Source organism: Rhea pennata, chromosome 14, assembly GCF_028389875.1.
Source record: "Rhea pennata isolate bPtePen1 chromosome 14, bPtePen1.pri, whole genome shotgun sequence".
NCBI classification, from domain to species: domain Eukaryota; kingdom Metazoa; phylum Chordata; class Aves; order Rheiformes; family Rheidae; genus Rhea; species Rhea pennata.
This window is the reverse complement of record NC_084676.1, coordinates 2,129,499-2,273,104: the sequence shown is the minus strand read 5'-3', so window position 1 is coordinate 2,273,104 and position 143,606 is coordinate 2,129,499. Positions and strand designations below refer to the sequence as shown.

Sequence of the window (143,606 nt, the reverse complement as noted above, 5' to 3'; positions counted from 1 at the left end):
GTAATGGTCTGCCACTTTCTTTTCCACTCTGAAAAAGGGCAATAAGGGGGACAGTCTGTTTATTACACGGTACTCTGCACCATGTTCCCACTCATCATCTCTTCTTAGACAAAGTGATCCCAGGCCTTCCAAGTTCCCTGCACACCAGGTCCCTGAAGTGGAGCATTCTCCTCACACTGGCATTGGTTTTATCTGCTTTGGGCAGCCATATCTGTAGGTAAGCAGGGTCATCACAGTCTTGTACCAAATGGCTTGGTCAGTTGCTGGTTTTCAGAGCATCACAGGACTGCTCCTGTTAGACAAGGACCAGATGGCTGTTTCCCTGGATGTAGCTGAAGCAAATGAGTAGCAGCTTCCTTGCCTGTAGCTTCCACATGTGCCCACCAGTCACACCAGTGCCCATGGAGTGCTTTGGCTTCCTTCAGGAGATATGCTGGGACCACCTCCCTGCCCTCTCCATGGATTACCTTCCCTTGTAACAACCAAACTACTCATGGGCAACACTCAAAAGTACCCTGCCTGGTTTCACTTTGCTGAGTCTCTTTCACTTAGCACAATGTGCTTGTTTCCAGTTAACATCACAAAAGGGTTTGTTTAACTGTTGCTTACAGTCAGCCTGAAAGAAAGCACATTTGTGAGCTTTACTGAGGTTTGTGACCAGCTGTAGCTCAAACACCACATGTGTTGCAGCTTTTGTCCAATCACCAACATGAAGATAGATCCACAGTGTCTACTGTCTAGTTTCTTCTGCATTCTAGCATGGTCAGAGGGTTCCTGACCAAAGAGGATGTGAATAGAGGATGCCTGTGCTGAACCACAACTATGGCACAGTCATGCCTATCTTCTTTCCCAGATACATGTTCTTTTTTTTGTTGATGCTCATATTTACACTTCCAGCTCATTCTCCTGATGTTTTTACAGTCCCAACTTCCCTTAATTATTTGTGTCATATGCAAGGTCACTGTTGCCCTTTTTTTACATGTTGTTAGCAAAGATTTTGTGCCACAGCTGCTACATTGAGCTGTTAGCCATAGTCCTGCAGATCTTCCCTAGAAAATAAAAAACTGGGAAAATATTTAGTCTAGAGAAGGCAGGCAGTGCCTCTGGAGTAAGGGACACATGAGATGAGATTGGGTGAGATCAGGATATCAGGATATCTCTTATCTCTTCCCTTCTGCAGGTACTGATGTTGTGTTACAGTTCTTCCACTTGCCTGGAGAAGTAGAGGGATGAGTGCAAGTGTATGGAAGCAGGAGTGTGCTCATACTCCTGGACAGAGCTCATCTCACCTGGCATTAGATGTTGGTAGTATAAATCTGTCCAACTGAGCTACTCAATCTTGTTTCATTTGTACTCAGTGCTGTGAAAAATAACCTTTCAGGGCAAGATACATCTGACCTCTTCTGGCACATGCCCCAGACCTGCTGTAAAGAAACCCAGGGTGATTAGCTCAGGTGAAAATGCCCACCTCTCATTATATTAGACTAACTCTGTGCCTAGTTTCATCTTTCAAGCAAGTGTTTCACAAGCAGGCACAGTGACAAAACAGAGTCTACACAAACACTGTCCAGTTCCAGAAGCTGGAACTGTTATTCCTAGATGGAGAGTAAGCAAACAGCTGAAGCATATGAAAAAGATCAAAGAGGACTGGAAGGAATTCAAGCTTTACCTGGAGGCTTTCTAGGAGACTCAGAGAGATACCCTAAAGCTACAAGGAGGTCAAAGCCAATTGCCTGGAAGTAGAAACTCTGATGAATGCTCAGGTGTTCAGGCAAGGTTTTAAGCGCAGCCATGAACTGCTCAATTTTGGCTGGCAAAGTTGTTTGAGGATCTGATCTGAAGCACATCTAGCTGGGGTTATAAAATCTTCATGAAAATAGAAAAGAGTCAGTTGTGTACTGGCCTTACTGGCACTTGCTAAGAGATGGGGGTCCTAGAGAACAGCCTTCTGCAAGAACATTTGAGGGTTTGCAAAGCACAGGCAGCTATCCGGCACTTATCCTTGCATGCTGTTTGGAACCAAAGGACAGTCTGCATTGGCCTGGACTCAACTGCAGACCAGCAGAAGAGGTTAAGTGGACCTCCACCTGTATTAACCAGGGAGCTGGGGAGCAAAGCAGTGTGACACTGACAGGTCCTAGTAAGAAGCCTAGGACAGCACGCTGCAAACCACAGCAAGGATGCCAGCCAAAGTCAACTGGTAGGAGAGAGCACTCTGTGAAGCTGCAGGATATGCTGCAGAGCTCAAGTCCCTCCATGCAAAAGAAAGGCTGATTACGATGGGGCCTGCACACAAAAATATGTCTCACATACATCATGGAACAGAGGTTGCTCATTTGATTAATGGCCTTTTCGGACAGTTAGAGAACTTGTTAGACTCAGTTAGTGAAACAAAAGAGATCGGCAATCATGTGAAAAATAAGAGAAAGAGTTCAGTGAAATCCTGGCACTGTGAAATGAATGTTATTAACTCGAGGCAAGCCAGGGCAGACTGTCACAAATGTCAAGGCCAGGCCTTGCCCTGCTCAGGAAATGGGCAGACACCAAGCAAAGAGAGCAAAGACCAGTAGTGTGGGCAGTGGCCCCACAATCTTTCTGTAGATCTGGGCAGTTGAACAACAGCAATGAAAGCTTGGCCACATAATGCATAATAGAGCCTGGGAAGTGCCTGGGAACTGTAGCCAGGGACTTGTGTGTAACAGTTATTAGACCAGACATGTGAGAAGTGCTAATGGCCGAGGATCCTGAGTGCAATGTTGTCTGGACAGAATGTCTGGGGAGCCTGCGCCACTGCAACAGGAGAGAGTATGCTGTAAAATAACTCCCTGAAAACTGAAGGGAGACAGGCAGGCAGGAAGATCCAAGATGGAGGAGAGCAAAGAACTGCCCCTAATTTCCAACCTGTGGACAATCGGAGCACACGATCAGCAGGCAGCTGTCCTTCCTGTGAGCAGGCTGTCCCACCTCCAGACACTCAAGTCCCAGCACCAGTGATGTGCTGTGGGGACATATGTGGACAACGGAGTCAGGTTCAGAGCCAGAAGCTGCAGCAGCAGTGTTAACTGCTGCTGTGTTTGTAGACTCAGAGCACGTCCGGGTTTTTATCTCATAACAGAACAGTTCTGTTTCACAAACAGGAGTTTTCCAAGAACAGCAGAACACCTGAAGGCATATTGAGGTGCCCTGCCCCTGACAGGGACAGGGATCTTGGAGCGAGGGGCTGTGGGTGACAGTTCTGTTCAGTGATAGGATGCAATGTCTCATACAGAGGAGTCTCGTGGGGCAGCACATGGCCTGGGGTAACACAGGAAGCTTCTAGTCTGAGTGAGATGGTATGGTCCCTGCTGCTGCTTTTCACTGGGTAGCATCAGGACGGAAAGATTCCCAGGAGACTCCCCAAAATGCATCCTTGGATATTAAAATCCCTTGTAACATTTACTAGCAAAGCAATTTTCAACCCAGCTCATGAGGTTACCCAGACTCTTCTCAGTGAGGAGCCCACTGCAGAACCACTGAGAGGAAAGTCTGGGAAAACACAGAGACCTAAACTTCATCTAGGCCAGGATGATATATGTGTACAGCTGATTACAAGCCTAGAAAGCTGTTCAGGCCACTGGTTCCTGCTGCTGGCAGCTCCTCTGCAGAAACAATGACAGGATCATGAACAATCAGATAAATCCAGGGCTTCAATGTGTTATGTCTGCATTACACATGGGAATGGCTTCATCTCATAGCCAGATGAGGGCAAGGTCTTTGCTGTCTTGCCCAAGGGAGATGACTGGGCACGTTCCTGTGAGAGTGGTGGTTTCTGAGAGGGGAGAATATGGTCAACATGGAAGTCTGTGTAGACTGCCTGGGTGCAGGCCACATTCTATTTGCAACTTATGATAGAAAGTGGTATAGAGACTAGATTTTAAGAGATGGGAAAACACTGAGGCCTCCAAATTATAGGAGTATTAAGGCAGAAAAAGATCTAAATGAAAGCATCTTTTTGAATGTCTCTTGGACTTGAGAATGTTAGCTTCTGCAACAGGGCAAGTATATTGTTTGGCCTGGAGAACAAGTTTCTGGTGTCTGTGGAGACTCTGCAAAGGGAAGTGTGAATACGAGGTCAATTTGCCCTAGTGTTCAAACTTGAATTTAACACATCACAGCTCTGCACATATTTGACTGTCCTTCAACACTCATGGCCCAGAACGCTTGTTACCTGAATGGCTTGCTCCTGTCATCTCAGGGCTGGCTCTTCTGTGAGGGAGCTACAAAGTAAGAAGTTCCAGACGTTTATGAAAACTGTGACTGTCCCAGCAAAACTGAGAAACATAGGCAGAGGTGTCTCCGAGATTAAAGTTCTGGGCAGTTAAGAAAGAGCAGAGAGAAGAAAGTCTGGAGCACCTTAATAGCTCAACTCTGAATCACAGGCAGTTCTACATACATAGGGGTCCTTCTTTGGCACCAGCTTAGGTGATCTGGAGGACTTCTTTTTCACAGTATGATAGATTAACATAAGAAGCCTTTATCTAAAATAGCTCATGGAAGTACATTTGTGCTAATTACAATCACAAGACCTGAAGCTGGAATTTCAGGCACTCCCTTCTATACTTGCCAGTGACCACATTTCTCTTCAGGTTTGGGGATCTAAAATTACAATATCAAAACTCTGAAGATTACTTTTTTTGTGTCTCCTTTTATTTCTTTTTCTTTCTTTCTTTTCTTTTCTTTTTTTTTTTCTTTTTTTTAGTGTGGGCAGTGGGTTTTAGCAGACTCTGCCAAAGGAGAATGGGTAAAATCCTGTGGATCTTGCAAGAGCATGCTGGTAGCCTCCTGGCATGGAGGACTTGATAGTGGAACTGAGCCACTGGAGCCTTTTGCACTGTATCTCCTTGAGGCCATGAAGAAAACAGTCCCATAAGCTCATGTATCCTCTACAACTGTTTCATGGATGCAGAGCTATCTGTTGCAGCAGGAAACATTCACAAGGTCTTATTCCTGCCTCATGAGTGCTGGAAGCACATGGTGATGCACATAGAAGTGGTTCATATCTTGGGCTATCTAAATTTATGATCAAGGACCACCAAGAAGGCCCCAGGCAGACCTTTCCCACCAGGTCCTCCAACCCAGGACAATTTCTAAGGTCTGGGACACCAAATGTAACATATTGCTGTAGTAGAAGTTATCTTCCTTTTGTGGCACCCTTGTCAGTGTTCATATCACTGCTTATTCCTTGGTATGGTTGTACCTAGAGTACGAGCAACCACTGTCTTTGCATGCCTCAGGGGCTCTGCTCCTGGCTGGCCCTCCTTACTTAGTTGTTACAGAAGGTGATAGCACGAGCTGCAAAAATCCCTAAGAGATAGGGCTTGCAGAGGCATGATTGGCTGGGGAAGACAAGTCCTACTGAGACTAGTTTCTAGCTCAGCAGCATAAAAGTGCTGGTTCTTATTCGGAGATGGTGATGGGGGGCCTGAAAGAGTCAGCAGGAGAAGGCTGGAGACTGTGAAGTTGAATGGCTAGTTTTTGAAAGTTGAGGAATGGGAAATGACAAAAGCCTGTCTCCTTTTGCCCAGGGAGGATATATTCTTCGCACTAACAGTCCACTCAGCATTTTTCATGGCTGCAACTGGCTCCTGGAGGGCCAACCCTGGAGCTGATGCCACTGCAGCAGAATTAGAATCAGGGAAGCTTAGTCCTTTCTTCCTTCCAGTAGATTTATTTGTATAGCCAGTGAGATATAATACTTGTGTGGTAGCAGATCCAAGCATTGCTGACAGGGAAAGGCAAAACTATACTGATGACTATGACAGGTTAAATGCTTATCCAATGTACTATACAGACCATGGTGCAGAGTTTTTGTGTTAGCCCAAAGCAGTTGGACTCCAAACTCCAGAGATGACCAAGAGGCTATCAGGGATCTGGACACACAGGCTGGCTTTTCTCCCCCTGTCCTGGCCCTCTGGTACTCATGCTGGTACATATTATGCTTCCATCTTCACATGTAAACCTACGCAGGGAGGGGGAAGGAGGAGAAATGGAAGAGGATCCACTGTTGCATAGGGAGCAGGACCTCATTCCAGGGATTGAGATGTACTCCAGCTGTTCCTCTTGAGTAGCCTTTGATTCAGAGCTCACCGTGATCTTGTATTTCAGGGGCTGGGGTCAGCTGCCCTCCAGGTACAAAGTATTTTCAGGTTTTTATTAGGAAGGCTGATGTTAGAGATCTCTGGTGAATTCTTAGTGCCTGAGGAGCACATATAAGTAATATGTGTCCAAATTTCAGGCTCTGGGGAAGCTTTAGCTCCCTCGTTTAAAGATGCATAATATTTTCAGCACTTCAGGCTTCTTGGGAACTAGCCAAAAATCCCTAGGCTATACCTCATTTGTATATAATCTGCATGTGAGTTTTGCTATGAAATAAATGCAGACTGGCAAGAGGACACAATTGTTTATATACTGGTGCAAGTATGCACAGGGCTTTGCAAACACAGAAGGACTTTCTCTACAGGGTGAGGGGGCTGCCAGGGTGGAGATGCAACTTCCTGTACCTCTGAAAGCAAATATTTGCTCTCCAGTTTCCCCTTGGGTCTGTGCACTGTGGAAAGAGGGTCATGCAAGGGCTTCTCTTTTTTTTATCACATTTCCATAGGAAGCATCTGCTCCCAAATGTATGTTGCTAGGAAAAAACATAAATACAGACATGTTCTTTTAGCTTCTTTCTGATTCACAGACACTTCTTGCAATTTGGGATTGGTTTCTCTGAAGCTTGGAGATGACCTGTCAGTTGTACCCAGCCTACCAACCTCACAAGTTTATTGCCTGCTAGGAATTGGGTGTAAGAGCTGGAGTACCTCTCCATGGATCAGATAAAAGGGAGGAGTAAACTCATACAAGGCCTTGCAGTGCTTACCTTTTCTCCCAGCTGTGCCATTCCTTGGAAAATGCAGCAAGAGAACACTGGGCAGAGAGTGTAGAAGTTAGAGGGATGGGGGCAGGCACCATGCAGGAATGGGGGAAGACAGGGTGCAGGATTAAAGTGCCTGAAGGGTCCCCAGGCTGGAGTCCAGCTTCTTGGGAAAGGAAATGTCGTGGCTGCTGCTGCCAACATTTGATGTCCTTGTTCAACATTGGGACCTACCGAGAAATGAGGATATCTCTTCCATGCAAAGCTATGACCGGGGAATGCAGAGACCTGGTCATGGTTTTGCACCACAGTATCTACAGCAGGGTTGCTCATTCTGCCAGGCTCAGGCCTGCCATCTCCCGCATGCCTGGGGACACTCAGCCTGGACACAGTGTTGGCATGAAAGTCACCTCCAGTCAAGCAGGGTTGTTCACAGTCAGGGTCATGTCACACTGGGGAAGGCACTCTCTGTTCTCTCCTCACCCACCATGCATCACTGCAGTGACTTGTACCAAGCCCAGGTAGCCTCAGGGGTGTGGCTCCTGCCTCCTCCTGGGTGACAGTGCTGTTGACTCCAGTCTCTGCTCCTCTCCCACAAAGTGACAACCACAACTGTCACTCACTGATACACCCATTTGCATTTCAGAGGAGCTTTTCCTAGCAAAGTTTAAGAAATGAAAAGTAATTTTGATTGTCCTGATCGAACAGAGGGCCCAGCTTAGAGAAGAGTAGTCTCTGTTTAATGCTAATATGAAATAAACTTCTTGCTTTTCTTAAGCAAAAAAACCCCGAGACCTTGTGAGATAAGGAAACCAAAATGTTCACACACTGGCAATTATAGGAATGCTGGTCACCTCAGATCTTTTCTTTTTCTTTTTTTTTTTTTTTTTTTTGATGAGGAAAATTTTGAGCCCTGGAGTAATGTACAACACAGGTCTCTTGGGGACAACGGTGCAGTGATGGCATGAGAAACCCAGAGGGAATGAAAGGTTACAGGGCATGTTGTAGCTTCTCCTGTGCAGACTCTCCAGGGTGCAGGGAGCCCTGCTGCAGGTGCAGCCTCTCTCCTCTGAGCTCCTGGGATCCCTGGGTGACCTACACAGCACCAGAAACATGGCACTGTTGGTATAGGGTAGGGACAGGGGGAGGCAACGGCTCTGCTTCTCTGGCAGCCTGTTTCATAAATAATGAAAAGGTTTTTAGCTCACCCCTCCCTGCTCCTCTTGGGAGGCTTTTCCAGAGCTGCCCCTAATCTTCTGATGGCTTCAGCATTTTTTCCAATTTCTACTCAAAAATATATTCATGAACAGTTTATCCCATCTGCTCTTGTGCCAACAGTGGCCTACCGTTTAAATAACAAGCTACCTTGCTGTTGTTTATTCTTCCCTCCCTCTCTTTCTCCCCAAAATATTTATAGAGTACTAGCACATGTCTTTAAGTCATCTTTTTTCTATATTAAACTTTATGGGGCAGACCTGTGCTTTATGTCTGAGCTGAGCCAGGAGAAGTTTACTGACAGGCCAGCTAAGAGCATACATTGAGCACAGTGAAGTGCACCAGAACAAAGGTATCTGATAACTGAAGTAGCTATACAGCATCCTAAAATCCCAGCACAAATCTGCAAAAAAGGGTAAAACAGAAGGTTTTGCTTTTTATGATAAGAGCCACATTGGCACAATACATCACTGCACTAGTTTACAGGATATGGGAGGTCTGCAGGGTGACTCAGACTAGAAGTTGTGGCAGAAAATGATGATGATTTTGCAGTGTGCTATCTCATGTACTGCACAAGTCGCCCTCATTCCTCCTTGCTTGAGTTCCTTGTCTCAGTACATTGTGAACCCAGTCTCTTCTCTCCAAGTTCTGCTGGTCTCCTGGCTAGGTTAGACACACTACTTCCTCAGTTGTGACCTACCTGCTCATGTCATGACAACTACCCACACTTTCTCTCTCCTGCCTGTCCATCCAACACTACGGTAGCTCATTATCCATTGCCGCAGAATCATTTTATAAATTTCTTCACCTTGAATACTGAAACCCAATGTTTCCTTGTTTCCGTGTCAAGGGTGTTAGAAAACCTTCAGGAAGGTTCATTTTCTTGTTTTCAACAAGCATATTGTGGTTCCCCACATCAGTAGCTGGGCTCTGGGATTCAACAGTCTGTCTACCCCTTCCCCTGTGATGGAGAGGCTTCCAACTGCCATTTCAGAGCCACATGTGAGGCTGGGAATGTAGAACACTGTGGCTCAAACTAGGTCATGCTCAAGACATCACCAAAGGTGGCTGTGGTTCAGAGCTGGCAGTCTTCTCCAAACTGGATGCACTTTGCCCAGACTTCTTTTCCAGTAACTCTTCTGGAAGAGTTACTCTCTCACACATCTGGAGAAAAAAAGACCTGAGAACTGACCTGAGCACTAGGCAGGGCTTTAGAACAGTTTTTAAAGCAAATTATAATTAAAATTATTGAAGTAAATAGAAAGTGGGATTAAATGCCACATTGGTTTACCAAAAGTGTACTGCGGCATGTTGGTTTGATAGCTTTCTTTAAGAAGGTAGCTGATTTCCCAGACAAAAGAACTGAAGTATATCTCATCTCCCTGAACCTCAGTCAAGCATTAGATGTAATGCACGTGAGAAATTATTAATTAAACTAGTGAAGATGGGGATTAATTGAGAAATGATAAGGAACAGGGTAAGATGGGAAATGGCTGGAGGGGAAGCAGCAACGAGTAGTGTTAGAAAAGCAAGCACTAAGCTTCAGGCACCTACTAATGGAGTTTCTCAGAGATCCATTTGGATCTGATTTTGCTTAATATTTCCACTAATGATCTTTGCAAAAAAAGGTAAGAGACTGCTAATAAAACCTGCTGATGATTCAAAGGAGGAAGCCAATGCATGGCAAGATTGGAATATCAAACAGAAGCAATTGGGTGACCTTAAAGACTGCAATAAGAGACCTGGAAGGAAATTCAATAGTATAAATGTGAGGTTGGGTACTTAGGAACTGATGCAGGAACTTCAGTGTAGCTTTAAGTAAATGAAAAGCACAAGGAGCTTGTTGTGGGAGTTAGTCACAAAACAGCCATAAATTGCCAATGTGGTTCAGCAGTGAAAAAGGCATGTGTGAGCCGAGCTGTATATTTCCTGGAGAGAGAAACCTATCACTGCTGCAGAAAACGCATTCGTGAGGCCTCACCAGGAGCATGTCTTACAGTCCTGTTCCCTCAGACACTCTCTCAGCATGGACCCCTTCCATCTTTGGAGAGAGAAGGGAAAGGTTTAGACCATCTGCCCACCAAGATGGCCCAGAGGCAGACTCCAGACCCCAGAAGGGGTCATGGAGGAAAATTCTTTGAGCTGATGGAGGGGATTGGCACAAAAAAACCCACATCTGAACAAGCCGCAGGTCCTCTAGACCTGGAAATAAGAAGACTTCTGAAGCACAGCAGTTCTGAAATAACTTTCTGCTAGCAGGAGGGAGGATGGTAAGCAAAGTGTATTGAACAGTTTGTATAATGAGTTATACAACATGATGCAAAAGCTGGAAGAGGTCTGGGACCCTGTGGTCCTGCTAATCCCCAGGAGACCTCCAGCCGCATGATGATGCAGAGCTAGTACACACTCATGCTCCAGGTTTGCATATAAAAGTCAACTGGCATAATACTGTTGTCCTTTTGTTTCCCTGCACTTTTCGCCACCTGCTATTTTGAGGTTTGGCACCAAACTGTGTGAAAAGATCATATTTCAAAATATGGTACCGGCTACACACTTAGCTTCTGTGGGTCTTTGCTAAATCTGGCAAGATGAGTGGGGCTGTGTGATCTGGTCTCAATCTCAGTGTTTGTGGAGGTCAAATCTCTGCTATAGCCACTAGTCTCAGCTTTTGCTGGTGGGTGCTAAAACACCAGCAGACCTATGTCGGTGCAAAGCCAGGCCATTGCCCAGTCCCACTTAAAATCCCACCTCTGGATAAAGAGCCACGGCTCTGCCTTCCTTCAAGATGTCATTTCTCTTCTTCAGGAGTTTCCAGAGCACACAGGGCTCTGAGGTTGGAGAGAGCTGCACATGTTAGTACTGATGCACTATGTTTCCCACATGTCATGACCTGACGTGGCTGACATGGCACTTCTCCATATGACTTGACAGCTCAGGAAATTCAGTCACACTGGCAGTACGCACAAGGCATTCACTGATCACAGCAGGGCCCAGCACTGGAGCCAGCTGTTTCTGCTTCCACTTCATCACTCCTCTTGGACAGGCTCTTCAGCACTGGCAGCAGCAGCAGTTCCTTGACTTGAGAGCTCACGGACGTCAGCTCTTGGAGAAAGCTTGTACATCTTTGTCAGACCAGTGGCAGAGATTGCCAGGAATCCTGCAGTGACATGGCACTTCTGGGATGCAGCAAACACGACTGCCTGTGCAGGATGTGAGTCCAGCTGTGGGGTACCTGGAGAGGAAACTCCACTAGGGTAGGATTGCAGGTGCTGAAAGCTCTGAGGGGTCCCATTCCACTGAGCATCTGGGTCTGTTAAGTCCAGCTTGGAGGGAATGAGGAATCCTGCCAAAGTCCTAGAAGACTGAATGCATTACATTCCTTGAGCAGAGGACAACTATTAATGCTGTTGTCTCCAGCTGAACTTCTAGAGGAGAGCCTCAATGCAACTTTCATTCACCTCCCCCCAGAAGGGTCTCTCACTCCTCCTCTGAAACATAGTTACTCCATGTCTTAGGGGTGAAAATACAGCTCCATTCCTGCACTTGTGAGTAGCAGATAAACCCAAATTATGATCATGCTTGAGAAAAAGTAAGCACTTTGGGCTGCCTAGGCCCTGCTCACAGGAACAGCCTGAGCAGGTTTCCAGGAGAGAGAAGTATTTTCAAGAAGGTCTTGGGTCCACTTGAGAAGTGCAGCCTGTGCTACCACAGGATCCACACACACCTGAACCGCTTTAGCCTCTTCCGCCTGTTGGCATGCTGTGCAGTTCGTTGCGGCTGTCACCTCCGCTTCCCACACTATTTACACTAGGGGTGGTTCGGGAATGGGTATGGCAGGAGGAGTGTTTCTGGCTCACTGCTCCCTTCCACACTAGCTGCTGAGGGCATCTTTGTTCAGTCCTGCAGCTCTTCTCCTGGCATCTGCTGGGGAACAAATCACCCTGCATCCTCTGCAGAGTGACCCTGGCTGCTGCTGCAGGAGCTGTGCTCTCTCCTAACACATCACTGATTTCTCTGTATTATTGTTGTTACAGTAGTATCCAGATACCTAATTTGAGACTCCTCAGAGCCTGGCTGGGAAGTCAATCCCACACAATATCAGTTTCATTACTTGCTATATATCCCAAGCATATGAGAAGAAACAGGACAATCACTCAGCTGCTAAGCAATCCTTATCATTTCTCTGGTCATGCAAGCACTAGAGAAGCAGGTTTGACCCTAGGGATAAAGGATATGTATTTCTTCTTTGCCCTGAGAGCGTTCAAGGACTGGAAGTGAACCCTTTAAAGACTAAAGCCTTTAGAGCCCATCCTGCAAAGATGAATATGTTTTTTCAAAGTGTTAAATATTGATTTGTGCATTACAAGGCCCTGAAACAGTGCCTGGCTGTCTGTGTCTGGGTAGAGGAAGGGCTGTTTCATGTGAGGCAAAGTTAGTGACTCAGGTACCTGCCAGCGCCCAGGTGGACTGATGTGACACCTGCTTGTCATTACTGTGTGTGTTCACTCTAGCAGACTGGGACATTTTTTCCTTGCAGTTAGGTGAACTGTGAGTCAGTTCAGAGCAGTATTTTCCTGTTTCTTTTGTCCTTCTACCACTCTATGTCTGCTAGTAGAAATACGTATCTTTACTTGGTTAAATGACTGCTTTTCGCTTCTCTATAATTAGATCTACTCATTGTCTGTTCAGTGTTTGTGTGACCATATCTGAGGCTGGCTTCTGCTGTCAGGCAACCACAGGGCATTCCAGTCCAAGTGCTGTTGATTTCTGCTTTTATCCATTTGAAAAAAAATGAATGAATACACTGACATGCTATTCCTGGCCTGGGTCCATGCTGCAGCCAGACGCCTGTCGCTCAGGAGGAGCGCTCGATGGGAAGGAAGCCAAGTTGCCCCCAAGCTGTCCAAGCCACCTCTGTTACTGGTTATGGAGATGCTGTGTGTTAACTGGAGCTGTGCACGAGAGAGGGTCTTTGCCCTCGACCCCTCAGTGCCTGTGCTACACGCTTCTCTCCCTTTTCTTTTCCAAGGAATACTCTGGTGTCTCTTCAGCTTCATATGAGTAGCAGGAGATTTGCAAGCTTAGGGACCACTAATAATGAAATTAGAATATCTCATGTTCAAACTGGTCCCTGCGTGGCTTCTGACCAGGATTCTGGTTGCTGTGGGAGCGAAGCGGTATCCTCACTAGCATGGGGCAGGACCAATGCCCGAGGATGGGCATCTACTGTAGAGGCAATGCTAGGTGCTACCGCAAGTGGTAAGCAGAGAGGAAAGCACTGTCCTTCTGACCTGCAGTTCATCAGGGTGACAGATGCGCAGTTTTGGCTCCCTTTTAGGTATGGTCTACACTTTGCAACTGCTAGCAATTTAGATGAAAAATCTCATCAGTGGAGTCAAACTCTGTTGGATTAATATCATGATACTTTGAGTAAAAAGCAAATCAAAGATATTTTAAATTATATTTTGGTCAACAGATAGAAAACCTGTGGATCCTGGAAGCAGAGAGTCAATGTAGGTGGAAACATTCAGATTTTACCTGCTAAGGAGCAAGAGGTACTTGTAAGGGTGGCTGAGCCCGGAGAGGATTAAAAGGAAGTGCTGGCAGGTGGCAAGATGGTTCAGACGCAGAGGATGGTCATGTTGAGGAAAGCAGGGACTAAGCATGAGTGATGCCAGGGGAATATGCCGTGCAAGTGCAAGGGGGGCTGCCACACACATCGAGCTGTGCAGCTATATCACAGGAAGAGACCTAGGCAGCTAACAGGGCAGAGGAGCCCCAGCTGTTGCAGACCAGACTCCATTTTGTCCATTTCTAGCAATCTGGAAAAACAAATAGTGCTTTGACAGTTCATGATTTTTTTTTTTCCTGACTTGATTTTTCTCTAAAATGAACTGACAAAAAGGTTTATCAGTTCTACCAAACTGGAGTGCTCCCAGAGAGGTGGTACTGGGGCCAGACTCCAGATGCTTTCAGAGTTCCCTGCTTTGGGTGGGCTGCAGGTATGTGAAGGAATTTGGCTGCAATATTGCTGAAAAGCTGGCAGACGCAAGATGTTCTGAGAAAAAATTGTTTCTCACTCAACAAATTGGCATTTCCCAGGGATGCTTTTTTTTTTTTTTTTTTTTTTTTTTTTTGATTGGATTGTTCCAGAGCTGCTTTAGCAGTGCGCCCTGCAATGTCTGTGCTGTGAGACAGAGCAGCTGCACCTGCAGGGTGAGACTCTAGGTGCACCCAAGACACAGTGGGCAGATCTGGCATCTCCCAGCACAGCACCCTGCAGTGATCCCCAACCAGTAACTATAGAGTGGCCCGGATTAGTGCAGAGCTGAGTCCAGGATAATAAACCCCTGTGAGAACCAGACAAGCCCCTGCTATGCCAGAAATGAATGACTCCAAAGGACTGTATGTTGCCTGAGGATCTCTGGAGCATTGCTAAAAAGTCCCCTAGCCCTGTAGGAGATGGAATGGGGTGGCAAAGTCCTGTATCTGCTTCTGCCCTCCCAGACCCTGCAGCTGCTGCAGCCCCAAATAGCACACGGCGCAGGAAACCCACCTTGCCTGCAGAACTGCATGCTGAATGGCTCTGTCAAAAAGTTTGAGATTTCTCTTTTGTACTGGTTTTGACCAAATCAAAAATAAGATAAAATATGTCTTTTCCTATCTTCTTCTTCTTTTTTTTTTTTTTTAATAGGATAAACTATTTTGGTGCTATCAAAATGTCTTTTCCAACGTCTCCAGGCTGAGAAATTTCTCTCTTTGTTCAAAATGACATTTGGGAACAAATTTAATTTAAATGCTCTTTCTACTTCTGTTTGACAAAGTCCAAATTGCAATGAAATATTTTGGTTTTATTGATGCTGAACATTTGAATTGATCCAAAAAAATGTTTTCAGAACCTCACTTTCACCCAAAATTCTGACTTTGATGGGACTGTTTCATTTGCAAATGAAGAAAAAAGAAAGGTCACATCCTCAGCGTTTCCTGGAAGCAGAAATAGTCCTTTCCTTCCCACCTGTGGCCTCTGAGGCTATATGGTTACAGATGTGAGGTGCTATCTCCATGGAGCTGTTGTCTGCTTCCCAGCTGGGGGTGCATTTGCAGCTGGGAATGTTGTGGCAGAGTTTATCGGAGAAGTGGGAAGGGTTGAGGGGTAAAGCTGCAGGCAGCACCAAGGCAGAGCAGTGATGTTGAGGTATTCCTGGCACTGGCATCGGCCATGAGGCTGGGTGCCTGAAGAGGGGACTCCCAGGCTGATCCACCTTACCATCCGGGGCCTTGTGCCATCGCTTTCGGGTCTCGTGGTGTGCCACATGCTGGAGGAGCAGCCCAGGACTGAGCCTGCCTCCTGCGTTGCGGGGCAATGGCAGGGCTGTGTATTCTGCACTAGGCAAAACACAGCAGCTCTGGTCCATGAGCATTCTGTTCCCTGAGGGTGAATGTTGCTTGAAAGGAGAAAAGGGCATTAGGCACCTGCTTCCCAGGCGTTACTACTCCAGGGCTGCCTTTCCAACAGAAGCCACCCCCCAGCAGATGCCCGCAGGACGCTCCTATCCAGCCTTCTCCCGGCTAGCTCTTCGGCGAGGCCAGGTTCCTAAAGGCTTGCTTGGCAGCAGATCTGTTATTATCAAGTTTCAAGCAATTGGGAGCTTCAGGGACCCTCTGCTAGCCCACTGCATCACTTCCCTCTGACAGCGCTTCAGAGGGATTTGCAGCATCTGTGATCTTGTGCCATACAGGGGAGTTACACTAGGGAGGGATTAGGCCTAATATATTTACTGTCACAAATCAGTCTCAGCACTTTTCTCCTGCTTTTAAAGCAGTGTTTACTTATCAGTTTACTCTGTACATTATGGGGTAGCTGGTGTGTGTTAGTGACTCCAGGTCTTGTCGGCGGAGTGCAGCACATTAGATGTTTTTTATTTTTGCAAAGTCTGGAGCTGCCTTAGCGGCTCAGCGAGTGATCCACCTTTGGCAGGCTGTAATTAATAAATCAGCAGCAGAACCTCAAGCTACAGATCCTGCCGAATGTCCCCTGCTCCTCAGTCAGCTAGAGAGAGAAGTGGGGGGGAAAGCGTGCTATCTTTTTTTTTTTTTTTTGGGGGGGGGGGAGCACTGAAATAATCTGACATACTCCATCAACAAGGGGCAGCTTCCAGCAAATCGTCTAACAAGAAACACACAAAGAGCAGACAGCAAAACTCCTCAGAGATCTGATGGGCTGGGACGTGACTGTCCTGGAGACAGAGAACAGAATAAGTCACTTAAACCTGCTAGAGACAGGGAGGAAAGGCAGAATGAACTAATGCTGCCAAGAGGTTAAGGGGAATAAGATGGTTTTTACAAATATACCAGGGGAATCTCAAATACTAGGGAGAAAGTAGGGCCATTAATAAATTAGGAAGAAGATTAAATTAATGATGACTCTCAAACGGCTGAACTTCTGCACAGTGTTCTAAAATCTGCCTTTAACCAAAAAAGCTAAAGAGCATCTACAGACAAACAGAAAACAGAGAAAACCTCGTAAAATAAAATTCTTAAGAAAAGGCAGTGTGAACCTGTACAGATCAGCAAAGCTGGGGGCACACATCAAGGAACAGGGTGGGACTGAGCTTATGAAATAAAGCAGGAACCAACAATAGAGTTGTTTGAGTTACAGAGAAGCAGGAAATTACCAGAGGATTTGGAAAAAGGAAATACACCAGCCTTCATGAAAAGACAGTGATCCCAGCCACGATAACTTTATGGCTCCATCTTCAACTCAACAATAGAGCCAATAGCCAGGGAGACTTCTGGAAAATAACAAAATTGCAACAGTGTTCAGCTGGACTTTGACGGCATAGCAGGGCCAGGCGTGCGACCCACAGCATCTGCAGTCTATACATCTGTTTTGCCCTCATGACTTATCCCTGGTACTCCTGCCCTCTCCCCACACGGACTTTCATGCCAGCAATCAGAGAGCTTGTACAAACTGTATCACTGGTGATCTGGGAGATATGTTTTCTGCTGGGTCCCCTGCACTCAGTCTCCCTCCTTGCAGAGCCAGCAGCTCCAGGGATCTCCACAGCAGCTGTAGTCTTGCTGCTTTGGGCAGTGAACTGCCAGGTTCCCAGGTGTCCAGCAGTCTGACTGTCAATGTCCCACCCTGACCACTGTGCCTGCGCTGGTGATCTCTCACAGGCATCTACATACCGTCAATCTAATAGGCAGGATGTGCTGGAATAACTGCTTTTGGACCTGCTGGATTTGACAGAGCTGTCTCTTTGGATAGAGGTTACACAGCAGACCCAGCTCCAAAACAGCTACCTGTTGACCCAGAGAAGTGGAGAACTGTAGTTTCTCTTTCCACATCTCCGCCCCACCCCACCCCAGCTCTTCAGAGCTGATTTTCAGACAGAAGTGCTCATTTCCCACACACTGCTGCCATGCTGGCTTCTGTTGCTTGAACTGCATTGACTACTCTTGAGGGGATCTGAGCAGTTTAGAGGCAGCCAAGGGAAGGTCTTTATAAGTTAGAGAGATAAAAACTAAAACTGTAGGCACCAGGAATACCTTTGAATGATACTGGGACAAAAACATTGAATTCTAGGTCATCTGGACAAAATGTTATGTTTCATAGTTACAGGAGAAGAGTCCCTAAAGCCCTGACCAAGAGGAATAGGATAGGTTCCTTCTTTGTGACCTGCAGTCTTGGTCTTTCTGCAAAGTCAGGCAAGCTTTACTGTATCAGTCACACTTAGTCATATTTATAAGATTTTTCTCCACAAGTACAAGAAATATCTCTGGTTTTAGCCTGGAGCAGAGATTTTGGCTCAAATTCTGCATAGAGAACAAATTCACGGTGGTGAATCCTTGCGAGACCAGAGCCCAGGGTGAAGCAGAACAAACTCTCCAGTGCTTGGGGCTCAACTGGGGAAGCAGTGGATGCCAAGCCATGCGAAGGGCTGCTGTCAAGGAGGGATGCTGCTGAGTCTGGTGTGGCATGGCAGGCTAGGACATTTCAAACTATGCTGCAGAGCAGAACAGACTGCCACTGTGCCCTGTCCCTCCTCACCTTGCCCCTTGCACTGCCTGCTTTGGCAGCTCTTTTTTGCGAGGGCAGTCTGAGGTCTGAAGTTCATAGACAACATCTACCCTCCAAGTGGCACAGAGGGGACAGAGCAGCACCACAAATGTCACTTTGATTCAGGATCTAATCTTGGATGGGAGTAAGATGAGGACCCCAAGATGGCATCCAGGCCAGAAGGAATAAGGATGCTAGTCAAGGAGCAAGGGATAAGAGGGATCATGACTAGAGCACTGAGGACTGCCTATCACATTGGAGAGTCTTCAGCCTGGAGCAGTGTTTGCAGATGAAGCTCCTACAGGCAGAGAAAATAGCCAGAGGCAAATGGTGCCTGGCAAGCAAGGTGTCACAGCTTGGCCTTAGGGGTCCTGAGCTTCTGGGATGGCACTGGGCATATAACCCTGGGAGGCACAGTCCAAAGGAATGAGGTGCCCTGGTGCAATATTAGTGCCACATTTACTGGGGCTGCCAAGCACCGTGCTGGCTTTGGCAGTCCCTCTGTGCAGCACGTGTGCCTGCGCGCAGCTGGAGGCACTGCTGTCCCGAGGAGATACAGACACAATAGAGAGACACAATGAAAATGATGAAGGGGCTGAAGGATGGGATTTAGGAGGCAGATTAAATGAACTAAATCTGTCTAGCTTGGCCAATCAATCATGCAAGTAGGAGCCGGATAACTGTCTCTGAGTGCCTGAAGGGTGCAAACACTGAGGGAGAAGGAAATTACTTAGGGGCTCCAAGGTATCAGAGGGGGAAGAAGGATGGCATAGCTGCTGATTCAGCTCTTCCTGCTGTTTGTGGCAGGTCTTCAGGGACAGGAGTCAAGTCTGAGCTCCAAGAGACCCCAGGGTAACCAAGCTTTGTCTGGGTAGTAAGGGAAGCTCCCATCTTGTGAGACATAGAGCCTGGCAGATGCAGAAAGGTGGCAGGGCATGAGGGCAGCAGAAATTGTATGTGAGATGATCATAGCTTGGGAGGACCTGGAAAACATGAGGGATAATGAGAGCATACAAGCACAGTGGGAGGATCACCAAAGTGGGAAAGAGCTGATAAGCCACTGCAAAGACTGCATTTTCTATTGTTTCTGCGTGGTAACAGACCTTGATTTCAGTCATATGCTTCCATGGGAAGCTGCCATTATGTCTGCGTGAAGCTTTTATCTGAGACACTATTCTGCCCTGGAGATGTCAAGGCAGAAGCTGCCATGGGAGAGCCTAGCACAGGAGAAGCTGGTCTGTTTTGCAACAGCTGTTGGACTTATACAGCAATCTGCATGCATGCACTCAGTTGTCTTCAAACTCCACAGGGATGGAGGTCACCCAACTCATCATTGTCATGGAGAGAGATCAACTCAATTTGTGTTGGGGAGGGATTTTTTTGGGTGCCCTCCCAACGCAGGAGAGTCATCTGTCCTCCCTGCTGACATCTGCATGGCACATCTCCCACCCCCATGGAGCAGCAATACCATCTTCCAAAGCCTCCTCCACCAGCCATCCAGCAAGCTAAACAGCACTGGCTTGCAGGACAGATCATTTTAACTTAGCCACTCATGGTGGCCTCCCTTCCACAGCCCAGCCTACTGGTTTATTACGGCCTCTGGCAAAGTTCTGCCTAGTTCAGGCTCTTTATCTATTTCCATTTTCTATGCACACCTCTAGGGCACTGTACAGATATAAAATAATCAAAATGACAGTCCCCAGAGAAAGGCCACTTTTGTTAGGAACACACCAAGATCTCATGTAAAATCATACAAATGGCAGTTTATTTTCTATCTCAGCACCTTTTGGGTCTTGCAAGCAGTGAATATCCTATGAGTCCAAAGAAAAATATCCTGGTCAGCTCTTTCACCCCCTTGTAACATGGTGCAGTGCATAAAGTTTAGAGCCAGGAGTGAATAACAGCGACTTTCATTAACTGTCAAGTGAAACCAGAGGCAGGCTGAAGTGTTAATTCCAGCTGGGACCCGTTCAATAGCAAATTAACCTGCCAGTGATCTCCCAGTAGGCTACTGAACAGACTAGAAAGAATAATTTGAAAATAGGTTTGTAGAGGTAGGTAATATCTTTTTTATTAGATCAGCAGATAATTTGTAGCTAGATACTTATTCAATGAGTCTCTCTATATGTGAGTGGCCATCTGCCTCTCCCTGTTCCCCCACATTCATTCCACTCTTGAACAAACAATGAAGAGCTTTTCAGATCCTGCTGTGGATTGACTGCACATAGACAAAATATGAGCAGGGGGGCTGTGACGGACCTCACACATCAGAAGATGGTGTTTGTCATCCCCAACTGGAAGGGCACCAGAACGCTTCTGGTACCAATGCTGAAAATGGTTTCTGCAAACACTTTGTAGCAGGAGAGGCGCTTCCTGCAATCATTAAAGGAGAGTGTAAGAAAAGACACACAACGCAAATCCAGGAAGGCTGAAGGAATATTTGTAAAGCCTTTTGCATTTCCCCTCCACCACTGGCACAGAGAGACAGCACAGGCTGGCAATGAGAGGCGCCAGAGGAGCATTACGTCACCAGGGCAGAGCAGCATTGGCTGCGCAGTGCCCGAGGAGGAGGATGCTGTCGCCTAGCAACCCTGTGCTCCTGTCACATACATCAGCATCAGCATCAGATGCAGTACAGGACTGATCATCTCTCGCAGCACCCCTCTGCCAAGAGGGGAGCTTGTTACTGTGTACCAGGAGGCCCCCAGGGGCTTTGCTGAGCGCTAAGGAGGCCTTCCATTCGATACCGCTTCCCAGCTGCAACATAGCTCCCCACCACCTATGGAAAGGTGTGCTTTTAGCACTGTCACCAAGAGTAGAGGTAACTCTGGGACTGGAGAGGGACCAGCCTTCTCAGCCTGCAAGAGGAACAAGCACAGCATCAGGGAATCAGACCCCTAGACAGGACAGCTCACCTCAGCACCTCAGTGCTGAGCAGATAGTTCTGTGCTGGGCCCAGTGGCAGGAGCCGTGCGCTTGCCCAGACTGACTGAGCAGGAATCTGGCCTTTGCCATGCAGGTGGCAGCGGAGAGGGAGTTGCCATGGCACAGTGGATCTTCCCTGCAATATTAGCTCAGATTGCCTCTGTACTGGAAAGGAGGAACAAGGACGCAGGGAGCTGCCAACTGCAGCAAGTACTGAGCCTCCTTCCTCTAGAGTGAGGAAAGAACAGTTACTGAACAGATACTATGACTATGCACAGTTACAGTAAGTCTAGCATGGACCAAGAATCTTGGGTGCCTGGGGCACTTCAGCCATTGCCAGTCAATCTCACTGGAGTCCTCCAGCACCATCTTTTCTGAGGAATTTCACCTTCTAGCCTCCAAAAAGGAGATGAGGCATCCATGCCTTCTCTGTTGGAGGATGCAGGATATGTCTTAACCCATTGCCTGTCCTCAGCCAAAGGCATCTTTCAGAACATCCCTTTCCACCCACATGCTCCCCAGATCCTCCATGTCTAATCTCTCCCAAAAGCCATGTCCTCTGTTTGGTCACAAGAGTGTCTCGCCTCTCTGTCTTGCAACCCTTATCATACCCCATACCCTTATCCCTGCTCTGGGCTACCCCACATGTTTGATGACTACAGATGTGCACAAGCAAAGGCACTGTGGCAGGAACCACACAGACGTCAGGATAAAAGGCAGTGAAGTCTGTGAATCGGCCTGGGGCTGTCAGCTAGGGCCTTTCCTGGCAACTACCAAGCTGCCATCAGTCTCAGGGAGACAAGTCCTCCAGCACTAGCCCATTTGGGGACCTTTACTACTAGCCTCAAAGGGGGGTGAGGAGGAGGCAAAAGATTCGTGCCTTCCCTGCTGGAGGATGCAGCACATCTGTGAGGATGGACTAGAAGAGGAGCAGAAGGGTAAGGGAAGTGGGCAGCAAGGCACAATCATCCAGGGGGATTTTCTCCCTCTCGAGGGAGATGTTGCCTCTTGCGCGGCTTCGAGCCAGGGGCTTAATCTGCAAGTGATTCAGCAGCATATCAGCATCCGCGCCAGCGGGGGGGCCAGAGGCACTCAGCATCCACAGGCTGCTCCTGGCAGCTAGGAAAATCCCCAGTGCCTGGCAGCCAGGGCTGCACAGAGCAGCCTGCACAGAGTGATGGAGACAGAGCAGGAACGCTCGGAGGGCCGGCGGCCGAGCAGCCACCAGCTCCTGGAAAAGAGCCACGATGGCTCTGCACTTCCTGAGCACTCCACACTCACTGGGCTTCCACAGCAGCAGGAGAGACGGGAGGGAGGGAAACCACACAGAAGGGGAGATGGGGAGAGAAAAGGGAGGAGGAGAGGCAGAGTGGGGGAGGGAGGCAGAGGGAGCGCTTGGTGAAGAATACAGGAATGAGAGGCAAACAGAAAAACTAATCGAGGATGATTGAGGGAGAGAAGGAGAGTGAGTGAAAGATTGAGACAGAGTGATAAAGAATATGTCAGATAGACAGGAAAACTAATAAAGAATAATAGCTGCTCCTGGCCAAATGCAGCACACATACCTGCCCATGGCAGTGTGTAAACACAGGCAGTGTGTATCCTGCCTCGCATGTAGAGTGCATGGAGAGGCAAGATACTCAGAGACATGCCCTATGGCCACCAGCCACATGCATGGCGTTCCCCTCAGATGTATGGTCACCCACACAACAGCCTCACCAGTGCAGGCATTCACATACACAAAGCCTTATCTGCTTGCCAAAGCCTGTGCAGTACTTTTGACCGTGCAAGGAAAGATGAAGGCACGCATGTACAAATGGATCCAGATGCACAGCGTCAGGGTGCAGAACCACACAGATCCTATTCTGTGTTGTTCTCCCTCAGAAGTATCTTTTCTTTAGTGGATCTATGTCACCTGGTCTGTGCCCACTTTTGCAGAAGGTACATGCTCTGGCTGGTCCTGACATGACTTCTTTATTTGCTTTATAGCTTGAAATGCTGAGGGAAAATGGCCCTTTTTGCTCTTCCATCCTCACAGCCAGCCTCCCTGTGTTTCTCTCATCCCTAGTCCCTCCTTGTGCAAACTTTCAGCCCCAGGGACACTATGGGCCCAGGAATAGGTGGATGCTGTTCACCTCTCCGTAAGCACAGTGCGGAGAATTGTCCCCAAAAGGGTTGCAAACTGTGCTTGCTGGCAGGGGCTGGCTCAGCCTCCCACTCTTTTACCATCTTCACTGAGCCTTGCAAGCTGCTTGTTTAAATAAGAGCTGACAGGGTAAGTGAAGAGTTACTCCTGGAGCAGTGTCTCATCTGCATTGATTCTCTTCTGCCACCACTGACCTCTGGCCCTGGAAAACTCCCAGATAGTGGCCAACTCCAGGTAGGGTAGGATTTGATTAACTGAGTCCAGTTCAGAAACATGTGAGAGCCCTGTTGTCTCTTTCTCATCTTGGTTTGGGACACTGATACTAGACTGGCTGAGAAAAGTCTGATGTCACCGACCAACCAGACAGAAATAAGGAACAAAAAATCTCAAGCTGGCCAGGTTCTGACTTGTGACTCATTCTAGATACCTGCGGCAGGACACACTCTGCCTTTGGCCAAGATGACCAGGATCTCTCTCCAGGTAAAAATAGTTATGCAGACACAGGCTCTCATGGTCCTCAGAGATTGATGCTGGGCTGCCCTGAAGGAAAATGGTGGGAGGATAAACACAAGGAATCAGGCAAGAAGGGAGAACCAGGAGGAAAAAAGCCAGATGAGATAGTCAACAATTTCAGCATGAGAACTGTGGTATTTGGTGTTTCCTGATAGCTCCCAGGCAGGGTGAGGATCTCACAGACCACATGCTCAGCTTTAACAGGAGCAGGAGGAAAAGAAGGTGATGTGCCATCAGCTTCTAGAAAGCTCAGTATGGCTAGTTTTATTTTGTGTATGTGACCATTCTGGGATGTCATCGTGTCCCAAAGGGTATTTGAATGACAACATCGGCAAAGGGTTCAAGTGTTGCCTCCATTGTGCTACTGCACTCAATGTTTGTTTGCGGCTGTGCTTTTGAAGCGTACGCCAGCATCGCTTTTGGCTGGAGGTGGAGCTTTGGAACAGCAAGTAGGATTTTATCATCTCTTCATCTCCTGCAAATTTGAGCTGTGAGCATAACTCTGCAGGTTTCAGGCTACTGAGAGCTATCTAAGGCAGAGGAAGACAGCATCTTCTTTGCTTTTGCTCTTTGGAAGTGCTCATTCCTTCCCCACTCTGCCTTTTGGAGTGCATTTGGTGCACCTTGGCATTTCTGATGAGCTTATCCAAGTGGTGACAAAATTGTGCTGTGGGGACCTACCTGGGCAACCAAAAACATGTTATCTTTTTCAAAGGGTTTTAAGAGGGCTGAGATGAGCACAACTTATCTCAGGAAAGGCAAACAATGGCCTCACAGCCATGCTTGGAGCTGGTTGCTCGTCTGTGATATAAATAACGCAGGGGGTGTGGTGCCGCCAGGCTTCCCGCACGAGTGATGGGTCTACTTGCAATGAGCAAGCATGGTGCGTAGGAGCTGCTCAATCTGTGTGCTGAGTGTTCATGGAGAAGTCTGACCTCACAGGGCCAGAGAAGAAGGTCCTCTGTGAAAGCCAGACACAGCAGACAAGCTGGCCAGGTCCAGAGGCAAATCAAGAGCAGAGCAATAAGTGGGACAGGATGGAGAGCATAGGGGAGAGACTTCAATCCAAGGAGAAACAGAGGTAGAGGGGAGACATCTCTAGAGGAAGAAGGCTCCATGTCCTCTGATGCTTTCCCCCTCTCCTCATTGCTCTACATCTCCAGTCTGCCTGTTAGCTTCCTCTCCTCACCCACCCCTACACAGGAGCCCTGCTCCAGCACTTTGCATACCCAGCTGTTTCCCAGCAGCTTGCACATCTTCTCTGCCGTCCTGCCCAAGCCTAATGTGGTTATAGCTGAGTACTGACATAGAGACATTTTCTTCAAAGGTTTTCCCTATTTGGTTCAATTTTTGCTGCAGCAAAGTGGTATTTGTGCAGGGACAGGTGGAAGTGGTTGTGGAAAGTGGAATACACAAGGTGCAGTCAGGGTAATTTGTTTAGCATGTGGGCAAGGCAAGGTGACCTTTATTATCCATTTCCTAAAGATAGACATCCTCTATTTGCAAACCTCCAACATTCTTGGGTATAAAGTCCTGTGTTTCAGAGATTTCCCAGCTTTGAGAGTGGTTTATGTTTGCATTTGCCGAGGTGAAGGCAGTATCTCTGAGCTGTGACACTGCCATGTAGGTGAGAACACTGTCAGACTGGGAATGGACAGAGCATGCTGCACTAACAGCTTCTGCAGATCAGAGCCACATATTCATGGGGAAATCAAGGTCTGATCACTTGACTTGCCCCTAGACATGTGGGCCAAAGACCATGCAACCTGGGAGAGTCCTTCATCTGCTTGGACAAAGATGGGAAGCTATCCCAGGTTTGTATGGCCTTTGGAAAAGACATTTAAGTCACCCACTCTGTGGTACCTTTCTGAGCCTAGAAACTGGACTGTGCAGCCCTTTCCTCAACCCTGGGATTATTTAGTAGGGCAAGAGGAGAAGTAAAAATCAGCTAAAGACAAGACTGGGTAATAAAGCACCAAAACACTAGAGAATTTCCCGTGCTGGACCTGCACTGGTGATAAAGATGCTCAAAGCTCATCTCAAATGGATGCCGAGCTGCTGCTCCAACTCGCCTCCACACTCTTGCTTGCGCAACAACACACCCTCTGCCCAGTGCTGGCTGCTGCAGGCACCTTCTCCTGCATGTTAGGAAGACCAGAGCAGTTTCTGCAGTAACGTCCCTCTGTCTTTCCAAGCCACAGGCAGCCAGGAGAGGGCGGCCGGCTCCGTACCGCCAGGACCCCACCCTGCCCACAGTGGCCTTGTGTGACAGCCGCTATCAACTTTGCGTAATTACAGGCTTCCTCCAGCTGATAGCCATCTTTGTGCCGTCTCCAAGGGCTTGTCTCAGCTACAGAATTATAACTGCTGCGCAGTTTCTGTCCACACATGCAGCCTGCCTGCCTGCCTGTAGCTGTGCTTCCCAGCAAGGGTAGCTGGCCAGAAGGTGTCTGCCTGGGTTATGGTTGCTTGGGTTGGTAGCCTTCTCACTCCCTGGTGCTGGCATATTATAAATCACATCACTGTGGGAATGCCAGGGAAGCAAACATCTCTGGTCTGTGTTTGCATCATGCACAGCATAATAGCACAGTGGTTTATGGTGGAAGCCTCGATGTTATTGCAAAGCTAACTAATCAACAATGATAAGTGCTGATGGTCCTTCAGAGCCTTTCCACACTGCCCAGAAAGACAGGCACAGTATCCTAAGGCTCTGAAACAGCCCAGCTCCCTGTAGCACTGGAGCTGTGACACCTGGGGAATGCTGCTGAGAAGAACTGAGAAAGGATTTGGTGCCCATGCTGACATTGTAAACCTTCCCTTTAAAGCCCTATGAAAACATTCTTTCTCCAGAGGTAAATCTGTGGATTTAACAATTCAGGGCTGCTTCAAAAGTGAAAGTGAGACTCATTTGAGTCCTGCAACAGAAGCTGGCTGTCCATAATGAGATCAGGGTGGAAAGATAGGCTCAAGGAGTTAAGATACCTACTGCACTGCATCCATTAATTTGGAGAAGCCTCAGACAGCAAATTTAACAAGCTGCCCTTTTTGAGCAGTATCCATGCTAAGACAATCTAGTGATTGGCATCCTAGTCAGGGTTGATGGACAGGCTGGGAGGGAGAGACTGGTTCGGTGAGGGAGAGCAGGCAAGTTCTTCCCTTTCCACTGTAACAGAATGTGGCTCCCATTTGTGCTAATCCCATTAGGTCTGTTTGCACTAAGCCCCTGCGAGGAGCTCCTTCGTAGAGAGAGTGACTGCCTCTGTGTGGGCCAGACTCAGATCCATGACCGCCATGAGCAGATGGGGAAGAACCACATGATCCAACCACCTGTGCCTTCCTGTGTGATTAAAACATGATGCCAGGACATTCAGGCGTGGGAGCTCAGGATCATGCAGAATTCATCCCAGGCTGAAGCATGCTTGCATTGGGGCTGAGCAATGCTCAAGATGGGGATGAAAAAAATAATGTGAGGTGAAAATTGGGTTGAAGCAGAGCTGGTAGGGGCTGAGCATCTGGCCATGGAGGAAACTGATAGACTGTCTTGGACGATGCCAATTCCTTGCTAGCAGCAGGGGGAAAGCTGTTCTTAGATTAGCTGCTGTTAGCAGAACCCCAGCCTTCTCTATCAATCTGCCTTTGGGAATAAACTGAGCTTCATATTCTGCTGGGGCTTCAGACTGAAAGCCCCCAGAGAGGGGGCTGGGCTTGCTCTAAATCTCCTAATCCCCTACATCACATTGTCAGACAACCAGAGACAGAGCAGTAAACTGCCTGGGCCTTAGCCCCCCTGCCTCCCCCGAGCTGCTTGCAAATCCCAGTCATCCTGTGGGTGATTACAGGGGTTTCTCCTGTAGCATAATATCCAATCTCCCCCAGAGGCCACAGCAACATATGCAGGGCAGGGCTCTATAGCCACTGCAGAGCAGAGGCAGCGCCCTGCTCATCCTATTACCATAAGTACACAGGAAGGGGATGAACATGCAGGCACAACCTCCCCACAGACTAAAGCCTGCTGGGGAAGGAGGGTTTTGCAGCTTCCCTAGCACCATGATCCCACTCCTCCTACAGTCTGGACTCTGCTCCTCGCAGGCTTTCGCTGTAGACATACGATTACATCCCACACCAGTGCCTGCATCAAAGCCCCTTACTGTTCTTCCTGTGACCGGTCTGGCTCTGTGGCCCCACAGGCCCATGCATACAGCTGTCTGTGGGCATCAGGGCATAAAACAGGTCCACCTCCAGAAGAGGAGAGGTCAGCTCTTAAATTGTCTTCAGCTCTTTTTTGAATCTCCACCTTAAGCATCAGACTTGTCAGAGAAGCAGTACAGCTCCTCTGTCTCAGGCCAGGAGTGCATTTGCAGCTACCTTTGCAGTGCCACTAGACAGCAAAAGCTGAGCTCAGTCTGGATGCCCAAACAAGAAAGAAATAATGTGGGAGGATACTGCCTTGCCACTTCAGCCAGGTCTGCACAGAGCCCTGCTGTGCTGTGGGCTCACTTTGACTTGTCTGCAGATCTGCTTGGATCCAGGAATAATCTCAGGATTTTTTTTTCTTTAAAGATATAATGAAAATAGATTAGACAGTTCTGAGATTTCCAGCCATCTGATTCTCCTTCTGCCTTGCAGATATGCCCACTACCTTAAAGTGAGAAACTGAGGCAGGGAACCAAATAAGCACAGATCTTTTTTGTTGACAATATTGCTTTTTACTCCACAGTAATTTTCACTGAGCAAAGCCATTCTGGGACAAAGCCTTACGAGAGGCAGCCTCCATTTGAAAGATGGGGCTGTTGCAGCTGGCCACTCAGACTAAAAACCAGGAAGAGATCTCAAACCATACCCATTTTGCTATGCAAACACTGAAAATTAATCTGCCAGATCTGTGCAGGTTAACTGCATTGCTGGAGCTGCAAGGTCAGGCCTTCAGGAGACACCAGAATTAGAGTTTCCATCACAATGCTTGTCCCCAGCCTGGCATCGTCCCAAAACATTTCAAGTTCCTGCTTGTAAGCAAAGGACTCTATTAAACAAGACACACTTGAAGAAGCCAGGTCAGATCAAAGCTTATGCGATAGGCAGCTTCTCTGCTCAGCCTGTCTCACTTCTTGGCAGAGAAGGTACCTTCATGTACCTTCAGGTGCACTATCTGCACCTGACAGACCAGTTAGTCCCACTGCCCTTCTTTGCAAAGTGGCAAAACTGGAACCCTAGAGGCTCCACAGTCACAAAATGAATCACGGAGCATGATGCCCCAGGGGAGGCTACTAAAAAACAAGCAAAGAGGAGCAGCTTCCCACCTCCCTCTCCATCTTAAGACAGGAAAGACGTTTGTGGAGCCCCAGGCTGTGCAAATCTCCAATAATCAACTGAGGGAACCCCAGCCAGGACACTGTGACCATGTTACTTGGCATTCCATTTTGGTTGCTCATGATGACTGTATCTTCGAGGGTACCCTGGGATGGAGATCCTCTTCCATGACTGCCTGCAGGCTTACTGGGCTCTTGAGAACTGAAACACATTGTGAAGACAATACTGACCAGGCAGTCTTGGACAGGGAAGTTATGTTACAACTCCCTGTAGCATAACTAAACAGGGTCCTCTAGCACTCACCCACACTGCGCCTGTGCCGTGATCCCACTGTGTCCTCCTAGATAGAGATTTGGGGAGGACTGAGACTGTGAGACAGGAGCAGGATTGATGGCCCAGCAGCCATCTGTGCAACATTTCCAAGGGACCCCACAGTGTTTCACATGTTCCACCTCCCAAGGCACCCCAGGACTCAGCTGGTACAGCTATTACCTAAATACATCCCACATATCCCCACACAGGAGTGGTGAGTATTCAGCAGGAAGTGAGTGCCTGAGTTAGCAACATCCTCCTGGGAAGCCAGTGCTGAAGCCAAACCATGCAGGACAGCTGCAGAGGCGACATTATGGGTGGCCATGCATGGGGCTGGCCAGCCAATGGGCCCAGAGCAGGTAAGTGGGCTGCCTGGCAGCCCCGGCTTGGTGACTGTGCTGCTGCAGAATGAACAGAGCTACTGCCTCCTGGAGGGCAGTGGCTACTGCAGGCACATTTATCCCTGCTCATAGCTATTGGGGAGGCAAGCTCCCAGTCTGGCTTCACATTTACCTGTGAGACTCTGGCACGGGACTCCCTCTTTGTCACAGAACCCGTCTCTGGCTCAGCCTGGCAATCCCTGGGGGTAACACAGCAGGTTTACAGCCAGGAGTTGCCCACATTCCTCTTGAACACCAAAGTCTGCTGCTCAAGAGCAGGCAACGGGCTACACACAGAGTCCTCTTTCACCAGCAGCATCTGCAAGGCACCTTCCAGCCCCAGAAATCAATATTTGCTGCCATGGAAACCAAACAGTTTCCAGACCAGTGCAAAGGGGAACTTAGCACTCAGAGCTGTGCTGGAGTGGGAAGCAAGGGAGCGCAGAAGATGGGAAAGCTTGCTACACTGGGGTGGAGAGTGCAGTGATCCAGGGAAGGGCATGAGGAAGGAAGTATAGTGGAGTAAAGTGGGAGAGGCAAGAAGGGCATAGAGGAGGCGATGGGAACAGTCAGGATGAGGCATGCCTGGGGACACAGAGAAGGACAAAGTAGAGATGGGGAAGGAGGTATGAAGTGCAAGAGCGAGGGGGCCATGGCATGGCCACAAGCTGAGCAGAGTGTGGAGAGGAGGACTGGAGCATGGGGAGCAAATAAAGGGCACAGCAGAAGGCCAAACGTGTTCAGGAGGGACAGAGAGGTCCTGGTACTGTGTTTCTGCTTAGAAATACTCTCTTTGGTAATGCCAATGGAGTGCCATCTCCATCCACCATGCCCTGGAGGCAGGTGGATGCTGACAGCTCAGTGCGGATATCTATACTACCCATCCCCCTATGCTAGTTGTGGGAGTCTGCCACCATCCTCTTGGACTCACCATCTGGATCCTCCTTTCCTGGAATAAGGCATCAGCAGGCAGCATGGCTGTTTGGTTACCCAGGTCTCCTAGACACATGTCCTTGCTGTTCAGCTGCTGTGTGCCTGCTCAGAGAGGAAGCTGAGAGCCAGTAAACATCTGCCAGAGCACTGCCACCCATGAACTCTGGGCCACAGACTCCGAGTAGCTTGGTCATGACCCTTCGGGCATCAGGCAGAGTGTGGTAGACTTGTTTCTCCCTTGCATAGACCAGGGAGAAAAAAGTTGCTAGAAAATGAATTTCTACAAAACCCCACCATGGGAACAACTGTCTACATCTTCATTTGGAAATTCTTCCTTCCGAGGAAGTGGCTTCCAAGCTGGAGGTGATTCTTGTCTTTCTCTGGTGCTAAGAACATGGCTATCCCAGGCCCTACAGCACAGCTTCAGAAAGATGAGAGAGGTAGAGGTGCAGTGCTGTGAAAGAGCCTAAGAGGTTGAGACATATAATAACACCCATATATGACCTGACCTATGAGGGGAAGTGTTTCTACTCTGAACTAAGAAACTACTCTGTACAGTCATTGATATTGTCTAACAAGAGTCTCTTCACAGACAAGCAGGAAAACACACTAGCTACAGCTGAGCAAGCTCCCTGCAGCCATGGTAGGGAGTAATCACAAACATACCCTGGTTTGAAGTGGCACAGCTGTTTTGAAAGAGTCTCAACAATCTGAAAAAAACCTATTTGATAAAGAAAATGGTGGAAGGGTGAGAATGGTTTCAAGTCTCCAAGGAGCAGTGACAGAGGTGGGAGGAAGTCTGGAACTGGCAGTTGGGACTCCTCTCCAGTTCCCAGCTTAGCTGGATGCAGACAGAGGTGCAGGCTGGCTTGGGGCTGAAGATATCTTTTCCCTGAAACATTTTGGCTTTAAATAAAGGAGGCAGGCCTATGTCAAGCTCCTTTTAGAGGCATCTCAGTTGTATCAGTGAAGAAACACCCATGAAAATAGCAGAGGGAACACAAGAGGCCAAGGCAGAACTCTTTGCATCAGGAGATGAGCGGCAGGAGCAGGTATCTCTCCACAGCAACTGGAGGCTCTGGAGCACATGAGGTACAGGGTCATCCTTCACTGATTGCACATGCTTTCCTCTCTAGTGGAGGACACCTCTAAGGCTGTGACATGTGGGAAGAATCTGGCAGGCAGAGGCATTCGGGTTTTCACACTTTTATTGTAAAGCTTTAGGAAGGGCTAATTACAATGGAATTGGTCATCTGACAGCTCAGCAAACAAACAGAACAGGAGAGAACAGAAAGGGGATCACGACGGTGTCATGCTCACTGCTCTGAACAGAAAGAATTACAAGGGAATCAATTGTGCTCACAGCGCCCGGGGAAAACCAAGCCCAAGGCCCAAAGCCTTCCCCGCACAGGGAAATGCATCACACATTGAAAGCAATACAACCTTAGCAAGAGGCATTGCCTTAGACATAGGTCACCATCTGAAAAATAGTTGGGTACTTTACTCTGCCATAGGATTTCTCCTTTAGAAAAGCTACACCTGCATGTACATAAAACTGTACAAAAAACAAGGCATCACAAGCAAGGAAATGAAATCTTGTATAAATAGAACCAACACTGAAGAGCTACAAAGGGGTTGCTTAGATCCTTCCCACGCAGCCCGCCTGCTCTCTGGCTCCCACCTTTGGTTTTACCCCTGGCTTGTCCTAGTGCAGTGTTAGATACAGTGAACCCCTCCACAGAGGCTTGGAACCCCACCCCCTTCCTCTTCTCTGTGCTTGTCCAGACTGGAGCCTGTGGGGAACTTCCTACCCCCACGTGCAGAGAGGCTTTATCCTTCTGGCTTATAATTGTGCAAATGAGCTTCTTTCTGACAGCACCTCTTTGCCCTCCTCCAGAACTGATCCCCAGTGACATCTCCAGCTTCACCCCAGGACAAATTCCCAGTGCCCCCTCTTCCAGGACCAATGCCCAGCACCTTCGCCTCCCCAGGGACCTGTTCCCACTGAACATCCCAAAGAATCCATTCCCTCAGCATATCCCTCCAGGACTGAGTCCCACTGTCCTCTTTATTCTTTCCCAAAGACCCACCCTCACTGCCCCCTCTCCGTTCCCCCAGACATGCATTCCCTCTCCATCCTTCCAAAAGCATGCCCTTTCCCCGCTGTGCTCCCCTCCAAAGACCCAGCCCCACAACTCCTCTGTGCACTCTCCAGAAACTTATCTCTTGATACTCCCATCCCCATTGGCCCTCTGCACACTCTTCTGGAACCCATCCCTCCCACTCCCTCTGTGCTCCCTTGGGGAGTCATCCCCTCTGCACTCACCCCAGTTGCAATGTGCTTGCACTGAGAATCTTAGCCAGACACTCCAGGAAACTGACTGTGGGAATGCCCCAGGCAGCCCCTAACCAAAGGGCTTTGAGCTTCAGAGTCCCTTTGGTGACCATGAGCAAAAGGTTGGTTGCCCATCTGCAGGCAACAGCCTGGGGAAGCTAGTCTTGGACAGGTACCGCTCAGATCTGGGCTATGTAGCTCTTCTGAGGGGGGGGGGTCCCCAAGAGGGACACTGAACACTGCCTCTGCCTGAGCCAAGGGGAGGCATGAGCAGTTGAGTTGGCAGTGGAGTCAAAGATCCTGGCCTACATGGCCAAATTGCACATTCTGCCCAGATAGGCCCTGAAACTACAGAGCTACAATAAAAACATGTTCAGGAATGTGACCTGCTCAGGCAGCCAGGCCAGGGGAACATGGGCCCCACAGTGAGGCCACCATGAGGAAGGGTAGAGCAGGAACTCCTGGACGGACATCCATCCAGAGGCAACGCACTTGCCCCAAGGGATTGCCGAACTTGTGTCCAATCCAGAGGGAGTAGTAACAGGAGGCCGGGAGGAGGGTCCTGCCTCCTCTGCATGGCATCTTGACGTGTCGGGGCTGTGGGTTACAGCCTTGCACTGCATTGCCTGGAGATGGCAAGGAGCAGGACTAGGGTACACCGGAGCAAGTGAGACCAGGCAGTGGGGAGCTGTGCCTTCTGCTGCCCTTCCCTGTCCCTTGTCATCTCAAGGTCTGGCTCAGTTTTTACCTCATCCCCTCAGGTTTCAGAGACCTGAGGAGGCAATATGAGGGAGCTGGCCACATCTTACCATCACGGCCAAAGCAAAGGGAGAGGAACTGTTCAGTAAGGAGCATGCTGGAGGAGGGGAGGATGCTGGGCATGAAGTCCCCTGGTGCTCCACGCTCTGACAGGCACTACAGCTATGGCAGGGTAGTCTCCAACCTTCAACAACTGATGGGGTGGATGCTGGGTGCCCTGTCTCTGCTGTAAGCCCCCAGTGCTGGTCGTGCCCTGCAGAGCCATCTGTGAGCCCCACAGTGAAAAGGCCACCTGCAGGCTACTGCCTGAATACACACAATGCCCTAAGACGGGTGGGTGCCCTTGGGGCCCTGGCCTGTCCCCTGTGTATAAAGGTTTGATGTGGACTGAAGATGATTAAAAGGGAACATTGTCCTGCAGCTACCACTGGCCTTACTCCCTAAGGAAGATCCCAGAGATGAAGACAACTGAAGAGCTAGTATGGGAAGAACAATGGTGCAGCACAGCTCCTTCCAGCATCCTTGCTAGAGGAGGACTGGGAAGGGCTTCTGAAGACAGAATGAGGCATGTGTCCCCAGCCCTCCTTCTGGCAGGAGGGCACAGGTGCCTGGAGCTCGATGGCACCCAGAGCCCCCCAAAACAGGGCTGTTCCCCAGCTCCCAGCTCAGCTCTCAGACAGCAAAGGGAGCAGAGGAGCTCAGGAAAACATCCAGGCATCTCCAGGCTTTCCCCCTAGGACTCACACCTTGGGGGACACTTTGGGTTTCTCTGGAGACGCATGGGAGTACCGTACACTCCACATGTGCTGCATCACCCCATTTTGGTACCCTGCAAGGGAGCCGAGATTGCTGGCACCTGGAAGGGCAATGCCATAGGAAGGGCAGCAGGGGACCAGCCTGGCAAGACTGATCAACCTTTGACAATGGAAGAGAAAGCTGGAGCCCTTGAGAGTGGGCCTGTGGCCTAAGGGCAGCGGGACTCCAGCGGACAGGGGCTTGGCGGCCCCCAATGTGACCCTGAGACAAAGCTCCTCCTCACAAAGGCAATGGTGGCTTACAGGCGGACAGGATGAAGGTCGAAGGCATGGCACAGCCGGCCTCGTGGGCATCCCCTGCCCCGGAGGAGGCACAAGGCGATGGGCTGAGATGCCACAGCCAATGACGACCTCCTTGCCAGCAGAATTGGACTGAGGGCTTCTATGGACCGAGACAGTCCCTTGAAGGGGGGCTTCCCCATCCCTCCTCCACCCATTGGGCACAGAGCCAAAAGGGAACCCCCCAACGCAGGACCCATCTATGGCACTAGGCAGTCCCTAGGGACCCTGCAGCTTGTGGGCACAGTGACAACGTTCAGAAAGAGATCCAAGTTGAAAAAAAGTAAAGTCCCTACAGTCCCACTAGGACACTGCCCCTCCTCTCCAGCTCCCCAGCTGCTATTTCAGGGACTGGTCACATCTCTATTTACAATATAGAACATGAGTGCGGGCCGGAAGCTGTGCTCCCATGGGCTCTTCCACGTAGCAAACCATTCAAAGCTGGAACTTGCTCCCTGTGGTTTGTTTTTGTATAAATGTCTTTTGTTTCAAGGATAATAAAAGTTTCAATCAGGCAGGACTTGAATGTCATTCCTAAGATTCATATTTACAGGAGTCTACAGTAAAGAGACAGGCAGCTCACTCCCTGTGTATGGAGAAACACCTTGTCCTATGGCCCAGGAACTCCATCAGCTTTGCATGGACCTTTGGTAAGCAAGCCCTTCTCCCCAGCCATGCCCTCTGCACTAGGAGCCTGCCCAGCCCTCCTCGATGCAGCAGTTCAGAGACATGCACCCTCAAGTGCTTGGAAATTCCTTAGGTTTTGGATGTGTTAATCCTTCCCACCCACCCACCCAACCCCAGAAAACAATGGGTTAAAAAGGCGCTCCTTTCATCCCTGCCTTGCCCTGCCCTGCCGTCCTCAGAGCCCCTGGGGCATCTCGCCCATGACCTGGAGAACCAGCTGCAGGAGCAATAAAGCATTAAAGTTTAAAATGTTCCTCTGGACACTGGCCTCAGAAGCACGTGTGCTCCCTGCCCCTCAGGCCCAGCCTCACAGATATATCTCCCTCTTGGTGGTTTGGGATGAGGGGGTGGTGGCTGGCTGGAAGTCCGAGGTCTGGGTGAGAGGAATTTCCTCCATGGGAGAGTCCTTGCAGGGCTCATGGCTACTATTGGAGAAGGCACTGTACGTGGGGAGCAGGCGGAGGTTGGCCATTTTGGTGCTGCGCTCTTCTGAGAGTCTGGGGCTGCCATTCCCAACTTGCTCTTGACTCCCTCTATCTTGGTAAGGCACAAAAGTGGAGAGTTTGAGGGTGTTCTTGGGCCTGCGGTTGGGGGAGGATTGGCCAGGCATCCAGCAGGTGTCGGAGTGGCCGAACTCTGTGCATTCCCGGGTACAGGTCCCAGTCATGGCTACATCAGGCAGAGGCCGGAGATCTGTAGAGAAGCAAGTGAGAACATTGTTACATATGCACAGGGCCCACATCATTGGGAGGTGAACCTGGAACAAACCGAGGGCAATGTGCTGTCCCGACTCCACAAGGTGGGTCACATGGCATTCTTGGCGACTGTGCTTCTACAGGGCTTCCCACCACAACTACATCCCAGGTAAGGTGCACAATGAGCCCTCTTCAATGCCCAGGGACCTTCCCATGAAATGATTAGGCAGACTAGCAGACTAGTCCCCTAGATAGGATCTCTGTTCTCCAGAGAGCTCACATCTATTGCCCTTTGGAAAACTGTGAACTGTCATACAGAGGATGACCAGCAGAACTGGAATGTCTCTACTGTAACAGCACCCTCCATCAGTGGAAGGAAGGGGTGCCTGGGACCCTGCCATATCAATGGCCACCCAGGGAATGAAGAAGAGCTGGGAAGGGAACACAAGAGTCCTGACAGCTGCTGCTTCCTATCCAAGGCCACAGCTCCATTTCTCTCTGGATAAGTACCCTTCCTACAGTTGGTGTGGAAGAACTGACCAGGCACAGCATTGTTCACTGATCCCACCTCCTTTGGTGATGAGGTCTACACAGTGGGAACTTCACAGCCTGGATTTGCACAGCAGGAAACAGACTACCACAGGACTGGTCATCCCACAACCAAGGGCACCACCAGGCCTTCCCAGGCTCTGGAAATCACCTTGGTCCAGGCACATCTGGGCACCAGTAAAAGCTTTGCAGTGCAAAGGCAGGAGTCCTTAGGGAATTGCCATTCCCTGCCATGCCCTACGGTACAGCCAGATATTCTGAGTGTCAGACACTCTGTGCCTGCGTACTGCCAGATTTCCCCAAGCACTTATATCTCTGTGTTCCAGAAAAAACAGGCATAAGTCCAGAAAACAGCCCTCTCCAACATGAGCTACATCCTAGCTCATTCATCCTCAGACATCCTTGGACAGTCCTGCCCTGCTCACCATCAGGCGTCCCAGGCCCCATGCAAGTCTGTGGCTCAGGCATGCATTTACAGGAGGTGTCCTTTCCGAAGCCCACCTAAAAGTCCTTAGACATCAGCTAGTCTCTCATGCAGAGTCTGACGTGCACAGTCAGGCAAAATCATTTCTACCCTCAGTGCAGTTGGATGTATCTGAAATCTGTGAATCCCTGTCCCAGAAGTGGTCAAGGTTCTCTATGCACTAAACACCTATCCCTGAGAGAGCAAGATATCCCTGCACATCAATAACTCCCTGCTTCTGACAGAGCTAGGAAACTCTGACCACCACTTACTCCCCTTTCTGGTCATGGCCTGGTATTTACAAGTACTGGCCTCTCTCTACCTGGATATTATGAGGCCCTTCTGAGTCTTGGCCACATGTTCTTTTCACAGAAAGTATCTGTCACAAGTATTCAGACCAAAACTAGTATTGCCAAGTACAAGTGAGTATCCCTCCAACAGGCATTGCAGATCCAAGACAACCCCTTGCCCAGACAGCAGTGGGCTGCCATGTGTCCACCTGCTCTCTTGTGACTAACGCAGAAGCTTTCTTAGTCATATGACACATACCTACTGCTTCCATCTAGCCACTGCTTGGACCACAACACAGCTCACTGCCACCACCCAGGACACATCACTGCCCACTGCCATCAGTACATGATGGCAGATCAAGCCTGCTGATAATGCTGGGATGAAGGGAAGGTTTCTTATGACTTTGGTCATAAGGATACACTGCTGACTCTCCAAAGAGACCTGCACACAAACAGAGGGACATACTCAGGTGCTTCAGGAACCTGATAGGTATAGTCCTACAGGGCTATCACAGGACCTACAGCAAACTGCTGCCTTTCATAGCAGCAGAGTCAGGACATCTCACAACCACATGTTTAAATGCTGGATCACTCACAAACTGTTTGAATTACCCTACTGAGGCCAGCCACTTTGTCTTCAGGTGCTGTGAAGGGGTGGGCAAGTCAGCACAGGGTATGTCCCCACACTTGCCCATTCCCACCAGATATACACTAGCATGAATAGCCCCATCCTTCCAAAACAAACAGATGAGGTGTCAGTCCCTCATTCCCGAAGAGAAGCAAACTGAAGCCATTCATACTGTGCTGGGGTCTCTGTCCTTGTCAGCAGGTCCCTCCTGTCCCAATTCACAGCTTTAGGGCACAAAAGAGTCCCCAGGTAACCATGGCATAGCTTTCACACCAGGTAACTCTATAGGATACAAAAAAGGTCTCTGCAGGATGCAGCTTCAAACAGTGTTAGGCACAGTTGACATGGATTAGAAGGGAAAGCTGAAAGGATGGACATGAAGAAAGGGGAAAAATTAGCAATGAACCAGTGTGCTAGAACAAATCTTGTCATAAAACAATCCCAGTGACTGTATTTCAAATTCTCAGCTCCTCTGGGGGATGAAGCACCCGTGTTTTTCACCCTGGTTACTGCAGAGGCTATGGCACCCACTTTGCTCCCCATGCTGGGAGCCTCCTCCCACGTCCCATTCCCTGGTGCACACATGAACTGTGGTATCCTGGTGGAAGCCATAAGGACATACCTCAGTGCAGACCCCTTCACAGCCTGCTCCGCTCAGGGGACTCTAATGAGGAGCAGAAAAAGGATGACAGGGTCACATCATTGCACAACCCCCAGCCTCCACACCCGCCCTAGGATCCTTGCCCTTTCAGCTTCTGCTAGCCCCCCCTTTACATTGCACTGAGACCCACGATGTTCCTCTGGTACCCTCTGCCTTTAGGAGTCCCCAGATCTCTCTTGGCCCTGCTCCAGCCTTCTAAAGGCTGCTTGATCACCACTGCCAACCATCAATCGTTTCTCTTGCCTCCCTGGAACCCACCAGCTCTTAGGACTCATGTACCCCTGAGATCCTCATTCAGCAATTTTCCCTGTTCTCTGGCCTTCACCAGTTCCCAACACTGTCACATCAGCTCCGGACACCTATGTCTTCCCTACGTTTTTTCTTGCCTGACTTCTACTCTTTATCTATGATGAGGTCTCTGATGTACTGGAACTTGAAGTGGAGCTTGAGGATGCCCGGCTCTGGAGCCCCAGGTCCTTGTATGCAGAGACATGGGCTCTGTGCATCAGACAGCAATGTGCCTACACACACACACACACACATACAGAGCACGCATGAATGTGTGTTGATTTGATTATGTGAGCATCCAGCACTACAGATGGGCAAAAAACAAAGGAACTTATGCTTCCTGGACAGCCATGCTGACATCCAAGGTGCAAAAGCAGGAGCTCAAGCATTATGGGTGCCAAGGTGCCCACATGAGAGACCATAGCTTGACAGTGCAGGTCTTTGGGATCATTCTCAGGACTACTCACAGAACAGCTGTTCTATTTCCTGAACACATGTAAAGTTGCCTCATGTCTTTCTCTTGGCCTCAGATAGAAAGCAAGACACAAAACAAGATGCAGAACAGCTCAGTTTTCACCTCTGCTCTCTGCAAGTCAAAGCAGAGTCTGGAATCCGTGTCCTAGATGATTCTCTAGTTCTTTCTCTCTGGTGGCAGTAGCTTGATCAGTTTGAGGTCCTGTTGTTTTCCTTCACTTCTTTTGTTGGAGAAGTAGTGTCTCTTTCTCCTCTCATCTCCTTTCCTTCAGGACAAATGGGAGGATTCACCATCACTTTCACTTCCAGAAAGGCCTTGGCACTGCACACTCCCAGGCTGGTGAGTGGCTGAATTCCACTGTTTCTTGCTGATGGAAGGTGTTTTTCTGGGTGCATGGAGGTTACTGGCAGGGCTAATATAAAAGCTACCTCTCTAGTGAACAAAGTTACAGCGATTTTCCTGCCTCAGTAGCAGTTTAGAAATCACAGGATCAAGCAGGAACTCAGTGTTCAGAGTCTTTTATTCTAGCTTTTCCTTTGTCTGTTTCTGGCACAAAAGTCTTTTTTCAGTGTTGTCCCTTTCCTTGCAGTGAGATGCTGGCATTGAACCTCTCCTGCTAAAGGAGCGTATTATGTGTCATGAGGACAATCAGCTCGGCTTTAAGAGCCCAGGAATGGGACAGGGCATACCTTCTGAATAGCTGTGATTTAGAACAAACACGACCCTTCGACCTTATTCTCAGCATATGCCAGTAGGCCAGAGCTGGATGTGTCACCACAGACAGTCCTAAATCTTTCTTTGGTGGTAAACACTTATAGAAATCTTGCCCACAAAGTGCTGATTCGGGATCACAAGTGCCCCTCTGAAGTCTGGAAAAGGCAAGGGGAACTGCAATATCACGAGCAGACAGAGCCCAAGCCTTGTCTAGGAATTTAGGTACTTATTCTGCCTTATAAAGTGTACTCAGGATTTCACATTCTTCCTCAACCCCAGGGATCCGTTTTTGTGACTCTGGAATCTATGGTGGAGTAGAAATGATGCCTGGAGTCTGAGGAACATTTCCTTGGGAATCAGAAACAGATGTTGGACACAGATCAGAGGAGCAAAGCAATGAGACAAGTCAGCCTATAACCATTCGTGAAAGAGGCTGAACTCCTGACATCCATGAGCAAGGGGTACACATAGAGCCTTGCTCCCTGGGCATGATGAAGCTTCCAGCTTTCATGGCTGTCTCACTGCACAACTGTCTCATTCCTCACTGAGAGAGGGATGTGGTCAGTGCATCAGTCCTTAAGCCTATCTTTGTCCAGAGAGATGTGGAAGCTGTGGCAAGATTGACAAAGTCCCCAAGTGATGAAGAGGACAGCAGTGACCTCTCTAGCACCTCTTTCTTCCATAGTGCTCTGGTCATGCAAAGTAATTACGATGCCAGTACAGATGCTGTTTTCCAGAGCTTCGCCCACTCTCTGCGCTCCTTTGGAGGGTCAGATCATTTTGTTATCAATATTTCCATGTCAGAATGCTATAGTTCACAGCCAGGAGGGATGTATAGTTCTTCAGACATTCATGGTCCCCATGGCTGACTTCTCTGGATCTCCCCTTTCTGTACCTTTGCACTTCTCTGTCATCCTTGTTAGCTTCCTCAGGGCTGTTCAGCCTCAGCATATCGCATAGGAATGAGTCTACGGCAGTAAAAGCCACAACCCTTTGAACTTTTCAGATGAAAAGCGACACAGTTGGGGTTTTACACAGAGATACATTCAGAGATGTATTCTGGATCCCTGTTCTGGCTGGAGGAGGGGAAACCTTCTTGAGCTATGGCTCTATCATCAAAGTTGGAGTGGCTGTTCTCTTCTTCTGACATCCAAGGCACCTCTTACCTTTGTGAAAGTGACTGTGCAGGGCTGTCTCCTTTGGGAAGAGGAACATATTGGTGCCACTGCTAATTATTTCAATCTCTATATCCCCAGGCAGGGCAGGAACACATCCTGCTGCAGTCTCTTATAAGGGCTACTCTAATAGTATTATTGCTTTTAGTAGGGGATTTCAACGAGGCACTTAAGTACCTTCAGATGTGAGACAAAAGGAGGCAGTCTCATTCAGCAGGCATTTCCATCTCCTGCACTGGATGTGCAGAGGTTCACTCATTCACTAGGTAACTGTGGTCTGTAAGCTAGGTAACTTCAGGCACAGCTGAGAGCCAGCCATCTTTGCCATGATGTCCAATGTCCATAGTCTGGTTTAGTTCCCCTTGCCTTTCATTTGTTCCACACATTAGCACTGGACGTTGGATGCACAGTGCTGGATGAGCAGGGATGATACAGCATACTGGGATAGGTCTTGCAGGTGAGGGGGTGTAGTGGAACAAATCTGGGAGAGAAGGAAGAAGGGAAGGTGGTGGGACTGTGGGGATGTGACATAGCAGGGCATGGCAGAGCATTTCAAGGAGAAAACTGAACAGAGCAGGAAGGTCATACAGCATGCAAGGAGGGGGTGGTTCAGTGATAGGGAAATATGTGGAGTATGATAGTGTAGGGAGAGCAACAGAGGGGCAAAGCAGGATGCTATTCCTGAAGCGTTAGGTCAGAAAGACTTATCTTCCCTGCCTGACAGCACAGATGCACGGGTCACTAACTTCAGCCACCTTCCCCTGTTCAAAGCCTGAAAGCACTTTATGTCTTCCAGAAAGTCATCTAGCCTTGGTCAGAAGACAGAAGGGTATAGCATGCTGTGCCCTGTAAACTGAGGGTTGGGGTACAAGGTATTTTTTTTCAAAATGTCTCTCTTCAGGCCAGTGCAGGGTGTAGTGTTTCTACAGTAGACAGCTTTATCCCCTCTATTCCCTGGTTCAGACACTGGAAACATGGCTTCTCCTACACTGAGCACTCAGGGCTCTGCAGAGATGAGGCACCACTCCTGGGACATCCCTTATGTCAGTCACCCTCCATGACATCATATCGCAGTAGCGCTGTCCTCTTTGCCTGCTCCAGAACATACATGTAATGAGACTTGCTTTACCACAGGAAGTTCTGCCTGAACGTGAGGGGGAATTTCTTCACTGTGAGAGTGACAGAGCTCTGGAATAGGTTGCCCAGAGAGGCTGTGGAGTCTCCTTCTCTGGAGATATTCAAAGCCCACCTGGATGCAACCCTGTCTAACATGCTCTCGGTGACCCTGCTTGAGCAGGGGGTTGGACTAGATGATCTCCAGAGGTCCCTTCCAACTTTACTGATTCTACAATTCTATGATTCCCTGGTGTTGCTCTTTCCAATGACTATTTTCCTACAGTACAACTCTGTGCAGTAGGCACCACTCCCTAACTCCACCATAGCTTAACAGTACTGCTCTTCTGTGCCATTGCTCCCCCAGGTACCAGTCCCTGGAGCGCTGTTACCTATGGGTACCATTCCCCTACAGCACTGTTCCCTACAGGTATCATTCCCCTGCTGCACTACTGCTGACAAGTACTTTTCTCCTGTGCCACTGTTCTCTACAGGTACCACTCCCCTACAGCGCTATCACCTACAGGTGCCATTCCCCTACAGTGCTGTTTCCTACAGGTACTGTACCCCACAGCGCTATTACCAAAGGTACCATTCTCCAGCAGCATTGTTCTCTCCAGGTACCGTTCCCCTGCAGCGCTGTTCCCAAGAAGTACCTTTCCCTCACAGTGCTGTTGGCTATAGGTACTGCTCCCCTACAGTGCCACTTCCTCCAGGTAACATGTTCTATGGTGCTGATCCCTCTAGGTATTGCCTCCCTACAGCTCTTTTCCCCCCAGGCACTGCTTCTCTAATGGTGTCATTTCCTCCAGGTACCATGTTTTACAGCTCTGCTCCCTCCAGATACCACTCCCCTGTGGTGCTGTTTCCTCCAGGCACCACTATTCTGTTGTCTACTCCCTCTTCATTGCTCTCTTGCAGTACAGCTATTTGGATAGTGTGCCCCAAGATCCTGTTTTCTTACACCAGCAGTCCTATTGTTCTTTACTCCTTCACATCACAGCACTGCTGGGATGAGTCCTTAGCACTATGCCATCCTTTGACTCCCGGCACTGTTCCCCAGCATCACACCTTTCTGTGCCTTTCTCCACAGTAGCATCCCATTCCCACGCCTGGCTCAGTGGCCTGGAAGAATCCCCACACACTGGTAGCAGGAGATGCTCAACTATCTGTCCCCTCAGGGCAGCAATCCAGCCCTGCCTCTGCCCTGTGCAGGCAGGCTCAGTGTGGGCTTCCTTTGATGTACATTATTTCAGTGGTTCTTTCCCAGTCCATCTTCCCTTTGAAAAGGACTTTTGTGAAGGAGAGCTGTGCTGTAGGTAGCTATGGAGCCATGACCTCTCTTGCAAAGTCCAGACTCCAGATCCTCCTTCAAGGGTTATCTTACTTCTTCTCACCTGATCCACATCTCCCATATAAAGGAGGCATGGCCAGTGCTTTACTTGTAATAGGGATGGCATACCCTCCTGACCTTACAGAAACAAGAGCAGTATGTTTGCTTCTTCAGCTCTCCAGTCCATCTCCTTTCAGGTCCCTAATTTCCATATATTTTACACAGACATGACCAGAGCATTTTACTCCAGAACAGCAGAAGCATAACACCATCTCACTTTCCAGCCCTTGGGAAAGGCTGCTGGACTGATGCCTATTTCCATAGTGATGTTTCAGAGATCAAAGAGTAGAGAAATACTGAAAACCGAAACACAACTAGAGAGCTCCCCACAGCCCATGTTGGTCCCTATTTTTCCTAGACTGATCTACCACCATCCCTAAAACACCCAAGCAGACAGTTTGCAGGATGACTCCTAACACTACAACACCCAGGCAGACGGCTTTGGGGACCAATTCTAGCACTACAACACCCAGACAGATGGCTTTCCAAACTTAACACCATCACTACAACACACAGACAGATGGCTCCTGATATCTGAGTTCGACCCTACAATGCCCATAAAGGTGGTTACTGCAGTTCAACACCACACCTACAACTTTCAGGGCAGTAAAAAGCAACACCAGCTAATACAACAAATACTGAGAAAGATCCTCAGAGCTGGCACTGATGTCAGCACACAGATGGATTTCTCCTAGGCACCAAAGTCTACAGATATAACACACACATACAGCTCCTACAGACCCCTATAGCACTTAACAGCTCTCCCTTAATACTAAACAATAGTATCTAAACACCAGTACGAACAGTTTCCTCCAAAGTTAATGGCCTGTCAGCCCCCGGATGCACACAAGGATCAAAGAATAGCCTCTGGAGTATACTGCAACAGCCTATACTAACTGCAGTACTGAGAGCAAATGACTTCCTAGATCCTGCCAAGGGTATCACAGCAGAATCAGAATGTAATTAATGCAGACAGATACACCCACTAGCTTCAATCTTGCCAGCACAGGTAGACTAACACTAAACTACTTTGTCACGGGCTTCAGCCCACCTTGGCACTGAGGACCTGAGCCCAGGGTTCCCAGAGGATATGTTCTTCTCTTGCTCATGGTAGCTGAAGCTTGAGGGACCACCTTTTCTCAGTTGTTGTTAAGCAGGCAAACTGCAGGTGGCTGTGTAACAGCCACTCATTTGCTAGGAAGTGTAGACATCCCACAGCAACATTGCCACAGCAACGGGAGGTGATTTGTACCATGCGCCAGTGACAAGAACACCCAGACAAAAGGCTCTGGAGCCTGACTGTGCCCCTGCAGGGCCCAGACAGGCAGCTCAAACAGTTCAGTCAAAGACTGTTTCACCCACAGGACTCCCAAAAGCACCATGAGCCACCCAGCTTTACTGCAATCCTCACAGGACCCAGGCAAACCAGTTCCATCCTATGTAACAAATTTTGTGCTCAGTGCTGCCTAGATGATCTCCTACCCAGGCAAAGTGGGGCTCCAGTCTTCGCTGAACTATAAAAAACAGTTACTACATTAAATCACAGAATAATTTACTTTAAAAACTACTTTAATAGAATTACAAGGTTCAAAGGTTAGGAAATGCCAAAATTAGGATTTTTCATGCTTAATTCTTAATTCACTTCATGAAGGTCTGCTTTATGATGCAGACCAGAATTACATTCTCACAGACACTGTTTTTCCCTAGGGTCTTTTGTGCTTTTAGGGGAGATGACAGAATCACCTGGGGATGTATCAGGCTCTTCTCACGGAAGAGGCTGTTGACAGTGAGACTCCTACCCCCATGTGCTTTACAACTTGAAGAACATAAAATGAATGGGGCAAAAGACTGCAGGAAATGGCATCTCTGACATGTACGGACGAGGGCTATGGTGGTTCCCTTTACTATTGAGCAAACTAGCAGTTTACTTTGCCTCCTTTCAGAAGTGAAGAAAGTGAAATATCTGGACGGCTTTTGTTGAAACTTTTCAAAATATTTGGTAAATGACAGATGTCCAGCACAGAAAATTCTTTCCCTACAGTTAGAGTCTGCCAAAACTTGAAGCAACTGAAAACAGAATCAGTTAACTGACATTACTGGGCCATCCTTCTCAACCATGTTATATAAAATACAGTAGCAAGTCTACCTCTAGAATGAATTCAGATTCCTGTAATAGCCAAGCAAACCTATTCTCTGGCCAGCCAAGAACTTTCTACGACACCTACAAACAATAGATATTCAGCAGCCTGCTGTAGCTGACCCTGCTCGAGCAAAGGGGTCTACCAGATGATCTCCAAAGATCCCTTCCAACCTCAATTATTCTGTAATTCTGTGAACAAATAACCACTAGACAAGATGGAGTCATACAATAACCAAACCAAACCATTCAATAACTAAACCATCTTCCCTGTGTCATTTCTTGCTCCTGCAATATCAACCTAGCAGCTGGCCAGATGGCTAGCTACTCCAGTAATCTCAGTTTCTGGAGTGAGCAGAGGTCTTGAACAAGTTTCCAGATGGATGATCCATGACACTCCAGGCAGTAGAGCAGTTGCAGCTTTTCCCTCTTGTGCCATGTGGAGAAGGCAGGTCTGAACAGAAAGGATTTCTGGCTTTTGATTGCTCAGTCCTCTCTTACAATGGCTAATAATGGTTGTGTAAATATACAGAGGAACATCACCTGCTATCCCCATGGGTGTCAGTTCATGCATGCCTTGTGTGCACATTCCTGCTACCCAAATAACTACACAATTGCATCTTGCATATTCCCACCCTACAGCTACCAGACACAGGAAGTTTAAAGCAGCAAATGCTTCTTACAGAAGGAACCTGAGCAGCTAATCCTTGAGCTTTGCCTTGTGCGTGAGCACGTGAAAAGCAGACATCTAATCCTTGCTGACCCAGTCCCTCTGGTCAAACACCCTGCCCCTTGTCACAGAGCTCATGGGTAGTAAATGGAGGGGTTTCCTCAAGTCCACATCCCATGCATGCGCCCAGATGAATTCCCATGCCCCATCGCTCAGGCTGGACTCCGCACCCTCCGTCTGCTGCAGCTCACTGCTCTGCCAGCCTTCCTCCAAGAGTTAATCTTCCTCAGTAGAGCTTCTCAAAGCTAATTAGAAAGAGCCTGGGCAAGTGTGGTGGCAGACACCACTGCACTTATCTCTCCACTTCCGGGACTCTGCCCTTATCATTTAATTAAAGCTGCCGTCATGCTTCCTGGCATCAGCTAATCAAGGAGGACACCGGAGCTTAAAGCAGCCTCTGCCAGTTTTCTGGGAAAGGGGGAAAAGGGAGAATATGCCCCAGAAAGAACAACAAAAGGGAGGAGGAGACAAAGAAAGAATCCCTTTGTGCTTGCACTCCAGGGCAGAGGACAGCAGGGAGGGACAGAGCCCCAGCCTCCACGCCAGTCTAACGGTGCAATACCATGGTGCTATGAGCGGGAGGATTTAGGTCCCTCTCAGACAGAGAGACCTCCACAGCATCAATCTGGGAGGGAGAGAAGGAAACACTCTCTAGTGCAGGTAGCCTGGGAGGCACTACAGCCTAGTCCCACCTCCAAGCAGGAACTGGGCCTCAGACCTCTCTCTGAGGCTGAAGGAGTTCTCCCAGTAAGACACATGCAGATACATTTTGATGCCCGTCACCAAAAAGGGAAGAACTGATGGATGCTACATGCTCCAGAAGCAGAGCAAGCCATTCTCAGTACTCCCATAAGGCTGAGCAAGTCAAGAAATGACCCACATCAAGCAATAACCTAATGAACATCCTGCCAGGAAAAATTGAGAAGGCTGAGGAACAAATTAGACTTCAGCAGAGGCAGGCAGGACACCCTGAGCCCAACAGAAAATAGAGCACCTCCAGAACACTGAGGAAGGAGCTTGCACCATGAGGGTGCAAGCAACAGCAACTGCAGCAACCTCCCGCATCAGATCTTCAAAGGAGAGCAAGGATGCATAAGGGCTGTGTAGCCCTTACAAATACTGCTGTTCGAAGGCATCAAGGATATGTGAACACAGCTACGCAGGGATCCATGCTGGCACACATTCAAAGAGAAATTCAGCCATTTTCGGGCAAACAACCCCAAAACGATACTGACAGCTTCTGTGCCAAATTCCACACCTCTCTCCCAAACTGTGGTTATGTCTTAAAAGGAAATTCTTATAACCAGTTTGTTAGCATGGCTGAGACAGCATGTCTTGTTCTCAAAAAACAGCTGGAACACCTTTGCTAAAACTTAAGGGAAAAAGAAAAAGAAATCAACCAGAGGGAAACTCAGCATGGAAAATTTAAGCTTTAGTGTTGGAAATCTGCTGAAATGATAAGCAGTTGAAAATAAGTCTTTATAATACAAAATGTCAAGCAGCCTAAGGCTGCGCAGTCTATATAATGATCCTCACTGCAAGTTCCAGAAGCTGCTCTAAAGGCGCAACCTGGTTGGGAGATGTGCATGTGTGCCTGGCACACTCTGAGATGAAGAAATAGAGTAATTTTACCAGTCTTATATCAACACTATATGGTCCTGTCCCATCTTTGCTCATTTTCTTGTTCCTATATCCTTCAAATGTCAGTACGATTATATGACCAAGAATCAGAACATTAGAACTAAAAAGAAATTAGTTTTCAGACAAATCAGTTTTCCGATCTCACCTACAGACTTGTGCTGGACTGGAGTGAGCAGGTAGCCACATGCCTAGTCTAGGCTGGATAGTAAGGTGCATCAGTTCATGTGCACAGGGATTTAAGAATACCAGTTTTCTTTTATGTGTTTGCTCCTTGGTGGCTGCCATTCATTGTATGCTTGTATTAAAGCTCTTGTGTCACGGAGAAAAGAACTGGCCTACGCGTGTCTGCCTTTGAACAAAACCATTGTTAAGCTCCATCAACAATTTAATAATCTTTCACTTGCAGGACGATGAATCAGGGGAAATTATTCTTGCAGGGAAGCTGGTAGCCACACAGCAAAGCATTGTTCAAGGCCTTTGAAATCACATAGGTGTTTAACTGACAAAAGAAATCACAACTTTATGAAAAGGACTTGCTTCATCAAGGGGAACTGGAAACAAAGCAAGCCAAGACCACTTAGAGAGAAGCAATACAAGGGAGAAGGAAGAGAATCAAGTCAAGCCCCCAAAGAAACTTGGAGAGGAAATGAAGATTCTTAGAAACGGCTCTGGCAGAGAAAAAGAAAGAGGGTGTGGAAAGAGGAAAAGAGCAGGTATTTATCCATCCACAAATACACCTCCCTGAAAAAACACTCAAAGAAATTTGGAGAAATGATCTGACACCCAAATGAGGGTATCTGACACTTAATTGCTCAGATAGTTCTCAAAGATCAAGAGCAGCCAACACAGGAGAGCCTAAATCTCTGAACTCCCCAATCCATTTCTTCTGTAGTGAAGAGTCACACAGGAAACTCAGCTGAAAATTCACGATATTCACTCTTCAAACACCCACAGGCTCTGAAATCAAAAATCCACAGTGGAAGTTAAATGCAGAGACATTTTGTGGCTGACACATGGCAGGAATAGCATATGCACTGGTCAAATCCTTCTGTAGTGCAGCCAAAATACATGCCAAGAAATCAGCCCAGGTGGTTAACATTTCTAGATTAAACCACTTGCCATCTTGCTGGCATGATTCCCCACTGAGGCAGTGGAAGGCTTTACAACATTGATGGCCACAAATGAGAAGAGCTCATCTCGTCACGCAAAAATTGAAGGTATCAGTGCTGCTGTACTTTGCTAAAGGTGAAAACAGAAGAATTTCATTGTGTTTCTGAAAATGGAGAGGTTTATGAAGGGTAAAAAGAACAGCTTTATTATACTTTGTTTGGGAAGACACAGGAAAAAAGCCCAGATCCTGCAGAACGCCATTGATCTGCCCTATTTTTCTTATTATTACGGCAGAAAGGGACTATACTGCCATAGGGGTGAGGAAAGAGATGGAGTAGGTAGTATCAACCTCCAGCTACCCCTGGGTGTTGCAGTTTACCAAGTGCTGGAGGTTAGACGTGATAAAGCTTGCATCACTCAAGGGAATCCTGCCAGAGGCAGTCCTAAAGGCGTAGAATGAATAACACATGCTTTAAAGAATGCTAAGATTAATCTAGCTACCTAACATCCTCTCAGGATGACAGGGATACATCATCAGTTTGCACTTGCGGCAGACTGGCAACAGAAATGTGCCAGCTTTGTGACCCGCAAAGCACAGCACAAGGGATCAGGAGAAGATTTTGATTTCATGGTCCACCAGAGATGTATCAAAACTTCCAGAATCATTCCAAGGGCATAATTTTTATGATTATTTTTTCAAAAAGAAGCAGACAAGACAGCAGGTCTGCTCCTTATTCATAGTCCATAGCAATAGAAAATATGTGTGTAGCCCTGAGCGAAGCAGCAATGTACCTATCTGAAAGAGCAGTGTAGAACTGGACAGACAGAAAGTGCAAAAAAGATCTGTGATTTGAGAGGATTATGATCAGCAGCTGACCCTCAGAAAGAAGCCATTAATCATCATTAAGGAGGTTTATGTTCCAAGGGACCAAGAGGCTGAACAACCCAAGCCCTTAGTCCTATGATGTGGGTGAGCAAAGAAAGAAAATGGGGCAACCAAAATGGGTATGGGTAGCAGGGCTGACTCTGACAAGGGCAGTGGAGAACTGCCTGAATATCGAAAGGGCTCCGGATCTGGGAAACTGATAGGGTGAACAATACAGTTGTAGCAGCATTGTTTTCAGGAAAGGCAAGATATTTGCTTTCTCTCAGTGATTTATCTGCAGCTCAGTGGGTGCCGCTTCCTGCGTGGCAAGTAAGCAGCGAGCTGCTAGACGTGGAATACACATTTTCTTTTGCTTTTATTCATTTTCTTTCTAGATATAATAAGCCTTGCTTTTGTCAAGATCCCTGTTGTCTCAGTAATTTCATACAGAGATCCTTAAGGAATAGAGCTCTCCACACCTCTTGAAGTTTAATATCTTGGTTTTAGTTGGCATATTTCAACTAATAACTTATACAGCTAAAGAAAAAAAAATTACTTACATCTAATTGGCATAATACTAATTACCAGCAAAACATACCAGTCAAACATTGTGCCTACTCCCTCTCTGTTATTTTACATTCCCTACTCCATCTTCTCTTTCATTGGCAGCCATAAAACAATACAACATGCTGTTCTGTCGCATCCCTTAAAAAGATCGTATCCTAACTCCTTCCTATCTCTCACTGTCTCCACACTTCTTCAGTTCCAAGTAAGGTGATCTTAAAACAAACATAGACATATAACTGACTGAGAACTGCTCTTTTTGTGAACTTGTGGTCATGCTACTCCAGTATCCCATTTTTCTCTTCCTATTCCCCTTCTCGGTCTCTCTTAACATTTCTTATATGGAGGGCTTATGGTCATTGACATAAGAATTTATCTGTAAACTATATGAACAGTTTTATCTGTAAACTATATGAACACAGGTTAACTGAAACAGAGGCACACTTCCTTTCATCAACAGGTTGTTGGAATGGCTTTACTCCTGACTCACAGCATTTTGTCATTTTACAGTAAATGATTTTCTAAGTGAAACACATTCAACCTGAGAATGTGATGCTTACCCTAGAATAAGTGCCTTAAGCATAAATCTAAGCATCTCCAAAGGCCGGCAGGAGCTCTGCCCCCATCATCTGGATTATGTTGTCATTAGCCCTGTTTTGCCGAATGCCAAACAGCTCTCTGCCAAAGAGAGCCCAGGCACAGTTTAGAGGTGAGCCAGTGAGCTCAGTGGAGGAACACCTCCCAATGCGCAGGATGGATGAGGCCACCCGGACTAAGAGATTTAACCAAACGAACATGAACTGTGTTGTTCTAGTTGACCTCAAAGTCCGAGAATAGACTTTGGCCCATTGTGCTTAGTGATACAACAGTGAAAGAGCACCCTCATAGAACTGAGTATCCATCAGACTCTGAGCACTCACATTTTTGCATTAGTGAAGTGCAGCCAGAGATGTGGGCTCTTGCCCCCTTCTTTCCCATGATGAGTTTGGCAGAAAGCTGTTGAAGAGATTAACCAGGAATCCCTGTATCCAGTGGAAAGACATAGCATCTTCTCCATCCTTCTATTGTTTCCAAAAACAGGAAACAGAGACAACTTGTCTCTGTGGGCCTCTGAGACCTTTCTAGATATGCTTGCTGGGGAAAAGGGAGCACACCAGGCACAAAGCACCTAGGGAATTTGAGTGCTTGCAGGTGCTGTCTACATTCACAAGTGCCCTTGAAGAAGTGAGGCATTGGGATATGGTCACTGCCCTCCCTTTAGTTACACAGCAGCAGAATACCATGCTCAGGAGAAGAGAGGTCTGAAGAGGGAGGAAACTGAGGCAACACTCACACAACATGTATGAGTGCAACATTATGCTGCTTTCTTCTTTAAGAGCTTCCCCCAATTCTGCTCACTCATGTGAGCATGTTCATGTTGGATAGAGGGCTGAGGTGTCAGACAGGGAGCCCATGTCCAAATACACTGCCAAGGAAAGAAGGAGCTAATTGCTATATAGCCTCTCTGCATAGCTGTTATGTCAGCACTGGCCCTTAACAGACTGCATGGTTGCATCAGCTCACATGAAATGAGCCCTAGTTCCTGCAAGAGAATCTCAGCTCTTCAAAAGGGAAGGCAAATGCATGGGCTGATACGGTTAGATAACCTCTGAGTCAAAGCAACCTATCCTTGGTACTTCTTGCCAGGTGCCATGACTAATGTTAGATTTATGGAGTGTCCTCTCTGCAAGTAAAACAAAGAGCTGGCATTACATTCACTTAATGGAGGTGACTTCAAATCAGGATAGATGAGAGCTTATAGGAAGGAGACAGGAAGAGAGATTCATTGATAGTGCAAGTACAAAGAATAATCCTGGGGAAGAGCAAAGAACTGAGACTGACATTTGACCTGCCTCAATAGTCAAGCTCCCATTGATTTCACTGGGGACAGGAATGAATCCCTTATCCTCTATCTCATGACTACAGGATGGATTTTCCATCTGAAAGATCTACAGCTGACCGATCCTTCAAACTCAGGCACAGGTTATAGAGTTCTTTTTATGAGAAAGAAAATTCAGAATGAAGTTCAGAAGCTCAAATGAGAGACTTCATAAGCTCCTCTAGCACTAATTTGATACTCCAACCAATGCAGGTCCATTTACGTGAGAAGAGGTACAGGCAATCAGGTAGATTTATAGAAACATTTAGGTGATTACGGAGGCAGACAGGAAAAATAATTGAGTTATATCATAGAGGATAGTAAATCAAAATGGTATATCAAAACTCTTCAAAAGGAACTTCCTAAGAATGTACACAGCACATTATTTGAATACAGCAAATAGTCTGGGACTGTTGAAGAATCTTAGTTGTCTATTGTTTTTACATTTGTTTGGTTATTTTAGTTTAACTATATTCTAAATATGAGTACTCACTTTCACTGCTAATTGCCCCTCTGCATAGCCCCTGCTTTCTGCAAGTTCAGCTTTTTGTGGAATCGCATAGTAATCAGCATAGGAAAATTGCTCTGACTCGAGAGTAATCTGGCAAAAGTGATCCAGAAAAAAATCAGTCTGATCAGCTCCCTGATCCAGTTTGCCATGAAGCTTGACAAACAGCTGTGTTGGCACAACAGAGTACATGGCACAGGGACAGGGATGAGCAAACTAAGGCAGAGAGGAGGCAGCTGCCTATTTTGCCACTCTTGCTGAAAAAAACACATGGGGTGTGGGCTGTGGTGAACAGGTTCATCAGAAGTGCTCATAACTCAGCTGTTGGCTCTCTCATGCATGTCACATGGAGCATCTGCAATTGCTTCCAAGCACCTGTCCAAAGACAGACTATCTGGGTCCCAAGACCTTTTCAAATGCATGCTTTAAACTGTTATTGAAAGTAGTAGACTGAAGGAGCTTCATCCTTCCCCTCATGCTGAGTGAACGTCTCCTACGGACAAGAAAGATCTGGACCAACTGGAGAGGGTCCAACAAAGAGCCACAATGACGACGAAGATACTGGAGCATCTGTCATAGAAGAAGAAGCTGAGAAAGCTGTGATTGGTCAGAAGAGAAAGCTCAGGAGAGATCTTATTCAAGGTATGTAAATATTTGACAGGAGAGTGTAAAGAAAAGGGAGCCAGACTCTTCTCAGTGGTGCCCAGTGACAGGATAAGAGGCAATGGCCACAAACTGAAACACAGGAAATTCCACTTGGATGTGAAAAAAAAATGCTATTTTCATGTGAGGGTGGCTGAGCATTGGAACAGGTTGCCCAGAGAGATTGTGGAGTTGACTGCACATGGTCTTGGGCAATATGCTGTGGCTGACCCTGTTTGAGCTGGAGGGTTGAACCAGGTGATCTCCAGAGGCCCCCTCCAGCACCAGCTATTCTGTGATTCCACGATTCTGTGAACAGAAAAGAGTGGTTCCAAAAAGCAGGATGAGTTTTGAGCTATCTCCCAATATTTTCTCCAAGCCTGGGGACTGTGCAGTATTGCCCAGCAAATGACCAAATTTCAGGTGGAGTAGTCTCTACAAGACACGCAGTCACAAGAGTGTGCTGTGAGTGTATTTTTATTTGGTTGGTTGGTTGGTTGGTGGTTTTCAATGTAGGGCTTCCAAATGGAAGAAAGAATAAAGAAAGATGACAGAAGGATTTTCTAAACTCCATGGATTCAGAGGAGGAAGAATATGAAGGACATGAAAGAATGGAGATGGATATCCACTATTTCCCATCTTCTTGCCATAGACAGCAAAAGGGAATAGAAGGTATCACAGCCCAGCGCAGAACTGCAGGAACAGCAGAAATCTCAAAAATCCAATCTGGAATGCAGGAGGCACACGAACAGCTGCAGAGACTGATATATTCTACAACAGAAAGTACCTTACTATTGAAATATGTCTCTCAGGTATTGACTGAGAAGGATTGTCCTGCCTATATTTTTCATAAGCTTCAACCACAGTTCAGGAACAGAAAGGGTTAAAAAAAAAAAAGTCATCAGGATTAAGCAGGAAAATTTGGTTACTTCAACCAATTCTTCTAGACACGTTCAGGATCTGTCAAGGGTCTTTGGAGAACTTGAGGAGAGTCTCTTATGTGCATTATGACATAATCCTGTGAGGCAAGAAAGAAAACGTCAAATAAATTATTAAAGCTTTTTTGGGGCAACCACTGAAAGAAGTGGCATCCTCTTTAGAAAGTCCTGAGAGGATTAAAGGCATTGTTTGCAGCTGGTATCAATGCATTTGTTACCAAACCCTCACAAGAAAATACATCTGTATCCTCTTCACCCTGAGATCCTCAACACAATTAACAAAGATGACCTGGTCAGCGTAACATACCGCGACTGCTCTGAGCTGAATGGTTCTTCTGCAAGAGAGAGTTTACTAAGACACAGCTTTGAGAAAATATGGAATGGAACAAATAGGGTGAGAACAAGTCTGAAATTACAGCTTAGACAGAAATGGCATGTGAAACCAAGATGGCGTAATCCATGACCGTTTGCAATCTGTTAGACATGTCTCTTGTGATGAGAATCTTTTCCCACATTGCTCTGCAGTAGCTATTAATAAAATCAGAAGTTATCTTTGGGGATGAACTAACATTACTTGAAAAAAAGTATATAGGGTCATGATTTCTTAAAAAGAAACGCAGATGCCTATAGAGCTGAAGATCACTGAGAAACCTAGATATTACTTGAAGAAGTAAATGAGATGCTGGTGATGGTCACAAAGATTGTAATTATAAATATCATAAATATTGAGTAGGACTTGGAAACTACTGGTAACAACAAAGCATCTAAAATAAGTGGTTTCAGCCCTGATCAATACTGAACATTAAAGAGGAGAGGGATGCAGACTAATAAGAAAAATATATATATATCTCCACAGTATCTCAGCTACAGAAGAGTCCAAGCACCAATCAGACATCTACAGCAGTACCAGGCACAGAAACAATGTGCCTATAATACTTTCTCAAGACAAAATGGGATATTTAAAGATAATGCAAAAAGGAGAATAAGTTTTAAGATCTAGGAACTTCATTCTGGCAGACCTGTGTTTCAGGAGGCTGAAAGTATTTTTTTTTTTTTTTTTTTTTTTTGGTCCAGTCCACTGACTGGAAGAAAAAGAATGACCATAGTAGCAAGAACTTAAAAAGAAGCTCACAACCAGATTGGAACTAAGCAGAAGATAGGAGGTAGTGGCTGCCCAGTGCCGAAACTCCATCTCATCACCATGAGATGTGAGAAGGGGTTGTTGGCTGTAGGGACCTCCTCTGAGTCACTTGCCTTTGTTGTGGTGTTGCAGGTTGCACGCGTAGCCTACGGTTACTACAAGCCATAAGAAGCTCAGTTTGCATATGATGCACATGCATGCCCGTGGTGAGATTCTGAAGACAAACACTAACAGCCACATTGTTTCTGCGCCTGGTACTGCTGTTGATGCTACTGAGTACTGCAGAAAATCTGTGGGCTATCAGCTGGGCAAATCTATGCTCCTAAATGGATGCTGACAAACTGGGGATCATGCAGACAAAAATTATGAAAGAGAACAGAAGATGTGAACTATAATCAGAAAGGTAACAAAGGGGAACAGGAGGAAAAATCTAAGCAAACTTCCATTGTAAAGGTTGCCCAAAAGCCTCAGTTACATCCAAGGCCTGTCAGATGTTGTTGCTGCCCAGAAATAAGGCTGTAGATCTGTGGCCGCATCATAAGCAGATGGCAATGGCTGGGAGGAGCCTAAAAAGGTGTGGGAGGAAAGGGGAGAGTCCCAGCTACCCAAATGCCTTGCCTTGGCTCTGCTCACAGTAAGAGACATGACTCAGTTTTTGAGTTTATCAAAGAGAACTTTAAATATCAACTTGCTTGCTTGTCTTATACAAGTATGCAAAAACTGAAACACCTTCTAATATCAGAAGGTAAGATTCAGTGGAAGGAAACAGGAATGCAGACTTATACAATTTGGAGCAGAGAGGATCTGCCACTGGAATATCTCACTAAGGGTCTTATACATTTGCTGACATTTGAAATCTGCTGTCAAAATTGTATCTTTTTAAACAAGTAGTCCTGTTCAGTCATGGCAAGATGCAGAAACCATTTAGTGAAATCTTGTGTTCTGTGTCATGAAGGGGTTACACAAGGTTCTCTTTCCTGCTTTGCAATGCATCAATACATTAATCTTTCTTGAAACAAAGAAAAGGAAAAGTCTAGACTGAAAGGATTGTATTAATCCAGCAGTCAGCCCTGGAAATGGTATCTCAATTCACTTGCTCAAGCTGCGCTGAGGTGCACAGGGGAGGTAGGAGACCATGAGAAAAGGCTGGTCTTGTTAGAAAAGCCTTTGGCTATGAATCAAGTGAAAGAGTTTTACATCTAGCTCTGCCACAAACTCCCAAAGCCATGCTGCTTGCGCCTCTTACGTCAGCAGCCGCCCGGAGGCGGCTGATGCGATCTCGGCTTCACGTTCCAGGAGCAGCTGGAGACCTGCCTTTCAGCACAGAAGCACTGGGACCCTACAACTGCCCTTGCCTTTAGAAGGAATCACACTGAGGAACTGCCAGCATAACCAATGGGGTCACCCAAAGTGGCAAAAAAACATCTCAGTAATGCAGGTTATCATTTTCTAGTTAATTTCCTGTCTGTGGTGGAGTTTCCTACCTGGAAGGGGAATTGTGAGGGTAAACTCATTAACAAGGGAGGGTGTAAAGAGGATGGGGCCAGACTTTTCTCAGTGGTGCCCAGCGACAGGACAAGAGGCAATGGACACAGAATGAAACACAGGATGTTCAGTCTGAACGTCAGGAAAACCTTCTTTACTGCGAGGGTGACTGAACATTGGAACAAGTTGCCGAGGGAGATTGTGGAGTTTCCTTCCTTGGAGGTACTCAAAAGGTATCTGGACAAGGTCCTGGGCAACATGTTCTAGGTGACTCTGCTTGAGCAAGAGGATTGGATTAGATGATCTCCGAAAGTTCCTTCCAATCCCAACCATTCTGTGATTCTGCAATTCTGTGATCTGTGAAGTACAGATACTATTGCACTAAACGCATTGTAGAATCTCAGGAGATGATTGTTAATTACATATTCAGTGCAGGTTTGTAATGGTGTGTATTACAAATGGCATGGGGTCCTACTTCAAGTAATGGGGATGAAATACATTAACTGTTTACCTCTGTCCTGTGGACTAACGAATGCAATTCAATACTTCAAGCAATATGTCATCATCTCACATACCTCTATACCCACAGGAACAGAGTGAAGACAGCCTTAGTGTAACATATTTCCTAAAATACAGGTATTTGAATTTTACTAAATTCTCACTATAATCAATGGAAAGAGACTGGCTACTTTCATAAACCAAACTTTGCATGCATTAGGATAGAGCTCTGGTTATGGTACAGTGGAAGCAGATGTCTTTAGCAAAAGCAACTGATAGCCAAGTGCAAGACTAAACTCAGCTCCTAGCTTATTATACCCCACAGAAGTGAAAAACAGCATGGCAAAATGTTGGGGAGGAAACAGTGGTCAGCTAGGTAAGATACCAAAGATGACAAATATCTGTGATGGCTGAGGAGCATATCAGCGCCTAGATTCTGGAGAGGTCTTCATCAATAACATCTTAATTTCTCCTAAAAGAACTTGGCTCAGCCCCTGCAATCCAGCATTTTACTGCAGTGTGCACAGCAAAAGGTGTCCAAAAAAGGAGGACGCTGATATGTGTGTTAATCAAGTGAAGAACCATCTACAAAGGAAAGGCATGGATCTGTCTTCCAGTTGAAAAGCTATAAATAGCCTCGCATACTCTCTTATCAGATTGGTTCGGCTGCAGGGATAATCTCCTGGAGAAAGCAATGGAAGCTCTGTTACATTGGATATTTATAACTAGATGAAAGCCTAGCAAATACACAGTTGTGTCAGTCTTGCTCTCGTGCCGGGAGATAGGGTGTGTGGAATCCAATTAGTGTCTTCAGTTTAATATAAGGTCAAGTGTGGCTTAGTTTTCACAGACTCACAAACAAAATCTGACTTCTTTGAGGGGCTGATGCTGTTTGACCAGCTGTAAAAGCTGAAGTAAGGGCACAGTAAGATAGTCCCCCACAGTGTCGTGTACCCTTCTCTGGTAAGCAAGACACGTTCTGTGCCAGTAATGACAAAAAGGCCGGCTGTGCCACATCTAGGGTGGGCAGACCATGGGAAACACAACTCTAATAAACTGATCTAACACAAGGAGTACCTCTTAATCTCAAAATCACCTGGCCTGGTGCCAGTGTCCCCTGATAGTCTGCTTAATGGATCATAACCATGACTCTAGCCCCTGAAGTTCACTGAACTGTCTTTGCCAGATTATCTACACAGCACCACAAACTGCCTAGAGTTAATACCAGTGGATTTTCCAGAGCCTTGGCCTGCTGTGGCCTCCACTCTGAATTGGGTTTAGACAAGTCAGGACAGTTGCTGGAGGCACCAGAGCCTGACTTCCCAACAGCTGCCACCTAAAGGGAGCAAGACTGGGGGTGATAAGCAGAATAAGGAAAGAGTATCTCCTGGGAACTGGTGTGCATATCTGTATCGCACCTGGCCTTGTTTGTGGATGGCTATGTGAGGAATTTTGTCCTGGGCTGTGAACACATACAAGGATCTCCTGTGAAGAAGGGAACTCTCTAACTTATAGAGCAGGCTGAGTTTTGTGATGCAGGGAGTGTGCTTGGGTGCCCTGCCCCTGTGAGAGCCACTGCTGAGGGCAATGTCCCTGACCTTCCTAGGGGTCTGTTCATCCCCATGCTATCCCCTAGGGGGAAACAATGAACATCCCAGGAAAGAGAACATCTCAAGGAGGAGTGACATGGCATGCCTACAAAACTCCATACTGATGCTCCCTCTAACAGCTAGCCAAGAGCCCCATGCCCCAAACGTGGCATGGGGCCATGCACTCGACAGGATTAATTGCCATAACAGGAGAAGTCCTGGACAATTGAGTTCCACAGCCAGTGGCAGCCCAGCCCAGCAGTGAGTTGCCTGCCTGAAGCACAGGGACTAAAGGCAGCCCTCTCTGGCCTCCAACCCTCCCTGATCCTCTGCTTTCTCTCCACTTTCACCTTTCAGCCCTGATGGTCCCTCATTTTCTCTGGATTGCCTAATGTTTTTCTCTCTTCTAGTCCTCTTGTCACCAGTGCCCCTACTATATCATTCAACATGCCTTTCTAGCCTCTCTTGCATCTGGCTGGTGCTTGAAGGCCCCAGTACAGACCCTGAGAAAGTCCAGAATGGTAGCCTTGCTCCAGGAACCCCGGGGAGCCTCTCCACACTGCTTTCACAGCCTACAGGCTTGTACTTTAGTGAAAAAAATGGTCTCTGTGACACTCCAAAACAGAAGGATACCTCATCTTGCAAGAGCATCAGATAGATTTGGGAGCCCTGCCAGATCTGGCACCACTCTGCCTTGCTCCAGCAGCTGCAGCACAGTGTCCTCCAGCATTACCCCAGGAATTAGAGAAGAAGGAAGAGATGTTCTGCTAGACCTTTAACACCATACATTATCTCAGACCTCAATTATTCCTTAATAGGGGGACCCAGAAGGTTTTCAAGTCCCTAAACAATCTGAGCACAATCTCAACAATTTTCTCACTATGTAAAACCCTGTCCCAAGTAAAGGATGTCCTCCAGGAGTAGGAGTAGAATTCAGGAACACCCTTTACAGCTCCTCTTTCTCCATCCCAGGGGTTCCTTTGGACTTACCAGCTCCGTTGTAACCTCCCCTCAGTACAACAGCACAGAAGGCAGAAGATACAGGAAAGTGGATGTTATATGCACAGCCAAAGACAAGTCTGAAGAAGCAACTTAAGCTGGTCAGAGAAGATAGCTTGGGGAAGTGGCTGGTTGAGGGTAGTCAGGCAAGCAGCACGTAGGCAGCACAAGGAGCAGAACTAAAACTGAAGCTGTGCCAGGGACAGGGAAAAGCCAGCTCTCCTGCAGTGAGATTGCAGAAACACCTCTGCTAGGTTCTCAGGTAAAAGTGAACCTGACCAGGAGGTGACTTGAAGGGCCCAGCTGAAGGCAGGGCATGGTGTTCTGGGGTTTGTCCCCCCCTACACACACACACTTCTCTGATCCTCCATTCCATGCATTTCCTCACCACAGTTTGAGATACTAAACCTGTTCTCCCTCTCTGCTCCCTGGAAAACTCCCATGGCTCCAACATCTACCACCGCACAGAGGGTTACATCACACCCTAACTGTTCCTATATTCCTGCCTTCTGCTCTGCCCCAGGGGCTAGGAACCCATGGGACCACCTGACTGCAAAACACAAGCTTTCCATCAGCCTGGGCTACAACACCCTCTGCAAGCATGTGTGCTGCCATCACAGAGCAGTCTTTTTGCCTCTCTCTCTATGTCATACCAAACCCAGTTACCTCCTTGATGCTTCCCACTCCCTCCTTTTCTGTTTCTCTCCAGCTTTCCTCACCCTCATCCATTTCTCTCCTCCCTGCCTCATCCTGGCTGGCCTCTGACCTTGAGCTTTACCTCTCCTCCAGCCTCTCTGCCCCACCAGACCACAACTGACAAACCTGCCCTGCCTAGGATTCTAGTCCCATCTCACCCCACACCAGGGTAGGTGCATCTTTGAGGCTGAAGAGCCTCAGGTGCAGGGTCCCGGGAAGGGGGCAGATGTGTGTATTGCTAGCTCCTACCATTCTCAGGGTGCTCCATTTCCCCGATGCTGCCGTCAGGTGTGGTGCGTTCATAGTGATCCTCAGGCAGGGCTAGAGGCCCAATGCGGGGCCCTGATGATGACTTGCTGCTTGGGGTCTCTGACTCCTCCAGCCCACTGTCATAATAACTATGCTGGGAGGGATCCTGCAGGTCTTGGGCCTGGCTGGCTGCAGAGAACGTCACTCGGCGATGAGGTAACTGGAAAAGAAAAAAGCCAGTGCATCAGCCACCCAGTAGATGAAGATAAGTGGTGGTCATCAGATACAACCTCTAAACAGAGGCAGAACTCTCCCTCCCAGTACTCTCAGTATCACATGGAGTCCAACATCAGCCCTCGCCGCCTCTAAGGCCTGCCTGACAGGCATAGCTCCAGGCTGCATCCCAGCTCACACCATCCCATGCTGGGACCAAACACTGAACAGCCCCCACTCACCCTTGACCCAAGAGCTCTCTCTGAGGACATTACCTCTCATGTCTCTTTCTCCTGACCAGCTTCCTCTTCCATCTCACAGCCACCCCTTGACAGACACCATCTCCCACCTCAGGATGCGACACAATTGTCACCCATTAGCATTGCGTCTTGAGTCACAGACTGGCCCCCAGCCTGAATGCCACTCTTTGTCTGGGGTCACCACTGCAGGGACAGCTTTGCAGTCAGATTCAGTTCACACCATTCATGCTCCTGAAGACCCCCTATCACTGAACTCACTTCTCCTGAGCAGGTCTCTGATGGGATCATCTCTTAGTCCAGAGCTTCCAATGACATCATTCCTCACCTTGCCAGCCTCTGACCTGACATCATCTCTCATCCTAAGAGAATCTCCATCAAGGGTCAGGATCACTTCTTTTGTCTGCTTCTTAGACATTTCAAAGCTCTACTCCACGATTTTTCTCCCCAGCTTTGCCTCATGCTTGGGAGGAGCTCCCTGTAAACAGCCACTAAGCTACATCATTATCCTCATTCAAGTCCTCCTGTAAAATTCTTATTTGTCATGATTACTGAGGAATTGAAAAGTATAACACAAATTCAGAGGGCAAAACCAGGATAATAACAGCACAGAATGACACATAACCATTAAGGGAGAGAAAGAGACAAGAAATCATCCTATAAGCATAAGAGGAAACCCAAGGAAGGAGCTATCTAACTGGGATCTGAAGATGATGGGGAGAGAGAGGAACCAATGCACTTAAAGATGGCACGATCTAAGCTGAAGTGTCGAATGCCTTTTTTTGCTGCAGTCTTTAAAAAGATTGAGTGGCAATCAGACATCCTACACAGCTAGCACCAAAGAGGAAGGGGAGGAAATTCTGATTAACAGAGGGAAAGAACACACAGGGAGTATTTAGATGAGCTAGCTGCTTTTAGGTTAGTTGGACCTGATTAAATTCACCCAAGTGCTTGGAGACCTGATTTAAGCAGCTTCAGAGCTGTTAGCGTTTCTCTCTCTCTCTCTCTCTCTCTCCCCCTTTTTCTTTCTTTTTTTTTTTTTTTTTTAAGAAAGAAAGAAAGAAAGAAAGAATTTGTAGAGGATGAAGGAGGCTTGAGAAAACTGGGAGAGAGCTAAAATAGTGCCTGTCTTTAAAGATGAGAAAAAAGGAAGAGCTGGAGAATTATAAAACAGTTAGCTTAATTTCAGTTCCTGGAAAAATACTGAAACAGATAAAAGATCTCTTTGTAAGTACCTACAAGATAACAAGGAAATGAGTAACAGCTACTGTAGCTTTGTCACAAACAAACACATCAAGCCATTGAACTTCTTTTGAAAAGACATCAGGCCCTGTGGATGGAGGAGGAGCAGTAAATGTTGTATCTTGGCTTTAGAAAGTTTTTTTGACACTATTTTGTACAATATTCTCATAAGTAAGGCAGGAAAAGTTTAGGCGCAGTACAGCACTTCAGTGCTTAGGTAATATAGTGCAATCCACTGTAGGGTGGATGCAAAACACTTAGAAAAGCTGTATTCAGGAAGTTATTAAAGCCAGGTCTTTCAGCTGGTAGGAGGATGTATCAAATGAAATTCCATGAGTCCACTCTGCACGAGTTCGTTCCTAGCCTGTATTTTCATTAACTGCTTAGATGACAGACGTGGAATATATCTGTCACATTTGAACACTTGGGAAAAATAATCACTGCATAAACAGCAGAGTAGCTGAAGGATTGAGAGTTAGAACTGATCCTGGGATGACTATCTGTCAACAACGTCAAACTATTACAAAAAATCTATGTTGGGGTGCACAAACAGGAGTTTTGTTTTTAAGTCACACAGTGGTTTGTCTGCTCTGCTAGGCCTCAGTGTAGTGCTGTGCCCAGTCTGAGACACTGTACTTCAAGAACACGTAGACCAGTTAAGAGGAGAGAAAGAATGGTTAGAAGTCTCTAAATCACAACAAACAAGGAAAGACTGAAGAAACCGGTTTGAAGAAAAGCAGCCTAAGAGGGACAATGGTAACAGTCTTCAAACTCATACAAGCCTTCTGCAAAGAGAAAAGCAAAGGACTGCTGGTATGCCCCATGAACAGACAAGAAAAAAATGGCCTTAATCTGCAGCAACGAAGATTGAAATTAGTCACTATAGAATAAACTATAATGGTAAGTTTAGAGACGTATGCTAGACTGCCAAAGCAGGTGCAATCTTTTTCATGAAGGGATAGACAAATACTTCTTAGTATTTCTTATTCTTATTCATATACAGCTCAGGAATAGTTTAGGGCAAGTTAATCTTGCCTGAGGCAGGAGAACTGCATACAGACCTTGAGAGGTCATCTCCAGACCATTTTCTAGACTCTGCAGCTCTATAAGGCCTACAAAACCCTTCACAGTTTGGATGTCGTTGCCTGACATGCTATACAGTGCTGACCCACAGCTTCCTCCTATGATCTGTCTATCTGTCTGAACTGCTTCCCTCCAGCATCTCAGCTCATCTTTAGCTCAAGCCCTCTGCTTTCACTCTGTACTTGTAAAGCCCAAAACCAATGGCTAGGGCTTCATAGGGTGCCTGCAATCATACAAACAGCCTCAGAAACCCAACTTGTAACAGCTACTCTCCCTCCCCTGAGGGGTCTCCTTCCTAATAGCATCATTTTACTTAAAAAGCCACCAACTTTAAATGTCAGATCTTGCCTGACAGCCCTCATAAGGACTCTGCTCTTCACTGCAGTGCAAAGGCAATCCACATTCACCCCTGCTGCCCTCTGACCCCTCCATGGCAACGTGACACTGACAGAGGTTGATGCCCTCCCTAACAGTTTCCCCTGTGTCGTGACAAATATACTTCAAAAATAACAGTAGCTTCTGTTTGACTGAAGCTCTCCATCCAGAGAAACTTGTTTTGGAGTCACCAAGAGACAGTGAATGCATTTGTCTGGCTCTGAGTTACAGAAAATTGGGCTTTGTTTGACCTTTCTCTGTTAGGTTAAAGAGCCTTTCAGCAAACAGTATTTTCTATACAAGCAGCTGCTTATACATTGTAATCAAGGTACTTCTCAATCTTCTTTTTGAGAAGTTAAACAGAGTTCCTTACATCTCAGCCTACAAGGCAGTTTCTTGAGCCACCAGATCAGTTTTGTGACTCTTATCTTTTCTTCCTCCAATTTTTCTACCTTCCTTGTCAGAAGTGATTTGTAGACTCCTGAGTAGAATTCCTCGAGCCATCTCACTAGGGCTCGCTGCAGAGTTTTATTTGTTCTAGTAACTCTCACATTTATTCATCTAAGGACTGCATTAGCCCTTTGGCTGGAGCATCACAAGAGCTCACACTGAGCTACTTGTCCAGTGTGACCCTTAAATACATTTTATAGTCAGGATATCATTTCCAGGATATAAAACAGCATTCCTTATTTCTAGATGTACAGCTTTGCATTTGGCTGTGTTGAAATGCACTTTGTTTAAATGGGCCCAGTTTACCAAGCAATCTGGATTGCTCTGCATGATTGCTCTATCCTCATCATGGTCTCCCACTTCACCAATCTCTGTGTCAGCTGCAAATTTTATCAGCTGTAATTTTATATTTACTTCCAGATCATTGATTACAATGTTGAATGGCAGCAGGCACAGTACTGCTGTTGAAGAGCTCCTCTAGGAAAACCTTGATCCATGAGGATTCCCAACTAATAACTGCTTTTCTTTTCTAAGCTGTCAATAAACCAGCTCTTCATCTATCTAGTAATCCCTCACTTATAATATATAGTGTTAATTAATAATAATAATATAGTGAATTATCAACTCAACATCTTTATGAAACTCCAAGTTGATTAGCTGCACACTGTAATCTTAAAAGTATCTAAAACCAGTTCTGATGCTTCAGACCCATGGGTATGTCTAACACAGACCCTGCTCCTCATAGTGGCCATGATCCAATGCCTTAAGAAAGGTTTAGGAGCATGAGCTGGCATGTAACGACACTGCCCAGTATCCTTTCCTATCAACCTGTGTTGACTGGGCTCAACTCTGTTCTCGTCATTTCATTTTCTGCTGTAGCTGTTAACCCTTTTGTTCCTGGGGGATGGCAAGAAGATGCAGTCAATGGTTGCACCCAGCATCCCACCCGCTTGTTCAGCTGGCACGTTACATCAGTACTCTTCTGCTCCTCTGGGTCCTTCCCAGGGTCCCCAGGTTCATTAACACCCCAAGACCAGAGAGGTCATACTTCAGACCTTTGAAAACCCTTTGGTGCAAGTTATCTGTCTTGATTATTTCAAATATCTCTATTCCAAGGAGATTATTTCTAATGTCCTTGTCAGTTACCAATGCATTCGCAGGTACTGCATCCTACATTGTTCTGTCTCATACCTCATTACCAGAATTGCTTATTGAATACTTTTGCATTTTCTGCATAATTAACAATTTTGCCATCTTCATTTGGAAATGATAACTATTTGATTCCACATCTTCCTAGTACATTTTTAAAGCACTCTTTATTGTGCTTAGCCTGTCAGAATTGATTTTCCTCTGATGTTTTTTTGTTTCCTCCTCAATTTTCTGCACTTCATAACTACTCATTTCTACCAATTGCTGTATGCTCCCTCCCTCTTTCCATTTTTTTTCCTTGTGTTTATTGCTTTTCCATTTCTAACTGATCTTTCCATTTTGCCATTGCAAAGGAGATCTGGGGCAAAGTTGCCAATTTTTGTAGTTGGGAATCATGGCCCTTTGACAAACCATTTTTAAGTATTCTCCAGTGATCATTCTCATGCTTCTGTTCAGAGAACTTGCATACAGCCCATACAGCCACAGAGGAAACCGAACCACACTCCTCTGCTTTCTGTTGGGGCCACGGACATGGGCTGCTGCCTCAGGCTGTGGCTGATGTTCTGATAAAGAGATTCTTCTCCTAGTAAACCCTCACAGTCTCTTTTATGCAGCAGCTCAGTTTTTCTTCCAGCTCCTTATGTTTAATGAATGCTGTTCTCTGTGAAGTGGTCTCACACCTTTTTGAGTCTGTATCTACTTTTGTCCTCCACAGCATTCTGTAGGAATGAATTCCCTATGTGGGGGAATATATTATGTGGAAAAGCATTTCCTTCTGGTTTTACATGTGCTGCCTGGGAATTTCTTCAAACTTCTTCTTATCATAAAACCCGAGTAATTGCTCCTTGCTCTATTTCTTTCCAGTTTCATAGTCCCTAGCCAAGGGCTCCTTTGTCCTGAAACCCTCCATCACAATATGTCCCATGAAATGGCACCACCTGCCTCCCCTCTTGCACTCTTCAGGTACCCTCTCAGCTCAGAAGTCTTATAGCACCTTCTCTCTCTTTGGACAGCCCTGGCTTTGCTCTCTTAAAAGGATGGAGCCAAAGATGTCCCCTATCCTTGCCCCTGAGGGGAACGCCACCTGGACCACAACCTGCCCTGCCACATGCTAGAATGCCAGCTCTCAGCCTCCAGCCAGGCAGCAAGGGGCTGCACCATCAGTTTCTCCCATTCAGGTGAGCTCTCACTGTGAAAAGCAAAACAAACCCCAAAAAAATCCAACACTTCCATTCCTTAAAGTCTAGGAAAATGGGTCTAACAGTGGCAAAATGGCACCCTGTTTCTTGGCAATCCTTTTCCTGGAAAAGTGGAGATAGTTTGAGTGTGGGACCCACTGCACTGAGGAGGGAGATACACATAATGGCTTGAGCTGCACTAACAGCCCGCTACTGCTGAAAGGGGACATCCCTCTCCTCAGTCCCACTCTGTTCCCTGCCATGCCTTCCCTTCAGTCACAGGTCTCTAGCACACATCTGGGCCCATGCTGAGCTGACTCTTCTCATTAAACCAGGGGAAATGCAGATAAAATAGGAACAGTTTTATGAGAGAATGGAGTGAGGAGATTGTCACACCCTGGACATGTGATTCACCTCCTCATGCAGGGCCTTCCTTGCACATGCTCCAGCACAGGCTGGGCTGCATGAGACCTTTGGGGTGGAGGTATGGTCCCATTTGACTGACGAAAACTGTGCTATTCATAAAGGAAATCCTAAAATGAGCTCCAGGCAGGAGGGACAGTGTGGAACAACAGCATCCATAGGGGTGAGCCATCCTGCTTTCCCAAAGCCTGGATTAATTCTGAAGCAGTTATGGCAATAGAACTGTCAAAATTATTAACTATCTCAGTGCTGATCTGAAGGTGGATCCACAGCTAATATGCTTATCTGGCAGCCTCCGATTGCTCCTGTGCCTCCCCACATGCCAGAAACCTCAACGGCCTTTTAGCCAGCTGCCAAAGGAGCTTGCTTCCCCAACAGCTACCACAATGCAGCAACTCACAGGGCTGAAAGTGAAAGGCAATGTCAGACCCAATGCCCAGAATATAAAAATAACTGACAAGGGAGCCATTGTAGCACATGAGTTAGTCAACTTCAGATTAATTCATGAACCCCTCTCTTTTAAAACCAACCTGGAGCATTGCAACATCCCTAGTTACTGAGGAAAAAAAAAAAAAAAAAAAAAAAAAAAGATAAAAAGCCAAAAACTACATAGATCCAACTTTACATATATGGAAGTTTTGCTGCATGTGGGAATTATTTTACATGTTCATGTCATGTCTGGAGAGGAACACAGCTCCTGTGCAATGCAATGCAAGCTTCATAGCAAGCAGCTGAGGGGAATCTTATCCTCAGCAGAAAACAGAGTGAGCATCTAGGAAGGCAGAACCAGAACTGCCCAAAACTGTCCAGGGTAATGCTCTAACTCTAGGAAACCAGACACAGGCTCAGTTCACAGCCATGAGTAATGACCATTTTACGGCTCATCTGAGCAGCAGCATCCCCAACAGCACGTGCTTTTGCTACCATTTTGGGATGAGGACAGAAATAACATGGATAGCCCTTCCCATCAATTCCTGTGTTGACAGTACATTGTCTAGCAGCAGCATAGACTTTTGGATAAGAAACCCCTCACGAGCATCACCACTCCTCCTGTAGCACTGCGCACCCACCCTCACCGCTAGGGCTATGGTGTCCACCCAGTACATGAAGAATTCAGAATGATATGTGGTACCAGACAAAGCAACATGATTAGGGAGGGCGTTTACATATGAGCAGCAAAGGCATATACTGCCTTGGCTTTGTCTTACCCTACTGGCACCTACAGGAACCCTTTGCTCCTCAAGAATTGCACTTGTCTGTCCTGTGCTCCCCTGATTCCCTTCATCATCTGCAGATCCTATCTGCCCCAAAGATTCCTCCCTGCTCTGTCCCAGCAACTTCAGTTCCAAATTTTTCTTAGGGAGAAGACTATCACATCCCAAATTGAATCCCGGACCAAGCCAGAGCAGTACTGGATTGCTCTGTTTCAGCACTACACAAAGGAATTGAGGAAAGAGATGGTGCAGAGTAAGGGAATTGGTCCCTGGGGCTCTGCCTGCTCTGTGACAAAGGGGGGGGACCAAGGCAACCAGGCATAACAATTACCTACCTGCAGCAGACCCATGCTCCAGCTAGCACAAATGACTCAGAGGAAGGGCTAAAAACCCTGCTGTAAGCAAGGGTATAGTCCATATACGCCTGTAAAATCACTCTTGCTTTCAAAAAAAATGTTTAGCCCCTCCCAAAATTTTGTCATTGAAAGTGGTGTCTCCAAATGGGCACTGACAATGCTGGCCTGGACTAATAGACCTTAAAGTATTCTGATCTACCCATCTGGTTTCCTCTAGGGCTCAGGTCAGCCAATTTGCCAGGGCTGCCTCCATCACAGCAATTGTGGTTGCACAAGGCAAATTAGCAGCACGGCTGTCAGTTCTGGCCCATCTCATGTTCATGAGGTCTTGTTTGATGGCTGTGCCCTGCCTGCCAGGTCCTCGCATACCTTCCTTCCAGGACTCTAAAAGGAGAGTTGTTTCCCAAAACTCTTCAGCTCTTTCATTGTCAACAAATGAAGCTAGAGGAGGAATCCATAATTGAAGGAAAGATATCACGGAATCCATGTGGATAAAACTTTTAGAAAATAGGTATTATTAGAAAAGCAGCTACTAATTCTTTGGTGTGCCTATCATGGGGGCTTCACTTCTGACTATTAGCAAGTGCCGACCTTGCAGTCAGAAGAGAGGTGTTACAAGTCCTGTTGAAATAATGACAGCCAAACAGCTGTCCTGAAATGGACATAAGATCCCAAGGCAATATTTAACGAATAAATCTGGGTGAAAATGTGGGCTGACTCCTGAAATTTGCATGCTGCTCAAAGAAGTTACAAAAGCCCAGTGCCAGCCTGCCTGGTCAGACTGAATTTATCTAACTCATAGCAAAATCTAACACAATTAGAGACCTATTTAGACAGCCTCAGGATGGAAATTGCCTAACCTCTCAGCCTATCAGAACTCTAAGCCCATCAAGGATGTTCAGTGTGGCTTTTCTTTGGTTGAAGTGAAGACTGGAAAGTAAAATATGGAAATGAATCATCTGAAGGGTAACTCGTAAAATTTAAAGGGGCCATAATCTTTATGGAATAATTGGACTGACCACGGTGTCCTGAAGTATCTATCACCTTCAAGCTGCTAATAGAGTCATTTCTGTAGATAGTTGCTATAGAGCAGAAATTGCTCGGAACACAGGAAGAGGTCTCAAAATTGCATTAAAACCATATGATGATCCCAGGGAGAAAAAGGTTCCAGGACTGGGAGAAATACTTGAATAAAGCCCTGAAGGAATCTAACAGCTGTAGAGTGGGAAAATAATGTTGGGCAAATAATGAGCTAATCTGGCTGCCAGTTGCACCCAATGGAGCTGATAGACTATTGAATGCTCTGGAGAGAGCAGGGGGTCCCGAACCGTAGACTCAGGCCTCTCAAAAAGAGATAACCAGGAATGTTTCAAGAGAAGGCTTTACATGGAAAAAATGTCAATTTTTTGAAATCAGATCTTTCATCAAGTGAATATCTTGTTTCAAAATTGATGAGAATATCTTAGCTTACGTGTAAAAATGAAAAAGTGATGTTCCTACAAAGCTAATTTTCACTTCAAAATTCAAGACAAATACTCATTATTAAGTTTAATTAAAAACGTCAAAGTTAGAATGGTACCTTTAGAAATTCTTAGAAATATAATATATATACATACATACATAAACTTATATACAGAGAGAGAAAGAGAGAGATTGACTTGAGTCAAAATGGGGGAGGGGGAAGATTGTAAATTCTTGCTCACTTGTTTTTAAATGTAAAAATTTCCCTGACGGGGAAATGTTTTCTAATCAATTATTTTTCAAAAAGGAAGAGGCAAAATTCTTTCTGCTCAGTTAAAGAACAGTGTCTACTCCATAAGGCTACGCACCTATTTAGTCTAGGTATCAGCAGAGTCCACTTCACTGGAAAGCAACCAACCTGCACCCAATGTGAACAATGATGATTCTAGGTAAGACAAGAGATCTTGCCTTCATTTGGAGAAGTCAAATAAGTAACACAAGTAATATTGTCAGGTTTATAAAATCCACTGATATTGCCAGCACTGATCTGGCACTGGCATTTTTCCTAGCACAGGACCCCTGGTATGTATGAGCTGAGGAGATACTTTGGCTCAGGATCCACACACATGATGATGAGCTATCACATGAACCCTGGCTTAGGCCACAATTTGATTGAGAAGTCCATGGAAATCTGTGCCTCCTGACAGAACAAGGGGTATAGATTTGCCAAGAGGGCTTCCTTCCTCTTGCTCCAAATGATGAGACGGGGAACCAGCAAACTGCTCTTTGGGTTTCAGTAGGTGAAGTGCTGGAGGCTAAGAAGTGTAAGGGGAAGTCCAGGGTTTAGGGTGTTTGGAAAGTAGGAGGCAGAAGTAATGACAACTGTAGGACTGAGCAGTGAGGGTTTCAGGACAGGGAGGTGCAGGAGAATCAGGACCCTGCAGGAAATGCAGAAGCACAGGGAGATCTGAGGTAGGAAGGAGACTGCACCTGAAGTTTGAACTGAAGAATCTAATGAAGGAAATCACACTCCCTTGTGCTCTGTGCTCCAGGTTACATGCTAAACTGGAATCTGCCTGACTGATGGGTCAGGGTCCTGCTCATTTCTCTGCAACACTTCCCGGGACAGCCAAGCTGCCCTGGTCCACAGTATACACATGGCTGGCCTGAGCACTTATTTCAGGGTTGCCAGCCTGGTGTGGTCCAGATGTAGGTCTCTGCCCCATCTTGTAGAGCAAATCCCATTCTGCCATTGCCTACCCATCCATCCCAGTGTAACTGATCATTAGCCCTCTCCACAATGTCATGAAAAATCCCCTTCCCCACGGAGTACAATTTGTCCATGAGGAACAGCCTTCACAGTTTTCAGGGTATAGCTGTCACTATGTCCTCCCAACACCTTGAAAAACCACTAGTGTTCCTGTCTACCCTTTTCACCATGGTCAGCACCAACATTCACCAAGTACACTGTGGTAAAATCAGGATGAGTGCAAGAAGAATCAAGTCTCATGTCTGTCCCAGAACATCTTGCCATATGTCTCCAGGGTCTGTGGGGCCACCTGGGCAGAAAGACCTCTACCAAGAGCCCATGATGCTCTTTCTGCATCATCTCTGCTGTATCCCAAAAAGAAGAGGTGCCCAAGACAGCTACCACAAAGCCCCAGGAATGAGGCCAGGACATAAGCACTACGTGAGAGATGGAGGTATTGTTTGACAACACTGGAACCTGGCCCATTAAAAGAAATAAAATTTTGAAGCAAGTCATTGAAGAGGAAAGAAATTGGCGAAGTGGAAGGAACAAAGCCTAGTGCAACGTTGTCTCCAACTTGACTGGTAAGGTCAAGGAGACTCTCACAAGGGCCTTCAAGAACAAAAGTTTGTCAGCTGTGTGAACATTCCTTCTGAAATGTTTGCCCTTCATCCAATGTCAGGATCTCTCAGCAGAAATCTCTAGTGGGCTACTAGTTCTGTTGCCAAGATCTACTGTCCCACATTTAATCTCTTACCCAGTTCTCAAATCCTGAGTAAGTTGTCAAATCCCGGGCCAGACCTTGCAGATTCTGACAGAAAGAAAATTCCCTGGGTACTAGCAGAGGTTCCTGAGTTCTGCTGTCTGCACAAGAGACATCCTGCTAGTCTATAATAAACTCTGATCTACTTGGAAAAGGAGTCCAGGCTCCTCCAGTTACTCCCAATGCCTTGAATCAATGTCACAACACCCTAAAAGGTCTTGCCCAGGATGAATATTAAATAAGAGCTTCTTCAAACATCTGAAATACTGATTTTGCTTTCTACTGGTCTTGCGTGCCTTTGATGAAAAAACAGAAAGACTAAATGATTAGTGTAAGAGGAACATCAGACTTCAAATTAGCAAGACATTTATAGCAGGATTTCAGACATGAGTTTAGACAAGAAGTTTCCTGCCACAACAGGTACAGATTGATCTACATCAGATTCTTTCTGGGAGCAGCTTTGCAGATGCTCAAGAGCACTATGGATTTTGAAGCATGTGAAAATCAGGGCACGTGGGAGCTAAATAGCTCCAGGCTTTCAAGTTGCTTGGGCCTTTAGAGATGTCTCCTATGAGTTGAATCATGGGACTCTTCTCACATTTCTTTTCTATGCTTTTATGCAGCAGGATCAATCCCAAAAGTGAGATGGTAGTTTATTGTCCTTCCAAAATAAACTCTAAATGACTCTAAAGACAGTTTTGATGAATCCTCCCAAGATTAGCAACTTCCTAATCCTTTCATGTGTAGATGGTAGACCAGGAGGTGGGCATTTTGTGAAGAGGTGCTGAGCAGAATGCTTTCTTCTTGGGGCAGGGGCATTTTATGTGCATTTGGACTAGATCCCCAAGAAATGGTTGTGATTGGCATGACTGACTGCCAAAGTGGATGTAAATTATGAGATAACATACATACTTTCTATTGCCCTTCTAGCAGGTCACTGCCACGAATCTGCTCCCTATCCACTACTTCCTGTGAACATCTGAGGGACTGTAGCAGTAAGTAGTTCTAACTATGGGAAACCATCAGTGCAAAACAGCTAGGAAGAGTTTTTAATGAATCTTGAAGAGTTGTTTTCTCTCTGTTCCTATGTTTGACCTCCTCTTCCTCAGGTACTCTCTTCCACAAGGTTGAATCTAGACTCTCAATTAAAAAAAAAGACACCTGTACTCTTGTTGGGAATCAGGAACAGGTCCTCAAGTGTGAAAAAAATCAGAAAAAAATCTCCAGAATATCAGAGAGAAAACAAGGTTGAAGGGGGACCTACTCGCGGGAGGCTGAGTGGATCCAACTTGCAGGTGACCTTGGCTCATAGGGGTAAAACTGAGATTCAGCTTCCTTCACATTGGACTGATGGACATCCCAGCTAGAGTCATAGGTAAAGAGCAGTACCAAGGTGCCAGAGGTGGCCTGTGCCCCTGCAACTGGGCTTCTCCCCACCAGTGCAGGGAGGCTGGGCCTTGTAGCGCAAAGGAAGCAGAAGGCTCTTGACTTCTCAGGATTTTTTTCCTCTTTAGTGGCCAATACCTTGAACCCCATTTAAACTCAGCTCTGCTCTGCCTCAGTGGGATGAACGGAGAGCTGAAGCTTGGTGCAGAGGGCTGAGAACTGCTATCTGAACAGGTCATTAACTCTGCTAAGCAAAGTGTGTGCTTACTGGGGCACTAACAGAGCAAGAGATAGTGAGAAGAGTCCTTTTTGGAGTAATCTCAATCAATCAGCTTGGCTGTGCAACTTGCAAAGCAGTATGTAAGCTCATGGCTTTCCCATGGAGAAAGTCTATGCCCAGGAATTAATGGACACGTGCTTACACATGACAGGAATGTATAAGAAGGGACAGTGGATAGGGAGGAAGGTTGGCTTTGGGCTCGGAGTAGGGCTCAGGTCCAGAGGACAGTTTCAAAAGAAGAACATGAAGTTAAGGGGATTTAGTAGGGTATTGGAGGGGCTGAGAAGCATCTTAGACAGTGCAAGATGGCAATCTCAGCCCTGAATGTCCAAGATATCACAAATGGTGAATGAAAGCTCCTACTCTTTGTGATCTACCCTGGTACAGCCCCAAGGAGCTTCACACACTTAAGCCATGTGCACAGCTGCACGGCGCTTGCACACAGTTCACACCACTGGTCCCAGGTTGGGGCCTGCCAACTGGGGGAGGCAGGCCACAGGCCATGCTGCCTGACAAGCTAGAGAGCTGCTCCAGGGACACCAGCATACAGCTTTCACCTCCTAACTGCTGCCCCATGCTCCCTCTGGGCTATCTTCCTTATCCTGAGCTGACCCAGTTCCCAGAGACAGAGCCGCCATGTGTCTCTTTGCTCCAGGCTCCCCTATTCTGCCCCAGAATACCCCACCCCATCCTGCATTACAGCATGCGGCCTTCTCATTGCCCCAGACTCCGCCCCATCCTGTCCTGGAACATCCTGGCTCTGTTCTCACCCAGAAGGACCCCACCCTCCACCCTCTTCTGCTCCATTCCTTGTCCTGCTGCTTGCGTTCCACCCCAGAGTGGAATGGGCTCCAGACACTACCCTCTGCCCTTCACCCCATTCGCAAGCTCCTTGCTATCTGTCTTTCCATTCACCCATAAGGATGACAAAGGCCTGAGGACACACCCTGGCAGAGAGCAGAGTCACAGAATCGGGTTTTGCCCCAGGATTTGGGTGACTGATTAACCAGGCTGCAGGGCTGGGCCCCGTTCCAGACTGGTTTGTGAGTGCAGAGAACAGCACTGCAGCTGAGAGCCTGGCCGAGCAGGCAGAGCAGTGCTGGGAATATCAATCAGCGTACCTTGGACCAGGCAGCTACCCACACAGCCAGCGCTTTCATAGCACAGAGGATCCACAGCTCGACTGCCGGAGCCAGCCTAGGGACTCAGCCCTGTGCTGCAGAGGTCTCAGCATCTCTCTGTTGATGGGGCAGCAGACAGGCAGGCATGCTGGGGCCTGTGTGTGCTTCAGAAAGAGACTAATGGGGAGGGGAAAGAGCAAGGGAAGGGGGAAGGTCATTGTCCAAGCAGAGTAAGAGGAAAGGAGAGTGATCAGACCAGGAGAGAGAGAGAAGAAAGTAGATACACTTCTGAAATGAAAGAGGGGAGGTTGGGGAGAAAAAGGAGAAGCCCTCCAGATCCGGGCTAAGGAAGCCCCTGTTCACCACAGACCAACACTGGCTCCCAGTGCAATAAGGAGGGAAGAACTTGGAGGTTTGAGAAGCAAGGAGAGGCAGGGAGGAATGGGCCAGCGCTTGTCTCAACAAGATGTTAAGGAGGGCTTGTCCAGTGCTGAAGCACTCAGGGAGCTGCAAGTCATCCAAGCAGCCCCAGGCAGGGTGGACGGGCTGGGCAAACCTTCCAAGGGAGCAAAGGAGGAGGTCGCAAGAGCTAGCAGGGGTAAGAACTGTCTGGTAGGAAAGGGCTGATGCTCTCCTCGATGGGACAGGGACAGCAAGTGTTGTTGGGTTCTTGCAAACATTCTGCTTACAGAAGAGTCATCACCTGTCCAAGGCTACAGGCTGTGTACACCCCACTGTCACTTCGCCATACCATACAATCTGCATATTTTCCTGTGTCACCCTTCTCTGGTACTGGCTTTGCATGCCACATACCACCGCCTCTTGCAGTCCAAGCTCTGTACACCACGATGCCACCTCTCACTGCAGTTCAGGCTGTACATATCCTACTGCCACCTCACAGAGCTTTTACCTATGGGTACCTGTGGATACCTAATTCTGGAGGAGATACAGGCTCCATACCCCTCACACACACCAACTATCCCAACTTACACTCTGCACACCTGCTGCTGTCACCCCTGCCATGTAGGTTGTGCTCACCTCTGTATCACTACTCCATGGAGTACAGGCTATGTATGTCCCATTGTCACCTCCTACACAGAGTACTGGCTGAGTACACCCTGCTGCCACCTCCCCCTGCAGCACGGTCTCTCCACACCCATGCAGTCTCAGATTCCACAAGCCAGGCTCTACCACAAGCCTTCTCCCCTGCTGTGGCCTAAGCATTTTCTTCTGAGGTCCCAAAGGCTTTCCAGTACTCTCCCAGGCACAGGCAACCCAGAGCCCTCCCTTCTATAAAGCCAAGGCCCTCCCAACACAGACAGTATTGCCTGGAGCCACTGCATGTTTCTGCCTTGTTCATAGGGCTTTTGACTGCTTCACCACTTCCCCATGGCCATCATAGCATCTGGCCCACTCCTCATCCCCTTCTGCACTTCCCTAGCTCCTACTAGCTCCCTGCTGGTGCTCAATCCTGCTCCACATCCACAGGAATTTTGCAGATCCCAGCAGATCCCAGTTACTCTTCCCAGCACAACTGAGGAGCAGGCCCTACACCACAGTCTCAATGGTATTACAAGCACATTCCTTCAGCTGGTCACTCCCAAATCTGAACCAGCTGTAATTGATCTGGATATTAAAGAGGTGATTTGCAGTGTCTGGAAGCTACTCCTGAAACAGTGCCTTTCTGAAACAGGGGAAAATAGAGCAGGTCCCCCATGAACCCTCAGCTTCACCTGCAACTCATTGCCTGATCCATTTATCAGCTTATTCCACATGAGTGACCTTGAAAAAATCCACTGACCCAGGACAGTAGGAGACTTTCCCAGACATCTGACAACACCTAAACCTGCAATTTATGGACACTCTAAACCAAATTCTAAAATAAGACAATTTAATTTCTGTCCATTACAGTTACAATATTCTTCTTATCCCTCCTATAGAGAGTAATTAATATTGCACTGTGCTCCTGAGCCTGCAGGCATAACCAAGTGCCTCTGCTCAGCTCACTGCAGCACACTGAAGTTACAACCACTCAAGCCAGCTTCTCAGATGGTGTGGGAGCTGTAATGAGTCTGAGCGGTGCTGGATTTATGCTGTGAGGAAAGGATTTAGGGCAGCCCCCCAGTATAAAGAAATGTTAAAGCATGGAGCCTGGGAAAAGGCAGAAAGGAGGGAGACACTCCCCACTCCAGTGTCTGAGAGGTTATGTTCTCACTCCAGATTCATCAAAGAGTTGCCGAGGACAAGGAAGGAAAGGAAATTTCTTTCAGAGAGTTCCCAAAGGGAAGCAGACAGTAAGACTGAGCCATGCCCCCAGGCTGCCCAGCCTAGCCCTGCAGGAACTAGTTATTTAGGTGGTTTCTGGTGTCTCCTTTTCTCTTTTGTAGACATCATTTCTCCCCACAGGCCCCAACCCAGCCTGCCTAGGAGGCCCCGACACTTCCTGGACAGTTCATGATAAAAACTTATGCTGTTAGCAAAACAAACTAGAAAGCTGTGAGAGCCAATGCTGGCACAGGGCTGAAACCACCAAAGCCAGAATCGCTGGTTTCCCCAGATGATCTAATGTCTCCAAGTACCAGATCTCTTCTTCTCCAGAAGTCTTGTGCAGTCAGTTGGAGCCCTTGGGAAAGAGGTGAATCTGGTGCGACTGGTACTAGGATTTCTGCTCTGAAACAAGAATTCTGGGGAGGAGGAGGGGGCATCTGGGAAGGGGAGGCCTGAGATCTGCCCCATGCTGGAGGGAAGGGTGGTGTAGAACAGCCCCATCCAGGCTAATCAGGGACTGGGAATGGAGTCCTATGCTGAATCTGCCTACCAAAATTCTTGCCAACCCCTTCGGAGACAGGAGCCTGTGGAAGCCCCGCAGCAGTGGTGTCACTCCCGACCTGCCCGCAGGGAGTGGCAGAATACCTATCTGAAAGCAGACGCTCTCACTGGGGAGTATGGCCACTTTGCTTCCAATGCCCTCCTGCAGCCCTGATGCTGCCAGGAAACCTTCCTGGGAAGACTTCTTCACTGCAAGGGTGCCTGTTGCATCCCAGGGCTGGGGGGGGGGGGGGAGGGGAGTAGGCAAGCGTCTTGCGTCAGGTGCTTCCCACATCATTGCTGATGCACTGAAACTCTATCTGCAACAGTGTCCTGATTCCAGCATTGCAGCTGGTGAGAGCAAAGCATCTCAGCATTTTGGCCCTCATCATTAGGATCTGGATCATGCTAGCCAGGCACCATGGGCCAGGGCTCTGCTTCTCCATACACTGGCCTTGGAAGACAGGAGTTCTCCAAAGGGCGCACGGAAGAACCAGGAGAAGTCACTGCAGGGGGATACTGGAGTTGGAGATAGCTGGGTTGCTTGGTCCATGACTTGGACTGTTTCACTTCATGTCTACACATGTCCACATGCATGTATATGTACATGAGGGTGTTGTGAACCGCGTCCTGGAGGAAGCTTTCTCCTTAGAGAACCAGCCAGTAACTAGAGATGGGAGATGTCAAGGGAGAGTTAGTATTGCAAGACATCTGGAGTGGCCCTGCTGGGGCACGGTAAAGGGTTTGTGATGGCTGGTCCACAGAAGCACCAGTTCTGGCACTGCAGGACCTAGGGGCTATGGCAGCTTGGGGCATGGAAGACACACCTGGGAAACTGCAGGCAGCAAGAGCAACCTAGGTGCAAAATGGAAAATAAGGCACAACCGTTCAAAAATAGAAAACTTTATTGAAGTTAAATCCAACAGGGCAGCAGAGCTCAGCCCCACGGCAGGAGCCCAGCCTGCCGCTCACCAGGGTACAAAGAGTGGAGCAGTGGTCTCCACAGGGGCACAGAGGATACAGTACAGTGGGGGAGCAGGTGGTCCTCATCCACGGGCCACAAGAAATAGGTAAAAACACAGGCACTCATTCCTCCTCTCCTTCCCCAGCTAGTTAAGGATAGACTCGACAGATGCCAAAGCAGAAACGTGGTGCAAGCTGAACTGACCAGACAGCACAAGAAAAGAGAGTTTTGCAAGCTCCATACCCTTCTAGTCACTCCACAGTCTCCTGAGACAGCTCCAAGCTCCGGTGCACACCAGCGAGCAGCCCCTCCCAGTATGCAGCCAAGGCTACCTCTGCCCTGCCCCGCACACAGCAGAAATCCAGCTAGACAAAGAGCAGTGACCCGGCCACAGCACACAGCAGAGACCCCAATGCCCCACACCTCGGATGATCTCCCTTCCCACCCCCACACAACACTGACCCAGCCCCAGCCCCGGCAGACAGCAGCGACCCTCAATTTTGCTGGTCCCGTGCCGCCAGGGGAAAGCACTGCATAGAGAAAGCACTGACAGCTTGGATCGCTCTCCTCTGCAGCGGCCTCAGCAAAGACTGCAGCACAGCTCCCGCAGAGCCGTAGCTCCAGGCCTGATGCTCGCACTAAAGGAAGCCTGGTTTTCACCGCTTCTGCTATGGCAAAGGGCCCAAGCCTCAGGGAAGCCAGAACTTGAGCCTGGGAAAAAGGCAGAGCTTTGCTCCCCCACCCAGCCCCACCTGCCCAGGCAGCCACAGTGGGTGCAAAATTCCCTTTCAGGCTGCTTTGCACAGGAATTGTAGAAGGCTCGGCCACACCAAAGAGAGCCAGGCTGGCAAAGCAATGTTATCGTCACCTTCTGCGCTCTCCAGCCCTAGATTGGGCTTGAAACTGGTTGCTTGGAGCTTTAGCAGGGAGCAGGACCAGTTTCTCCTCCCCATGAATCAGCCTGAGGCACTTGCTGAGTGGTGGAGGGGGGTGGGCACTGTGCTTCTCGGTGCTCTCAAAGCTGGTCCCCCAACAGGAACCCAGGAGGGTCGAATTTCTTCCCTGGGGCTCGTACATGCAGGGCCCTTCACATCACTGTAATCCAGACAGCGCCAACAGGACCCAGCCCCAGGCACTCTGACAAGCGTCCAATAGTTTTTGCCACCCCCCCTTCCCCTCCTTGTCCCATGATTAGGCTCTGTGGCTAGACTTTGTGGTAGTCCTTCGCCAGCCCCCCAGGTCATGCATGCAGAGCTCAGGCCAGTCCGTGCTCACTCCCACACCTCTGTCCAGATGGCTCCCCGGTGCAGAGGGGGGGCCACTGCCGGCCTCAGGATGAGCTCTCCTACCTGCTTGTTGGTGTATTTCTGGGGATTGGTGCGGTAGCTGTAGTCCGAGTACTGCTCGGAGCCTGTTGAGTTGTTATCCCCGGTGCCAACAAAGGTGTTGGTGGCTGGCAGGTCCTGCACCACCTGGTGCTTCTTGGAAGCAGAGGGTGACTGAGGCTGCAGCTGGATGGAGGGTAGAGGTGAATTGGAGCGGTAGTGACGCCCCAGGTCTGGGCTCCCTGGTGGGTAGTTGAGAGGGAGGTGGATGCGGGGGCTGTCGCTGACAGAATCATTCATGAGGTTGAACTTGAGTGATTTCTGCAGCCCTGTCTCCTCCTCATCCTCTGTGGGCTTGGGTGGCTTTGGGGACTTGCTCTTCTTCACTTTATTCTTGCTCTTACCACTCTTACTGGCCTGCTTAGGTGCATACAGGTCCTTGGTCTCCTTCTTGCCTGCCTGGTAGCCACTCTTGGCCTCCCGCTGCCGACAGTAGCGCACCAGGACAACCAGCACAATGACCAGGGTGACAGCCACGATGCCAGCAATGACTCCAAAGAGAATGTTGCTTCGTTGCTTGCTGCGCTCGTATTCAGGGTCACCAGCAATGTCTATGTCAAGAGGTGTGTCCAAGCTGTGTCCCACCAGCGTGTCAAGCAGGGTGCGGTTGGCCAGTGTTTCATTGACGTAGAAGTGCACCAGTGCTGTGCCATGCCGTGAGGGCTTGCCCTTGTCATTGACACGCACCACCAAGCGGTGCAGGCCGTGGTGCTTGCGCAAGATCTCCTTCTCCAGGGTGATGTCTCCACTGTGTGGGGAGATCTGGAAGAGCTCAAAGGGGTTGCCTCCTGTGATACTGTAGGTCAGCTCCGCATTGACACCAGAGTCAATGTCCTCTGCCTTGACCTTGCTCACTTGCTGACCAGGACTGGTGTGGGGCAGGATGTGTTTGTAGGTGGCATTGGAAGGTGAAGTGATGAAGGGGGCATTATCGTTCTCATCTAACACATTGATGGTCACACCCACATAGGCAGACCTAGGAGGGTCCCCACCATCCACAGCCTTGAGTCGGAATGTGTACGTACTCTGCTGTTCCCGGTCAAAGGAAATGCTGGATAAGATGGTGCCAGTGCCATTCTGAATCACAAAATCCCCATTGTCTTGCTCCACTGACAGCTGGATGCGGGCATTTTCTCCTTTGTCAGCATCGATCACCGTCACCATGCCCACGGGGCTGAGGGGCGGCATGTTCTCCATCACTGAGAAGTTGTAGCCGCTCAGCATGAACTTGGGGTCATTGTCATTCCTGTCCATGACGTTGATGGCCACAGACGCTGTGCCCTTGAGGCTGGGGCTGCCCTTGTCTGCTGCCACCACCAAGAATTCGTAGCGCTCCCGCTGTTCTCGGTCCAGCATTGCCTTCACTCGGATCTCCCCGGAGTCGGGGTCAATGGTGAAAGAGCCCTTGGAGGAGGGGTCCATCACTAGGGAGTAAACCAGCTCGGCATTGGAGCCACTGTCAGCATCACTGGCGCTCACCTCCATCACCAGGTCATCAGGTTCATTGTTCTCAGGGAAGGCCACCTCAGTGAAGCTCTGGCTGAAGACAGGTGCATTATCATTCACATCCACCACCTGCACCTTAAGCGAGTTGGTGCTGGAGAGGGGTGGGTTCCCCGAGTCCACTGCAACAATCTCAATTGTGTATTCCTTCACTGACTCATAGTCCAGTGGTGTGGTGGTCTGCAAGAAGTATTTCTTCTTGCTGTCACTTCCTGTTTCACTGGCCTGCCGCAGCTGGAATGGGACATCACCAGCTACCACACAGGTAACAACAGCATTTTCACCTTCATCTCGGTCAGATACCTGCACCAGAGCCACAGCTGTCTCTACTGGCACATCCTCTGAGATATTTGCCATGCCATCCTGGTGGGTGACAAGCCCAATGCCTCGGATCTCTATGGAGGGAGCATTGTCATTCATGTCTTTGATGGTGACCACCACCTGGGTGCGGGCGCTCTTGGGGTTGGCCCCCTTATCCTTGGCCAGGACAGAGAACTTGAGGACGCTGACATCCTCCCGGTCAATGGGCCCCTGCACAGTGATGAGCCCTGTGGTGCGGTCAAGGCGCAGCAGACGGCGCACCATGTCCGAGGCCTGGTGGAAGGAATAGTCAATTTCGGCATTGGCACCCTGGTCTGAGTCGTTGGCTTTCACCTGAGGGGTGGAAGGAGAAATCATGAGTGGGAGGATAAGCTGCATGAGCCCTTCTACCAGCTGCTGCGCTGCCCTCAGAGGCCTCCTTTGAGGCAGGCTGGGGGGAAAAATCAGGATTTCCTCTTCTAGGGCCAAGGCCTATGGGGCAAAGAGCCTGAGACTGAAAAGACAGCTGGGAGCAGCCCTCTGGCAGAGAGGCTTTTCCTTGCTCTTCCTGTGAAACCGGCTGGGCGGGTGAGGCAGTGCTCCCCTCCCAGCCAGCTCTGGCATGCAGGGAATCCTCCAGGAGCCAGCGCCACAGCCCAGCAGCAGCAGGGGAGGACTACAAGGCTGCAGGCCCACCTCACTCTCACACCACTAAGACCTCTCTTCCCACTACTAGCAGCACTGTGCCACACTTACCCTCGCCATTCAACCCAAGCACAGCACCAGAGTGGAAGGAGAGCTTGAATGGTTGGCCAGCCCCAGAGGAGCTGGCTGTGCCTCTGTGCAGATGAGCCATGGCCTGCCCCGCATAGCACAGGCAGCAGCTGCCTGTCCTGTGACCTGACAGTAGAGGTGGCCAGGACATTAGGTCGGGCCAAGCAAGGCTAGGGCATGCGAAGCTGCAGGAGCTCCAACCCAGCTTTAAGGGGTGCAGCCCAAGAGGGGCTGGGGCTGCCTACACTCTACATGGCACCAGCCTTCTCTGCTCTGCTGTCAGGAGCTCTGTGTTCACGTAAACCTGCTTCTACGCCTATTATTTGCTTTCTAAAGATGAGGTTTGTCTAACTTTTGCCTCCCTAATCGGCTCTCCAAGCAGCCTCTTCTCTGCACCATTTGCTGCTCTGCCGTTATCTTGCTCAGCAGATTTGGATGGAGAACGAAAGTTGTTAAATGTAAATTCCACCTTTTACCTCCACTCACAAAAAAGGCGGAAGTCATTTTCCCCCTGAAAGATAAAAGCTGAGCAATGGTAGCAGTGGTGTCTCAGCCCATTCTCCTCCTGGCCGTGCAGCTCCCTTATCTGCTTCCAACTTCCATTCTCTTAACAGTGAAAAATGAATTCTTAAAATTCACATCAGAATTAGCAAGCAGATGAGAGCTGGCCGCGCTCTGCTTATTAAGATGGCAGTTGCAGATAAACAGATGTCTACTACTATCATCTCAATGCCCCCTCCAAGCCAAATCCATGGAGATCCACCTCCTTGGGCTTCCTCAGACAGTTCTCGCTGCTGCCTGTGATAGGGCAGAGTCCCAGCCACAGCAGAGCCTTGGGCACAGCAGGACACCCCCAGAGCCATGGGCAGTGCCCTAGGCAGACATCAGGGAAGCTGTCTGTTCCCCATCTCCTGAGCACGCCCAAGTTTCCATGAAACAGCCATGGGAATGTAACTTATGAAAGGGTCCATGTCTTGCCTCAGGCAGTATTTAAAGCAGCCTGGCAGGAAGCCAAGCTCCCTGTGGCTCTTGGGTCCCAGCCTTCTCCTGAGACCTGAAGCCTTGCTCCTAAATATCCATAAACCCTGCTGCTGCTTCTTAGATATGGCCTGCAGCCCCTGCCCTGGCTACAACTTCCCTCACATGCTTCACAGCCTCATTTTAGGAGATGTGACCTCCCAGAGATGACACCCCCACTGACTCTGGAATAATAGGATGGGTTCTTGCAGCTAGCAACCCCTCTAGGGTCTTTCCTTCCTCAAGGCACTATGGCAGCTAGTGGCTGTATAAATGCTCCCTGGGTTGTTCCTGCCAAAGCCAGGCTGGAGGTGAGCAGGGGAGGAGAAGAAAGTCTCCACTCCTGCCTGCACTCACCTGGAGGACAGAGTGCCCCATGGGACTGTTTTCAGAGAGTTCTGCCTCATACAGGGCCTTCTCAAACTTGGGTGCGTTGTCATTCATGTCCAGGATGGTGATACGTAGCAGGGCACTGCTTGCCCTTGGAGGGTTGCCTCCATCCTGCACTTTGATGGTCAGGTCGTAGGAGTCCCACTGCTCCCGGTCCAGGTTTCCCATGACAATCAGCTGTGGCTGCTTCTCATCCTGATCCTCAGCCACCTGCAGCCCAAAGAGCTCCTGTGCCTCGGGGCCAGCCATCAGCTCATAGGAGGCGACGCCGTTGGGACCCGAGTCCCGGTCCATAGCCAGGGGGATGGAGAAGAGTGCCCCAATGTTGGTATTCTCATGGATGGACAGGGGAATAACAGGTGAGGCAAAGTTGGGGGTGTTGTCATTGATATCAAGCACCTCTATCTGCCCCTCAAGGAGGCGTGGGCTGCTGTTCATCATCAGATCAGTGATGGACACTTCAAACTCCAGGAAGCAGGGTTCTCCGGGTAGGAGGTGCTGGCACTCACGCAAGCTCTCCCGGTCAATGGAGGTTTCTGTGGTGTAGATGTCCCCAGTCTTGCCATCCACGCGTAGATAGGGGGCCCCCACTTCCAGCTTGTAGAGGTGTCCCATGTCTGGGAAGCCATAGTCAGAGGCCAGGCTTCCTATTAGCGTGTTGGGTGGTTGTTCCTCCTGCACTTTGTAGACCACACGTGTCCCAGAGACCAGGGCAGGGAGCTGGAAGACGAGCCACAGGCTCAGGCAGGATGCTAGTGGTTTCATCCTGCACTGCAGGGGAGCTGGAAGGAGACACAGACACCGGAGGTTAGGGAGTATGAGCCCCAGGCCCCGGGTCTGCTCCACCCCAGCCCACCTTCGCACTGCTGTGGCATATCTTTTTGGGTGCACATGCTGTGTCTAGCAGGATTGGACATGGTCCCAAAGCAGCTCCCTGAAGGGCAGGGGCTTCAGAGATTTTTCTAGCAGATCTAGCCCCAGCCATTGTCTCCTGGCAACCTCCAGCAAGAAAATGCCCAGGAGGACTGGTCCCTGCTTGCAAAGTTCCTGCAACATCCTGCTTGAGTGGGCAACTCAGTCATTGAAGCCCCAGCCCTGGCTTCCTGTCACTTGCAAGAAGCAAGTCCTAGTACTGACCACCCTCTTCATCATCACACAAACTGTAATTAGACCCAGCGAGGCACACAAACAGGGTGGACTACACACAGCCTTCTGCCAGCAACCCGGTGTGAGCCAGCCAGGCTTAGAGACAGCTTCTCACCACAGAAACACAGGGGCATTGTGCGCCATGCACTGCAGGGGCACTGCCTGCCATCCACTGCAGGGACACGCAGACACTGCACTCATCTGCCTGCGCGGCAGAAACAGAAGCACTGAAGGGACATAGGGGTCTATCTGCACTACAGGGAGGCACTGCCATCCAGCACTGCAGGGAGCCAGGGTACTGCCTACACTGCAGGGATACCACCCGTTCAGCAGTGCAGGGACATAGCAGCCGAACCTTCCCTGCCCTGACAACCACAGCGGCACTGCCAGTTTTGCACTGCAGTGATAGGAGGGTGCCACCCATCCTGCGTGGCAGGAATGCAGGAGCACCATGCATCAACCACCGTGCACTGCATGTAGGGGCACTGCCACCCATCCAGACTCCTTACAAAAAGAGGGGCACTCTTCACCCCTGTGCTAGAGGGGCACACAGTCACTGCCTGCGTTACGGTCACAGGCACTGCAGACATACACCCCACACTGCAAAAAAGGCTGTGGCTCCCTGCGGAGCAGAAGCACTGCACAGCCCCTGCACACTGCAATGATAGGCACACCATCTCCCCTCCGCTACCCAGTCACTAGGCAACCCCACACCCTGCACCAGCAGATATTATGTTCCTTGCACTCACTGCAGACACACTGTTCCTTCCCACTCCTTCCCACTTCAGACTGGGTCACTGCGCACCCAGCAGACGCCCATGCTGCCTTGCAGAGACAGCCCCACACTGTGTGTCCAATGCTGATGCCCACCCTACACGCTGCAGAGACAGTGACAGAAATACTGCCCCCCTGCATTGCAGAGACACGCACTGCACACGCTGCACTGCAGGCACACAGCCACTGGATACCTCCTTCCAGTATGCGCACATTGCAGAGGCAGTGCTGGGCACACCACCAGCCCTGCAGAGACTCTCCACTTCTGTACCAAGCCCCTTGCCCTGGTGCTGTGCCCAGCCATCAGCTTTCCTGTCCTCCTCAGTCCATTCTGGGAACATGTCTTCTTCTAGGCACAACCACACAGCTTCAGCTGGGCACCACTGTGGGCCATGAAGGGCTCCCAGAGAGCCCAGTGGATTCACATATGCCCTAAAAATCAGTACCACAAGCACAGCCCCCATCATCCACCATGGACCTGCTGGCTCTCTCCATTGCTCCCTCTCCCCATACTCTTCACTCACCTTGGGAGCCTCCATGGGACAGGCAAGCTGTCCTCTACCACCTCTGCTCTGCAGTGCCACATAGCAAGTCCCTAACTCCTGGTCACTTTGGCACCAAAGCTCTCCTCAACAAATGGAACACCTTGCACTGTCCACCCTGGTACTGCCACCAAGCCAGCAGCTCCTAGGCCATCCACTTCTCTGTTCCCTAATGGATGACTGCCACCCAGTTCTCTTTGCTGACATGAAGAGAGCTTTCCCTCCCTTACAAGTGAGAACACATCTCTGCTCCTGGAGGCACAACTATGGCCCCAAAGCCCGGCTCCACTCTGTCCGGTGCCTCTGGAGCTGCTCCCTTATTGTGCAGCCAGCTCTGCTGAGGGAAAGTGCACAGATGGCGGAAGGCGAGTGGTGTTACCATCGCTGCCCAGGCAGACACACACAGGCCAACACAACTGTTCAGACCAGGGTAGGGGGAAAGCATTCGCTGCACAGATACCTCTGAGACTTTCCTTTCGCCAGATGGAAAGGAAGAGGAAAACAAGTCTTCCTTCACCCCTCCACAGGGCCAGGAATGGAGGTGGTAGGAAGCAAAGCATAAACATACTGCATCTCTGCAACAATACAGGCTAAAGCCAGCAATGAATATGTGTGCACATGTGTCTGCACTAAGAGAATGTGTGCCTATGTCTGTGTGGGCACTATGAGGCTGTGTGCACCTGCACTGAGCACAACTGTGTGTCTCTACTAGGAGACAGGGTACTTGTGCAAGCATGTGTACTAGCAATGTGCATGTGTGCCACATATGTACATGCTACAAGAAGCACATCTGTGCCTGCACGAGCAGAGTATGTCCACTATATATGAGTATACATTCATGTATGGAGCACACATCCACACACACTGAGCAGCGTGCACATCTGCACTGGGGAAGCATGTGCATGCCAGTGTTGCCACTGTGTGTGCCAGTGTGTGTGATGCCACCAAGTGTGAGCGTATGCACACCCCAGGTAAGAAGAGTGCTCCCACATGGATCATGCATGTGTTTGCCCACAGCATGTGTGCGTGCTTGCTCTGCCTGAACTGTCCACAGCAGGAAGGCCTTCACGACCCTGTGCGCGTGTGCACGTGAACTGGGTTTCATCACCCCATTGCTTTGTACTCCCTTTGGAAATGACTGTGCGGCAGCACTAGACTGACAGGGAGAAGGAGAACACAGGTAGCCCCGTCCACCGGAAGAGGACTCCTGGGAAAAGCTGTTTCTACAGCCCTGACTGGAAGAGGCGCCCACACCTACCTCCCACTGCAGGACTGTTTGCCCAAGCCTGTTTGCAGTAGGCTGGGCCATGACTGCGGATGACGTAGCGTCACTCTGACTAAGCCTGAGCACAGGGTAGAGGATCTCAGGTAAAGGTGAAAGTCCCAAAGCAGGGCAATACTCTGCCCATCACATGGCCCTGACTCAGCTGTGACACTGGGCTTCAAGGACCCGGGCTTGCAAGGAGGCCTGTCCCATCCAGGCACCGGAAGGAGGAAGGGAGTTACCCAAAGGAGACTAGCACCCATGTTTTCTGCTTTGAAAAAGGGGCTGGCACATGAACCCACGCAGTAACGTGTCTCATCCATGCCTTGCCTCTGCAGGCAAATGAAAGCTCCAAAGCGGAAAGGCTAGAGGAAAAGAAAGGGCTGGAAACCTGAGTGAGATCATCACAGCATTTTCACCCCACAAGGGACTGCCTAAGGGGGATATAGAGTAGGCGTGAAATGCCCTGGGCTCACGAGGGTAACAAATCTTGCTTGGTACTTAAAGATGTGAGAAGGTACTTAGCGCAGACATGAGAGCCCTGAACAAGGCACAAGGTGGACATGGAAGTCTCGACCACCAGGGAAAGGTGTATCTGCGGAGGGGCAGAGGCTTCCGTTGGGCCAGTCCAACACATTAGACTGTTTTCCCATGGGATCTAAGGATCATCACAGACTTTCTTCTGTGGTGCCAAGCACCTTTTTCTGACCTGCTGGCAGAACACAGAGCACTTACAAATAAAAACCCCTCCCAAAACAACTATTTCTCTGCACACACAATTCTCCCTATGGGGAGAGTGTGAGAGAGACTGAACCACATGAGAGAGGCATTAGTCACGCTGCTTAATGCATGACTGAGAAGCTCTCAGAGGACAGTGGCATGTAAAATCCTACAGAATTCAGTCATTTTCCCCCAAAAAAACAACGCTTAATGAAGGAAAAGTTACAAGGTGCTGAGAATTTAAACAACTGCTTGAACAACCCTTAGCTCCCTGTGTTTCCCCACAGTCGCCTTGGCCCCGTTTCACAAAAAGCCAGCACTGCTCATGAAACAGGCAAAGTCCACCCTCTTATTCCTCCCAACAGCTGATTGCGTGCCTCGAAGCTGTGCTTGCAAGTCTATCCAAACCCTGCACTGAGCACACAAGTATTAATCCCCCCCCACCCGCCCCCTGCTCTGCTGTGACGCTCAGAGCTAAAGCAATATTGGAGCAAACAGTAAATGCTAATCATGGCTCCACTAGCTCCACTCCTCGCAAAGGGCTGAGATTGAGGATGATACTGTCCAAAACTCGTCCACTAACGTCCAGTCTCACTCACATAAAGATGTGGATGGGCCGAATCCCTAGCATTATATAGCACATCCCATTCTTAACATATGGTTTCCTTAGGCTCTGACTGCCACTGCGGCTGCTCGGTATTTATGCAGATTGGGCCCAAGCACCCTAAACTGGAGCACCCTGCGATGAGGAACATGACTCACTTGTAAACAGTTTTACCCCAGACCATCTCTTCGAAGGTCCACAGAGAAGAGCAGAAAGCCAGGGGCCCTCCCTCCTCCTTTCATCTTCTCCACATCCCTTCCAACTCTAGCAGCCATCGAGGCAGAAACCTGTCAGAGCCTCCCCGGGGCAGCAGCCCCCATCCTTCCACCCATGGGCCCTGCCAGAGCCCCTCCTTGATTGTGTGGGGCTCCTGTCCTCCCTGGCATTAGTCCTCTCGACTTCCCGAAGGCGAAAATGTCACGGGCCTGAAACACCCCGGCAGGGCCGCAGGAAGCTGGCGGCAGCGGAAGCGCCTCGCCTCCAGGACTGGAGCCCAGGGAGGCGGGTGGGCCCGGGGAGGGTGGACCTCTCGCAGGCTCCCGGTGGCATCTCCGCTCCCGCCCCCGCGGCGGGAGCAGAGCGGCTGGCAGCAGGGGCCGGCGGGCCCCGCTCCGTGCCCGGGGGCGCCGAGCCTCGCGGGCGGGCGGCGGAGGCGCCCGGGCCGCGGCCGTCGGAGCGGCGCGGCGGGGCTCGCGGCCCCCCGGCGGCGCCGGCTCCGGGCACGCAGCGCCCCGCTCCGCCGCCGGCAGCTGGCCGGGAGCCCGGGCAGCTTGGGGGCTAAACGGGGCGTCTGTCTCCAGCCCCATATCCAACACCAGCGCCCGGTTCGCCGAGCTCCTGCACAGACCTCGGCTGCGCTCGGCGAGCGAGGAAAGCCGCGCTGGGATGGCCGGAGAGATGCGCCCCGCGCCGGGCTGGCTGCCTCCCTCCGTGCCATACGCACGCACACACGCATCGTACACAGGAGCTGCTCTCCCGGCACTGGCTTCACATTCAGCTTCGCGTACACTCAGGAAAACACAGATTTTCTAAGGGACGCACACACACTCCGCTCCTGTAACACACCATCCGTGTAACACACCGCTCCGGTAACACACGTACACACACAGAGGGAGTCCGTTCCTCTAATAAGCACACCACTCCTGAAAGACACACTCACATCGCTCCTCCGGCACGCACACATAGCCCGCTACTGGCACGCACCGCACTCCCCTACAGCAGTACGTAGCCGCTCCCCCGCTCCTCTCTGGTACGGGCAAACGCACAAAACCCCGCTCCCAGCACACAGCGCTTCCCTCGCTCGCACGGATTTGCAGAGCTCTCAGCGCGCCGCTGCTCACCCACAACTTCTCTCGCTCTCACACCAACGCACCCCGAGCAGCGCTTACACACCCGAGTTCGCACGCAGCCAGAGCCACCCCGACCGACCGGGGAGGTGGGCGAGAGGGGGGAGACGCGTGCCAACACCCCTGCACAGAAACACACTCACACGCAGAACCACCCGCGACGGAGACACACACGCCCGCGCACGCACAAACACCCCTGCACAGAAAGGCACGCACAGAGAGCCAGCCTGGATGGGAGACACACGCACACACGCGCACACACACCCGCACAGAGCCCCCCAGCCCCGCTCGGCGCGCCGCGGGCCGGGCAGGCTGCGCGCTGCCGCGCTCCCCGCCGCACAACAAGTGGCGGCAGCGCCGGGCGCGGCGCTCCGGCCGGGGCCGCGGCGGGCTGCGCCGGCAGCCGCCCGCCCTCCCGCCGCTCGCCCCGGCGGAGCTCCGTGCCTCGCCGCCGCCGCCGCCGCCCGGGCAGCCTGGCCGGCCCGCAGCGGGCGGCTCGCCAGCGCCGCTCCGGCTGCCGCCCGGTCCCGCATTCCCGCACACCGGCTGGCTCACGCCCGGGGCAGCCCGCACCGCGCCGGCCCCGGGCGGAGGCTCCCGGCTCTGCCGCAGCTCTTACTTGGATGCGGACGGCGCTGCGCTCCGTGCCGACCCCTTGCGCGGCGATCCACGGGCGTCTGCATCGCCTCCTCCCCGCCGGGACCGGGCTCCCCCCACCCCCCGGCTCCTCTCGATCGTTATCCACAGATAAAAACAAATAAAAAAATAAAAAATAAAAAAGAGGGAGGATAAAAAAAAATCCCCGTCGGGAACCGCCCCCCTCCCCCGGGCCGGGGCTGCGGCTCCTCCGGCGGAGCGGCGGCGCGCAGGGCTGGCGGCAGCCCCGGTGGGCAGCTCCGTCCGTGCCCGCCTCCGTCCCTCGGTGTGTGTGAGGATGTGCAAGGGAAGCGCAGCGCAGGCACTGCCCCTTCCCCCCCCCCCCCCCCCCCGCTGCCTCCGCCTCTCGCCGCCACCACGGGGAGGTGGAGCTCCGGCTCCTTATCAGATCCCGAGCCGAGCCGGAGCGAGCGGCACCGGGAGCCGGGCTGAGCTGCCCGCCCGTGGCACTGCGGCCCGGCCCGCTCTGCCCGGCTCCGGGCGCCAGGCGCAGCGCCAAGGCCCCCGGCCGCGGCGAGGGGCGCCCTGCCGCCCCCACCCCTTCCCGGGACCCCTGAGCCGGAGGTGGCATGGTGCAAACTGTCTCCTTCCCCCTGTCTCACCCCGGGGACCTTCTGCTTCTTGCCCACACACTTGAAGGATTAGGCTCCCTTTTTGCTCCCCCCCCCCCCGGAGGATTTGGGGGGTTTTCCACCCCGAGCTTCAGGCTTCCTCAGCCCCACTGCATATCTTCTGCCTCCCCTGTGAGGGGGAAAGGGGCCCCACTGTGCTAAGGGGAGGGCTTACCCGTGAGAGTGCTCCCAGCAGGGGCTGCACCCACTCCTCCCGGGCCCCAGGCTGCTGCAGTTCAGAGCCTCCAGCCAGGGAGTCCCCCCCAGCATGCGCAACATAGGCTCCAGGGGCAGGCAGTAAGCAGTGGCTGCTGTGGTCCTGCCCAGATGAGGCAGTGGGGCCAAGGGAAGGAGCCATGCCCTTCCATTACACCTTGGTGAATCATGCTTTTATTACAGAGTGTCAGGACTCCTGAGCAGAGAGCACCTGCAAGCTCCCAGCTGCCCTTGCAATGCCTTTGCAAGCTGTGCACAGCCCATGCTACCTGACCCAGGTCCTCACTCACCTGCTGGCCCCCATGAGACCTGGAATGGGCAAGCTGGGGCCTGAAAACAGCATGCTCCAGCAGTGCCCCCTTCCCTTGGTGTCCTGAGCTCCAGTGGCCTCCCTGTTACTGCAAGGAAAGCCAGTGATCCTGCCAGCTACATGGATCTGCAGCCTGGTCCTGCTTCCTTGCTAAAGGCCTCAGCACTCTCAGCATGCAGCCAGACTCTCCCAGATGGAGCTGCTGGGGTGGCTCTCCTGGATGGCTGTGTTCAGGCAGGTTGCCTGCTGCACCCTACCAGGGCCAGGTGCCATGTGAGGCTGCAGTGTGCTTCACCAAGACGGAGCCAGCCTACTCTGGCACTGGGGCTCCAAGAGCCAATTGCACTTCAGGTTTATAGCCAGAATGCTGGAAAGTCCTTTTTGCTTCTCCGCAGCATGATGGAGAGAAACATAGAGATGGGAGCAGTGCTTCCCGCTGAGCTATGCCAACCTGTTGCGCAGATCCCTTCTCCGCACACATGCTCAGCTCTGCTGCGATGACCCACTGCACCATCTAGAGGCTGCGCCAGCCTGCTCGGAGGCTCTCTGGCTCTGGTTCAGCCTAACTCGTCCTGCATTTCCTCCGCAAGAAGGGGACTCAGCCCCTGACAAGGCTTCTTCCTGCTGGACAGGAAAAACAGGCTGGGGAGTTAACAAGAAATCATCCCCTCTGGGTGGAAAGCTCCCCTGAGCCTTCCTATATATAGCAGGGCCATCTCTGCTCCTGCTCAGCAGTGAAAGACTTCTCTCAATCTGTTTTTGTTCTGTTCTGTTCTGTTTTGTTTTGTTTTCTGAGTGTCAATTCTCATGAAGTCAGTTTAGCCTAAGATATAAAGTGGGAACCCAGGGAAGATCAAAGCCCACCCATGCAAAGGCAGGGAAAGGAGGCATAGCGTTTACCCTGCTGATACAGCATGAACTGGAGACAAGAACATAGAGAGTTAAGCTGTCTGGAAACAATGTGAGATTTAATTTATCAGTCACTTGTATTATTGCACTGATAGTACTCCTAGGAGTGACAGAGAGATACAGTAAAGGAGGAAACTGCCCCAAGTGACCGCTATGGATCCACAGCAGTCTGTGGAGTCATGAAGGTAAACTTAAAGAGATCGCTTGTGACAGAGTTTCCATTGCACATGAGACATGGGTAGTTGATATGCATGCACTTTGCTCCTTGCTGTGCCAGGGAAACTACACCACGGACATAGTTCATTAGATGCCACCAACCGGTCTGCCATCTGTGGAGGACTGGGGTCTGCCGTTTCAAATCTCTGCTCTGGCACATTTCTGAGAGGCAGGTCTGGGCTGTAAGAGCATGGGGAAAAGGTGTCTTGAGGAGGGGTATAAATCAGGTGCCATGGGGGGACAGGCATCCCAAGAGTGATATGTCTGTTTCTACCTTTCCACTTTGCCGACTTGCCTCTGAAAGTGTCCAGGCTCCCCCAAAAGTGCCCCTTGTCCTCTGACAATAAGGAGAATCCAGCCGGTTGCCAATATTGCAGTATTCTATTCTTTTGCTTAGGTATTAACGTGAATCACTGGCCCATACCTTGACTCTCCTGTTCCTAGGAAAACAGAGCCATTTTGAGCAATGGGAACCATCAAATCACAGCTTTGGCTCCAGCTCCCTGGCCAGGAGTATTTCATGAGAACAACCATGTCTTTCCCACCTGCCTGCTCCTTGGATTCCTGGTGCCATCGGCCTCAAGACGTTGCTGGAGGCTTTCACCTGCTTAGCCAGTGGATACCCTAGGCTGGGCTGCTCTGACATCATGCCATGATACCTGCTTCTTGGTGCCAGTTGGGCCTTGTCAGAAGAACAAAGCCTGCGAGGGAAGAACATCCAGATAAATCTCTGAGAAAGCGAGAAGAAAGGGAAACATAGAGAGCAAATGAACCTTACAAGAGAATAAATACCCCCTCCCCAACACACACAAGCAGCAACCTGGCTGCCGTCTGCTGCAAGGAGTTCAAAGGCTCTTCTGTTCTCTCTCTCATCAGCTCTGGGCTCCACAGGAGAAGCAGCAGCACGGATTGGGCAGCAAATGCTAATAACACAGATGTTCTGACAACTCACTTGTTTCTACAATTAAAAACAAAAGATCCTCAAAACCCAAATGCAAGGAAATGAGCACATTAAAGAACTTCTCCTCCGCATGCCTACCACTGCTCTTCGTAATGAAGGGGTGCAGATATGCGGGGGTAGGGGCTCGGAGTTTTCAGCCTGATCCTGCGCGTAAGTGGGATGCTGCGGGAGAGGCACTGCCTGGCTCATCACTTGGGCTGTGCTGCGCTGGCGTGCGGGTATAGCTGGGAAGACATGCTGGCCGTAGGATGCGAGTGGCAGACCCCTGCGCCGGGATCGATGGAGGGGCTGAACGACTTGTAATGGTCTGTCTCTCTCCTGCCTGTGGGATGCCTGCTGCCGAATTATTGAGAGATTGTTTTTATTACTGTTTTAACTCTTTTTTTAACCTTGTTTTTCTCTCGGCTGCACTTTCACTCACTCATTAATTTTGGTATTTTTCTCACGGTATATAACCCCTGTCATGGCTGCCATGGCAACAGGAGGGAATGTGCTCAGCGCTAAAATATCCTCTCAAAAATAACAAAAATAAGACAACAGAAGCAGCTTCTGTAGGCTGCTGCAAATGCAGATCTGGTCCAGCTTTGTGGTGACGGAGGATGAAATATCCTGCAAGCTGGGGAAGCCCCTGAGCTCTCCTCTTCCCACAATACCCAACCCACCTCCCCTCTTGGAGCTGCTCATGTTCCACCATTGCCACACTAGAAAGACGTCCTGGGACAGAAGCCTGGGGATGACTACCATAGATCTCTGTCTGGCTGAGAAAGTCCTTTCAAGTCCTTGAGGATCACCTTCCCCAAAATATAAATACATTTCCTCCTGAGGAAATGTGGGCATGAGCCCACAGGATAAAGGCTGCTAAGGAGGTTTTCCTGGGCTCCAGTGGGTTCTCGCCCCTCCTCACATGGATTCCTGACTCCAAGAACAAACAGTGATTTGAGGTCCTTAAAATCAGGAGTTAGAGAAGGAGCAGCAGTCAGCGTGGACAGCAGGGCTTGTCACACAAACCTGTTGTCTTTTTCTGACAGGATTATAGGTCTGGATGAGAAAGGCAATTGTGTTGATATAGTATACTTGGATTTCTCCAAGGCGTTTGACTTACTTCCACCTGACATTTTGATTAAAACTTGCATTATAAGGAATTAACAGGGCACATATTAGATGGATTAAAACTGCTTCACTGGCAGATCTCAGAGGTAGTTGCTAATGGGTAGATATCAGTAAGTAGTGCTATTTCTACCTATCTTCCCCCCAGGGATCAGTTCTTCGTCCACTGCTATTAAATATTTTTATCAATGATGTAGATGAAGATATGAAATCTTTGCTGGTAAAGCTTGAAAATGACACAAAGAGTGATGAGATAGAGAGGAACAGGGATGGTTTCATGCTGAATCACTTGGTTAAGTGGCCAAGGTGCATTTTAATATAGATAAACAAAGGAATATATCTGGAAACAAATCTTGTATGTTAAGCCTGCAGGCTAGATCTTGGAAAGCAGTGACTGTAGACATGCCTATACAGGCTGCAGGTATGAACACCATCTTTGAGCTAATAACAAAGTGGCTCATTTGAAGAAGCCCTCACAGGTGTATTTGCTTCATCCAGCAATGCAGATTTGCCCATGGAAGAGGAAATAGAGGTAAGTGTGGATAGTTACCCCAGTATGAACTTAGTGCACCCTGCTGTGGTTGCTGGGTGTCCAGCCAGAGCCATTCCTGGAATGCCACATTTGGCATCTGCCCTTGGAGGAAGATAGGGAAATACCAGAAGAGCTTAAAGGAGCACCACAGATGGGACCACAGACTGGAAAGCCAGGCCTAAACATGTGAGGCTCATTTAAAAAAAAGTATTCTCAGGTGCTCTGTTGACCCAGCCTACGTCCTCCCACACAGAAAATATAGTGGGGAGCGGTTGAATCCCACGGTAAGGTGTAACAAAAGCTGCGCTAGAGCTGAAAAGAGGCTGATTCAGTCTTAGATTGAAAGCCAATTTCCTACTGGTGAAAACGTTTGAATATTGGAAGAGCTTTTCTCAGGAAGATGATGGGGTCAAAGCATTCCTAAAACCTTAAAAAAAAATAGATCTCTTTTTAAAAAGAAACTATTTAATCCAGCTTTTGGGAGCTATCTAAGGCTATCTAAGGTTGACCTATGAATGGGCCAGGGTGACCTTCTCTGGCCTCACAGGTGGTGAATCTTCCACCTCATCCCTTCCCTTCACAGGCTGTTGGGAACAGTTTGTCTGCAATTCCCTGCAATTATTAAAGCAATGATTAAGCAATCTCTTGCTTCATGGATAGGCAGCCTTCTGTAGAGAACAGGAAGGTTTCTCCAGTCTCCACCCATCCTCTGCATCACCAAAGATTTCTTCAAGCAGAAATAGCAGAGCACCAAAAAAATCTTCATTTGAAACCCTGGCTGATAGATCATGTGTGGTACTCAAAGGCAGAACTGATCTTGGCATTCGGACTTAACAGGGACATTCTATGACCAGACTATCAAAACCCTGAAGACATGATCAGCTTCCTCTACAGCCAGCGCTGTGAACCATTTCCAAGGGGTAAAGTTCACTTTTCCCAATACCATGCCCATGCCAGGACCTTGGACTGTGGCGGCATCCCTCTTATCCCCTTCCTCTGTCACTCTCTGTAGTCCTCTACAAACATGAATTCTTGCTCATGGGGCTTAACACGGGGGGTTCCTGGACAGAAGGCAATGGGCTGTGCCGTGCACAAGGCCAGACAGGAGGTGTCTGTGGTCCTTCTGCCCCGTCACTGCCTCGCTGTCTGTACACCCCTGGACCTGACAGGGCTGGAGGCCTAGGAACAGGCATCTCAGAGGTTTCTTTTACTGCCTGTGCTGACTCTCAGCCATGCCTTGGCCAGGACACTGGGATATTCACATCCTACTAGTGTAGTGGCCTCAGCTAGCTCAGCAGAGCCTCTGGCAGCACTGGCCCAAAAGAAGGAGGATAGAGAGAGGTAGAAAGGGGGAAGCTATCTGGAGGTACAGCTTTGCAAGAATCCAGCTGAATCTATCAAGTCCCTACCACTTGCTAAACTGGTTTGGCCTTCTCTTGAGGCTCTTTTGAGGATCTGCTATTCACACCTCCTTCACAAGGAGAATTATACCCATTTCAGCTTTTGTTAGACCCCTCTGGGTCTGCAGGGACATTGTTGCAAGTCCCCCTCCAACCAGTCTGTCCTGGAATGGTGGCTGGGAGACTATCTTGCCTTGGAGACAGTCTGTGTGAACAGGCGCTGGTGGAAGTAGGTTTACATGTCCTCAGAACAGGAGTCAGTGGCTATCAGGGCAGTGGTGGTGTCTCCCCACAAAATCTTGCCTTTTTCCTGCTACGGGAAGCAAGAGGAAACTTGGGGAGAGGAGGCCAGATCAGACTTGCGCTTCTCGGCATGACTTACACAGGAGATGAGAGACACAATGGCAGAAAACTCAGCTCACGCTCTTACTTGCCCACAGAGACTGGGCAGGGCAGAAGAGGAGCTGCTCTGTGTAAGGAGGAAGGGAAAGGCTGAACTTCCTGCACCCCCTGCTCCTGGCAGGGCAGACACATCTTGGGGAGTCTCGGCTGGTTCCTTCATTAGCAGGATGCTCCCAGGCTGGGGAATCATTCAGTGCCACACCTGAGCAGACATTGTGGCACCCTGGCAAGGGCACATTGCTCTGCTTCTCACCTCTGCTTTTTAAAAAAGTTACAAAAATAACGTGGGATGGAAAGACACCAGGGGAACAGGACAAACTGTTGCCTTTAGTCCCAGGGGGTTCAGACTTTGGTCCCTGCTCTAACAAAGTGAACTAGCTGGGAGCAGCAGGTCTTCTGCCAGTTGTTCTGTGATGCATACTTTCTAAGTGCTTAGAATTGCATGGGCACAGAGGACACACAGCAGAGCAGGGAGGACACTGGATAGAGAAAGCAGGGCAGGGAGAAAGGTGGAGGCAACACATCATGCACATGGACACCAAAAGACAGAGATCAGAGGGCTTATGGACTTGGCAGGAGATAGATTGGGACAACCTTCAGCCCTGGGACAGATTGTGAAATGGGGAGGCTCGCTGGACATCAAAGCCTGAGAACCTAAGTAAAGGTTAGAGGAGAAGATCAGAGGAGAAGATCAGAGGAGAAGTAGGAGGTGAAGAAAGGAACCCTAAGATGCCGTGAGTATCAACAGGCTAGAGGGGAGATCTTTGTGGGCATACGGGTATAAACAGAGGGAGTCCTGGTGCTGGGAGCAAGGGATGTCTGAGCTTGGTGGGCAGGGGAGAGCAGGACAGCACTGCTTGGGGACAGAGGAACCTGAAGGCCAAGAGGGCAGTATCTGGTTGGTGAGCAGGATGTGCTGCACATGGCCTCCCTGTGCCATGAGACAAGCGCACAAGCAGAACCTTGAGGCCAGCAATGGGCTGGGATGGGAGGTGACAGCAGCAAGATGGAGCAAGGAATGCCACAGACCTGCGTGGCCTTTGCAGTTGCTGAGATGGAGGTTGGAGCGTTGTGTTTGCTCTCCTGGGACATTACTGTCAGCTCCTTTTATCTCTGCTCTTTGTTTGCTTTGTCATGTCCCCAGAGCCAATACTCTTCTAGGGCAAAATCTGGAGAAACTTGGGTGAGACTCCAGTGCTAAATGAGTAGCAAACAAGCTGGGCTCCACTGCAAGAGTCTGACCAAGATCTTCTCACAAGAGATGGAGTTCCCAGCAGTAGGAAGCCTAAACAGCAGGGCTGGCTACAGTTTGCCTGAGCTGGCTTTGTGCAGAAATGTGAGAGAACAACACTGAACTAGGAGGTTGGCAGGTCTGGAGTACGGGATCCTTGTGCTTGGATCCTCATGCCAGGGCACAGACACACAAGGATCCTCCACCAGGGCTGGAATGTTCCAGGGTCCCTGTGCTGGTGTTGGGATCTGCAGGGACTGGGATGTACTGGGGACGGGATGTGTGAGTGAGCTTTGCTGTGCTCTGTAATGGGGCTCACCATTTACAACAGCTCAATATGGGCAGAAAATTCTGCTTTCATACACGGAGAAGCTGCCTGGTTAGCTGCAGAAATGAGTCCCACAGTTTCCCTACAGGGACAGGGACCACACTGCTGTGGATCTACTCCTCTGTGTGCTGGGCTGCAGGAGGCTGTCCTGTACTCTGTGAGTGGAGCTTGCTGTGAGATGAAACAGAATAACCGCATGGCTTGGCCTTGCTGCCTCTCAGGCTGCACTAGAGTTGCTGCTCTGAGGTCTGCTTGGTTGTGCTAGTGAAATGCCCTAGTGTGCATATCTGCTGCTGTGAAGGACCTTCTTTATCCCCTATGAACATGTCCCAGTGACCAGTATTCACTTTAGCAGGGTTGACTGGGCTGGCCCTGAGTGCCTGGTGGGCTAAGTTATATGTTGTAAAAGGGATGGATGAACTCAGGAGAGTGAACGGGAAGGAAAAAACCCTCAGTCCTCTCTGGCCGCATGTCCCAGCTGGAATCCTAACCCTTCCAGGCTACAAGGCTCAGGTTTCAGAGGCTCTGTGCAGGGGAGGTGCTTGTGCCAGGGTAGTGGACAGGTGGCTAACATGAGCGTATGGCATCTCCCCTTCCTGCCTCCCCTGGACCTTCAGCAACAACATCCAAGACTGAGATTAAGTGTAGGTCTTCTCTCCTGCTGCCACAATACAAGTACTTCCGTCCACAAAGACCCCATGGCCTATACAGCAGTGTGTCAGATGTGTTGCTTGGTACCATGTTGCTGAGTGGTGCCTTTTCCACAAGCAGAAAGGCCAAGGAAACGGAGAAGAAGTGTCAGGGCTGTGTGGGCAGGGTGGCAAGAGGGCCCAGGGGCAGGTTCGTGTGGAACTGTGAGCAAGAAAATGTGTCCAGGGAGACTAGACTTTGCCCATCTTGGTAAACAAATAGCATCGATTGCTCCAAAGCAGTAACTGACTCAGTCATCTGTTTCTCTTGCTAACAGACACAACCTGCAGGGCCCTGAACTTTTGAATATTTATTTTAGGACAAAAGCATTAAAGGGAAAATATCAAACAACAAATAATCTACATGCATGCTGGCTTCCTAGGCATTCTCTACTCCCCAGGGCATCCTGGCAGGTACAGTGTGTGCTTGAGTCCTTTGATGCAGAGGGATTTGCATTCATTTTTCCCTTCCAGATGGGCCCTGTGGGTACTGGGCACTCATGGATTTGTGCAGTATCTGGTGCACAGGGACAAATATTTTTTGGACATCTGCAGCTATAGCATCTCAAAATAATCCTCTCCAGCATTCCTGTATTGGTTGTCTTTCATGCCACACTCCTGCCAGTGTGCCACCAATTAGAAATATGTTAGAAAATCCCCATGTCAATGGGCTGTGTCTGGCGGAAGAGGCTTCAGCCTGGAGAATGGCTCCTTTGGCTTCAAGAGGAGATGTTTGAAGCCTGATGAGGACACTAAAGCACCCAGCTCCTCTCAGATTCAGCTTGAGGCAGCCCCAGATCCTAGGGTTGGGAGCACTGACCTGAGCCTGGACTTGCCAGCAGCTCAGCTGTTGTCCCACTGGGAGCTCCAGCTTCAGCAGGGATCACTCATGCTGGCAAACAGCCTTGTTTCATCTCCAGAAAAAACTCTTCAAAGTCACCCAAGCACTTTGATTTGAGAAAGCTTTTCGTTCCTGTGAAGATAAGAAAAGCTCCCTTGGCACTATGTGAGAGACCTAGAGAGGCACTGCAGCCCATGTGTGTGTGAGCTTGGCACTCCCCTGGCAAGCAAGAGGGTGAGAGAGCAGGGCAGGTACCAAAATCTCTGGGGTCATTGTCTGCAGCATGCACAGCTGGTGGCCTGGTATTGGACTCTGCCCTTCATCAGGGCCAGTGGTGGTGTGAAGTGACCCAGAGAGAGGCCCCTTGCAAGGGGCCACAGGGAGCTATCTCCTTGCTGGGGCCTGGGACAGAGGCAAATGGCCCATCTGAAGTGGCATCTTGCAAACTGTACAGTGCCCCAGCTGCTGTGTCAGAGCCTAGGCTCAGTTGCCAAGGGACCGGTTTTAAAAGTGAATTGAATGCATCAGGATTTAAGAGCTGTGAAATGAGAATGTGCAAGAGTGACAAGATGGCAGGAAATGGGCTGAGAACAGGGAGTGATAGAGGTGTAAAGACCCACATGAGGACTGGAGAAAAAGGGGGAACAGGCCCTTGGGACAGTGCCTCTACCTGCTGGGGATAGAGGTGATAGGTATCAGCACAGGGTTATCCATTCTTACTGTGATTCTTCCTGTTGCCAGAGCCCTGTCCTTACCCTTCAGTTTTGTCTTGGTCCAGAGTAGTCACAAGATACTGTGAATTGCAGGATCTAGGGGCCAAGGAGAAAAAGCATTCTTGTTAGCTGTGTCCGCTTCACACCAGCAAATAAAACTGATGTCATAAAACAAATAGGAGGGGAGGTTTGGATGATGAGATCCTATCCTTCCAGCTGAGGCCCCTGACAAAACCACTGTGACCTGGCCAACAGTGAGAAAAGGAGACTTCGCGGTAATTGAGACTTCACAAGCTTAAGCATGGAGGTGGCTCTTCGAGTCAGAGGGGAGTCACAGGGAGCTACAAACTTTGGTAAGAGATAGAGGAAAGTGAATTCAATGCTGAAGTTCAAGGCAGGCATGGCAGGAAATCTTGGTGTCTGCTACCCAGCAAGTTCAACATCACCAAACAATGTCTCTGTGCTTCAGCAATAAAGTCAGTGCAAATGGGGCAGAAAGCAAGAAGTGCCACTGGAGTTACAGACTGCCATGCATGCCAAATATATGTTTTTGAGCAATCAAACAGATTAGCTGGAAAGAAAGAGAGAAGAGAAAGGAAGAACACTGGAGAGCAGTGGCTTGACTTGCAGTAAAGCATTTTTGGTGAAACTTCTATCAATAAACTTTACTCATAAAATTAAATCTGTTGGCTTCATTACTACAGTATCTCTTGGATTTGGAATGGACTGAGGAGCCACATACAAAGGGCAATGTGAAGTTGGTTCCTCACGAATGATGAGGAAGGTGAAAAGGACAGCATGCTGGTGTCACTGGAGGACTCTGTGTGATGGGAGGTGCCGAAACAAGGAGTGCACAGAGGAAGGATGCAAGTGCACAGCCAAACACAGCTGTTAATGAATTGCTGAAATGCAGCATGGGACAGGGCAGTGTGCTCCCCTCCTACTTCCTTCTTCTGGGCAAACTGATCCCCTGCAAACTGAAAGCTTGCCAAGCTGATGCAATGCTGGTCCCAAATGAAAGCTTGAATGCTTGCCATTATACAGCCTCCCCTCCCCCATTTCAGTGGTCTAAGTGTGGTGCAACTGAAGGCACAGAAGGTAGCATGAGGACAAGGCAACTCTAACACCATCCCTGCCCCAGTTCAGGCCAGCAAGGTGACCAGCACTGTGAATCCCTTGGTGATATGTGTGCTCTCTGCCACAGGGTTAGTTCTGGCAGGCTGCTCCCCGCTGCTCCCTGCTCTGGCTGGGAGCCCCAAGGCAAACCTTATGGGCAAACAGGGAGGTAGAAGAAGGCATTGTTGCCTGGCTAGCTCTGGGCTCAGCCTGCCTTGGCCATGGGGCCTTTCAGCTGTGCCGGTGCCAATCTCCCTCTATATCCCCAGCCCCTTTCCACACTATCATGGAGTGGAGTAGTTGGGCTGAGGATGAATTTTCCAGGCAGTGCAATGTGTTTCCCTTACCTGCCTTTCTTTTACTTCCTGTGCCTCCATGTCTGCAGTATCCATGTCCTGTGAGACTCTTGACAGTCCCCATTCAAAAGGGGTGCTGCTAAATCAGGGACAATGTAGAGTTTACTGAGATGGCCCAGTTGAGTGTTTCCAATATATCTGTACAGTGGTACTTGGAAGACCTGGTGCCTTATCTAGAGGGCAGAGGAATGGCGATCACCTCTGTAACTGGGAAAGTCCCCCACCAAACAAAATCTTTGAGTTTGCTGCCTCTCCAAAGCAGGTCAGCTAAATACACCATTGACAGAACCTTGCATGTTCTTAGAGGAATCCCAGCTCTGCTTATCTGGGCCTCATGCTGGTACTCTGAGTAGGGCAGGCTAGGACAAGAGAGGGTGGGATTAGGAGGGAGTGAATTGGAGAGATGCTGGGTGTGATGGAAGAAGCAGACAAGAGCCTGGGAGACCTGTCCTACTTTTATAACACTTAAGAGCCAGGGGTTTCTCCAGCTTTCTTGTCCTCAGGCCCCTCGGCATATGCTGTGGGAAGCTGCAGTGGAGATCTACAGAGCAGTGTCCCTCCAGACCAGTCTGCAGTCTCCATGGTGCCCTGTGCAAATCCTCTAGAGGAAGGTGCATGAGCACCCGAGGGCATCAGGCAGGCAGAGGAGACCCTTGGGGAAGGTGCTTGCTCCTCTTTTTACTGGGAAAAATCCACGCCAGAAACATTAATCTGTGCAAGCTATCTGTCTGTACCCCCACCTCATGGCAATGGGGACTCAGTGGAACTAGCACATTGTGCTCCCAGAAAACTGGAGCAGGCGAAGAGCTACTCTCCAAGCACGAAGATCTCTGATGATAGATCCCAGTGGTCTAAGGGTCTTTGCATGGGGACTTTGTTGCAGAAAAGTCTTTCTCATCTGTTTTGTTTTAATTTTCTTTTTTTCTAGTCTAAGAGGCAGGTGTTTAAAACCCCGTGGACCCTTTCATAGCCCTCCACCTATTTAGGAAAGAGAGAGAGGAGGAAGTGATTCCAGCATTGAAAAAATGTAATCCAAAATCCCATCAATGAAAGGCAACGTGCTCATTCCCTGATGCTGAAACAAGCCCAGTCTGAGAAATCTTGGCTGATTGTAGGGGGTCGATGACTACGTGGCCATTTGTGTCTTTCAGTTTTTGCTCTTTATATTTCAGCTCAGTTTCGAAAGGAAATGAAGTGACATTAACCTTGTTTCCGTCAGTTGGGGTGAGCCTTACAGGATTTACCTTCTTAAAAAATGTCACCAAAATCAGTGGGGAGATACCATAATGTGCTCTTAAGCTAGAAAAGACACACGAGCCAATGGCAGCCTCCTGCGTGGCTTGCCAAACCAGTTCCATAGTATGAGCCATTTGCTGGCAATGATCTTCCCAAATCACCTGCTCAGTCTTGGCCTCACTCTTCAATGGAGAAAGTGTTGCTCTGTAGTGCAAGAGAGATGATTGTCAAGGACAGGAGCATGGGGATCCTTGTTAGCCAGCATTGCCTCAGAGCACAAAAACACAGGGCCAGCCACAGCACAAGCTGTCTTCTGTGAAGGCTTGAGGAGATGCAAAACAAAGCAAGAACACTGCAGAAAACTATGGGACAGGGAGTGGAGTGCAGTTAGGGAACACGGACAGGAATCATGGGATGCAGTGGTGAAGGGATGTGGATAAGGAATACAAACACTCTAAGCGTGTTGTGCGGGAATGATCAAGAGCTGATGCCAACTGACTCCCTTCCAGTCCTGTTTGTGACCCCTCAGGGACCACATCATCTACTGTCTGGACGGGAGCTGTGAGCACACTGTTGGAGAAGCCAGGCAAGCAGCACCACAGGAACTAAGGGATACATAGAGGACAAGGTAGCTCTGAGAAAAGTGCAGCATGTTTTCCTACAAATAAGTAATCATTTGGATAATATATAGCTGCAAGTTTACCCAGACGCTAAGCATTTCTGTGGTATTATATATGATACATCTATTGCATACAGGACAGGAGCATGGAGCAAGTTCCCCGAGGACAGGCCATGAATGTCAAGGGAGCAGCATAAGATACAAGCACTGCAGGAATCAGGTTCTATCAGCACAGACCATCTTCTGCTGCCAAGGTGACTGCTGAAGAGGGCTCCACTAGGAGAGGGCAGCAGGGCAAACCAGCGTCTTCCCAGCATTGCAGTTGCAGCGCTGCCTAAGGGGGCCAATTCTCAGTTCGGGGATGGATCCCTTGAGTGCATGCACAGACCTGCAGAAACACAAAGGAATGAGCTGCTCACTGCTCTTAGAGAGTCTTCCTCATCTATGCACAAACAGCAGGTTCTCTTCCATGGTTTTCTGTCTTCCCTCCTCCCAGCAAACACTCCTTCTTTGCACGCTGCATCTGCATCATGCAGAGCATTTTGGGGAGGGGAAGTGCTATGGGGAAAATGAAGAGAGAAGTGCCTCTCAGGAGCATGGATGAAAAAGTCAGGGTCAGAACAGCTTTTATTAGAACTGGTGCCAGTAACTCAACAGAGTCTTACTAAATCCCTCAAGGCTTCTCTCCTCTGGTGGCTGATAAAGACTTGCTCACTCTGAAGTCTTGGGCTCTGCCAGCTTCAGCGGCAGCTCTGCCTGTTGCCAACCTGTCTACCTGTGACCCCAGATTGTGCCTCCCATTGTGCTGGCACAACTGCTTGTATGTCATTGAGGGGACCAGATCTACGAATAATCTGGCCTAGAAAAGAGAAGCTGCTAAGGCAATATGTGCTTGTTTGAAGTGGCAGGATATGGCAGCTCAGGAACCCCTGCTCTACAAGATTTCTAATTATGTTTCTGTATAATTGTTTCAACCATTTCCTCGTGCTGAAGCAAAGCTTATTGGTTTGTACTTCCTAGCATACCCTGGGGCCTTCTTTAAAATGTAGGCCCAGTATTTACTGCCCCCGGTCCAATAGTTGGAGGATGTGAATTTGTGTGTTATTGCAAAGAGCTTTAGTCACTCTGTTTTTAGCTCTTTGAGGATTCCAGATGTGTCATCAGGGTTCAGGGATTTGCTACCATTTGTGTGTTCCAGCAGTACTGCTTTTGAAATCTTGATTTTTACCTTTCAGCTTTCCTGCCTGAGGAGGATGAGTTTGGGAACATGGCTCCCTGCTCCTGCATGAGGAATTCATTTCAGGATGCTCCCCCATTTAGCCGAATCATCCTGCAGCTCCATTTTTCCTTCAGGCCTCAGCCCCCTGGCAAGCTCTCCTGTGCACATGTGGATTGTATTGGCTGTGTGTGCACTGAAGCATCTCTGCCTTCCAATTTCCATTCCATGTTTTATCCCCTGCCTTTTTTCGTTCTTTCTATCAGCTCTTTGGAGGTTAATATCTATTTTCTCAGATAGTTTCTTGCCTTGTATCTGCCACATGAGCAATATGAACCTTCCTTCTTGCTTTTCCCAGTTGTCCCAATAGTACTCCTAAGCAGGCTTTAGCCTATGCCTTGTCACCTTGCACATATTGATACATTTGTGTCTCTGCCTTTCCCACAGCTCTGATGGGCCAGATTTGAGCATCCTTCATCTCCAACCAGCTCCTCTATGGGACGTGTCACAGTGATAACTGCCCTTCCTACAGTCCCTCTAATCATCCACTTTCATGACTCCATAAATGCTTTTTGGGAACCACAGCATCTCTGAGAGTCAGAATCAAAACCAAAGTCACAAGCAAGGCCTGAGATTAAACCTGACCATGGCTTTTGTAAGAGCTACAGGGGAGGAGACCCTTACTGTGAACCTCCACAGGAAGGGAGAGGGCATGCCACCCTGTCCAGACAGACGGCTTGAACTCCCTCTAATTCCAGGGCAAAATACTGGGGGATGAATGTTGGAAATGCATAAATGATGTGTCCTGTGGGGCCTTCCAGATGAGATGCCATGGCAAGGGCACACTTAGGATGCAGGTATGTAGGGGTTCACTGGTGGGGAAGGTGGCACCAGGCCCAGCATGGACAGTAATGGAGCAGCAAGCTGATACTCTGGCAGGAACAGCTCATGCAACTGCTGTTTCCTCCCACCCCCATATGCAGCCTTCTCTCATTTTGCAGGCACTGCCAAAGCCTGCCTGCCTGTTCCACGTGCCCTTCTGCAGAAAGTGCGTAGTGTGCCTTAGGGGACTGCTCCCAACAGGGTTTTGAGACAATCCACCATGACTTCTCCATTTCCTTAAGTCTTTTAGGAGGAATGGGAAGTGCTAAGCTTCAGGACAGTCCATCAGCAGCTCTGCACAGCAGGATTCTGCAAGGAAAGTACCTGGACAGGGTAGATGGCTCCCAGGAAGGAAGGCTGACTACATTCAGCAAAGACAGATTGATTTCAGAGCCAAAGTTTCAAAATGGTGGTGGTTTTCTGGCAACAATCCTTGCTCAATGTAGTCATAGCATCCATTGAATCTGTCTTCTGGGGATGCTAGTTCCCTAATTCCCACTCTCAGGTTTTGGGATGCTCTTCCTACCAGTTCACATAACAGCAGGCTAACAAGGAATGGCGATTCAGGGCTCACAAACAGCTTGCTTTCAGACATCTAGACTCTTTCCCTAGCTGTCAATGACTCATGCACTCACTGCACAGTTCCAGGCCACAGCTGAGGCTGCCATTGAACAGTGTCTCAAGCCAGAGGAAAGAGGCATCATAATGTTAGCATCTTGCTTGTAACCTCTGCTGAGTGAGTACCTAAGGGTCCAGCCTCACCTACACAACCTAGGTCAACAATTTGCTGTTGACTGCATGAGCCTCCGACATCTTCTGAGACTATCTGGAATTAGGAAAACATTCCTGGCAGCTCCTAGGCCCTGAAGGGTGGTGGAGGCACTCAAGGAGACACAAGATCTGCTGGAGAAACAGAGCACTAGGGATATGTCTCCACCAAGGTCCTGATGAGGCTTGGGGATGTGATGGAAGAGAAGCCAGCTATGCACATTTGAGACCACTGGGAACATAGACAGATGTCTTCCGAATAGCTCGCCATGAATTCCAAACCCCAGTGCTGTTGTCTGTGGGAGGAAAGAGAAACAATATCTTCTGTTAGATTTGCTGTGGCACTTGAGGAAACAGAAGGAAGCAGTTCTGGGGTCTCTGTTCACTTCTGCCTCTTCTGGTCATCCTCTTTTGAGTGAGTTCCCATACAGCGATGGGACTGTGGTGATGGAACAGTGGCATCAAGGGATACAGCAAGTATAAACAACTTGGGCTTCACCCTGCTCCACCAGTTGGGTCAGCCTGTGGTCCAGGATCTAAGGCCTCTTTGGCCTTTTCTCAGCAGTGCCCTACCGTCCAGTTTCCTCCATGCTGCAAGGCTCATCCCTGAGCTGTGCTGATCTGGGAGGTAGGAGAAAGGATCAGGTGAGTGTAGCTTCCCAGTGCTGCCAGATATGCCACCCTGGCAGCCTCTCTCAGCTCCCTGCTGTCCTTGGACACCATCTGTTGTGGGAACTGATGTCTATATCTGAAGCTTCTATCCCAGCCATCTGAAGTATCTTGTGGTTATGAACTGAATGACATTGCTGATGGATGCTTGAATGGGCTGGAACAAACTACCTAGACTGGGAAAAACTTAGCTATCAGCACTCTCCTCTACAGACCATAGTAGACAAATATCTCTTGAGTGGCTTCAAAACTGCTGATTTCCGCAGAGGAGCCCTGAGCACTCCGGCCAGGACACAGCCTTTGGCAGAGAATTCTTCTATGGTTGTGCTGGTTAGACAAGGCCAGGCCACCGCATAGTCTCTCCAGAGCTTACAGGGCAAGACACACATGATCATGCCATCATGCCGCCCAAGAAAAGAAGAATAGCAGCAGCAGGCCTGCACGCAGTTATGCAGTAATATCCAAATCTGCTTACTGTCTGCCGCTGTGATTGAAGGAGTTTCTGTAATAATGTATTAGCTAAAGCTTCCAGATTATCCCAAAAACATCAGCTTTAACAAAGGGGTAATGCCTCTTTAATCCCCGCATGATCCCAGTTCCCAGTCTCTGCAGGACATTAATTCACAGCTAATACACAGATTCTAGGCAGACTGTTAATATGGGCTGCATGTGAGGCCAGGGCCAGCCGACCACACACTGTTTCTGCCTTGCAGGATCAGGGCTTTGTTCGCTGTGCTCCTTGACAGCAGCTGAGACTTCCAGGTTAGCCCCAATTTCTCAGTGCAGCTTCTGGCTCTGACCAGTTATGGTAAGTCTTGGGGCATCTACAAGTACCAAAAAGAAAAGCACAGGGTCAAAAATCACAGTGCTCTACTCTTTGAGCAAGCTAGGCTGTACATCTCCGATTGCAGCTCTTCAGGCTGTCCCTAGCTCAGGGTATGTGAGGCTCTTGCACATCCACCTTTTTACATGATAACTAGAGCTATGGTCCAGCCTGGTACGGGCTGGGTAAGGGGAGAGGGGAAAGAGCCAAGAGTCACGTTGTTCACAGCCTGCCTCTTCCCAGGAGCAGGCCCTCCTAGCAGCTCTGCTCACTTTGTTTCTGGTACCCTGGATGCCCCTCAATCCTAGCTTACTGCTGCTCTTGCAACAGGCTTACTCAGCTTTAGTTGTCCATTTATCACCTCCTAGGCTGATGCTCAGGCTGTGCCAACTCTGCAAGTAATAGTCAGACGAGCACAATCCTGTGAGTGCTAGCATAGCATTTGTGAACACAGTAGCCATTCCAAGGTCCAGGGCTTTGCTGCAGCTAGGAAGTAGACATGCAGTCTTCAAGGCACTGCTGCTATCAGAGGTGGTAGACTGGCCTCAATGCTCTCAACAGGGTCAGGACTGAGCTTTGCTGCTCTCCACGTAACAATGATTCTGTGGGACCCACAGAGCCTCCCTGCACAGCCGAACTGGCAGAACAGAAGACCAGAGGGCTGCAGAACAAGACAAAACCCAGCATTCAGAAGTGGCAACTCCATAATCTTCTGCTGCCACCATAAGTAAATCTGACATCTGTGCTCAGGGCAGTCTGCCATGGTCTTCTGCCAGACAAGCCCTGTGGCACTGCCAGGCATTGCAGGGTGCCACATGGTTGCCTATACTGTGACATGGGCAACCATGTGACAAGCCAGGCACTTGGTGCTGGACATCGAACATTTATTTCTCACTCGTACATCCCTGAGGACAAGCTGAGCTAGTATAATAGAGTACGGCTGTTTTTATTGCACTTGGCAAACAACACTCTTTGTTCCTGCTGGCCAGAAATGCCATGGTCTGGACGGATAGGGGTCACTGGGTCAGCATGGAAAGGCACATTTCTTGCAAACACAAAAGCTTCATGGGGACTTAACCCTGGCCTCATCTCTTGCGCCAGAGAAGTTATTGTCTGTCTGCCCCTGGGAGCTGGTTTTGGGGAAAGAATGGTGCAGATCATTGGCAGACAACAGCCCCCTGAGAGCCCAGTGAAGGCAGGGCTCTATGTGTCTGGAGACTAGCAGTGAAGCAGCACTCAGTGAAGGCAGGAGCCAGCCAGACAAAATTAACAGTACGCAGGAACCATGCAATGCCTGTGTCCTTCAGCAGAAGCCCAATAGCCGCTCTGATGTATGGACAAGTTTTAAATCATGGCACAGCAGCTAGGGCTGGGGTATACAGGAGCTGACAGGTGCTCTCTTCTCTGCAGATTTGGTCTATAACTAGGGACAAACCTCCCTCAAAATCCCTGTAAAAACTGCTGTTATCAACTGTAGCACTGCAGCCAAAGCTGTGAGCTCAAGGCCCGTACCTGGGCCTCCACTCCCACACCTCTTATCAGCCCAGCAATGCTTCATAGAATGAAGCTGATCCAAGTAGAAGTTCCTTTTGAAATAGCTTCTCCACCTTCTTCTATGCTCCTCTAGGCCCAGCTCCCTAAACAAAAGCTGAAAACAGAATTTCTGCTGATGGTCCAAAATCTGCTGCTCAGACAGTTTGAGAGTAGCTTGCAGCTGTTCCAACCAAATCTTCATAGAGAATTTTTCTCCATGTTACAGAAAGCAACCCACTTCATCCTGATCTGCTAGGAGTGTGCAGTTGTCCAGTTGCACATGTGTGGGATTCATGGCCATTAAAACCTTTCAGCAATACTTTTCAATCAATATAGCCAAGCCCTGTGGGCTCCAGGATCTGAGTCCATGGGCTCCTCCAGAAACAGTTTAGAGACCTGTCTTGGTGCCCTGCCTTTAGAATAGGACAAATTGTCTATGCAAGGTGTCTGTCCTTCCCCACAACTTACAACTAAGAGCAGACTCTGTGGGGAGGCAGTTTGAGTTGGGTGAGATGAATCCTGCCCTATCTACTGATGCAGGTAACTGTCTGGTTGGGGGTTTGAGCACAGTTCACCTGCAGCCTTCAGGCCGCTCTTCCCAGCTTCTTCTTTTGATGTGTAAATATGCAGCTACCTCAAAGAGTTTCGTGATGGCTGAATCGAGCAGCAGGCATCTTTTGCAGATTTTTCCCTTCTAAACAATTACCTTTCTGGTATCCTCAGTTACTGCATCATCCTGCAACAGGAAGGTTTCTCTGGCTGCTCATCCATCACCCTGCACCTGTGGGGCAATGCTCCAGATGAAGTGCTGCAGAGAGCCAACCACATCAAGAGTAGGAGGCTTGAGGGACCCCAGGCAGAAGTTCTTCTTTGGTTGTCCTTGATGCCTGACTAGCTGAGCTACAGCTTGGCTTGCTGGGAACATTTAGTTATTTGCCCACCCCAGCTTCCCCAGGTGTACTATATCAAGAGGTACCCCAGTGCCACAGACATCAACTCTCGAACCTCTGTAAGAAAGGAAAAAGCTGGATTCCTGCCTTATGGATAAGAAGGAGAACCCCAGGGCTGCAATGGCTGGTGATTTCCACAGTGGTCGAGCACTGACTTTTAGACTGTCTGCCCTGACCATGCCTGTGCTTGTGCCCCTTCACTGTGTACAGGCAGATGAGTACTGAGGCACTGGTGTTGGCTGAGCTCCAGAGGAAACACACTCATACGTGGATGTGAAGGCATAAGCTCTCCGTTCCATACCATGTGGGTATGCAATATGGATGTACTGGGACCAAATGCACTATAATTTGGCAGAGATTTTTCCCTCAGTTCTTCCAAGGCAATGCAGACACTCTCAGATGGAGTCAGAACTGGGCAATGTTTGTGTCAGGCAGCAGGTCACTGAGCTCAGCACACTTGAACCTGTTCCCACTATGGCTGGTGGTGCAGACACAAACCAGGATGTCGGCACTGTTTGCACTGAGAGCTTGCCAGAGCCAGGACCTGAAACTAGCCCTCCCACAGTGTCTGGGACCTGCAGTGAGTCAGACCACTTCTGTCTGCTCTCTGCAAAGAAAGCACTGGGGAAGTGCTTCAACAAGTCCTTTCTAAGATGGTTACCCAGGCCTGGACATTCCCCAGAGCTATATCACTGCAGGTAAGATATACCTGAGCTTGCAAGCGCAGACACACACAAATGCACACACACAGATGGGCACGAAGTATGTGCATACACACATCTTATCCTAGGGTGAATGGCAGAGCATCTAGGGCAGCAAAACAGCCAGGATACCCTCCTGTTCAGCTCTGGGAGATGTCTCCAAATTTCATTTTGGCATATGCTTTCCCATCCTCTGTTTTCTGCTCTGTACTCTATTCCCACACAGTTCCCACAACCAGCACTCTCACAAATGCCACTTAATGCTCCCCATGCCTCTGATCTGTGTTTCTAATGCCAGCACTAGGAGCTGCAGCAGCAAACCTGGGCTGGTGCCAGCTTCTGAAAGTCTGGCTCTGACATACCGCACACCTCTGAGCACTCACAAGGAATTAGCAAAGCTCTAGCCTCCACAGTCAGGCCGGAGGGAAGGGGACAGAGAGGGAGAAGTATATGTTGATTTGGTCAGTAGAGTCAGAGGCCTGAGATCCTCTGTAAGAATGAGTCACAGCCAGAGAAGAGGCTGGACTTATCCTCCCCATCGTGCTGCACACCGCAGGGCTCTGTCGGCAGCCTGGCCCTGCACCAGAATGGGCTGGTGCTGCTGGGAGCTGGCGCTTCAGGTGTAAGCGCAGTGCTCCTCACTCAGGTTCCCAGCAAGCATGACGCCACGTCTGGCCCCATGCCTTGGAGTTGCCTCCAGCAGGGCTCTTCTCCATGCCAAGGAGTATGTGATCCTTACAGTGAGGACTTCATGCACAAGGGAGGCTCCAGCAGCCTGTGGAGGTTTTAGGATAGACCTTGCTGCTCAGAGTTCCCTGCGGATAGCTGTCCTGGCAGGTTTGATAGGATTTTCCTTCAGGGCATTATTTCTCAACTAGAAGGTGTTTTCTCCACAGAGACATGTGCGCAGGAGCTGTGCAGACAGGCAGGGAGTAGCAGGACAGACATGCAAGGAGTTTGGATGCATGCCTGGGAATACCAGGAACATTGCATAAACTAAAGGGCTGGCATGAGGAGATATAGGTCCAAACCGGACATGCACGCATGGAAACTAGAAAAGAGGAGGCAGCTCCTGCCTGGTTGTGAATGGCATATCCACAGGATGCAGAAGGGCAGGTCATGCAGATGTTTTCACACAGAGCTTGAGAGTGGCTTCAGTGGTGGTGCCTGTGCTAAACAGAGACATATCTGAGACCCTGGAAGTTCACCGGTGCTTCTACACACAGCTCAGGACCAGCAGATTTGGATCTGTTATATTTCTAACAAAGCCATTCAGCTCCCCTCTGATGTGGGGAGTCACTGGACACGGTAATGTAGACAGGCTGCAGCACTGCTTTCCCAGCACCCACCACCCAGCAGCAGGCAGGTGCTGCCCAGGTTAGCAATGGTACCTTCAGCACTGTTTAGCTTAGATCTATCACTCCTGCCGTGGAAGCAGCCTGCCACCCTAATTACGAATACTTTAACAACAAATAAATGCCACATACCACCCACAGCAAGAAGGAGTGGGAAGCTAAAAATACCCTCCCCTTACGGCTGCCTGCAAACCCCAGCAGGCCACCTGCTAAAGGAGAACTAGAACCACTGAGAGTGGAGACAGGCACCAATCACATGCTAAGGAATACACATGAGCCTTGCAGTGTGACCTGGTGTCTCCAGCATGGGCTTTGTAGTGTGGCCTTCACAACAGAGATGTGGTCCTAGACTACTCAGCCCAACTGGCAGGTCCTCTCACTGTCTCCAGGCACAGCAGAAGAAGCAGCTCATGGGGACAGGCTTGAAAAATAGAAGGAGGGGTTATATCTTTCCCTGCTTCCTTCCCAGGGGTGGCAGGGAAGAATCACCAAGCCAGAGGGAAATGCATCATCAAGAACATGGGAGTGACAGCAGAGGGGTGGTGGAGCTGTGGTACTGCAGAGAAAAGGACATTGCTGAGGGGAGGGGATAGCAGTATTGCTACAGGGCCTAGAATAGAGACATTGCTGTGGGGCTAGGGACATTACTGAAAGGCCTGGAATGAGATGGGTGGAATGAAGAGAAGCATCCCACCCATCAGCCCAATTTGGCAGAAGCAGGATGTCAGCAGGGCTCAGGCCTGTTTGCGAACATGGGCCCCAGAGAGTAATCTGTTTGCTCTGCAAGTACAGCCTGTTCTGCTCTGGAGGCAGACTAATGCAATGGCAAGTGGTGGAAGCATAAGGTTGAGGACAGCAGGGAAATAGCGCAGGGTCTGCAGAGGACCATGACAATTTTTGCCAACACATCATCTGTTCTAGATGGTAGACATGGGGCCTTCCCATCAGAAGATATAGGGAAAGGCAATGGTGGCCCACAGAGTCCCACAAAGACATGGGCAGCATGGGGGTCGCACGAAGACACATTGTTGTGGAGATAGAGCAGGAGCTGCTGAGTTCCAGCCCCAAATCACTTCAGGGCCTTGGGAAAATTGCCCAGGCTGTACCTGATGCCTGAAGGAAGGAGTCAGGCTTATGATGAGACACTTAGGATCAGTCATAGTATTGCACTACCTGTGGTGGGCCAACAGGGTGCTCTTCAAGGTTTTGAATTTCCTTACATCACTGCTGGCCCCAGGCCAGGGTGTGAAGATCTGGCCTCCAGTCCAGACTCATCCTGTATTTCTCTATGGCTCCCTGCCCAGAAGGATTTGCTCTCATCTTTCGGTGATTTTTATCCCCTCCCTGTGCTAACTGGATTTTAGTTCACCATAGGTGCCAGATGCCACAGCTGGGCACTGCTGCAAGCTCATAGCACATAGGCTGGTAATGTAATGCGTTGGCAGCACTTAAACCTCTCCACCTTTCTGACTGCACTGGAAACCTACTCCTCAGGCAATTACCTCCCCCTCAGTCCAGAGGCAGACCATGGCACTTCCTTCCCCCAGAACTAACTTGCAAACTTGACCCTTCCTCATATCCTCCTCATGTGAGCCCTCCTCGCAATCAGCACTTAACAAAGTCACCAAGTCTATAAAAGCAAAGTTCACTCTCCCCTTTGAAAACCTCTAGACTCTCAGAGGTGGCCTATACAGACTGCAGTTCTCCTGACCTTTGAATACACAGTGTCTCAGGAGCTGCACATAGCATGACTTCCCCTGGGACTGAGTAAGTCATAGCTGCTCCCTTTGGTTGTCCCTGGGATCCCAGGTAATGGGATATAGAGGGGAACAGATAGGCCACATGCTGCCTTTCATTGTGCCTCATCCAACAAAATGAAAGCAAGAGGTCCTGGAGGACCCTTCAGAGCATAAAGACCGTGAAACCAGAAAACATCTTCTTGCAACTCTCTGCCTGCCTAACTCTGGAGAGACCTGCCCACTCAGACCTAATGATGAGGAATGAAAAAAAGAGAAGACCAGAAGAGCTGTGGCTCTATTCCAACCCATTGGAGATTTGAAACTTGTCAACAATACAGGAAATATTTTCACCCTATTGTTACGGATTATCAGTGCATGAAAAAGGCTGCCACATTTCACACCAGACCCATGGAGCAAACCTGTTCTGAATGGCCACACAGAAAATGCAAGCAAGCCCCAGTGAGCAGCTTGTACCTCATCAGCACCAGAAAGCCCATGACTTCCCTCAGCAACCACACACTATAAGATGAATGGGCTGCAGAGCCCTTCAGAAAGATGCTGCAACACTATATAACTCAGGGAGCAGACAGAGCCCTGCCTGGATGTTCCTCAGATCTATGCATTCTTTATGTGAGACACTGACTCACTCCAAAAAGGATCTCACTGGACTCGCATGAGCAGGCAGGCTCCTGTTGGAAGGCTTTTCTTGGACTGCATTTTGCTCCCCAAATATGATCCATCTACCCTCATACACCCACCTTGCTGACCCACGGATTCATCCCTTTATGTCTTTCTGCTAGACATTAGGACAAGCCTGAGGATCTCCAATACCCTTTCTCAGATCATGTTTGTGAGACTTAGGGGCCAACACAAACTCACTCATCTCCAGTAGGTAATTATCCCAGGAGAAGCCAAGCCTGCAGGACCCTACAGTTCCCACAAAAGAGGGAAAAAGAAAATCAGCTAACAACCCTCAGCTGGTGGCAGTACAGGAAGCAACAGATTAGCTACATTGCAAAGAACTGACTCATGCAAAGTGTTTCTTGCTGTCTCATGTTCAATACAATGGTAATGCATGAAACAAGAAAGCTATGGTTAGGTTTTCAAACACAGCCTCCTTTCATGCAGTGATGATGAAGCATGTGCAGGGGTAACCGATGGCACAGTGGGAACTAGACTGCTTTTTCCTTGGGCAAGGCTCAGCTCTGTAAAGCCTGTAAAATTCTATGTGAGGGGGACAAACTCCACTATCACCTTGCTGTCTGAAGGCTTCTTCACCTGCCCAGGGTTTTCTTGCCAGATATAGAACAAGGGAGCTGCTCTCTGTAGGTGTCTATCTCTGGGATTAAGACTGCTGCCCACACTGGATGCCCCATTACAGATTATGACCTGCTATTACAGCGTCTGTTTATTTAATCAGCTGGTAGCTAAATAGCCAGGGTTAGGAAAGGCTCTGATTCATCACCCAGGTGGACTAAGTTGAGGGCAGTGTTTGTTGTCCCTGCTCTCTGCTTCACCTGCTCTTGGAGGGTTTTTCCTTCCACTGCCAAACTGGTTACACTTGTAAAAGCTTGTAAAGCAGCCACTGAGCCTCTGCAGGTTATAGCTCAGCAGAAGATAGTCACTGCAAACAGACTTCAGGTTTCTTTCGTATGCCAGGCAGTGATTTATGGCCATGCAGCAGCTGCACGCAGGCAGCTAGGTGACCCTGCAGCATTTCTGGGAGCTCCAAGACCAGGCAGAGTGGTCACAGCAGGGGGAGTCACTACCACCAGCCCAAGACATTTGTGAATCCACTTCAAACATCCCTAAAATGCTCACATCTGAAGCCTATGCAAGAGGATGCAGAGACCAGCCAGGGTGCTATTCATTGCTATTCTCCATTTTCATCAATGGTCTGGAAATAAATCTAAAATCTTACTGCTAACATTTGCAGCTGACACAAGACACTGGCAGAGCAGTAAATAATGATGAAGATGGCAATCTTCAGACCAGCACAGGCCAATCCAATCTTCCTATTTAACCCAGCCAGCAGAGAGCTACAACTAGGAACAAGCAATGCAGGCTGTTGCTGCTGAACTGGGTTGGTGGTTTTTGAAGAAATGTGTAGATACCATAGCAAGTGAGTGTTAGAGTCTCTGCAAGTATTCAGAAGAGGGCAGCTGAGGTTCTGAGCAGAGGAGGTGAGGAGCAGCTATGGCTCTGCCACGAGCAGGAACAGCCTCCCTGGCTCACCTTGGCAATTGGCTGTGTAGTACAGCAATAGACAGCAGCAGCGCTGGTGCCTGTCCTGGTACAGCTCATCCTTGCCTGGCCAGCCAGCTGTGTGATGGAGAGGTGTGAGGACCTCAGGTGGCCCAGTGTGCATGCTGAGAAATGCTGAGCCTCAGCTCCTACTTAGAAATGTGAGGTTTTCAGTAATAACTCTTGCTTTCCCAGGGCAACCCTTAGCTCCATGCCAATGAAATGCACTGCCTAGGGACCACACGGAGAGAGATTATTCAAGCCAGAGAGAAAGACAACGTGCACGGTTACGGGAGCTTTTGCCTTGGCAATAGCATCCTGGCCAAAGGGAATATGCAGTCCACCTACCAGCTGACGGCAGTGGTGAATGAACAGGGTATGGGGTGAGGCAGGGGCACAGAGCATGCCAATAAGCTGCTACAAAATACAGCATGCTCAAACATATCACAGACTTTTCTGTCAGCTCCAGGGCATCCTCCTTGGGGTCCAGCTCAGCAGAACCATCCTTAAGGGCCCCATGAAGACAGGGGGCTCCTGTCCTCCTGCCAGCACAGCATTAGGAGCAGCCTTTGGTCTTGGACCCTGCTACTTCTGAGGCTGGAACACCAGCCAGATCACAACTCCCAACATGGGTTTATGTTCCCATAATGTGGGATTCTGTAAATGTGCCCTGAAGGGCAAAAAAAGCCCAAAAAGCTCAAAAAGTTGTGGGGGGGACTCCAGAAAGCACTAGGGAAATGGATGCAGAAATAATACAAGAGCTGATACTCTCATCTGCAGAACAGTGTCCATCTCATTCTTCTGGGAGAACTGCTGCTCCCAGGTGCAGCCGGAGCAGTAAGGAGTGAAGGCAATGTGCAGCTATTTGGGTGAGGTACTCCCCCAACTCTGCCACTGCCTGCTGCTGACCCACTTGTCAGCAGGTTCTCTGAGGATGTGGCACATCTATCACTCACTGCTCATCTGTGTCCAGTTCTGCACCAAGGGACAAAGTGGTAGGAGGGATCGGTGGGAATGATCATTGGGGCATTAATAGGAGTGTGTCTGCTCACCAACATTGAAGTCTTTTATTATAAAACAAAAAGCATTAGAAAACATCTCATTTTAAGAAACACATATGGAAAAAGCAAGAAATGCAAAGTTAAGCCTCTGTTTTCCATTCTCCTTCCTGTATTTGAAAATAAGAAAACCAGACTTAGTATAAGCTTCTCTGGCCTGACCCTGTCCTGACATGTGCCAGGCTGATTCATGTCTAAAAAGACAGGCTGATATCAGCCCCAACCCACATACCTTGCTGAGATTAGTATAGAAGGGCTATGTCATGCCTCCAAAGGCCAGAAGAGACAGCCTTGTGGTGCATCATTGCCATTAAGCTGTGGATATGTGTTGCCTGCTCTGTTAGGTGGTGTATCACCTGGATTGGTGCTCCCACAGTAGTAAGATCCAGAATTATTGTCAAAAGCTGCATCTACCTCCATTTGATGAAGGGCATGAAGTCCACAAGGCCTAGATCCCAGGCTCATGGGTGCATGATCCCTCCAGCCAGGGGGCAGGGACAAGTCCAAGTCAGGTCCCTGTGGTGTATGACCCTCAAATCCCCTACAGTCATGGTCAGCAGAGCTGGAGCCACTTGGAGATAATGCTGGAGCAGCATTAGCTGAATGATGAGACAGCATCAGCAGCACTCAGACAAGGCTCACAGAGCGCATGGTCTCACTCCCTGCTCACACCCGTTCTTGGGGGCCCACTGCTCTGGAGCAAGGCAGGCTCAGCACCTTGGACATGCCTGGCCACCCTGCTCTGTGCATCCATTGCGCGCTGGGCTGTGCCATAGGACGCACCGGGTCTGAGTATTTTTATCCTTTGCGTGTGTGAGTCACTCATTTGTCTCTCGCCAATATTAAACCATTCCACCACAGCGCAAGCTCTGGGGGGAGTGAGCAGCAGAACAAGATTTAAAATAAAGCTCTTCTTACAGGCTGGGGGAGGGGAAGGAATAAAAACCATTTCCACTCCCCCCAGCTCCCAGACAATAGCCATCTTCCCACAGCTCATCCAAGGCTCCCTCCCCTGTAGATCCTCTCCAGCTCCCCCTCAGACCCCAAAATCTCCTCTGTTTTACCCAGGCATGGCCTGCCGCCAGCACAGCCTGGTCCCCTCTCGAAGCAGGGAGTGAGAAAGGGGAGGCCCTCAGCAGAAGCTGGGCTCTGAAACGTGGCTAGAGGGAATCCGAAGTCACGAAAGTCATGAAACCATGAGGTTTGCTGGGTCTGCCTTGGGATCTGAGTGTGGCTGTGCCCCAAGTGGCATTTACAGGCTCTCCCAGGCAAATAAGAGAATTGCCCTAAATGCAGCTCACCCTCCACAAAATGCCTTTAACTGGGAAACTCGCAGTAGAGTGGCACATTGACAACTACACCTGTGTGCTTCCAGGTATGTGTGTGCTGGTGTGCGCCTCCTGCTTGGGCGTGTGCCTGTATGATTGTGTCTCTGTCTCTTGTGTCTCTGTGTGCACACACTCATGGGCAAGGCTGGCCCTGTGTGTGTGCATGTGTGTGTGAGAGCACAGGCATGTAGCTGTGACATCCTAGAAGCAGGGATGAGAAGGGACTGCCAAGGTCTCCAGCCTGACCTCCCACTGGAGCCACACTATTGCCAGTGCTAGGTGAGGTCAGGCCTGGCACTGCCTGGCAAAACATTCCGAGGAGAGAGATCCTCCCTCCTTTCTGGTGACCTGCTCCAGGGCTGATTCCCCTCCTGGATAGAAGCTCTGCATTACATCCAATGCAAGCCTCCCAAGGTGCAATATCTGGCAACTGTCACTTGTGTTATCATCTGCCACCGCAGAGAAAATTTTACTTGCATCATTTTTGCCACTTCTCTTAAGGCAGTTGTATACTGCTGTTAGATAACCTGTTGGCTTCCTCTTGGCCATGGTAACCAGGCCAATTCCCTCAGACTCTCCTTATTTGACATAATGGGCAGAGAGGAACCTCATGAGGTTCAGCAAAGGGAAGTACAAAGTCCTACACCTGGGGAGTAAGAGCTGAATGCACCAATATAGGCTGGGGGGCAAACAGCCCACAAGTAGCTTTGCAAAGAAGGACCTGAAGGTCCTGGTGAATGGCAAGTTGAACATGAGCCAGAAATGTGCCCTCATGGCAAAGAAAGCCAACAGCATCCTGGGCTACATTTGAAAAAGCACTGCTAAAAGACCCCTCTACTCAGCACTTGTGAGGCAACATCTGGAATATTGTGTCCCGTTCTGGTCTCCCTGGTACAAGAAAGACATGGACATACTGTCTACTTGGACACAAGAAAACACTATTTTCCTACTAGGGTGGCTGAGCACTGGTACAGATTCCCCAGAGAGGCTGTGTCTCCATCCTTGGAGATAATCAAAACTTGACATGGTCCTGGACAGTATGTTGTAGCTGACCTGCTTGAGCTGGGCGAGTTGGACTAGATGATCTCTGAGTCCCTTCTAACCTCAGCTTCTCCGTAATTTTGTGGTTCTGATTCTGTGCAAGGCACCACTAAGAACTTGCACCTATAAAGCTCCCTGAGGGAGCTTTCTGGTTACAGATAACACCCAGCAGTTACCTGCAAGACAGTGAGGGAAGATAAAAGGGTGCTGAGACCAAAGCAAAGAGCACCATGTCCATCTAAGATAGTAAGGAGAAGATAGAAAGTGGCTTTACTTGTGCGGACTCTGATCCATAGAGTTTCCGCCTCCTCCCCCCCCCCCCCCCGTTGTTGTCATCGCAGGACCAGGGCTGGCAGGAGGGAGAGGAGGCTGGAGGAGTGTGGGGGTCCCATCGTACCCTCCTTTGCTTGCTGCAGCCTCTCCTGCACTCTCAGCTGCGCTGCTTGTGGGGCTGTGCCAGGAATGGAGCCAAGATTTTTGAAGCTAGATCAATTCAGTGATCTGAGCTGCAGCATAACGCGGCAAAGTAGATATATTGGCACGGCCTGAGGGCTGGGAGGTGGGAGCCCAAAAAACAGCTCCTAGCCCTGCTGCCATACACAGCAGCCTGCCGTTACACCCAGTTACACGTAACATCTCATCCTGCCAGAGCTGAAGTCTCCAGCTGCCATTCCTTGGCTTTTCTAGCTTCTAACCTTTGATGGGTTTTGCAATTTTAGCTTCACTCATTCACTGATAGACTTTAGGGCTGCATTAGGCAGAGTGTTGCCAGCAGGTCCAGGGAGGTGATCCTTTGTCCAGCTCTGAGCAGGGCTCTAAGCTGAGACTGATTCACATGAGGCCCTGTGAGGATGTCTGCATCACTTTCTAGGTGCTCCAGCAGCAGTTTTCCAGATGGGCAGCACAACTCCCTGGCACCCAGCAGCACTATCAGAGGAGTAAAATTCTGTATAATGCCAAATGGCCCCGCTTCCATCATGGCGCGGGTGTCAGCAGCGGTGCCTGCTGCTGGGAGCACACATGCTTTTCTGCGCCTGCTGCCCTGGGATGAGGCTGGCTGCTTCTCCTAGCCTTGCTGAGCTCCTTGCACTGGTTTCCAGCAGTTCCTCTCCCCCTGCACTGCCTAGGGACTAGTGATCTTCCAAAGAGGAAGCTGGGGTCCCCAGGACAGCTTGAGGAACAAGAGTTTCATAAGAGCACCTTCAGGGAACTGGGGAAAGAGAGCATCTTCCCCCCACATATCCAGCAGACTCAACTGCTGCACCCAAGTGAGCAAGGACAGGTACACATGGGGATGCAGCCTCCAGCTCTGCCTGCTGGGGCAATGTTGCCGTGCAGGGCTTCAGGGGACCAGCAAGGACCTGCCGCGCTGCCACAATCCCTTTATCCCAGGCTACCCCCGGGACAGGTCTGCTAGCTTATGGTTTTGAAACAGCACAGAGGGTAAAATGGTCAGGAGCCGATGGGCAATGAGTCAGGGATGAGAGATCCCTGTTGGGCATGGGTGTCAAGGGGACAGCTCATGGTTTTTACATCTTCCTGCTCTCTGAGGGCTTTCCAGGACAAGCACACACGGTGCTTCTGCTACTTGCCCATGATGCTAAGGTTGTGCAGGAATAGGGCAAAAGGCAGCTGAGCTGCATGAGTTGGGAAGACAGGGTCAAGCCAGGCTTGGGCTGGGTTGGCACAGGAAGGGATGGGTTTGCAGGACTGATGCTCCTGGGAGCGCTACACCATCTGGGCTAGGCAAGGTGCCGTCTCCTGCAGTGCTGCAGATAGCCCTCATGCTCAGGGATGGGAGCGTGAGCTCAGGAAGTGCCTGGAGCCCTCCTTGCCAGCTAAGGGACCGAGCCATCTTGGCTGAGTGCTCTTGTTTGGTGTGTATCACCAGCAAGCAATTCTGCATCCTGCAACACCCCCCCCTATATCCCCCATAACATTCATAATCATCCTAATCCTTTGAAACAAAGTATTAATCCTGTGGAGCTCAGTAAAGCAGAGCGGGGTTACTTCGCCGTGCTATTGCTAAACAGTGCTCTAATCCCAGAACAAACTGCTCTAATCTCGGTGGCGCGCTCCCTGCCCCCCGCCTGCCAGCAGATCTGTAAGCGATCTGCACCGGGGTCACCACCACAGAGCAAGGATGTGGCTTCGGGATGCCGAGGGCCCAGAGCCACCCTCAGCTGGCCCCTGCCCTGGGGGAAGCTCTGCACCCTGGAGCGACAGTCATCCTGCCCGTGCTATGGTTCAAAGAGGGGGGGGGGGTTGAGAGCATGTGCCCACACCGCGCTGGATCTCCACCGGGAAAATGAAGCCTGGCATGCATGTGCAGGGCAGCACGATGTGAGTGAGCATCCGACACGCTTCCCCTGGCTCCCCCAGCCAACCTGCAGCCCTGCAGCAAGCGACTGGCACTGTGCTGAGGCTCTTGCTAAAAGGAATTAGGACTGGGGGCATCTGAGGGGACATGGTGTTGTTTGCTCCTTGGACAGTGCCTGAGGCGGCCTGGCAGCTGAGCCCTCTCCCCTTCACGCAGAAAAGCTCTTGGCAAAAGCCATGCTGGGCTTCTGTCCATCCCATCGATTGGCTTAAGCAATATTTAAAGTTCCCGTTTAATTTCCAAATGGAGAGGAGTGGTTTCCACTCATCTGGCTGGCTGTGAGCATTTTCAGGTTCACTCGGTTCTTGCACCAGGGGCCTGCCCGTCACTTATGGAGAGGTGAGCAGGAAGCGAGGTCGGAGGAGGCAAGGTGCCCAGAGAGAGTGGAGAGGAGGCAGGGTGTCCCATCCCTGCTCCCTGCTTGAGCTGCCTGGCTGGCTGCATCCTGCTAGGAGGAGGCAGCTCAGGGTGTGAGTGTGATGCTGGGAGCTGCAGAGCTCGAGCTGGCCAAGCCACGCATGCCTGGCAGCCTGCCTGTGGGGCCATTTCAGTGCACAGGCAAACAGGGAAGGCTCTGCAAGCAGTAATTGCCTCCATCTCCCCACCAGCCAGGAGGAAGATGATTCTCCCAGGGCTCTACATCCTTGCCTGCAGCTGCTCAGCTCATTTCTGTAAGCCTCCCCCAACATATGGGCAGCAGGAGCTCCCAGGTAGCAGCAAGTCCTGGCCCTCCTGGTGCCTCAGCCCCACCGGACCCACAAGTTGATGGCTGCATGTAGCAGCACTCAGGTCACCCTTGCACTTGGCAGCAGCACCCAAAGCAGGCTGCAAAGAGATCAATAGCATCAGCCTCTTTCCCAGTGCAAGGAAACTGCCTTCTCTGGGGTCACACAGTGGCAGTACTGAGACAAGCACCTAATACTGGGAAGCCCTAGCCCAGCACCTTCTGCTCAGAGGGGTGTCTGCTGGTGTTTTGGGGGTGCAAGGCCTGAGTGTCTTTCTTGGAAGTTTGCAGGAGGGCTGACATTATCTAAGCCGGGAAGAGGCAAGAACAGCTCCCCTGGGAACAGTCTTACCTCGGTCCATAATTTGCTCTGGCCAATGTGATTCAGTGCCTGTTTGTATAAATCTGTTCACCTAATAGCCTCCGAAGCCTGTGGATGCAGTTAAAATACTGGCTGAAATATTTATTGAGTCAATTTTCAACTAACATAAACTCCGTGCTTACTAAGTAAAAAAATCACTCTCATTTTCCGTGAATCCCAGAAATGCAAATACAGCAGCCACTGCCAGGCAGGCCAGGCTTGTTCAGCCACCATCTGCCCCAAGGCTGCTCCTGACCGCTGAGCCAGCCACGGGCTGACCCCGTCCCTTGATTTGGTGGGGGCTGGGGAGGGGGGGAGATGCTGTGCACTTTTGCACTGCTGTTGCCTGCTTCTTGTGCTCGCCAGTGCCTGTGCCTCTGCTGGACAGTGTGTGCTTTCCCCCATTCCCGCTTTCTTGTACTCCCAGCCCGGCATGCATGGGTACATCTGCTTCTTGCACAAGGGAGCTTTGTTTGCTCCCCCAGTGCTAGGTTAGCAGCTGCTTTAGACCTTTCCTCTCCAAACATCCAGGCCATGCGTCTGCAACCTGCTCTGGCTGTGCTCAGCCCCTGGCAGCACCCAGACCAATAGCGGCTCAGAGCTCAGGCGGTTTGGGAGCCTTCCTCAGGGGAGTGGCTTTGCTGGGACTCTGCAGTGAGGAGCCTTTGTCTTCTGTGCGGGGCTGGGGGGAGAGGACGGAAGATTTGCAATGGAAATGGAGTGGTTGCTATTTGAATATCCCCAGCAAAAGAGCCATTAGCGCTAATAACAGCTTTCAGCACGGTGCAGAGGGCACTTCCCATCTGCAGCCTCAGAGCACTTTGCACAGACCCATTTCCCCATCACATGAGATACAACAGCAGAAGCACCTTGCCTCAAAGCGTATGCTGCAGGGAGCAAGATGTCCAGGATGGGGCCTCCCCAGCTCTGTAGTGGGCTGAAATAGGAGCACACAGCTCTAGGGCTCCAGCTCCCTGCACCATGGCCATGTAACAGCACTGACTCTGGAGCAGCCTCTGCCCATGCCCTGGGAAGGGTCTTCACCTGACTTGTCCCCTGGGGACCTTCTGTCACCCTCAGAAGGTCTCTTAGGGACTCTGGGGTTGAAGATGGGGTGCATAGTTTCTCCTACTTGGATCATGTAAGAACATCCCCCAACTCCAGGAGGTGGCTTTGCCTGGGGACAGAGAGGGATGTATTGCTGCCAAAGGTGTGAGGAGCTGTGCAGAGGTGCACTGCCAGTCCAGAGATACTCACAGTGGAAAGGGATGCATGGAGTGGGCAAAGGACAGGCTGTGAGCTGGTGTAGGACAAGCTTTCCTTCACTGCAGGATCTGGGGTAGGGATTTGTGGGGAGATTTTCCAGGCAAGAAATAGATGTCTGAGGTTGAGGTCTTCCTGTAAAGAGGCTGAGCTCAGAGCACGGCACTGAGGGGGCCAGCGAGCCAAGCTCTGACAGGCTCCAGTGATAAGCAAGAATTAGAAATGCATTAAAGGCGGCTTCAAAGTCCTCTAGATCGGAGGGGTGCATCTCATGCTGCAAATGTTCTCTGGTGAAAGGCAGACAAAACAGACGGTCACAAAGACACTCCCAGCTTTGTGTCCCTAGGGCAATGATGTGCCCTCTGCCCACTTTGCAGTCTGTCCAGGTACTGGTACTGATCGTCCACCTTGGCTCCAAGTACCCTGGCACAAATCTCATGTCCTGGGTAAGAGCTATGCTTAACAGAACCTAGAGGCATGCTGAAAGCCAGGAGGATTGCACCACCTTTGCACCCACCTCCTTACAGGATCCCTGTTTTCCAGCTGCCACTCGCAGGTCCTGGCCTCTGCTGGCACGTTTGCTTGGATACAGCTCTGCCATTGATATGGGGCAATCTCCCAGAGCTCCTGGGGAGCTGCTGATAAGTCATCCCTGAGGGCTGGGCTTAGGCCAGGGTGCAGAGCAGGTCTTGGAGTCACAGGTCTTGGAGTCTTGTGACGTGAGCCCGTGACTGAAAGTGGGTCAGCTCACCCAGGGTTGCTGCCAGCAGGGTGGCAGGACCCTGACGGGGAGCTGGTAGGAGGTGTTGCTACCATGGCTACTGTCCTGCCCTGAATTGCTGGTGCTGGTTCAACTTGTGTAACATGGCTTGCTCAAGGGGTCAGGTTTCTATCTGATTTTCTTGCACAATCAGTATGTGGAGCCCACCTTTGTGGAGCTAGTCTCTATAACCCAGCCAGATGCTCAGTGGAGGATGTCAAGCAATGTTCCTCACTGCATTTGCTGCGGTAGAAATGGATTGAGTTGTGCTGCACTCCTCTCTCCAGAGATGTCCTAACTGGAATAAAACCAGGGCAATGCAGAGGCCAAGGCACAGCAGTAGGATACCAGCTGAGGAGGTTTTTGGTTGAGAATCTCTTGTTCGAGGAGAGAGGTAAATCTTTAGGCTCAATCCTGCAAAAGATTGAGCATTTCTATGCATAAGCTGACTGAGGATGCTCAGCCCTGTGAAGCTGTGAGTTCTGGCCTCAAGGAGGAACAGAGGGAACTAGTGTCAGTGTGTGGAGGATAAGGCTGGGGTCCTATCCCTCCTGCCAGCTCCAGAGTGTCTTTGCAAAATACTATTTTTATCCTGCAGTTGATGGATTGGTGCACAGAGTCAATGTTGCCAGATGATTTTCTACCAGTTCCATCACATAGCAATTTAAGGTTAGTTCTGACTGCCAGAATGAGTCAAAAGCTTTTAAAAAGCCTATAAAATGGGCATCTATCTTGCCTGGGTTTTATTCCACTTCTTTGTTTATTGTTGAGGTCACTGGCTTGTGCCTCAGGGAGGAATCCGGGTCACTAGTGGCAGTGATGTGGGGTGAGGGAGACATTCTCTGCTTGGTCCTTAGTCAAGCTAGGACACCTCTCCTTTTGCATTTGAACGCATGTGACCACAGCTCACACTTTAGTGCACACAGCACAAGGCTGCACATCTAGGAACTGTCCGTGCAGGACATGCTTACTGGAAGGGGCAGTGATGCTGAAAGCTGTGAGCAGCAAGAAACTGTAGGAGTCAGGCCTGAAAACACCTCCCTGGTGAGGAGCTGTCTCATTGCAGAGTGTAGCAGGCCCAAGAAGTGGCTGAGAAGGATTTAGGGGAGAAGGAGGCTTATTCCCCATCAGGACATGGACTACCGTGAGAACAGCAGACCTGAAGATGCAGGATGTGTTCTGCTGTTGGGCTTTCAGGATGGGCTGTGTCTTTTCGCCCAAATCATCCCTAGCTCTGCTGGTTGTCAGGACCCCCTGCTAAGCAACGACAGGATGGCTGCCGACAGCAGCTCTTCAGTTCAGGCAATAGCTTATAAGCAGTGTAGCCAAAACACAGCCCTTAATCCTCCTCCCAGCCCTCCCTCCTCCATGTTCCACAGTTGCCATGGAGAGCACCATAGAGCGCTGCTTCTCACCCCCCACCCTGGGTGATATCCTTCACCCATCTCTCTCTCTTTCTCAGTTTTCCTGCTGTCTTAAGTCCTGCTGTTTCTCCCAGTGCAGCATCACTGTAAATGCCCTCATCCATTCTCAGCCTGGTTTTCATCATCCATCTTATTTCTTGCTGTCTGGGACAGTCCTCAACTCTCTGTGCTCCCATGAAGATGCTCAGTCGCCCTTCATACCCACAGCACCCAAGTCAGCATCCTCAGCCAATCCTCACACTTCCCCATCCTCCCTGCTCCCCCCTGCATGGACACCCACTTCATTGCCCCCAGATCCCCCCTCAGGCTCTCTAGTAGCCCTGCATCGGAACTGCAGCTGCATTGCCTGTCCTTATATTATCACCTCCTGCTTGGCAGGCCCACATCCTCGATTCATCCATCCCTGGCTTTTCCCTGGGATGGGGACCATGGTCCCCTGGAAGAGGTGCATCCTGTTGTGCAGGGGTATGGCCTGTGGTGGTGTCACTTAGGCACTGATGTGACACATTCCCAGCTTCATGGCCCCAGTGCCAGCAATTTCGGGAGGAAATAGCAGCTTTAGACCGTGGTAGTACAGAAAGCCCAGGCTATATATAAATACACAGTTGTACAGTCAAGTGCACACACCCATCTGGGCACACACACATACAGTCAAGAAGGAAAAGGGCTCAGAAGCTGCCATTCCTTGCTGAGTTACACCCCAGCTCCTTCCTCTCCTTCCCACCCCTGTGCTGCGCTTGTGCCAAGTCAAGCTGAGGTTTTGGGGGAGTTATTTTTAAGACAGATGATTCTGGGATCTGGCTTGCAGTGAGGATGCACAGGACCACTGCAATTTAAGGGCCAGCAAAATGCAGGTTGGAGAGGGGAAGGAGCAGACAGATGGTCAGAATCCTTTCTTCTGGCATCTCTGATGTTTTGGGGTGATCCCAGGTTTCTTTGCAGTCGGGGGAAGAGAACTGACAACAACGCGGCCCAGGCTATGGCAGGAGGAGAGGAAACATGCCTGCACATCACCTTTTTGCTCACCTCCAGTGACCCCCCGGGCTGCACAGCAGCTCTGCCTGGCAGTCCCCAGGCAGATGCCCTTGGAGGGCTTGGCTATGTGCACCATGGAGGACCCAGCACCGTTTGGCACAGTGGGCGTTCCAGGGTGTGTTGCGAGGCTCCCTCTTGGGAGAGGAGCTGGGAGAGGCCAGGCCAGGCCAGCCTGCCCTACATTAGGCCCCTGCCCCCTCGTTTGCAGAACACTCATTTGCAGAGCACTCTCTGTGGGAGCTGCAGCAGTGGTCCCCTGCATAAAAGGACATGTGCCATGCTGGCAGTCAGGCATGCTAGGATCTCATACCCTGGATATGACCCCGTAGGGTCCCCTCCATCACACCACGGTGTTAATGGCAAAGCAAATGTTCAAAGCAGAGTGTTTCCAAAACTGCCCACAGGACTGGGAGGCCCAAACCCAAAATCACAGTCCTCATTTCCTCACATCCCTGGAATTGCCCGTGGATTTGCTCCTGCCCATGTCCAGAGACTACAGCTTGCCAGGGTTCAGTGGGTTGTCACCACCCACAAACCAGACTTCACAGGGGTGTGACACAAGCCCTGCCACTTGCACCAAATGGCTCTCCTAAAGGAAGTGACAGCCCTGCCCTGCTCTGCTCCCCTCCCCAAAGCTCAGTGTCCAGAGCTCTCACTTCAGCTGCAGCACTTTTCCCCTCTCCCTGGCATGTGGCTGCACCACTGAGAAAATGCCCTAACTCCTTCCTGGCCTGACAGCTTACAGATCTGGTGATTAGCATGCTTGTACAGAGTGCAGACTCCTAAAATCCAAGCCTAGCCCTAAGATTTGGCTTTTCTATGGTTCCCTTTTGGTCCCTCCCATGTGGCCACGTAGCTACGAAGAGGAAGGCAGAGCTGCCCCCGTGCCATGTAACACAGAAATGCCCGAACCACCTGTGAATGAGTTGCTCCTTGTTTGCAACGCTGCACTGATTCTAGTCTGCCTTCTGCCTCTCGCATCCTGGCTGGCATTAGCTGCCAGGTAATGAACTGGGAGGGAGGGCTGGCGTCAGAGCTAGCTGGGCATCTCTTATGCACGTGGCACCAGCTACCTGGCAAGGCTGCTTTTTGCTCTGTGGTGCCCACCTCAGTAGGGGCATTTCACAGCAGTGTCATTTGTAGCTCCATAGGACCAGCAAACAGCTTTTAACAAGCAGCTTATAGCGAGAGATACTATAACCTGCTGTTGCCCAGCTGCCTCACCAGAGAGATACCCGCCTGGGAGCAGCAGCCTGTTCAGGGAACGGCCCTGCTGCAGCTGTGGGTCTTTGGTGCCAGCTGTCTGCTGCACCCTGCATCAGCACATCTTTCTTACTTCCCAGCCTGGTGTGGTTGAGCTGGCTGAACATTGTTTACTACAGCCTCCAAAACACCCAGAGGCTGCGTACAAACTCCTTGAAAACCCCTCTCCACCCTCCCTCCAGCACAGAAACAGCCCCAAGGGAAAACAAGTGAGCAATCAACTGCTAGTTGCTTGCAAAAGCAAACCTGTGCAAGATTGCATTCGGAAAGGTTTGAGTGAGCATTGGGACTGCAGTGTCCCTTTCTGAGCGAATGGCAGAGGTGAGGGGTGCGCGAGTGACCCAGAGTCGTCGTTCGCCCCATGTTAATCTGGGCAACGTGGGTGCACGGGTAGGTAGGGTGTGGTGATCGGTGTCATGCTCCCCTGTGTATCAGTGCCCTGTGAGAGGGCACTGAGGGCACTCAGTAGGCGCTCTCAGTTTTCTTGTCCTTGCAACGCTTTACTCAGCCGCATAGTGGCTTGCCCAAAGGTTGCTCCAGAGCAGACAGATCCTGCCTGAGCAGGGGCTGACAAGTTGGCTAATGGCCCAGAGCTCAGGGGTGAATCTGGGAGGACAATAGCTGCTTTCTAAACCACCCCAGCATTAGAAACCAAGCCTGGAGCTCAGACAGTTTCCTTGTGTGATGGAAAGAGCAATCGACACATCTGCCCATGCCCCGGGCTAAACTGCTGCCCTGGGAATGTGTTTGACACCAGGATCAGATAAGGAGAGATCTGTGCCGGCTCTGGAGAGCTGAGCAGAGCTAAAGCGAGAGCCTGGCTGTGGGGGTGCTTCCTGGGCTCCTCCCCAATGAGAAGCCTTGCCGTAGACCAGGCTGCTGGCTCAGAGCCAGTCCAGCACGCTTGCAGCGTTGACCTATTCCTGACACCTGCCTGCAGACTCCTCCAGCCGATGTGGCTCCTCGACAAGGATTATACTGCCACGAGCTTTCCGCCCTCTCCCTGCTCCTTGTCTCCTCCTCTCTTATGGACAGCTGTCTCCCACCATGGCACACAGGGCCCTAGCTGCCCATCTCACCATGTCTATGCAGCTCTGGGCCCAGGAAACACAGTCACTGGAGTGCTGCTTGCTCGTCTTTAGGTGAGGCAGAGCTGGACTGGCAGAAAGCACCAGGAGCTGGTAATGACAACGTGTCCACCCATTTGTCTGTAATTAAAAGTTGTGTGTAGAGATTTCCTGTGACATGTCCCGTGAGTCCAGCTGCAGACACGGCACTGCTGAAACCAGGAGATGCTAATGAGTGCTTCTGCATATTAAATACCTTGTTTACACTAAGACAACAGCCGGTGTAGCTAAGGGAGGGAGAGGAGGTGGCTGCAATCTTCACTTATGGTCTCTGCCCCTGCAGCGCACTGCCTGCCAGCCCCTCAGAAAGCTGGATTCAGCAGGGGGAGTGACTGCAGAGATGATCCAGGGGTCTCATCAGGGATGCTACAGCCCTGTCTCAGCCTCTGCTGGCCCTATGTGTTGGCTTCATTGTCCCAACTCTGCTGAGGACTTCCTCTGTGAATAGAGGTGGTGCCCCAAACCCAGCTATGTGTGGAACATGTGGCAGGCAAGGACAAGATGCTCTGCAGGCCTTGCCTAGGGCTTTCTCATAGTGGGAGTGGTCTGGCCCTGAGACCAAGCTAAGGGAACAGGGACTGAAGAAAACAGGGCTAGGGGCTCAGCTGCCCTTCCTGTCCCAAGCTCACCAGCATCCCCTGTACTGAGGAGGTGGTCTTACCTGCTCTGTGGGCATGGAGAAATGGGTAAAATCCCATACAGCATGTGTCCTGCCACCATTCTTTGCAGTTATCACACTCCAGGTAGCAGGCCATCCTGGAGGAAGTGGTAGAGGGGAATCTCTCCCCAGGAGAAGGATGCAGGATCAGAGCCACAACAAGACTCCCTCTGCACAAGATTTGTCTACAACACTGTTCTCAGAAGGTGCAGCCCCACTACTCAGCACCTCCAGCTTACAGGGGATGCAAGCAAGGTGCGCAGCCCTTCACTTCCCCATGCCCCAGGGCCAGAGCCCACCGAACCCCAAAGGGGTCACTCTGCACCCTGAGCATGAGACAGGCAGGGTATGAACATGCAGGATGCACCAGAATCTAGCTATGGCTGGGGAATTGCTAGCACAGACTGGCTCTGCCCTGTTAGCATGGGGGTCCTGGAGCTGGGGGGCAAGATTCTGCAAGATCTGTCCTGGCTGATGGCGGTCTAGAGCTGTTGTGGCTGAGCTGAGACACAGCCACCATCCCTTTCCTAGCCCATGGACCCTTTCACAGCCCCAGGAAAGCCTCTCAGTTCTTGCATGACAGCCAGCAGGGCAGGCACAGAGGAAATAGGTTCAGTCTGGGCTCTTCTCCATGCTTGTCAGGTTGAGGGGAAGCTCTCAGCAGTGTAGGACACAGACAGCTCCTTCCATCACAGCCCTTCAGCATGCAAGGAGCCAGAGGTGACTGGAGGGCAGCAGCTTCAGGGGCCTCGAACAGCCTCAGGACTGCAGTTCTGTCCTTAGCCTGACCCCAAGGTTTCTGCCCCTGTCACTGCCAGATTGTGAGTGACCCTTCACTGGGTGTCTGCTATATCCCCTGCCAGCAGCAGTCCCCGCAGGCTCTATCCTGCACCCTGCAAGCCCCCACACCTTGTGCCACCCTGCCTTCCAAGATGCCTTAGGCCCAAGGATCCTTGCCTGCTTCCCTATAGCTGGGGCAGCCTCAAGGGGCTGCTGCATTCCTCTCACCCTGAAAACTGCAGCTTTAGCTGCGCTGCTCATTTCTGCTGCCTTCAGGAAAGCATCTCGCTGCCCTGCCACCGAGGCAACATGCACGCGGGCCTCACATGTGCTGCTCGACATCTTTGCCCAGCATTATTCCAGATCCTCCTGCTAAACATGTCCCACGAGGCCAGGCTTGGCTGAATGATTGATGTGATCGCTGACAGGTTTCCTGAGCTGGGCACTGTGGAAGTGTTTCTTCCTACAGCTTCCTCCAGGGACAGGCGAGCATCAGCACAGGGAGCTGCAGGAGCAGCCTGCAAAGGGCTTTGCTTTGGAAAGGCAGATCTGGTGTCAAGGCTACTAGCAGGGAGAAAGCTGGGCCCAGGATCCTAAGGCACATGCATCCAGAGGAGGGGACTGCTGGTCCTGTGTCCCAGAGGCAGCAGCTGGACCAAAGTAACATTGGAGTTGGTTTTTTCCCTTATTCCCATTAGTGCCTGAAGCATCTACTTGGAGTCTGCCCCCCTGCTGCACATGTCTGAGCAAGCAAAAGCAAGAATAAAGCCCAGTAATGGGGTCACACATGCCTCCATTGGAGGGATGACTGCAGGCAGTAAGTACAGTGGGAATTCAGCGTTGGGTTAGTCTGCAAGGATGAACTTGATCTCAGTTCAAGTTGCAGAGGAGCCTAGGGCATGCAGGCAGTCCTTCTGGTGCACAGAGCAAATGGCAAGGGAGCAAGGGGCCATCCCGTCCAGGGTGGCAGGTTTCCTTTGCATCTGTTTTAAATGGTGCACTGCTCCCAGAGCCTCCAGAGCTGCCTGCACTCCAGAAACTGCAGGAGTCTGTCCAGAACCCTGATCTCCTTCCTCCACTGTGCTTTGCAATGGGTGAGACTGGCCCTTGTCAGCTTGGCTGGTGGGGAGCTTTCTGCATCCCACCAGGAGGCCATGGCAAAAGCCAGTAGCTGGAAGGAGGGCAGCAGAATCAAAGCACCCACCAGTGCCAACCTTTTGGCTGGAAGCAAAGTCAGCAGCACTCCCCACAGCCTGCCACCAGCTACAATGGCTCAGCTGAGAACAGAGCACTGTGCATGGCTTGAGCCTTGGTGCAGAAAGTCCTCGCTCCAGCCCCACGCTCTTCCTGCTGGGACATCATGAGAAGCACCATGGTATGAGCTCGGAAGACCTGAGTCAGAAAGGCTTATTGATCTTGGAGAACCCTCTTTGTGTACACCTGCAGGTGATAAACTGCACACAGGCCCTCCTCTGTGCTCCAGGACACTATCCCTTCCTACTATCTTAAAAAAGTCCCATTCTCTATCTTCAGGGCACTGTTACTGCTGCTGCAAGTGAGGCTTAAGCCTCATTTGAGAATAAAACATGTTTACATGCTTGCTAGCTCCCTTCCAAGTTCTCCACCATCTTTCACAGGGCTGCTTGGGTAGAGCTATGCCGGAGCTGGACAGGTCTGCCTGGGCCAAGCTGGTCAGTGATGTCGTAGAGGGAAGAGGCACCAGGGGCTGCTGGGGACAGCTCAGTATGTCACCAAGTTAGACCATACCCCAATGCCTGTGGTCTTTAGAAACCCCTAGTGCCATGAGAAGGTTGAAGTAAAGCTTTCTGGGATTCAAGAGAGCCTTGGGGAAGTGAGTTGAGCTCCTGGGGCAAGTCAGGCCCTATTACTGGTGCCACACATGCACGATGCAGGGCTTGGTGACGTGTTCAAGCATGGATGTCCCTGCCTAAGACGCTTCACTACCTGGGTGATGGGGGCATCCCCTATCAGTAGGTCTGACTGTGCAGGTCCCCAAAAGCTGCAGCTAACGCACCACCTTGCCTCTTGCCTCCAGCCCTTGCACTGTATCTAAAGGGTAAGTTCTACAAAATCCAAAACATGCTGACAGGCACATCCAGATACCCTAAACAGCATCCAGACCTATAAGCCTCTGCAATAGTCACAGAGCATGTGGCTTGCTGGGTTACTGATCCTTGCGAGATGTCAGAGCTCAAGATGCCATGAAGTACTAGGTACTGGTCCGCTCCCATACTCACTGAAATGCTTGGGTGACACATTTTACTGCCATTCACCCAGTTGATTGCAGAGCTATGGTGCATGCCCCTGCCCACAACAGCAGACTCTCCTATACCCCCATCAACACCTCTGACCTATCCCATCTCTCCCACAGCTCTACTCAGCCCACTCAGGCCTTGCTTTATAGGGAGTTGCCAGCCGCAGGCGTTTTAAATGTTAATGACGACGTTTCAGATTTGTAGTGGAAACTAATTAAAATTGTTATTGTTAGCGGGTTTGAATTGCCCAGGTGTGAATCATTATCCTCATTAAAATAATCAAGGAGACGGGGATGTGACAGGATAGCAGATGGATGAGAAGCAGCCTGAGCCAGAGACCCAGGCAGCTCAAGAGCCCTGCTGCCTGCTAGGAGTGGAGGCACCACTGCCTAGGGCAGCTTGGACCTTCTGGCTGCCCAGTCCTGCAACATCTGCATTGGTGCTGGCCTGCAGAAGGTGTCTCGCTCATGGCCTATGGGCTGCTGGGGGCTGAGAGCAGGGTACAGGGACTCCCTGGGGCCAGGGTATCCATCCTACCTGCTCTTGTTCTCTTTTCTGCTCCAAGCTCTGTTTCTCCCGCTGAGCAATGGGAAGGAGAGGCAGAGAGGGCACGAGCCTGTCTGGCCTTGCTGAGGGCTGGAGGTGGTGATGGGTATACGCGGAACAGTTGAGCCTCACTGGGCCCCCAGTCATGGGCCAGGTTGCTGTGGCTGGCCTGGATGTGCCCCGAGTACCCCGGCACAGGGGGGAACAGAGCACTGCTGCTATCTCCTTGCTCACCTGCATCCCTGGCAGGCTCCGATGTTTCGGTGGCTGCTTCTCACGTGTCTTTCAGTATGCTCTGAGCTGCCTCAACTCCTGCTGCCTAGAAAGCAGTCACCCCAGGGGAAGAGAAAGGTCCAACACCACCAGGAGACTGCTTCAAAGCTGTGAGGCAAGTTCTCACCTTTTTTTTTTTTTTGCCTGCAAACTGGGTGCCTGAAGCTGCCAGGCACCCAGAGACCCTCCCGCCTCTCCTGTTAGCCTCCGAGCAGCCATCCATGCTGGACCAGGGATAGTGGCCACTGGCTGCCTTGCGCTGGCCTGCCTGAGCCATGTCTCTGGGTGCTGTGCCGCAGCCTGCTGCCTGCTCACAGGCACGGCTGCCCTCAGTAAAGCAGAGCCCAGCAGGGCAGAGGCTACCCACCTCCCTCTAGGGAAGATAGATGGATGAGGAACATGGCAGCACTGGTGGGCAGGAAGTAGCCAGCAACATCCTGGGGAATCCTGGGTTCCTTGGCACCTCTCATCTCCCCAGGATCCCCAGATCCCCCCTGGTGCTCAGCGCCCTTGTAGCTACGATAGGGCGAGCCGAGACTTGCCTGTCTGGCCCTAGTGAAGGAGGGGGAACAGGCATCTCCTGATGCATGTTGCAGGGTACCCCACTGCTGGATGAGGAAGATTTATTGGAGCAGGAATTGTGTGGAGGAAGCAGTGCAGGGGCAGGAGCCTCAGGGTAGAAGGTGAATGACAAGTGGGACTAATATCAGACTCGGAGCACTCATCCTGCTCTCACCTGAGTCAGCCAGCAGGTCAGCCAGCAGTGCTTCCTAGCCAAGCTGCTCCCATGTCCGTCTGGCATGGTACGGGCCAGGGGAAGGTGGTAGTCCCATCTGTGCCTGGATCTAACGGGAACAGCAGCAGGAGGGTGCATGGGGAAAGTCCCAGTACATCCTACCACAGTCTGCCTCAGGCTTGGGAGAAGAGTGGGTGCTGAAGGCTGTGGGGTCCCTGCCTGCACATCTGTCCACAGATGCCTGGGAATGGAAAACAGCGGGTGGTCCTCGGCCAGCCCTCCTGGAGCCAGCCGAGCTGTGAGACGCCCGGGGCCGGGGGTGCCCGGGGTGGCAGAGCCTGTGTACAACAGCGGCTGCAGCTGGCCCCAGCCCCTGCAGCCTGTCTGTGGGGAACAACGGACCCTTTCTCTGCAGAAGAATGGGCTCAGTGTGTGCGGCCCCCTGCAAGGCCCAGCCATCCCAGCCCCGTCAGCTGGGTAGGGCTGCTGGACAGCAGGGCTGGGGTCAGGGATACCCTGAGGGCCTGATGCAGTGGCGCAGCTATTCAAGGAAAAGGCAGGGCCCTCCCAGTGCTCAAGGTCGCCTTTGTGCCCTGCTCCCAGAGCAGAGGCTCTCTTGAGGACAGCGGTGACACCAAAGAGAGGAATGATGGCACATAGCCAGCACCAGGGCTGTCTCTTCTCATCTTCTCCCCCCTGCTACATCCCACCCCTCGTCCCTAAAGGCATGCCTGCCCCTTCCTTCCTCTGAGACTCCACATCCCCACCCCTCTTCATGCTCTGGCCATCTGGCCACCTCCAGCTGTGTACTGGGGAGCAGGGTGCTGTCTCTGGGGGTATCTACACCGCCCCATGTGCTCAGGGACACCCCCACTTTGCTTTCTGCATTTCTTGCCCTCCAGGCATACGGTACTGAGGTGGGCATCAGCAGGTCCAACACCAACCTGACTCCATCTGCTAGGCCAGTGACCTTGGAGATGTTCTTGCTGGTCCTCTTCTGGCCCCCTGTCATTGTTCATGTCACAGCCACCAGGACTCCAGTCCACAAGGGTGGCACTGGTAGCTGTGGTGGCAGCTGTTTTGCCTGGGCAGTTTGGAGCCCATCTCTCAGCCACCATCCAGGGACAATTGCAGGGATGTGCTGGCCAGGTGGCATTGAAGGCCAATTTATCTGATGATGTTTTCATCTATTGACAAACTTATTATTGATGATATAGTTTCCTGGACATGGTACAGCTCTATCCATGTTCCAATCATATCCATCATATATAAATGTCTGTCAGACTTTGCCATCATTACTGAATTAATTATCTCCCAATTGTTTTTTCATAAATATTTGACAAGCACTAACAAATTAAGGTGCGAAGACCCCGGTACTTCTGTGGCTCAAAAGTACCTTTAAAAGATGACCACTGCCTCTAGGACTGCAATGCTGAGCCTGCTTCACAGGAGATGTAAAGGGTGGGACTGGACCTCTGTGGAAGGCTGGCTGCTCATCCGTGGGCTTTCAGGATTTCATGAATTGAAGTGTAAATGGGTCATAGCACTGAGGCACACCTAACTCTCACATGGAAGACAACCTGAAACCATTTCCTGGGCAGGGATGCCCACCACAAATCAGTCCTAGATAGGCAGAGGGCTTCCTTACAAATACTGTATGGGACAGGGATCCCTTCTGCAGTGGTGCAGTGCTGTCTGTGGCTCTGCACAGAGGCCAATGCTTGATCCTGATGCATTATTCCCACTCTCCAACAACATATCCAAACTTTTGAGGGCTTTTCTTCAAGTGTGTAAGTAAGTGGGCAATGGAGCATACACTTGGGACATTTGGACATTACTGAGCAGAAGGTCCTGATGTGGAGTTCTTGGTGTCACTGAGCTTTTGCCAAGCATGCAGGTAGGGTGGAGCTCCTGAAATGGGTAGCACAATACAAGATGGACTGTGGGGCCTATGTGCATCTTCTCCTATGCCTCTCCTGCCTCTCTTTGTACTGACACTCTTCAAACTGTCTCTGGACTTCCTGGAGTCCTCATCAGCTCTCTTCAGGGCGCAGAGACACAACCTTAATATCAGGCCACTGAAAAGCTTTGGGGCTCAGCCTTAGAGGGGATTCAGGCCAGCCTTAGCCCCAGACTGTGAGCCCCAGACTGTGAGTAGAGGGCTTGCTGCAGGCACTGAGAAAAGGCTGCTGGCACTGGGGAGCAGGACTGGAGTGTGCCCTGTGCCAAGAGGCTTGCACCCTGCCTGAAGGAGGTTTGAGACTTTATGGATCAGGAACTGCATACCTCCAGATCCAGCCATGCTCCCGTCAGTGGTGCTGTCACATGAGAGGGAGTGGCAACCAAAACCAGTCACATAAATCACTAACAGCCAGAAGGCTAAAGGAACCAAAATAAAATTAAAGTAATAACCAAAGACATTAAAAGTGCAACTAAAATTGAATCTAAGAGAAAAACTGGAAGCTTCCAAGAAAAACTTGCAAAGTATCCTGCAATCAGAAGGGAAATCTTTGCTGGAGCCTAATACACCACAAGGCAGCCTAAACAGACAGTCTGTTAATTTCCCTGCTGGACCAGACTGAAGATGCAACCAGCAGCCAGGATGCTGTTGGCACAATTGCATAGGACAGCAGACACCAAAAGAGTCATTAGAGACTTAGGAATTACTCATGTAAATGGGCGAGCATAAGGACTTCAGGAGCTGAAATAAGAAAATCGTCTCTATGAGTTGCTCCATGGCCCCAACACCAAACAATTGTCAGATGTAGAGCACAGACGGAATTACTCTTCTGTTCTTCTCTCCCACCAGAGACCAGAAGAGAAGGATCAGGCTGTCTCAACTCTACAGAACCCCTCATCCTCTCTCTTACACGTTTTACCTCACAGCCCAAATGTGGAAGCAGGTGGGAGCTACCGTGGCCCAGCAATGTATGGTGCCATGGACCCAGCCGCTTTGGAGACTTTTTTTCCACAACTGGCAAAAATACTGACTTCCAGTTTGGAGACATCCTCTGGCCTGAGCTGACAAGGGCACAGGTCAGAGAAAAAGCCTGCAGGATCTCCTTGACTTTGCTGACTGGAAGAAGACCTCCTGGTGGGCTACGCATACCTCAAGGACTCCCAGGATAAACTGGAGATGGACCAAACCACGAAGACTGAGAGCTGTCAAATTAAAATGAGAGGAAGAAGGCCAAGAACACCTGAGATATGATGAAACTGGCTCTGAAATTGTAATTTTCTGTGCGGATATATGCTAGGAGACTAGGACATGTGCTAGAGATGGGAGCATGAAGCCTGTGCAAAGGCAGTAGGGCTGGCATAGGGAAGGGTGAGTCTAATCTAGTTCTAGGAGTTATCAAACAATTAAAAATGTGATAAATTTAGTCTGTGGAACAGGAAATTGGCAATAATGTAGAAATGAAAGGAAGCAGTTCAGCTAACTGCTGGGCACTCTACAAAATTGGCTGTAAAAAAGAAGGACTGCCATAAATATAAGGGCAGGCAGGAGACAACACTGCTGATAATGAAACCCCTGCTCCCCATGCGGGAAATGGGGAGACACAGAGCTGAAGATATGAAGATATCAGCTACGGCTGTGCTTATTCAGATTGCACAGCTGAACAACGATAATAGAAGGCCAGAAGCAAAGTGTGTGCTGGGTTAGCTCACTCCCAATCTGAATTGATGGTATTAGATTAAGATGCTTGAAAAAGAAAAAAATAACAAAAACTAAAAGCTAAAAAAGCACCATATTAAGAATTCTGACCAGGGCGTTGGCCTGCTTTCCCACAGGAAGAGCCTCCCAAGAAAAGTACCTGTTCTACAAGCTGGGAAACTGCCGCTTCAGTTATTCAAACAGGAAGCCAAGATAGTAGGTGAGCTAATTGTCTTGGACTCCGTCATATCCAATGAGCACATAATAAATGCCAGACTGGGGTCAGGCAAGTGCAGCCTATGGAAATTACCTTTGAAGATAGGGCCCCGGTGAACAACAGTCTGTAGGGAAGCTCTCAGCAGTAAACAGTGCTCTTCCACCACTGGAGCAATTCTTCTTCTGTGCAAGCAACAGAAACAACACCTTCCTGACAAAACTGAGCTAATTAATTGTTAAGATGACTGGAGTTATTTTCAGCTAATCCAGGACATGAAATTCAACAAAACTCCAACTACAGGAGAAAAAAATCTCATTTGTTTTGCATTCAAGCAGCAGAAAATAGAGCCTTACAGGTTGCATGCATGTGAATGGAGTCTCCCCTGCACCTCTTGGGATGGCACCCATGACCCTGCTTTCCCTCTGTCCTTGTACTGAAACAGCTGTGTGGATCTGTACTGCTCTGCCAGCAACCTCTGAGCCTGGGGCATTCGGCTTTCCTGGGCCTTCTGATGTCCTGACGCCACCAGCTCTGCTGATGGCACTGGCTGATCCTTCCACAGTATAGTATAGGTCCAAGGGCAAATCCATTCAGGCCACTAGCAGACAATTCCACGGGGAGCACTAGCACAAGTAGCTGCAGCACTGTGAACTGAACACAACACTGAGCACTCAAGCGGCTACGAGGAACTAGATATGCTGTGTCCTGTTTTCCCTCTCCATAACAGCATCCCAATTCTCACAGGTGCAGAGCACCCAGCAGCTTTCACTGTGCCCAGTTCATCTTCACAGTCTGAGTGCTCAGCCAAGGCCATGGACTGCTGGAGTGTGGATTGTTGCAGAAGGGTTAGTGTGATCCTGGTGGTGATGTCAGCAGTGACCAGACCTTCCCCAGGCATCCAACAGGCACCTGCACAATGACTTGTTCCACATGCTCCCACTGAGCATCTTGGTAAGCATGGTGGGGTGTAGGGACTTGGGGGCAAACCCTTCACTATATGAGGAAGAAAAATGTGACAGGCTTCTGGTGATGCAGGGCTTCTGACTTCTGGTGGTGCTGCTGTGGGCCTATCTGTCCTTAGCAACACAGCACAGCCAGAGAAAGTTCCAAACGTGGGAGAGTGAGTGTTCTTCACTGTCCTGGTGCCACATGGGAGCTGCTGCATAGATTGATGCCTTTGCAGAAAATTGGTCTAGGGCTAAAAATATTCTCACCTTTCAGTACAGGCTTACATGGTTAGCACAGGCAGCAAAGCAATAGGGTCATCATATGGTAGCAGCCAGAGCAGCAGAAGGGAATTTGCATTAGGCACTCACCGTAATGCTGTCCACAAGGGAGCGGCAAGCACATGCAAGCTGGTCTAAAGAGAGTCCCTTGCAGAAGGGGGTAACTGAGGCTAATGGAGATACAGCAGAAAGTCTGTGGAGAAGAAGAGAGGGTGGATGAGTCAACTTGTCTGCGAAGAGCTGGAACTCACATTCACCCCATCTTCCACCACTAATTAATGCCAGCACTAAATACAAACACTTCCATATTACTCACTAATGGAATGGGGACAGACTGAAATGCAGAGCCCTTACCAGCACTTGCTCTAAGAATGAAGCAAACTCCCACGTGGAAACCTCCAACTCCACTTGAAGCTGCTAATTTATTCCCCTTCTTGCTGCTCAGCCTGCAGGCATGCCCCAGCATGTGTGATGAGCCCCAGCAGCCAGCTCTGGAGCTGCCATGCTCACCCTCACTCTGCTGTGCACAAACAAAAGAGCAGTCAGAGCAGCCGTGATGCTGGGAGAGTGAGGAATGACCTTTTCTGAAGGGGCAAGTGAAAGGAAAAGGGCATGGAAAGAACTTAAAGGCTGTGAAGAGATGCAGGGTAGGATGCAGCTCTCTGACACCACCTGCCCAAAAAGGAAGGG

General features: G+C 49.8%; 1 protein-coding gene across 2 annotated transcripts; it reads right to left on the bottom strand.

The window, feature by feature from the left end:
- Positions 1-35,696: 35,696 nt before the first annotated feature.
- On the bottom strand, positions 35,697-92,382 carry PCDH1 (protocadherin 1). Of its 2 annotated transcripts, XM_062587520.1 has the most exons (6): positions 92,075-92,382; positions 85,027-85,841; positions 81,040-83,232; positions 61,719-61,938; positions 38,812-38,853; positions 36,187-36,257 (listed from the first exon to the last, which is right to left on the bottom strand). In XM_062587520.1, exons 1-5 carry the CDS (start codon positions 92,136-92,138, stop codon positions 38,828-38,830), a joined length of 3,318 nt encoding a protein of 1,105 aa, XP_062443504.1. In that variant the 5' UTR covers positions 92,139-92,382; the 3' UTR covers positions 36,187-36,257; positions 38,812-38,827. The 2 variants fall into 2 exon arrangements, with proteins under 2 accessions (XP_062443503.1, XP_062443504.1); XM_062587519.1 differs by lacking the exon at positions 38,812-38,853 and having other exon boundaries at positions 35,697-36,257.
- Positions 92,383-143,606: the final 51,224 nt, after the last annotated feature.

Coding starts and splice junctions, on each gene's coding strand:
- PCDH1 (XM_062587519.1), bottom strand. CDS start 92,138: ATGCAGACGCCCGTGGATCGCCGCGCAAGGGGTCGGCACGGAGCGCAG. Junction 83,233..85,026: donor TGGGGCACTCTGTCCTCCAG/GTGAGTGCAGGC, acceptor TCCACCCCTCAG/GTGAAAGCCAACGACTCAGA. Junction 61,939..81,039: donor AGAAATACACCAACAAGCAG/GTAGGAGAGCTC, acceptor TTTCTTTTCCAG/TTACCTCATCGCCGAGTGAC.